At 45.8% G+C, this 142,319-nt stretch overlaps 5 protein-coding genes, 1 long non-coding RNA gene and 1 pseudogene across 20 annotated transcripts in view; 4 read left to right on the top strand and 3 right to left on the bottom strand.

Moving 5' to 3' along the window:
• Positions 1 to 12,648: 12,648 nt before the first annotated feature.
• Positions 12,649 to 41,519, bottom strand: TMEM74B (transmembrane protein 74B). Of its 5 annotated transcripts, none has more exons than XM_060032827.1 (4): positions 41,364 to 41,483; positions 37,181 to 37,222; positions 22,335 to 22,437; positions 12,649 to 13,629 (listed from the first exon to the last, which is right to left on the bottom strand). In XM_060032827.1, exon 4 carries the CDS (start codon positions 13,586 to 13,588, stop codon positions 12,890 to 12,892), a length of 699 nt encoding a protein of 232 aa, XP_059888810.1. In that variant the 5' UTR covers positions 13,589 to 13,629; positions 22,335 to 22,437; positions 37,181 to 37,222; positions 41,364 to 41,483; the 3' UTR covers positions 12,649 to 12,889. The 5 variants fall into 5 exon arrangements, with proteins under 5 accessions (XP_059888810.1, XP_059888811.1, XP_059888809.1 ...); XM_060032828.1 differs by lacking the exon at positions 41,364 to 41,483 and adding an exon at positions 28,257 to 28,310 and having other exon boundaries at positions 37,181 to 37,192; XM_060032826.1 differs by lacking the exons at positions 22,335 to 22,437; positions 37,181 to 37,222 and having other exon boundaries at positions 41,364 to 41,519.
• On the top strand, positions 18,648 to 24,487 carry LOC132438593 (uncharacterized). The gene is made up of 3 exons (XR_009522206.1): positions 18,648 to 18,810; positions 19,570 to 19,725; positions 24,246 to 24,487. It is a non-coding gene; the product is annotated as an uncharacterized lncRNA (long non-coding RNA).
• C15H20orf202 (chromosome 15 C20orf202 homolog) lies at positions 31,735 to 34,062 on the top strand. The gene is made up of 2 exons (XM_060032831.1): positions 31,735 to 31,859; positions 33,754 to 34,062. Exons 1-2 carry the CDS (start codon positions 31,794 to 31,796, stop codon positions 33,985 to 33,987), a joined length of 300 nt encoding a protein of 99 aa, XP_059888814.1. The 5' UTR covers positions 31,735 to 31,793; the 3' UTR covers positions 33,988 to 34,062.
• Positions 41,520 to 53,192: 11,673 nt separating the features above from the next.
• On the top strand, positions 53,193 to 79,227 carry RAD21L1 (RAD21 cohesin complex component like 1). Of its 2 annotated transcripts, none has more exons than XM_060032833.1 (13): positions 53,193 to 53,336; positions 54,527 to 54,656; positions 56,221 to 56,314; positions 57,986 to 58,092; positions 62,278 to 62,448; positions 63,372 to 63,467; positions 64,437 to 64,547; positions 65,874 to 66,100; positions 66,332 to 66,431; positions 67,273 to 67,397; positions 69,686 to 69,781; positions 72,092 to 72,169; positions 79,039 to 79,227. In XM_060032833.1, the coding sequence occupies exons 1-13, from the start codon at positions 53,193 to 53,195 to the stop codon at positions 79,225 to 79,227; spliced, it is 1,668 nt and encodes a 555-aa protein (XP_059888816.1). The 2 variants fall into 2 exon arrangements, with proteins under 2 accessions (XP_059888816.1, XP_059888817.1); XM_060032834.1 differs by having other exon boundaries at positions 69,689 to 69,781.
• On the bottom strand, positions 76,917 to 78,019 carry LOC132438535 (small ribosomal subunit protein eS27-like; annotated as a pseudogene).
• Positions 79,228 to 96,109: 16,882 nt separating the features above from the next.
• On the top strand, positions 96,110 to 137,754 carry SNPH (syntaphilin). 7 transcript variants are annotated; one of them, XM_060032838.1, is made up of 7 exons: positions 96,534 to 96,553; positions 123,603 to 123,630; positions 124,449 to 124,490; positions 125,004 to 125,100; positions 125,688 to 125,894; positions 130,202 to 130,351; positions 133,457 to 137,754. In XM_060032838.1, the coding sequence occupies exons 4-7, from the start codon at positions 125,051 to 125,053 to the stop codon at positions 134,643 to 134,645; spliced, it is 1,596 nt and encodes a 531-aa protein (XP_059888821.1). In that variant the 5' UTR covers positions 96,534 to 96,553; positions 123,603 to 123,630; positions 124,449 to 124,490; positions 125,004 to 125,050; the 3' UTR covers positions 134,646 to 137,754. The 7 variants fall into 7 exon arrangements, with proteins under 7 accessions (XP_059888820.1, XP_059888824.1, XP_059888821.1 ...); XM_060032837.1 differs by lacking the exons at positions 123,603 to 123,630; positions 124,449 to 124,490 and adding an exon at positions 96,110 to 96,202 and having other exon boundaries at positions 96,447 to 96,553; XM_060032841.1 differs by lacking the exons at positions 123,603 to 123,630; positions 124,449 to 124,490 and adding an exon at positions 96,110 to 96,202 and having other exon boundaries at positions 96,447 to 96,553; positions 125,787 to 125,894.
• A 123-nt stretch (positions 137,755 to 137,877) lies between these two features.
• The window catches only part of SDCBP2 (syndecan binding protein 2), a 19,391-nt gene continuing 14,949 nt past the window's right edge, over positions 137,878 to 142,319 (bottom strand). For 3 of the 4 annotated variants that reach the window (XM_060032844.1, XM_060032846.1, XM_060032845.1), the window contains 4 exons: positions 141,535 to 141,710; positions 141,284 to 141,455; positions 139,186 to 139,277; positions 137,878 to 138,927 (listed from right to left, as the gene is read on the bottom strand). In XM_060032844.1, the coding sequence (XP_059888827.1) occupies positions 138,873 to 138,927; positions 139,186 to 139,277; positions 141,284 to 141,455; positions 141,535 to 141,710 (495 nt within the window). In that variant the 3' untranslated portion in view covers positions 137,878 to 138,872. The remainder of the gene's footprint in view (positions 138,928 to 139,185; positions 139,278 to 141,283; positions 141,456 to 141,534; positions 141,711 to 142,319) is intronic. The other variant, XM_060032847.1, reaches the window with a different exon arrangement.

Here is a 142,319-nt window from a genome sequence, read left to right on the forward strand (position 1 = left end):
TTTGAGTGGGTCTCCTTGCATCAGGGACAGTGAGGAACACAGACTATGTCTTAGTTATGTGGGGGAAGGTGAATGGGGCCTTCAGGAACTTCCAAGTCAGGCTGTCGGTATGTGTTGTATGTCTGGGCCACTTCCCTCCTTCCAGCCAAGCAGCCAAAGGGAATGGTTCAGGTATATGTTTTGTGGAACCCAAAAGGTTGGAGCCTTAGCAATAAATATCAGCACTTAATAACCTGTTCCTCTTTTTTAAAAATACAGCTTTATTGAGATATAATTCACATACCCATAAAGTTCACGTTTTTTAAAGTGTGCAATTCGGTGTTTTTAGTATATTCACAGTGTTGTGCATCCATCACCATATCTGATTCCTGAACGTTTTCATCACCCCAAAGAGAAAACCCACCCATTAACAGTCACCCCCCATTCCCTCCTCCCAGCCCCCGGTAACCACTAGTCTACATTCTGTCTCTAAACATGTGCCTATTTTGGACAGTTCTTACACGTGGAAATCACACAATATGTGGTCGTTCATGTCTGGCTTCTTTCACTTAATGTTTTCAGGGTTCATCCATGTTGTAGCATGTATCAGTAATTCATTCCTTTTAATAGCTAAATAATATTCCACATTTTCTTTATCCATTTGTCAGCTGATGGACAGTTAAGGTGGTTCCCGCTTTTTGGCTATTATGAATAAGGCTTCTATGAACATTTATGTACAAGTTTTTGTGTGGTCATATGTTTTTGGTTCTCTTGGGTATATCACCTAGGAGTGGAGTTGCCGGATCATATGATAACTAATTGTTTTGAGGAACTGCCAGACTGTTTCCCAAAGTGACTGCACCATTTTACATTCCCACCAGCAGAGTGTGAGGGTTCTGGTTTCTCCACAGAAACTACTTCAGCTTTTTTAAACAAAGAATTTTGACCTAGATCACGCAAAACAGAGACCAGAGACAGTCACCCCTGGGGAGCAGACTATGGCTTTGGTAATAGCCACCTTGGGATGACCACGGCTGGTGAGCCACAGAGGAGTTTGGGTTTGACTTTTGGGGAAGTTTCAGGGCTGGATGTGATATAGAAAGGGTCCTGTCTGTAGGGAAGTTGCCATGACCTTTCTGGGTCTAGCGTGATTCATGGCATCACTTTTGCTTGGTTTGAAATTTCTTTGTTGATCCAGTGGCTTACAAGTAAAATAAAGGTCTGGTTCTAAATCTTTGTCTTTCAGTGAAGTGCCATAGACCACGTGTACCATCTCTGGCAGCCCCTACCTTCCCACCTTCTCTTCCTTGCCTTGTCTCTTTCCTGATTGTTAGAGCTGCCTGTGTTTTTCATTGCATTGCATTTATCTACTTAGTCATGAGCTTCTGTCAGCCTCCATGGTGAAATCATTGGTCTCAAGACCCTGACTAAGAATGCATTATGTTCAAAACAGATTTTATATTCCTGTGCTGGATGGTCAGTACCTGTTGACATGTAGTTAGAAAGTGGGTAGCAAGCCCCATAACAACCTCATTCTTTGGAATCCAGCTTCCTTCATAGCCTCCCTCTACTCTCATTAGTGACATTCTGTTACTGATCCATGCCTCTTCACAGAAGAAAAATTAGAATCTGTGGAGCAGTGAATATCTGTCACCTTCTAATCTTGTCTACTTTGGGCAGTTCCAATGAGACAGGTCCCACCACCAAGGAGAGGAAAGACCCCTCACATGCATATCCTCAGCTTTGTCTTTTATAAAACTTAACATGCTTATGGACCACTATTGACGTTTTGCACCAAAAGAGAGATTCAAAGGCAGGAATCCAAGCCCCCAGCTCTTGTTTGTCCTTGGGATACCACAAGGCACACACTAAGTCACTCCAGCTGTGCTGGACCCTGAACCTGACCCAGAGGGTGTGTCACAAGTAGAAGTGGCAGGCGGTGAGTGTGGTGGCCAGAGAGGAGTGGCAAGACCCAGGTGACTAAAGATAGAGCCTAGAGTGCAGAGAGCAGCAATGACATGAGGTTGGAACACCTCACTTGTGGCAGGGCCTGTCTGCTTAGGCTGATAGTGCAGTCTAATAGAGGAGATTGGATAGGCCGTGTTCCCTATTAGCCACATAAGGTGAGTGTTGTGAGTATGACGGGTTCTGAGAGAGGAGACAGTGGGAGGGCTGCAGGAGACAAACTACTTCAGCTTTTTAAACAAGAAGATTTGGATGCAGACATCAGCAAGATCACATCATCATTGCCTTGATCTGGGGATCAGGAAACTCCAGAGCCTCACAGCAACTGCCTAGATCTGTGCCCGAAAGTAAATCCCCTCATACTGCCACCTTGACTGCCCTCACTCTCAGCTCAGTTCCAAGTGCAAGGCTCAACTGCATGCATCTGATAGTTGGAACCGAAATCACCTCTCAAACCATAGCTGCAAGGGAGCCTGGGAAAATGTTCTTGTTTCCTTTTCCTCCCTGTCCCTTCAGGAAGGCACATTTGGAACAGAGGTCTGATGAGCCAGTCTCTCATTTCTGTCTACAACATGGGCCTTGATAGAGATGAGCACCACAGCCATGCTTCTCCAGCTTGCCCAGGCCTACCAGTCTCCTAAGATGCTTGCTTGAAGGACACAGTACATCCTGGACCCCAACCCAGACCTGGATCCAAATCACTAGGCAAGGGCCTTTAAGTCCATTTTTTACAAGTTCCTCAGGTGATTCATGTGACGAGACCAGTTTGAGAATTCCTGAGAAGGGAAGGCTACATCCTTGCTACTCAAACCAGCAGCACCAACAGTATCACCTACAAACTTGCTAGAAATGTGGAATCTCAGGCCCCACCCAGGCTTATTAAATGAGAATCTGCATTTTAACAAGTTGCCCAGATGATTCGTGTGCACTTTAAAGTTTGAAACTCTCTAGTGTACAAACCTTATATCTTTTTCCTTTACCTGGATATCAGGTGAAAAGAATCAAGTCAGTCTTCTCGATTCATGGCATACTATGACTGACGCTTGCAAGAACCTCCTCATTTTAAGTCTTTTCCGTTTTACCCCCTGTAACCTCTCTATTGTTTTCTCCCATATCACTCAAATGTGTTTCATATGTTTTAAAATATGCATGTACCCTTGTAAAATAGCATACATTATATCTTCAAATCATAACAACTGTAATGAAATACTATCCCCATTTTCTAGGCCAGAAAAAGAGGGTTTGGAAAGGTCTAGTAATTGGCTCAAAGCCAAGCAGGGCTCTCAGAATCAAGCAGGAGTGGGTGCAACTTCCAGCCCTCCCTTTGCTGGTATGTGGCTTTATCTGCAAAATGAGCGTCACGTCTACCTTCAGGATTGTTGCAGGGTCCAGCCAAATAATGTGTCTTATAAATAGATAGCAGGAGCTCAGTGGCTACCAGCTATCATTACTGAAGCCACATGGGTAGATAAGACTGTCTTAGGCTGCTATCCAACAAAGAAAACAAGCTTGTATCTGGTGCCCCCAGTGTGCTAGGCTTTTCCTTGTCTCATGTAGTACACCTGGCTACTCCCAAAGTAAACACTGTTAGCAGCATTAGTTGAAGTGGTGCTGGGTTTGCTCTTTTAGGGGTGGCAGAACCATGATGGGGACCTGAGTCAGCTGGTTCTAAAACCAGTGCTCTTTTTAGTAAAACTGCTGTACCTAGACCTCACATCTTGTCCAGATGAGGAGTATGGGCAAAACCCACTCCTGAAGCTGGAAAACAAGTCAGGTCTTATATGAAAAAGGAACGATGCTGCATAATTCCCAAGATGGTCTAAGAGTCCTAAGTCAGTCCTGTTTGCAAAGTGTATCTCATGTTTCTGAGCACTTCCACCTACAGCCACAGCATCCAAGCACCCAGGTTAGGGGCATCTGAAAACACCCAGCGCAACCCCTATCCCACAGAGGAAGAAACAGGCCCACAAAGCCTCTCTGGAAGGGTGACCTCCTGAGAGGCTTCACTGGGCCCCAGAAATGGCCTCGGACTCTGTGCTCTGACCGCAAGTGATGCTCGCCCCAGCCTTCTGAGTTTGGTAGGATGGGAGCTACTCTCCCCATTGAACATATTAAAAAGCAGGTCCAGAGCAGTTGAGTGACCTTCCCTATGCCACAAAGACCACAGAAATCCTAGCCCAAGGCTTTCCTACTAAACACTACCCAAAACAGTCATGTTGGTCTCTGAGGGACAAAAATGTGAGAATCCCCTTCCCTCTCTCTCCCTTTTCTCCCCTCAGCGAGGCTGTAAGAGGAAGGGGCCATACAGGTTCAGCACCCTGGTCAGCACCCAACTATGCACAGCTGCAAGAGGTGGCCTTTGGGCCAGGATAAGCTTGTGTCTGCTGCTCCCCAATCCAGGATGGCCCTCCCCTGGGGACAGGCAGGCATCCCTAAGAGAAGGAGACCTGAACCTAGGTATTCTGCCTCCAAGACAGAGCCCCGCCTTCCCTCTCTCCTTCAAATTAGAGCCACAGGAGCACAGTTTCATCCTGTAGGCTTCTTGATTCCTAGGATATAAATTCACATGAGAAGCCTAGGAAGAAGAGAGGCGGCCTGAGCCATGGGGCCCCTGGGCAAGTTCCACCCCCCTTTTTGGTTTTCCCCAGTAGTAAAATGGGGATAAAGGTGGGCTTGACTGCCTCCAAGATCCTGCTCCTGCTTCCATGATTTAAGTAGGCCATGGGCCTGCTCGAGTTCAGTGCTCCCCCAACTGTCCTCTCCTCCCCCCTACAGAGCTTCCCAATTCATGTCTAAACCACGAGACTCAAAGTGGCAGCCCACAGCCCAGATCCACAAACATGCTCTGACTGGCCTGCATGCTATGAAATTTGAGTCTTGCCTCTGCTATTTACCAGCTGTGTGACCTTGGGAAAGTCACGTAGCCTGACTGTGCCTCAGCTTCCTCATCTGTAAAATGGAAGTAATGAGAGCACCCACTCTCCGAGATGGTTGTGAGGTTTAACTGAGCTAGTAGATGTAAAGACTTAGAAGATTGCCTGGCACAGAAAGAGCACTATATTTGGTCTAATGTGTATAATGCATAACGGGTTCATTGAAATGTAGAAACATGAAGTGTTTTCTTTTATCCAACTAACCTCTATCAAATCCCCCTTTCTCATCTCAGCATCTAGGGCCCAACCAATAACTAACTGGTCACTTTGATTTTCAAATTCAGTCCAGTCCAGTTTAAAACTTTCCAACTTATATCCAGTTCCAAGAGGTCTCCTCTGACCCCTTTTGAACCCTTGCTCCTCCACTGTGGTGGGATGGGGAGGAAGAAGGGAGAAAAATGAAGTGTCTCTTCACTAGCTGTGATGATGGGCCGGGGGAGGTGCTCTTACTCTAACTCATGCTGGGGTTTTGTTTGCTTTTGATGCTGGAGTCTTCAGTAGACAACATGCCAAATTGGGGGGGGGGGGGGTGTTGAGAGCTTTATCCTGGACTCTCAGAGAGTAGTGAGGGTCTGTGTCAGTCCATAAGAGGTTCTTAGCCCCTCTGCTTCTTGAAGTAGTATGCTGGGCTGCATAGCCACCTGTGCCACCCCACAGCTCCAGCCTCCCCTCACCTGCCTACATCAACACTCGGAGCCCTGGAACACCGGGGTCCTCCACCTACCTTCAAGGGCCTCAGAACACTGGGAGGGGATGCAGGACTGCCCTTATTCCTCCCTGATTCCCAGCACCGTCATCCCTTCAAGCCAGTGTGGGCTGTTTGCACGGGCCTCCCACGTCAGAAATTCTCCAGGTCAGAAATAGACCTCATCTCCATGTTTACACTAATTCACGAGCTCCAGAAGATACCTGTCAAGGCCTCTCAAGAATACTTTCCTAGTCACTTCCTGCCTAATCCAGGATGTGTGGCCATTGGGAGTGCATACCCGTCGGCAGGATGGTTATAATCCTTTCTGAACTAATAAGGTTAAGAGAAAAAAATAAAAACATTCCCAAGAGGTTTGTCGTCTCTGCCAAGGCTCTGCAACATCAGACTAAGGTCAGTCAGGCAGATGAGTCAGACTGAGTCAACAGGTACTCTCTGCTTTGGAAGTGGATACTTCAGATGATGGAGGCAGCCCTTTCAGCTGACGCTGAAAGGCTGGCACTCATTTTGACATTGAACAGTTCTCTCTAAGTGTTTGGTAATAAGAGGGTGATAGATGCTATGGAACGATGATGTATTATAAGCCATATTATAGATATATTATGTGCACACACATGTATATACATATAATGCTTGGCTGAAACATACACAGCAGTGCTGTCCAACAGGCATACAATGGCAACCACATGTATAATTAAATTTTCCCTAGTAGCCACATTATAACAGTAAAAAAATATATATGAAATGAATTTTGTCACCTGTAAACTGGGTTTGCCTCTTGGTGGGTATCCAGCCAAAAGACACAATCAAGCCAAAGATGGGGAAAAGAAAATAAAGCTGATGGCAAACTTAGCTTCCGATCAAAAAAAAAAAGAAGAAACAAACCAACCAAACAAAAAAGAATACTTCCCTAACCTTTTTCATCTGTTTGGTGCTATACCTCAAAACCTAGCACAGAATGGTGCTTAAGTCTTTGTTGAAAGAATGAAGGATCTTGGATGGGAGACACTCAAGTGACACTTGTAGCTCAGTGAGCCTCCAGCTGGGAGGCAGTCTAGTCCACTTCTTGAGGATGCCCCCATCTCTATGAGTGACTCAGTAAGCCCTGGGCCAGGGAGGGGGTGGCTGTCTGGCCCCAGCAGGTGGCATCTCATTGGACACTCCCTTGTCCTCAGTTCTGGCCTGTCGCAACTCTCAGGCAGTGGGACAATCCCTTTCAGCATCCTTTTACCCACACAAAGGTCCAGATGTCCAGCTGCTCTTGAAAAATCAGGAGCTCTGGCAACCCTGAGCCTGTCCACCAGGGCAACAGCCAGCCAGCTGAAGCAGCACCCCTTTAATCCTGCCACTGCTGTTCACCGCCACCTGCTTCACTCAGGAATGTCACCTGCCAAGCTGTACAGGCATTTGCATTTGGGCCCCTTCTTTCACCTTTGGCGGGGGAGGGTGGAGACTCCCAGGAGGAGAACCAGATGGCTGGCAGGTGAGTCAGCAATAGTAGCAACTCACCTGTGGGTGCCTAACCCCCAGGAGTGGCTTTAGTGAAAGGAGATGCAGACACAGAGAAATAAAACAGAGGTTAGGGAGAGACTGGTTGAAGGGAAGAATTAGGAGAGGGAGAGAGATGGCCTTTTCTGAATGCCCTTTACCCTAAGTCATTGTTGGCTCCGATGCCCTGCCACCCGGGAAAAGGTTGGCATGGCAGCCGCCTTGTTCCGCTGTCCTCCCTGCTCCCCTGGGGCCAGCTTTCCTGCCAGAAGATCCTTCCACTCACTAACCTTCCCCCAGGCCCAGGAGAACAGCAGCCTCCACCTCGACCTTGGCAGCTCAGAGGCTGAGAAGGGACAGGCTGCAGAGATGGAGGCCTGGAGTTCAAGGTTATGTCCTCTGGCTGCAGTTGGACAGTCCCATGGACTGGCCTCCCCAATGCCAGCATCACCCCTACAATGCACCTGCCCTCAGAAGAGCCTTCCTGGGGCTTCCCTGGTGGTGCAGTAGTTAAGAATCCGCCTGCCAATGCAGGGGACACAGATTCGAGCCCTGGTCCAGGAAGATCCCACATGCCGTGGAGTAACTAAGCCCATGCGCTGCAACTACTGAGCCTGCACTCTAGAGCCCGCGAGCCACAACTACTGAGCCCATGTGCCACAACTACTGAAGCCCAGGCGCCTAGAGCCCGTGCTCCGCAACAAGAGAAGCCACCGCAGTGAGAAGCCCTCTCACCGCAACGAAGAGTAGCCCCTGCTCACCGCAACTAGAGGAAGCCCGCACGCAGCAACGAAGACCCAACGCAGCCAAAAATAAATAAAATAAATAAATTTAAAAAAAAAGAAGAGTCTTCCTGCCACACACATCTGTAAGCAATCATATGGCTGACAGTGAGTTCTCCCCATGTACCAGGCCCCTAGGTATGCGCTATACCAGTGTGAACTCCGAGTCCTCATAACAACCCTGTGAGTTAAGGGCTGTGGTTGCCGCCAGTCTGTAGATGATGAAAGGCAAGCCCCCACTATGACGCCCCTGCTCTTTAGCTGGCCTCATCCCAACACTCCAGCCCAGAACCTGCAGACCTCCCGCCCACCCCTGCCCCTCCCCAGTACACACCAGGCTGTTTTATGCCTCTGAGCCTCTGCTCATGCTCTTCCTCTCTGCCCGGAATACCTTTCCTGCTCCCCATTCTCACCCCACATTGGATACTGCCTCATTGTTTAAGAATCCTATTAGACATCACCCCTTCCAGGAAAGCCTTTTCGGACCCCAACTTAATCAGATACCCCTCTGTGCCAACACCCCCCAACCTGGCCACACATACACAGTCCTCTGGGCACTGTCCTGTTTCCCCAGGGGCAGGGCCCATGTGTCCCTGTAGTGCCCCACCCAGGGAAGAATACAGATAGGTGTGAATGAACGAACAAATGAATAGTTAACATTATTGAGTGAATTATGAAGTGCCAGGCACTATGCTAAGTGCTTTACAGGTATTTCATTTACTGCTCACTATGCCTTATGGGGAAGGTGCTATCATTCACCAGATGAAGAAACAGCAGCTCAGAGGAATTGGACATCCACCAAGCATCCAGGCAATCTGACCCCAGAGCCAGTACCCTTATACTATTACGTGTGGGCGCTCCTCACTGGACTCTCTCCGTAAGGGGCTCTGCCCCCAACCCCTCTGAGACTGGAGTAGGGAGAAAGCTCAGAAGCGCTTGGTCCCCTTGGAGGAGGAAGGCAGTAATCCTGCCGCCCTCTGCACCATTCAGATCCCCTGGGCCTGCCCATTTGCTCAAGGACAACCCGACCCAGGAAGAGGCTTGATCTTGGGAAGAGGGTGTTGGGGCCAAAGAAAAGAAGATACCGAGGGCCAGGGTTGCTACTGTCTTTAGCCAGGCTCTGGCCATTGGGGCACAGGCTCTCCTCTAAGGAGGGAGGTTGGGACCCTGGGGAACCTCGTGACTAAATCCTACCCAACTCCACTATGCCTTCTCCCTGAAGACACCCAACATCTGACCAGTAAATGCTAACGTACCTCCACTGACAAGGACCTCCCTATCACCCCAACCCAGGCAAGACCTCAGCAAGCTTCTCCTTCCCTTAGCTGAAACTCACCTCCTTGGGGACATCAAGAGGAGCCCACTCTCTCGGGAGAAACCAACGGACCCAACTGGAGGGCACCTCCCTGACTCTTGTCAGTGCCACTGATCCTCCCCTTTCCTTCCAGACAGAACACTTAGAACTCTGCCTCCTGTGGCTTCTTCATAATGCCTTATTTCCTCCCTCTCCTCTTGCCCTTCCAAAGCTCTCCAGACATGGTACCATGGTCTTAACTTAGGAAAGCCCTCTTCTTGTGTTTCCTGATCCCCTCAGTCCCTAGAGAAGGCAGAGCGGGAAGGTTTCTAGTCTCACTCTGGAAGACCAGAGAGGTAGAATAGTTTGCCCAAAGGCCCACAGCGAAGGGGTGCCTTCCAGGAGCAGCAAGTGCAAAGGCCCTGAGGTGGGAGTGTGCCTGGCATGTTGAGTGTGCCTGCAAGGAGGCAAGCATGGCTGCCATGGAGTGAGCAGAGGCTAGGGTGGGGGATAAGTTCAGAGAGGCACAGGGCCCAGATTGTGTAGGCCTTTTATAGGCCACTGTGAGGGACGGACCTGAAGCTTATGCAATTTAAGGTGCTGTCCTTTTTTAAAATTTCAAAATTACAAATAAAAGTTTGACTCAGGGCCTTGGAAGGAGCCTGGGCAAGTGAGGGGCCTGGATGGTAAATCTACCCTTGACTGGTGAGAAAGGTGGCTTTTGCCTGGAATGAGAGGGAGCCATAGGACAGTTTCGAGCAGAGGAGCTGCCTGACCGAATTAACCTTTGAATAGGATCTGCCTGGCTGCCAAGTGGAACATGAACTGGGGCAGAGTAGAGGAATTAGGACACTAATGAGCAACCTGAACCAGGTGGTTATGGCTGAGGGGCGGGCAGGGGTCAGATTCCAAAGGTGGAACCAACAAGATCTTCTGATGGGTAGAATGGGAGGCTCGAGAGAAGTCAGAAGGGTTGACCCTGAGGTTTTAGGCCTAATCCAGTTATCTCCAACTGGGGCGGGGAAGAAGCGTCATCGTGGTAACTGGACCTCATACACTCAGGCCTCTAACTTCTCTATGATTTTCACCAACCCCCCTCTCCCCGCAAGGAGGCTGAGGCCGAAGTCTCATTCCTCCCACTTCACAAAGAAAACAATAGGATACTCAGAGAGATAGAGCACCTTGCCCAAGGCCACACAGCCAATAAATGGCAGACCCTGGACTCAAACCCAGGTTCTACCAGCTCCAAAATCAGTTATCTGTTCTCATACACCAGGAAAAGCAAGGTTTGGCGACCCTAGTAGACTGTCGGGTGGCAGAGGGAGTTCCTGCAGATGAGGCACAATTCAGCTACCACAGGGCCCCTCGGACCACTTCACACCTACCCCCAAAAAGCCTTCAAAGAAAGCTCTCGGCACCCTACGCCATGCTCCCTCCTGACGCTGTTTCTGATCCACCGGCTGGGAGGTCTCAGCTGCAATCTCGGGGAAATGTTTTCGGCCTCGCTCAAGTTTTCTTAACACATTGACCAAGTAATGACTGCCTCCCTCCATTTTACACATTTCCTAAAGGAGTTTCTGTATTAGGATGCAAAGCTGGCTTCTCTGACTTAGAGAAAACCTGGGATTCCCGGTTTAATCTAGATTTAATCTTCTAACAGATTTAGCCCCTAAAAACAATCCATTGCATTTAAACTGACAATAGCTCACAATAATCCAATGGCTTGGACTGATATTTTTATTATTATCATTATGGATATGAAAGGCCCATCATTTGGGATGTTCAATTCTACTACCTAGAATGGCTCATGCCACTTTCTGCCTCCACTCCTCGCGTGGAGCCTTGACTTGTGAGTCTTTCACCATCTTGAGGCTTTGTCCTTTTCAAACCACACCTCTTAAACACCAGGAACAGAACCTGACAGGCCAAGCTGAATAGGCTTTGTCCCCTCCAGCCCTCCCCCAGCCCCCTACTCCTGGCAAAACCTGCCAGCAGGAGCAGATATTTGATCCGTCATAGAAGCTATGATGTTACACTGCCCAGATGTTCAACTCACCGGACTGAAGGCTCAGGTTACAGGTAATCAGGGCTGCTCTAGCCTACAGACCCCATGCCCACCCTATCCTCCCACCCTGAAGAGTCAGTTAGGATCAATGTCCCACATGGCCAACTGAGATGGAGTATGTAGGACCTGCGTGGGTCGGAGGCTCACAGAATTGACCCCTTTAGAGTCTTCACACCAGTGGCCTAGAAGGCACGTACTCTCAAAGCCCTCTAGGGCCTTTCAGAATGGACGATGCCCTCCCCCAGTCCTCAAACACCTTTATCTCCTTGCCCGCTAGGGCCCACTTCCTTTCTTTGTCAGTAGTTGTTTTTTTTTTTACGGTACACGGGCCTCTCACTGTTGTGGCCTCTCCCGTTGCGGAGCACAGGCTCCGGACGCACAGGCTCAGCGGCCATGGCTCACGGGCCCAGCCGCTCCGCGGCATGTGGGATCTTCCCGGACCAGGGCACGAACCCATGTCCCCTGCATCGGCAGGCGGACTCTCAACCACTGCGCCACCAGGGAAGCCCTCTTTGTCAGTAGTTTAAAGAGAATCTGGACAGAGCCTGGAAACACTCGACAAGAGAAACAGAACAAATGTGATCAATGTGGCTAGAATTTTCAGGCCACCAGAATGTGCCTGATTTCTCCCCCAATAAATTGGGGCTGCACTTTACAGCTACGGGAGTTGGGGAAGGAAGTTACAAATTCAGCATTAAAAAAAAATTTTTTTTCTGTTACCAGAATAAGGTCAGGCCTAAGAGACATATTATTGAGGAAGGGGAGGTAATGAAGGCCCACACTGTGTCCACAGAAATACAACAAAGCCCCTACCCTTTCCTGTTTAAAAGATCCCCCCGCCCTTGTCCAGGGAGTTAGTGAAAACTGTGCACGTGACTTTGTAAAATGTGTGCTAAGATCTAGTCACAGCAGGTAATTCAATCCCAAGACCAAGACCAGGCTGTAGCAAACTCTGGATTTAGCCCAGTCTAACCTGAGGGCTTAGGGGGTCCTTTAACAGGACCGAGTGAGATGCTGGCTGTGTGACAGTGGTGGCCACCAACACTGGGTCAGAAAATGGCACAGAGAATGGTCAGCACCTGCCAGACACTCTCGTCCCCTGAAGGAACGGCCAGATGCAGAAACTGGGCTCCCATTCCATATAGGAATTCCTAGGGCAGAACTGGAGGGGCCATCCCTCTCACCTCACAGTCAGGGGGACTGAGGCCTGGAGTGGGGAGGTCGTCCCAGGGCTGACTTCTCCCCTCATCATGAAGCCACCTCCCACCTTAGACAGTCAGGGCTCAAAGCCAAGTTTGCCCAACACCCATCCATGGCTGATGAGGACAGCAGAGAACCCGGAATTCCCCAAGACATGGGGAACAGGATGGGCAGCCTTTCAGACAGCTCTCGACCCTCGGGCAGGCCAAGAAACTCATCCTCCAAGGGCAGCAGTTTCCAAACTTCTGTATTTTTAGCAGCAGAAGCCATCCTTCAAACAAAACCTTATGCAAAACCTCAAGCTACAAAACAGATCGGGGGCAGCTCTCCCAAGCGAAGCCTGGGCCAGGCCCCAAGCTCCCCCTCCAGCACCCGGGACTCCTTCCACGGGGCCCTATGTGGAGCTCAGTCCAAAACCCCAGACTCGGAGGCCTTGTAGCCCTGAAGCTGAAGCAGCCAGATAGGGTGGGCTCTTACTTAAGACCCCTGGAGGGTGCGGCTGGTCTCCGAGACCTGGACGACTTCGTTCTCCACCAGGGCCTGGCTCCCATCCCCACTGAGCTGTCTCATGCGCAGGTTAATGGAGCCGTAGGTCTTCCTGGAGCCCCTGCCAGGGACGAAGTTCGGCCGGCGGTACAGCTCTCCCTTGCACAGGGAGACCATCAGCAGCACGGACAAGAGCATGCCGCCCACTGTGAGCAGCCCCAGGCCTGCAATGATGCACTTGTCCAGGTGTGAGCCCAGGCGCGCATAGTACATTTCTAGTCGTTCCATCTCCCGTGCTGACACTGTGTCCGGGTTGACACGGGCCTCTCGGGGGATGGTGTATGCAGTCACCACCAGGAGGATCCCGCTCACCAGGAAAACCAGAGCGGAAACGAAGCCGTAATCCACCGGGCGGCTCACAGGCTCCAGGCCTGGCCCCTCTTCTGAACGCAGGGACAGGTCGTCCCTCTGGGATCGAGGCCATGAGGGGACGCCCTCAGGGGGGCTGGGGGAGCTGCCCAGTCTGGCATCCCTAGGGTTCTGGAAATGAGTCTCGTGCTCCTCCGCAAAGAAGCAGGCATTCTCCACACCCTCCCTGCGTGGGGCTGCTGGACCCAGAGGAGCTGGTCTCCTTGGGGCCTGGGGACCATTGCTCAGTGTCTTCAGTTCCAGACCAGGGGGAGATGCCATTGGGAAGGCGGGCCCCAGCTCATCCCTTGGCCGCTGGGCAGCTAGAAGAGAAAACAGAAAGTCAGTGGAATTTAGCGAACCTCTACTGAGAGCCTGCTGGTGCCAGACATCACAGAAGGCCCCGAGAGATGTGAAGGTGAGTCAGGCCGAGTTTCCACCGGGGAGGAGGGGGAGCCCGCCAGCCAGAGGGGGAGGCAGGGGATAAGATAATGACAGAGCAGTGAGACCCAATCCGCGCTAGGATCCTGCTTCACCACTGGCGGGCATGTGGCTTTGGGCAATTCCCGTATCGTCTCTGGGCCTGTTTCCCTCTATATTAAATGACAGTAATACTACCACTCCGTATTTAACAGGGCTGATATAGGGATTGAGTTAATCCATATAAAGTGCTCAGAATAGTAAGGACTCAGTAAGTATCAGCAATGAGCTATTATGGTGGAGGGAATTTAAATACAGTAGATAGGTTCTAATCCCAGCGTCACCACTTGAGCTTTGGCAAGTGAGGTGACCTTTCCAGACTCAATTTTCTCATCTGTTAAATGTGAATAAGCCAAATGTCTCCCTCATAGGGATGATGTGAGGATTTCATAAAATAAGGCATTTAAGCCCCCTGCCAGTTCAATTAATGGACACTGTTGTGATGAAGTGAGAATGACTGGGGGCAGGGGAAGGGGTAGAGATGAAGGTGGTCCTAAGAACAAAAGGAGAAAGTTAGGGAAGCTTCTAGGAGTTGGTGGCATTTGAGCCAAACCTCGGAGGATGAGTGGGAAATCCCCCAGCACTGAGAGGGGACAAGGGCATTCTGGAGAGGGAGAAGGGGTGCCTTGAGGTCAGCTGGGACCAGCTCGCTAGGGACTCTGAAAACCAGGCCAAGGAGCCAGGGAGGCGAGGCATTGGGGATGGGAGGGCTAACATCGCCTAGGTTTTGGAAAGCTCTCTCTGGCTGCTGCATGGAGGACAGACAGGATGGGGAAGGAGGAGAGTGGAGGCCAGGGGTCCAGGAAGGAACCCATTGTGGTCAGGGGAGACATGGAAGCTGAGAGGGCAAAGAGAAAGGAGCATATCTGAGAGCCATGACTGAGGTCAAGGCCAAATGCCTTTATGTAAATAGAAGATGGGAGGACCACAGAAGGGGAGCTGGGAGAGGAGCAGGTAAGGGGGTAAAGAGGAGACACCCTACCCAAGTACCTGAATACACACCCACACAGACAGACAGCACATGTGCCAAAGGATACCAGCTTACAGCCCATGGGCCATATTTGGCTCATAGAAGTTTTGCTTTTTTTTGTTTCTGGTCTGTTCATCTGGTTTTTGGTGAAGCAGTTGCCAATATATAAAAAGCAAAAGATTTTACACTTTATTTTTTAATTTATTTTTTTAAATAGATCTTTATTGGAGTATAATTGCTTTACTATACTGTGTTAGTTTCTGTTGCACCACAAAGCGAATCAGCCATATGCCTACCCATGCCCCATATCCCCTCCGTCTTGAGCCTCCCTCCCATCCTCCCTATGCTACCTCTGTAGGTCATTGCAAAGCACCGACCTGATCTCCCTGTGCTATGCTGCTGCTTCCCACCAGCCAACTATTTTACATTTAGTGTATGTATGTCGATGCTACTCTCACTTCGCCCCAGCTTCGCCCTCCCACCCCATGTCCTCAAGTCCATTCTCTATGTCTACCTCTTTATTCCTGCCCCGCAACTAGGTTCATCAGTACCCCCCCTTTTTTTTTTTATAAATTTATTTATTTTTGGCTGCGTTGAGACTTCACTGCTGTGTGTGGGCTTTCTCTAGTTGCAGTGAGCAGGGGCTACTCTTTGTTGTGGTGCGCAGGCTGCTCATTGCAGTGGCGTCTCGTTGCAGAGCACGGGCTCTAGAGTACAGGCTCAGTAGTTGTGGCGCATGGGCTTAGTTGCTCCGCGGCATGTGGGATCTTCCTGGACCAGGGCTCGAACCCATGTCCCCTGCATTGGCAGGCGGATTCTTAACCACTGCACCACCAGGAAAGCCCACCACCCTTTTTCTTTTTTTAGATTCCATATATATGCGTTAGCATACAGTATTTCTGATTTACTTCACTCTGTATGACAGACTCTAGGTCCATGCACCTCACTACAAGTAACTCAATTTCATTTCTTTTTATGGCTGAGTAATATTCCATTGTATATATGAGCCACATCTTTATCCATTCATCTGTCAATGGACATTTAGGTTGGTCCCATATCCTGGCTATTGTAAATAGTGCTGCAGTGAACATTTTACACTTCAAACCTTGGATGCCTGGCTTCTCTTGCAAAAGGAAAGAATCTCACCACCCTAGCCCCCATTCCCTCACAGCCACACTCAGCTGGAGCTGATGATGGAGTCCTCCCTCAGGCAGATCTGGTGCTCCCCCGACACGCCCCAACTGGCACGTAGAACTCCTGATCCCACAGCAGAACTACCCCATTCCCCCTGCACACTGATGTACTGTGGGTACATACACCACAGACCCAAGTCCCCACACTGCACAGAGACCCCCAGGTGCAGAGTGGCTCATATGCCCTAGTGTGTCTACACACATGTACACAGGATTCTAGACCTTTCTCTGCATTCGTGTGCCTGAATTTATTCTCCAGTTCTCTGTGCTTCAGTGTGTGTGTGTGTGTGTGTGTGTGTGTGTGTGTGTGTGAGAGAGAGAGAGAGAGAGAGAGAGAGAGAGAGAGAGAGGGAGAGAGAGAGAGAGAGGATATAAGCAAATGAATGAAGTGAAAATGAATGGAATGAATGAAATTTAAAGAGCCTCAGGGCAGGAAGGCTCGATCTTTCTGATCTTCCTTCCAACATGGGCCTGCATCAGACACCTCCTCTTAGCACACACAGGGCCTTTCATGTGAGTACAAAGCCTGTTTCCACTTACAACCCATCTCTATGACCATGTCCCTTTTTCCTGAGTTCCAATTTAATAAATGTTTACTGAGCACCTACACTCCCTGCTGGGCCCTACTGCGGGCACTTCGCTCAGGAGTATTGTGTAGAACCCCCACGAGCCCCACGAGCAGTTATTACTATCTCCATTTTACAAAATGTGGCCAAGATCCCATGGCACGCATGTGGGGGCCAGGAGTTGAAAGCAGGTTCCCCAAGAATTGTTATCACTTAAAAGCCTGCAAACCCACACACTCTTGTACCAGTGGCATCATTCCGCCCTCCTTCCCTGGTCTTCCAGGCCTCATTTGTAGATTCTCTACTTTATCCCACTGTTTAACATCAACCACGAGCAGCTTGAGGGCAGGGATATGTCTGGGTCCGCAGCCCCCTGCACAGGGCTTGGAACACAGCCAGCCCTCAGGAATGGTTTGGCAACCTGCCCAGGCAGACAATCCTTCCCACACACAGGGTGGGGAGTGCCTACTCAGGGCCAGGCTCTGCCCAGACTGCTCCCACTTTCCAGTAAACCAAGAGGAGAGGTGTGTTCATTGGCTTTTTTTACTTTTGGCACCAAAAGCATTTTCCTGAGTGCCCAGCCAGTAACAGGGACTGGCAGTGACCACTCCTGCCCAGTTGGTGTCCAGATGTGGTCCCCCACCCATGTCTTAAGCATCCTCCACAGAACTCAGCCCCTGGAGTGGCCCAGGAACCCCCTTCCCAGACCAACACATTGATGCTTCCATATCCCAGAAAAAACCCAGGACACCCAAATTCTTGGAGCAGGGCTCTTTCACTTGGCAGGAACCCAAAACTTTTTCCTTAGGATGCCAGCAGAGTTAGGAAGAGGGTGGAGGAAAAGGAGGTTCCCTCTTACCTAGAGCTGCTATGTATCTGACACACAGGTTCAGAGATGCCCACCACTTACAAGGACATGCCCAGTAAATTATCCAAAACATAAGCAGAAACAGACAAGCTGACAATGATGCTGGTGTCCACTGCTCACACCCCACAACTGTACCAGTAACACTCCAGTTTCACATGCAGTCCAACAGGACCTGAAAAGCACACCCCAGTTCCACACTCATACCCCCAGGGGCCTTTTCCACATGCAACAGACATGGGAAGCCACGCAGTGTGAGCCACAGATCCATAGACCACATTGGTACCCACACCCCAGCAAGGGACAGAGCTGGTTACACACACACACACACACACACACACACACACACACACAGAGTTTACTACCCTCAGGACTGCTAAGACCCACCAAGATCCCCCCAGGCCCAGCACCCCACCCACTGGTGTGCACTAACACGCGGGGAGACAGACGCACAGCGGGAGTGGGTAAGCTTCACAAAACCCAATCGATAGACACACGCACGAGTTGTACACAAAGCCTCGGGCTCTCAGATATGTCCACGCTGTTATACCCAAAGTTCCGCGCAGAAAGCCCCAGCACCCCGACTGCCCGCCGCACCCGCGCGCCCGCCAGCCCGCAGCTCACACCCCCTGCTCCTGCCCTTGACCACAAACGCCACTGGGCCGGGCCAGGCCGGACCGGGAAGAGCGGCGCCGGTTGCCAGGCGGCCAGGCGACCCACGAAGGCCAGGATCTGCGAGGACAGGCGTGCGCCCGGGTCCCCTCGCCTCGTGTCCTTCGGCCGGGCCGCGAGGTCAGGCTAGCTCTCCTTGGCCGCCCCTCCCCGCCTCGGGCCCTCGGTCTCCCGCCGCCCCTCGCAGTCCCCTTTTCGCGTGCGTACCTGTGCCGGGCCTCCCTCACTGCCTCCCCACGCGGGAGGCGAGGGCGCCGGGCAACGGCGAGGGCGCGTCCTCCCAGTGCGCCTCCCCGCAGCCGGTGCCCGCCCGCCGGTGTCTGTGCTGCGGCGCAGCCCGGGAGAAAGCGGGCCTGGCCGCCGCCTCCTCCTCGCCCTCCCCGGCTCCCGCCCCCTTCCCGGCCGGGCCCGGCCCGGAGACGCTGCCGCGGCGCACTTACCTGCTCGCTCCGCGCGGGGCTGTACCGAGGCGGCCACGGCCTCTGAGGGCTCCGGGGAGGGAGGACGGGGAAGGGGCGGGAGCCGGGGATCGCCGAGCGCAGCGGATCGGGCTCCGCCCGCGGCCGGCGAGGGCGCCGGGAGAGTTAGCGCGGGGAGGCACTGGGAGGAGGGTAACGGACTAGGGTGAGAGTGGGGGGACACGGATCCATCCTCCTGCCCTCCCCACCCCTTGGGGCAGATCTGTTTCGCCAGCACCTGGGCTTAGGGAACTGGAGCCTTCATCTCGTGGTGCCTGGACGCAGCGGCGAGGCGCGGGGGTGAGTGCTGAAAGAGACCCCTCCCTCGGCCGCCGGCCTCGCCCCTCGGCTGGGGAGCCCCTACTGCGCCAAGCCCCCACTCTTCCTCCTCTCCTGACCCCCTCACACACACACAGCCCTCAGGTAGGACCCAGGGTCCTCTCCGAGGTCCTTAGGTCGGGATAGTCTTCTCTGGCGTTTGTGACTCCGTGGCTCAAGGGCGCCACCTGAAGGCTGAAAAGAAGCCTCTGAAGACCACCCCTCACCCCCAAACACACACACACACACACACACACACACACACACACACACACACACACACACACACACACACACACACACACACACACACACACACACACACACACACACACACACACACACACGAGCGCGCGCGCGCGCACTCCTCCTTTTCCCCTGCTCTTCTTTTTTTGTGGGACACTGAGGTACACAGCCCAAGACGGGTGTTATCTTGGAGGATTACCAATGGCCACACACACCTTCTTCCTCCAAGGCCCAGCTGTAGTGCCCCCTCCCCTGGGAAGCCTAGCTCGCTGCCCCACACACTCCCTCGCCCCAGGGGCCCCTACAGCTGTGCTCTTTGCCTGCGTTATTGTCCTTATTTCTGAGAGTTGTGACTTTCAGTGAGTGCCAGCATCCCTCATCAGACTGGCACCTCCTGGAGAACAGGGCCCCTGTCTGATCCCCCCAGAGCCCATTGGTGGGTTTGGGTGAGCAGGTGGTGAGTAGGGCAGATTCCACTATTTCTCTCCATTAAAGGGCTCAGATTAGGGTGAATCAGTGAGATGCCTAGAGCACAAAAGTTAAGGAGACTCTCCCTCTTTGGGGGCCCAAGTGAAGCCCAGAGAGGAGGTCCGTGTGAAGATCATGGGGTTTCCAGAAGTCTCCGTGGCCAGCTCACTCTCGTGGCCTCTGGTAAGTCCTCCCGCCTCTCTGAGCCTCAGTATTCGCCTCTGCCAATGGAATCATGAAAATGCAGACTCCAGGAGCTTTGGAAGTGTCAGCAGAGGTCAGCCATCTGGAAGGACAGATGTGAAAACCTGACATGTGAAAACCTGACATGTCCTGCTCCAAAGGCCTGTGCTGTCCTTGACAAGCAGGACAGTGGAGGCCACCCTGGAGGCCAGGCCTTTGAGGCAAGTGTGACAGAGACCTGGGCAGGACCTCCGGGGATGGGAGGGCTTCAGTCTCCTCCTGCCTTCCAGAAGCCTATTGTCAGGGACCTCAAAAGGAGCTGGCTGTGGCACCAGACTCCCGAGAGAATCCCAGCTCCACCATTCATGGGTGTGTGGCCTCGTCCCCTCTCAGAGCTCAGTTTCCTCATCTGTTTAATGGACTTAGCAAGGGTTATAGGGATTAGATGAGATACTCCCTGTAAAGCGTGCACAGTTCCCTCCCTCAGCCCTGCCTCAGAGCCTTTGCCTTTGCTGTTCCTTCTGCCTGGGACACTCTTCTTCCTGAGACCCCCAGAGCTCGCCCTCACTTCCTTCACGTCTTTGCTCAAATGTCACCTTCTCAGAGACACCTTCCTACATCATCCTTTTAAAACTAGCAGTGCCCCAGCACCCTTTACTCCTTAACTCTGAATTTTTCTCCATAGCATTTATCAACTCCTGACAGTTGCTTATTTCTTTCTTTATTGTCACGACCACTAAAATATGTGTCAAGAGGCAGAAGCTTTGCCTGTTTCCCTCCCTCCTGTATCCCCAGACACTAGAAAAGGAGCCAACACATAGGAGGCCCTTGATAAATATTTATTGAATAAAGAATGGAGAAAATGAGCAAATATTTATTGAGCTCCTATTATATACTGATTAATTAGGTAGACTTCATCCCTACCCTTTAGAAGTTTGTATTCCAGTGGGAGAAAAGGATAAGTAAATGTAACACTGCCACAGAGCAAAGGTACATAGTGCTGTTCAAGCTTTCAGCAAGGTGCTGACCTAGTCTGGGAGATGGGGATGGCTCCTGGCTCCACTGCAGAAGTGAGGACTGAGCCGAGATTGAAAGGATGAATAGGAGGCAACTAGGTAAAGACAGCAGGAAGAGAGGCCCAGCAGAGGGACTGGCATGGGCAAGGGCCCTGGGGTAGAAGAGAGTATGGTGAGTGTGAGGCTTGACGGACACCAGGGTGGTTGCCCTGAAGGGCTCAATAAGGAACGTTGGAGATGAGGCTGGACTGTCAGTGAGCCAGGTCACTGAGAATCCTTGTAAGCCAAGCAGTTGGTTCTTTATCCCCAGAGCAGTGGGGAGTCATTGACCAGTGAGTAAAGAGTTAACAAACTTTTCCTCTTCTGCATGAGAATTTGACCTTTGGTTAACTGTCTAGCTCTGTTTCCTTGGAAACAGATAAACATATATCACTCTGTTACTAGGCAACATTGCTATGATAAAAATGACCCCAAGGAGGAGCCTAGAATGATCCATGTGGTAATGGATTAGAATTGGAGATATCAGTATGAACTCATGTTTAACATAATATTGATGTAGATGAGTACGTATTTATGATACATGTGATAGATAACTATAAATGTATATATACACAAGTCAGTATACACTATATTTCCTTTCTCTGTCAGCTGAGAGAACCTAGCTGCATGACACTGCATAGCAACAAGCGCACCTGGTTCTCATATCTTGGTTTCTAATACCACTCTCCAATAAAAGGAACCAGGGAGAAACGGCTGATTCTAGGACTGGAGCAGGAAATGTACAAGACAAGCCTGGAGCATCTGATAGTGCCAGAAAGTAAGGAAGGAACAAACCACACGCACACACACACACACGCACACGCACACACACACAATGATGGGGGTATGTCAAAGGACATAGGGGCTGACTAAAAGAGCTCCTAATAGCCAAAGTTAGAAAAATTTGATCAAAAAAAAAATATTGGATTGTAACCTAAAATATGATAAATGAAAAAATGGGGGGAAAAGAGAAATCTCTGATGCTGAATTCCAAATATTCCATCCTCAAGGAAGCAACGTAACACCCCAATTCTTTTTTTTTTTTAGACTCCTGTGTAGAGATTTTTTATACAATTTTTAAATGTTACATTCCATTTACAGTTATTACAAAATATTGGCTATATTCCCCCGGGTTGTACAATACATTCTTGTAGCCTATCTTACACACAATAGTTTGTACCTCCCACCCCTCCACCTCTGTATCGTCCCTCCCCTCTCCCCACTGGTAACCACTAGTTTATTCTCTATTATTTGTGCATAACTCCCCAATTCTTAAGTGTGGGCGGAGCATAGTGCCTTTCAGAGAGTACAGTATGGAAGTGGGGGTGGAGATAATTTTATAGTGGAGAAACTGACAAACCTGATTACCTCAGCCAGGGGATCAAAGTCAACATCAACAGTCCAATTATGTTAATAGTATGTATCCTTGATATGGTGTGATGGGACTGGCACTTTACCTCTGGGATCTCTTTCACAAAACCCATAACCCCAGTCTAACCAGGAGATAAACATCACACAAATCCCAGCTGAGGAACATTTTACAAAATACCTGACCTCAGAACTGTTGAAACAAGGAAAGTCTGAGAAACTGTCACAGCCAAGAGGAGCCTTAAAGATGCATGACGGCTAAATGTACTGTGGTGTCCTGGATGAGATCCTGGAATAGGAAAAAAGGACATTAGGTAAATACTAAGGAAATCTGAACAAAGTGTGGACTTTAGCTAATAATAATGGATCAATATTGGTTCATTAATTATAACAAATTTATCATACTAATATAAGGTGTTAATAATAGAAGAAATTGGGTATGGGAACTCTTTGTGCTATCTTCCCAATTTTTCTGTAAATCTAAAACTGTTCTAAAAACTAAAGGGTTTTTTTTTTTTCTTAAAGACCCCTGATTGGTAAATTGCATCTGGGATGAGAGGAACTATAAATACCTGGTGGGAAATCATATTTTGGGCTTCATGAGCATGGTGACTCCTGTAACTGGGCAGGTACAAAGGTATCGGCTCCCAGGGGACATGAAGCTTTTAAGCCACGATGACTCCTGCACCCACTAGATGGGGATTCATTTCCTCGAACCTGTGCTGTACTGCTCTGGTACACATGCAGCAAGGACTCCCCCGCTGAGAGGGAGAGTTGAGTGCTGGTGCTGACATTGAGTGCCATTCTAGCAAGCTGAGGTTCCTGTCTTCCATCCATCAGAGTATGTCAATGCCAAGTATGGCTTGTGGTCATCTGTTGAGTCTGAGTGTGTAGTTGAACCTAAGAAGACTCCTTGTGGACATTGCAGTGGGTGGTAAGCAGGAGAATGACGTGATCAGATTTGCATTTTGCAAACCTTCTCCCTCTGGCTGCTCCCAGGTGCAAGGGGACAAGAGAGAAAGCAGAGACCATCAGGAGGTTATTGTGGTCATGTTGGCATGTGATAAGTCCTCAATCAATTCACTGCAGTTATGTGTCTATGAGACGTGTGGGTCTGTGAGAGAATGTTCTTGTAGAATATTAGAATATCACTTAATCCAGAATTTTCCAAAGGGTATGGTACATGACATGATTTCTTGGTGTTATATAGATAAATGTGTTTGGTTATCTATGGCTGCACCCCAAAATTTATCAGCTTAAAAGAAAATTATTTATTTGCTCAGTTTTGCAGTTTGGGCTGGATTTGGTGGGGACAGCTCAATTCTTCTCTACATGGTGTCAGCTAGGGTGATACAAACAGCTGGGAACTGGCTGTGGGTTCTCCTATTATCTACCACACTCTCCAGGTGGCTAGCGTGGGCTTCCTTATACAGTGGTGGTCTCAAGGTAGTCAGAGTTTTTATGGCACTCAACTTTCCCAGAGTACAAAAGCAGAAGCTGTTGGAGCTTCCTAAAGCTGAGGGAACAGTCACAATGTCACTTCTGCTGCATTCTATCGCTTTAGTGAATGTCACAGGCCAGCCCAGAGTCAAGGGGAGGGGTCTACATAAGTGTATGAATACTGAGAGGCATGGATCACTGGAGGCAGTAACAGTCTCCCACCATCTATCCTGTATCTGTATACACACACCCCCATATGTATATGTATTCATTTTAATGGCTAGGTATTTATTTTATTCTAATGTGTTTTAGAAAAATAGATAACTAGCTCAGGAAACTAAAGATATCATGGATAATATTGCTTAGAATGAGGACAGAAAAATATATGCGTCTATATGAAGTTGGAGCAACATATTCTGCTGGTTTCCCCCACTATACACTCTCCTTTTCTTCCACTGGGATAGACTTGTTGACCGATAGCTAGCACAGTGCAATCAGAATAAGGATTCCATTTCCCAGCCTCCCTTGCAGTTATGTATGAACAGGTAGGCAATGAGCCATTATTCATCATCAGAGGAGAAGGTGTGGGCAAAATGTATTAAGTGTTCTTAAAGGAAGGGGATATGACCTCCTTCTCCCCTTTTGTCATTCCTGCAGCCAGGATGCAGACCTGATGGCTGGAGCTGGAGCAGTAGTCTTGGACCATGAGCTGGAAGCACGTTAGGATGGGGGAGCAAAAAAATTGAAGGAATCTAGATCCCAGATGACCATGGAAACACCAGCCTGGGATAGTTTCCCACACTTTTTTTTTTTTTTTTTTGCGGTACGCGGGCCTCTCACTGCTGCGGCCTCTCCCGTTGCGGAGCACAGGCTCTGGACGCACAGGCTCAGCGGCCATGGCTCACGGGCCCAGCCCCTCCGCGGCATGTGGGATCCCCCCGGACCGGGGCACGAACCCATGTCCCCTGCATCGGCAGGTGGACCCCCAACCACCGCGCCACCAGGGAAGCCCTTCCCACACTTTTATTTGTTAGAGAAATAAACTCTTGTATAAGCTATTATTACCTGGAATTTTCTGTCACTCAGAAGAGTTTTCCTATCTAATATGATCGGTTTAAAGACAAATACAAGTAAGTCAAAGTAGAGGTGGTAGGCAAAACCGAGAAGGAGGTATGTGAGTAGCTGAAGTTTGAAAAATACAGATCCAATCTGACCTCCTGTGTTCCAGGTGAGAAAACTCTGAATACAGCCTTCAGTGTGTCCAAAAGGGTCATATGAAAGAATAACCCAGGCAAACTTAAAGTTTCACTAGGGGAAGAAAGGGGGAGAAAGGAAAAGTATTACTGGAGGAGGGAATAACTCTTAACAGGCTCAAGGATGAGGTAATAGTAATGAATTACTTGTGTGTTTATTTTAATTGACAAACACTTATGTAGCCCTCTCCAAATGCCAGGCAATATTCTAAGTGCTGTACAAACATTAACTCACTTAATTATCGTAACCACCTGTCATGCAGGTGCTATGATTATCTCCATTTTAAGATGAGGAAGTGGAGGCAAGAGTGGTTAATAACTTGCCCAAGGTCACACAGCCGGTTTACGACATTTCTGGGATTCAAATCCAGACCCCAACTAAGTGCTGATAGCCACTATGCTGAGTTCCATCATAATTTTCAAAGCATGTGCAAACTTCCTGAGCTGTTAATGTTATTCTCCCCACTCCCCCCCACTTTTTTTTTTTTTGGCCGAGCCACAAGGCTTGCAGGATCTTAGTTCCCCAACCAGGGATTGAACCCAGGCCACCGCAGTGAAAGCGCCGAGTCTTAACCACTGGACCGCCAGGGAATTCCTAATCCCCTTTCCTACATTTAGGAAAATTGAATGCCAAAGAGAGGAAATCGCTCTGTAGCCACACTGAGGGGTAGTAGAAGTACAACCAGAACCAAGGGCCTGGACTTCCAGATGGATTGGGGAACCTCAGATAGACCAGGGCTGATTGGCCGCATGCCTACTCTCCCTACCCCATTCAGTTTTATCTCCCACTCATTCACCTGGCGAGGGAATTGGGACTCACATCAACTGGGCAGCTTGCCTCAGAGTCACACCCAAGGCTAGTTGCGGCCAAGAAACACTTTTCCCACAGTTCCACTCTGCTTCCAGAGTCTCCACCACCTCGTCAGGGTCAGAGGCTGTGCTTCCCTGACATAAGGACATAGGGTTGTGTACTGGGTACCTGGGCATGGGACAGGTGTGTATAGGATTCACGTACACAGGGTGCCTGTGTACAGAGCAGAAGGGCTAGAATACCCGTATACAGGACACTCATGCACAGAAGAGGTGCACGGGACTCATGTGTACAGGGCACACAGGGATAGGATGTGTCATAGGTTGAGTTCCCCCAGAAGCAAACCCGAGACAAGAATTTGAGGGCAAGTGGTTTATCTGGGAGGTGGTTCCAGGAAGCACTGCAGAGGAGTGGGGAAGTTCGACACGGAACGGAAGGGAAGGCTTCCGATGTACCAGTGGGCAAGCCCATGGCTGCTGCAGGCAACTGGGACTCAGTCCTGCTGGACTGAGTATTGTCCCACCAGAGAGCTGAGGGAAGGGAGGTATTTATCTACCAACTCCTTTTTGCCAGCACGTCCAGCCTGTCCTCTGCACAGGTCAAGCACGTTCCTTAAGCAGAGAGTCAGATGTACTTTGCAGTAGGAAGCCCTGGGTACATATGGAGAAGGGGAATGTCAGGGAGATGTGGGTGGAGCTCTGGAAGCATTTGCTACAGGACACAGAGGTGCAGGGCATGTTCAGGACCCATGAGTACACAGATAAAGAGCACAGGCAGAAGACAAATGATCAGATTACCAGCCTTGCTGTCTGGGGTGAAGCGAGGGCCTGCTGGGAGGGGGGAAATAGCACAGAAGAAGAGGCAGTGTTGGGACCCCCAAGTCAACTGGTCCTCCATCCGTGTGCTCCAGCTGGCTGCTGTGATGGCACGAGCTTGCGTGGTAAGAAAGGTGGGCTTAAGGGCTCTCACAATGTGGAAGCTTCTCTCTGCTAAACTTCCACCTTATTTGTATTTTACAAAGTGGGGATGAGGGCGAAGATGCCCAGGATAAAAGAGGGACCGCCCTCAAGGCTGGGTAGGGCCCTAGATTAGGAGTCAGACACGGAGGCAGAGCTCAGTGAGATCACTGAGCCCACCTGCTACATCCAAGAGATGGAAGTAACTCTGCCCATGTGTCTCAGGGCAGGTCACCTACTACTCTTACACCTTGGGTTCCCTGTCTGTCCAGTGAGCATCACGGAAGTCCTCTCCCTGCTATGGACTTCACAGCGCTGTTGTGAGGAGCAGATCAGGTCTCAAACAAGAAGACACTTGGAAGAGAATAAAATATATAGGTGGGGGGATTATGGAAGGGCCTGAGTGGGGGCAGTCAAGGAACCTGGCTTCTCCCTCTAGCTCTGCTGCTATAGTTTTAGGATATTGGTTTGACTCCTGTAATAAAGAGGCCCAAAATGATAGTGCCTTTAATAAAACAGAATTCATTTCTCTTTCGTGTAAAAGCACACACAGCAGTTAAGGCTGATACGGTGGCTTCACAAGTCGCAGGGGACCTCAGTTCTTTCTATCTTGTTGCTCTGCCATCCTCCACCTGGTGGCCCAAGATGGCTGCTCCACCTCCAGCCCTTATGAGTATATTCCAGTCAGCAGAAGGAGAAGCAGGGGGAGGGGCAGGAATCCTCCTCCCCCCTTTTAAAGGCACAGCCCAGAAATTGCACACATCACATCCATTCATATCCCACTGACCAGGATTTAATCATCTGACCACACTTCCCTGCCGGGGAGTCTAGGGATAGTCTTTTGCCATGTGTGAATGGGAGAAGGGATATTGAGGAACAACCTGCAATTTTTGCCACAGCTGCTGACTTGTTTGGGCAACTCACATCACCATCTGAGCCATGGTTTCTTCATTTGCACATTTATTCATTCATCCATTCATTCATATATTCATGCATTCATATATATATTCCGGGTTTGTGATATAAAGTATGATTTTTGAACCACTTGATGGCTAATGAATTCTCCTACTAGCTGGACCATAAGCCCTGTGAGGTCAGGTGTGAGGTCTTTTTACTCAGCGCCATACCTCTGGCATCCAGGGCAGAGTCTCGTCTGGCACATGGAGGCCAGCTGCCCATGGATGAGGCATGGATGGCCATTCTGGCTTTGATAATTGGTGAGGACATTTTTCCTCGCTGAGGAGTTTAAGTTCTTTCCTTTCCTAGGCCTCCTGGTTCCACCTCCCCTTCTCCCCATGTGCCAAGGCTTTCCAAGCCTATGAAATAAAACGTTCTCTGAGCCAGGATCGTGAGAGTAGGATTAAAAATAAATGAAAGTGTGTCAAAACAAGTTAACCACAAGAAATGTCTTCCCAGGATAATTCAATGTTGGCACTGGAGGCCAAGGACAGAGCATCAGACTCTAATAGCCAAGCACTCCTATCAACACCACTCCTCTGTTGGGCAGAGAACCTGCTGGGCTGCCCAGGATGGCAGCAGATGGCCTAGCCTGAGCCCCCGCTTGACCCTCCACCCCTGCAAGACAACAGGCAAGACCCTCCCACACAGGTCAGGGAGAACAGGTTCTAATTCCAACCCTGTTGCTTACCTGCTGGGGTGATCCTAGGAAAATCTATGCCTCTTTGAGCCTCAGTTTCCTCACCTGTAAAAAAGGGTTAATAATAGGCTCTTCATCAGCTATAACATGCAGATAACAATGGTGCCTACCTCGTAGGCAGACGTTCCCAAATGTTCTCAGTTCATGGCATCCTTATCATCTCTGTAATTTTTTCACAGTGCACCAGGCCCGAAGGAATGTCTAACAGTTGTTTGTTAAATTAGGTTCAAACAACTTAATGTAGTTTGTACAGTATTCAACAGATATTATTGTATTTCCCTCAAATTTTGAAAATATTTTGCAGTGCCCCTGTGAGTTTTCTGAAGTGCCTCTGGGTGCCTTGGCGCTCAGTTTGGGAACTGCAGTCACAAGGTTTTGAGGATGAGATGAGGTTGTGTTGTCAAGGGCTTATCACGATGCCTGGTCTGGAGTCAGAGAGCAGTAAATGTTAATTGTCCTAAATCATCCTCCAGTCTCTCTAGTCCTTTCTGTGTCTCCTGCCGCTGCCACCCAGCAACTCTTCCTGACTCCAGCTCCTGCCATCTCATGGTTTCTGCTTGCCGCCTTCCGTCTGGACCCCTCGGGGTCTGTGGCCCTGCTTCTGAACTAACTTCCTTCTAGTATAGAATCGCCAGCCCCCCTTCTTCATTCCTCCCTAACTCCACACGTGGCACAATCTCTTCATAGGTGGAGTATACATTCTGGCCTCTTAATTTGGGGCTTGGCTGTGTGACTCACTTTGCTTACATGGCAAAAGTGACAGCTTGGGGCTTCCCTGGTGGCGCAGTGGTTGAGAGTCCGCCTGCTGATGCAGGGGACACGGGTTCGTGCCCCGGTCCTGGAAGATCCCACATGCCGCCGAGGGGCTGGGCCGGTGAGCCATGGCCCCTGAGCCTGCGCATCCGGAGCCTGTGCTCCGCAATGGGAGAGGCCACAGCAGTGAGAGGCCCGCGTACCGCAAAAAAAAGAGGCCTCACATGGTTCCACTTGCTCTCTATCCTCTGCCATTGCCAAGAGAAGAACTTGCCCCAGTAGCCCAGTGATTCTAGGAGGAGGACAAGAGACCCATGGCGAAGGCACAAATCTGCAGACCTGAAGACCGATGCAGACCACCTTAGCCAAACCACAAACTCAAGAGCAAAAATAAACAGTTGTTGTTTGAAGGTATGGAGTTTTGGAGAGTTTCATTACACAGTAGTCTTGGGACAATCCAACCCCTCTGACTGTGGCAAATTCAAATTCTCTGAGAGAAGGTCTGATTGGATCATTTGCTCACCACCCAGAACATAGCTGCTTTCACACCATCACCCACGAGCCGAGGGTCTCCCTCCTGTCCAGTCTGCAGGTGGCTGCCTTGGGCTGGGACACCCATTTCTGATCCAAGCAGTTGTCCCATAATTACATGGTCAAGTGACACAAAGCCTGGTGACCTGCCTGGAAGCAATCATTTCTGCCCCTGTGTTCAGAAGGGGTGTGAGTGTGGTAAGCAGGAGATTCTTGGATCCTCTTTGGTTCTAAAGAGTAACAGCTAACTAGGAGAAATTGCACATAAAATTTTCTCTGCATGTGGCAGTCAGGATGCAACTTAAGCTGTAAAATCCAGGATATAAGAAATGTGATTTTTCTTACAACTCATTTCTGTAACTATTTTGAGCCTCATTATGCTTAAGATGGAAAGGATGAGGCTCAAGCTCACTTAGAAAATTTGGTACAACCGGCTTAGAACCCAGTTGTCCTGGCTTCCTATACAGTGTCCTGGCCCCCTTCCCTGTGCAGTCAGTCTCACACTTGCAAGGATGCTGCAGGTGCCATCTCTGAGCCAGTGGAGCCCCTTCTCCAGCCTCCCTGATCGTCTGGGCCGTGCTTCCCCACTCCACTGGCTGAGTGCCCACTGCCTGGAAGAATTCTAAGCAACACTTTCCTCCTACTGAGTCGTAATCTGCCTCCCTATGTCCTGTATCACCTGCCCTAACTCTGTCTTCTGGCACTACACTTAAATGTACACTCTTTTTTCTTTGATTTATAAACATTTACTATAAATTTTACTTCTATAAGTTCTATTTAGTTATTTTTCATATCTGCCTTTTTAAATAGTGTCTTTTTTCTTATGTTTTTGAATTCTTTTGTATGACTTTAATTCTTTTCAAAGTACTTTTTTTTTTTTAATCTCATCTGAAGTTCTTAGGGGAAGTGGGTCTAATCCTGCTATTGCTGGTGTCTGCTGACTCTCACTTATAGTGGATGGTTTCCTTGTATAGTTTGTAATTTGGGGCTAAGCGTTCACCTTCAGTGGACCTTTATCTGTGGACAGCTTGTGTAGCCCAGTTGAGGGCAAGTACCTCCAAAACAGGTTACGTTTGCTTTGCTGGTCACCTCAGCTCCTTACCTGGGATCACTATGTTAATTCTTAGTTTGGGGTTCCTAGTTCAAGTGGATAGAATACATTTTTTTAAAGCCCGCATGAGACTAGATCCTATCTTTTGGCGTCATAATATTAACTTGATTATAGTTTGTTTCCACCCACTAGGATGTCAGCTCCAGCCTTTGTCTCTCTGATTTTGGGCTCTACTCCTCTATCTGCCTACAGCAGAATTTTAAACACCGTAGGCACTCAAAAGTATTTGTTGAAAGAGAGAATTAAAGGATGCCCACTTCACAGTGTGTTGTGAAGAATAAATGGGGTGTCAGTTAGAACTGTGTTTGCCCAATTAAAAATTGGGTTTCTTGTCTCATATAACAGGCAGATGATGTTGGGGGTTCTGTGACTGAGTGATTTCAATGACTCTGCAATTTTCTTGGCCTTTGTCTTAGGGTTGCAAGATGGTTACTGTAGCTCCAGGCATCACATCCACATTCAAGGCAGAAGGAAGTAGAAGAAAGTAAGAGTAAAGGGGAAGCACCCCCGACATTTTTCCTTATCGTGTAGGTAACATTTTCCTAGAAGTCTAACAGCAAATTTCTGCTTTGGTCTCATTTGCTAGAAATGGGGCGCATGGGCATCCAGAAGAAAGGGGACTTGGAAAGTGAGCATTTCCCTTATCTATAGACTCCATAGGTAGGTGAGGGAGGGAGGGAGAGGACTGGGGACAAAGCTGTGCCATCTGCCCCCGATGAGCTTTTATCTCTGTGTGTGTGTGTGTATAACAAAGCATTGAGAGCAGAACAAGCCCTCAGAAAGCGGACACCTATTTCCATAATAATTATTAATTTTATCATTTAAAGCTTTATAGTCTCTGTGATCCTGTTGGCATCAGATTGGGATTCTGGAGCCCACAGGCTCTGAGGCACCCATACCCCAGTGATCTCCCTCCCCCCGCCCCTTGTTCTATTCAGAGTACTGAAGCCCTTTAAAAAAAAAACACACACTACATTTTCCAATGTCAGCTACTTCCTGCTCTCATTAACTCCATCCTCAGTGACTTAGCCAGACTCTGCTCCTGGCCTGAAGCAGAGAGCAGACTGTCCAAATCAAAGGTCCCTCAGGCCCGTCACCAGGTCAGCATCAAGGTCTCTCCCAAGGACGCTGAGATGAAAACAGCAGAAGAGCCAACCTCAAGTCTTGGGCAGACCCTGGAGTGGCTGAGAAAGGAGCTGGTAAGTCTTTACATTTCTTTTTACCTGGTGCTTTCACACCATATATTCCAAGGCTCCCTGGTTCCCCACTCCCAGGTGCCCCCTAGGCTGGGGAAGAGCTTCAGGCTGGGGTATAGGCCCTGCAGGCACCCCTCTGGGACCAGCCACACAGTGCACAATCACCACCTCAGGTGCTGGGATAAGTAGGTCGTGGCCTACATAGGAGGCTCTGGGTACAGTACTTGCCTGACTGGTTTTAGAATTACACTGAGTCCTGGTATGTGCCCAGCTCTGCAGCTGTGTGACCTCTAGCAAGTGGCTTTACCTCTTTGAACTTCAGTCTCCTTATTGTAAAATGGGGATAACCATAGTACCAGCACCACAAGGGTTATTGTAAGAATTTGGTGAGGAGATGGTGTAATTCACTTAGCGCCTGCGTTGGCTGTTACAATCCTGACCCAGCTGCATATGGAGTACATCAGCTGTCTTAGCCTGGGTCTTCTAGAAAGCAGAGGCTTGCAAGGGTTGGGGTATTAACCGTTTATTTGGAGGTACAAGCCCAGAGTGGTGAGAGTGAGGGAAATAGGGAGTGGAGGCAAAGGCCGATGCTATTTGAGGAGATGCCTTGCGTTACCAAGCTGGCTGCCACTTAGAAAGGAGCCCTAAGGAGGCCCAGAGGCCCTCTCAGCAGCCGGTTTACCTGGCTGCAGGATTCTCTGCAGGGGTTGAAGGAGGATCTGCACCCTGGGGGAGAGAAGAAGAGGAAGTTTATCTGCCCAGCTCACTCCTGTCTCCCATTTCCTGTCTGTAAGGCTCCACCCCATGGGGCACTAACTCACCTGAACTTATGAGCTGTGTCACTTGGCCCCTCAGTGGCCGCTCAGGAAGCCAGGCCTTATGTCTCTCCTTGTGATGTTTTCTCCAAGTCCAAAAACAGAAGGGAGCCCCAAAGTATGTGGGGACACCAGCCCAGAGAGAGAAGGAGGTGGTCTGGGGAACCACAGAAGGCACCCAAAGTTTGTATTCCAATAACGCCAGCTTCTTCTGGGGAGGGACAGAGAGGATTGTCCAAAAATGACCTGTCTGGGTTGCCAGGCAACGGAAGAGCTGGGAACCAACCCTGTCCTCACCTCGGTGGGAGGGGCTGACCCAGTAGGGCTTCTCATGGGCCCGGGGGACTCCAGCAGCAGGAACTGCAGCCACTTACAGTCCTCAGGGATCTAGAGGCTGGGTGGCAGTCCCACCCCGTGCTCCCCCTAAACACTAGGCACTATGCTGGGACTGCTTAGTACCTGAACCCAAAGTGCCAGCTTCCACTTGATAAAGTACCTCTCTTCTCTCCTACCCATGAGGAGGGAGAACAGGTAGGGGTGGGGGGAAGCCTACCCAGGGCACAGCCTCCCGGGGCCAAATGTCCTCTGCCTCCACATATGACAAGAGATGAGCCCTGAGTCTCCACTTGCTGGTCCCTGACTTGCAAATTTCTCAGTCAAGTGTGTTTTTAACCTCCATCACAGGGAATTTACATGACATCACAAGGGCTCCCCTGTGGAGCCCAGCCAAGAAGCCCCCCTTGACCATCAGTGAAGTATGTCAGTCACTTTATGCAGCAGAAGGAACAAGTCAGTAACCCCAGCAGCTACCACTGATGAGCACTGATGAAAGTCTGGTGCTCTCCCTCCTTTCCTGGGATTATATAAGCCCCCAAAGTCCTGGTGGGATCTAAAACAGGGAGAGAGCCTTGAAAGGCAAGTAATTTGCTTTCTAGTTTGCAAATGAAGAAACTGAGGCTTCGGTGGACATGGCTTCTATGAGGCTGTGGGCTTGTCTCCAATGAGACAATGATAGGAGCAGGCTTTCTGGGGGAACATCCAGCACTCTGGCCGCCCCCTCACAGACTCCTTCTTTCTCCTAGGCTGAGATGCAGGTCCAAGACCAGAGACTTCTGCTCACGCTGAAGCATCTTCACAGTGTCCTGCAGGAGCTGCGTGCGGAGAGTGCCCACTGGGAGGATGCCAGATCCAGTGGCGGAGCCTCCCCCATCAGACCTCGGGCGGGCTCTGAAGGCAGGGGCCACCAGCCCTTTTCCTCCAGGGGCCTGGCCCAGCTCCTCCAAGGGGCAGACAGCAGACGAAGCTCCCTCCCTTAACAGGCCAGAGATGACCCTGACTTTAAACCCTCCCCCCACTAGTCTAAACTTTGATTGTGATGAGAGAGAGCACTGGAATGGGAGTCAGGAAGGCCGGTCTCTGGGTTCACCCCTGCCCTCATTCACTGTGTGTCCCTGGACCTGTCACCCAGCTTCTCTGTGTCACTCTTTCCTCTCCTGTCACTTCTCAGGGTTTTTGCACAAATGAAGTATCAGATGTGAACACATTTGGAAAACGCAAACATGTGACATGGCTTCTGGCAAGCACCACGGTGGTAATCCTATTCTTAGGAATTTCCCACAAGGTGATTGTTAAAACAAAGAAAGAGCTCAGTGTGCCCGGATGTTTATCTAGTGTTGCCATGGCAAAAATACAGAACCCTGTGCAGTGACTTGATGGTTGTTTTCTGTCTTCCCGGCAGGCCTTCTTATTCCCCTTTATCTGAAAGAAACAGGCACTACAACCAGCCTGGCCATAAGGATGGGCATGTAACCAGGCCTGGCCAATTACAATTCATGGTCATCCTAACAACATGATTGGCCCAATGAGTGGGCATGTGGCTCAAACAGAGCCAATCACAGCCCTTCTCTGGGATTGCCCTCTTGATTCTTGTTCTACTGCGGTCGCAAACCTGGGGCTGCCAGTGGCCATGATTCCTGTCAGGTGAGGGAGACCTGCTGGCAGTAGGAAAGAAAGAGGCTAATCTTCAAAGAGAAGCAGAGAGAGGACCACACAAGAGATGGGCAGAGAGGAAGGGTGCTGGCTCTTTTTAGTCCCTGGTTTCAGACCCTAATTCTGTGAGTTACTCCTGCTGTCTTTCCAGAGCAGAAGCCAGTAGATTCTACCACCACCACCCACAAAGGCACACACCAGTTTGTTTTTGCTTAAGCTGATTTGAATAAAGTTTCCCTTATTTGCAAGCAAAATAGTCCGGATGGTCAAAGAAGCAAAGAAGAGAAATCATGAAAAAAAATGGCATTTCTGACAACCGAGTTTGGCAGGCAGGCAACAAGGTGTATGTTGTGGCAGAACCCTCAATTCTTTGGGGTGCAGGAGTCATAACTTTGAAAAATTATATCTTCCTATAAGAAAGATATAAATGGAACAGGTAAAAATAAAGTCCTGGTGTTAACATGGTCCGATTATCGTCAGGCCTTTTTATTTTTGAAAATCTTCTTGCATGTTGCTAGGATATTGCTTTTAATGGCCTTGAAAAAGTAAATCCATTGCATACAGAGGCAAGGGGTGGGAGGGCTGCACTATATGTACTATGGTTATGGTCAGACTAATCTGGGGTTTCTATATAATATTTGATAATACAAAAAAATAGTTCTCCATCAATGGCTGAATGGAGAAACAAAATGTGATATATACATGAAATGGAATATCATTCAGCCTTGAAAAGGAAGTTAATCCCGGCACATGCCACAAGATGGGTGGACTTTGAACACATTGTGCTAAGTGGAGTAAGCCAGTCACAAAAGGACAAATATGATTCCACTCATACGAGATACTTAGAGGAGCCAAATTCATGGAGACAGAAAGTAGTTCTGGTTGTCAGGAGTTTGGGGGCAGGGGGTTGGGGGGTCATTTAAGGGGTGCAGAGTTTCAGTGTTGCAAGATGGCAAAAGTTCTGTGGATGGATGGTGGTGATGGTAGTATAGCAACGTGAATGTACTTGATGCACTATATACTTTAAAATGGTTAAAATGGTAATATTTATCATATGTTATATTTTACCACAATTAAAAATAAATACTTTAAAATTTTAAATTACCTGCTCTGTGATGCTAGGGCTGGAGTCCCACAAACCCTATTTCTGCATTACTAGCTGCTCCAGGTTAGACTTTGCCAATAAGCAGGGTGGGGCTAGAGGGACACCACAGGGCTGGAGGAGCGAGAAAAGACTTGCTTCTTCATCTTTGTTCTTTGTAGCTTCCTGTGGCCTTCCTACTCTCATGAACATGACCCAGCAATGCTCCTTCACCTCAAAGCAGCAATTCCTCCCTGTGGCACCAGCCAGAACTCCCTTCTCAAGGCTGTAGGCGCCAGCCCTGGGGGGCCCTTCCCCCAACCTCAGAGACACCAGCTCCAGATGGCCAGCATCCCCTCCCCTGAAGTCTCAGTTCCTGTCCTCCCTGGCTCCTCTCTGCTCTCTGAGACTTGAGCCCAGCTGAGCAGAGCTCCCTTCTCAGATGCCTGAAGTGGAGCTCTGCAAGGCTGAAAGCTTTAATAACTTCAGTCTCCTCTCTTTGCTCCCTCAGCCCTGGGAGTGGTAGATGCTTCCTGCAAGTGCTACCTTCATTCTAAGAGTTCTTTTTATAACCTTTCGGTCATCCAGTTAACAACTTTATACCTAGTTAGCAATTCTTTATATTAAATTCTCTCTGTTAAAATAATCAGTTTTTGGCTATAATTACCAATGCTGCTGTGATCACTTTTGTTCATGTGCCCCGGTGCACAAGCCCAGTGCCCCTAGGATATACAGGTTTTCTCCCACTAACTGAAAGTAAAGCATTCCTATGGAACCTTTCACAAGCCCAAATTGGGTATAGTGAAGAAGCAATTACCTTAGGACACATCTTGCTAAAAGAGGCCCAAAATAAATTGAGATAAAGCACAGATGCTCATAGACACAGGTCAAAGCCAGGTCAAAGCTATGGTGGCTTCGTGCAGAAATGCTGAGTGCCGTTCCTGGGGAAGTAGCTTGGCGGTGCCACTCCCCCCCAGGGTGTTTGCTGCCTCTGTAACGGCTCACCCCAGATCAAACGCTGAACACCATTTTCACTTTTCACCTGTTTTTGTAAAAGTGAAAATCATCTTTGGCTTTCTTTCAGTTCATGAAAACAGGTACTAATGTAGCTCTTTCATGAAAGCAAAGTGGCATAAAGTGAGCTTTCGAAAAACAACGGATACCTGTAGAGCAAAGAGTTGAACTGGAAGTATGTGTGTGAATACTCAAGTTTACAAGAAGCGTGTTTTCCAAAGTGGGGTATTCACTTAAACTCCCACAAGCCGTGTCCAAGAGTTCCTGTTGCTCAACATTCTCGCCAACACTTGGTATTATCAGTCTTCTTAATTTTTGCCAATATAATGAGTGCAAAATGGTATTACACTGTGATCTTAACTTGCATATTCCTACAAATGTGGTGGTTAACCTGAGTTTTAATTCCACCTCCACCATTTACTTACTTTTTGATCTTAGATGAATTACTCAACCTCTCTGAGCCTCATCTGTAAAAGAAGGGATAATAATATCTACCTCATAGGATTATTATTTATATTGTATAGGAGAATGCATATAACTCACTTTACACAGCACTGAGCATTGTAAAGGCTAATAAATGACAGCTTGTTATTATTGCTGTGTAATCACAAATATAATGATTTCTGAAACTATGACTGTTACAAGTAGACAAGCTTGCTAGCAACCATCATTAGGAGAGATATCTGCCTGGCCATGCAAAGTAACAATGACATTGGTTTTCCATGCCCAATGCCAACAACCTGCACCCTCTGCCTCTCCCAGCTTCCCACAGCTGGGCCCCCAGACCAAAAACATCTGCCAGTCCCCCCTCTACCAATCTGCAAAGATAAACCTGACCCTCTGCTTGGGTATGTGTTGTTCTCCAGACCCCACCTCTGGAACCAATGTTCAGTTCCTGATCCCAGGTCAGAACAAGCTCAGTCTGAGCCCAGATGCTGGGGGACAAGGGGGTTGGAGTGGCAATGACATCCTCAGTGTCGGTTCCTCGAGGGCTGGGTTATAGATCATGTTCATCCACGAGAGCAAGTGAGCACTAGAGGGAGCCTGTGGATCATGGTCACAAAGGAAAATCTGGGGTTTTCTCTGCTGAGGCAGCAAAAACAGGACTGTACACCCAAGCCTCCCATCCAAGGGTGAGGAGAGAAGGGGACACAGGTAGGGAAAGGACGGATGGGGGTCAGAAGCTAAAAAATTAGGAGCAGAAGAAGAACAGTTCAAGATGTGATACCTGTTGTCAGGGCCGGCAGTTCAGGACTCACCCTGTGACTAACCAGAAAGGATCAGAGGCTCACTTTTACCTGGGGCCAGCGTCCAGCCCTGGGCCAGGCTTGATGCCTTACAGTGCCCAAGTGTTCTGGCAGGTGTGTAACAAAATGCTCCCAAACTTAAAACAAAAACAGTCACTTCATTATTGCAACAACCATTCATCATTGCAGTAAAATCACACTTCCCACGGTTCTGGGGATTGACTGGGTTCAGCTGGGTGGTTCTTGCTTTTGGTCTCTCAAGTGGCTGCAGTCAGATGGTGTCCAGCTTGATTCATCTCAAAGGCTTATTCACATGTCTGGCAGTGGACGCTGGCTGTTACCTGGGACCTTAGCTGATGCTGTCACCTGAAACACCTACCCATGACTCCTCCCTGTGACCTAGGCTACCTCATAGCATAGTGGCTGGTGCCAAGAACAAGCATCTGAAGAGAGCCAAGAGGAAGCTGTATAGCCTTTATGACTCAGTCTTGGAGGTCACACAGTGTCACATCCATTGCATCTTATGCAGCAGAAGCCAGGCACCAAGGCCAGCTCACATTCAAGGGGAAGAGAATTAGACCACCTCTTGATGGGAGGAGCATCAAAGAACTTGTAGACATGTTTTAAAGCCACCACACCATGTAAGACTGGATGGGTTTCCAGTGTGGCACATCAGCTGCAAGGAATAGGCATCGACACTTTGTAACCTCAGGCAGAGTGATAAGACAGAATCTCATCAAAATCCACGGGCAGGAACTCCAGGAGGTGAAGGGTAGGTCTGGATCTACAAGAGTTCACTCCATCACTCCAGCATCACTGTGTTTCAGTGTGCTACTGAGAGGTGGGCTCAGCTCTGCTGCTGTGACAAACGAACTCAAGGCCTCAACACGACCAAGGTCCATTCCTGGCTCACACTACATGTCCTATGGCTCTATTATGGGGGGGGGGGGCTCCTGCTCAGGGACCCAGCCACCATCTGTGCTGTCACCAGATGCTACAGCAGGGAAGATACATAAGGAGAGTCACACACTGTCTCTTCCACACTTTAGCCAGGCAGTGAAATGTGTCCCTTCTGCCCACAGCCCATTGGCTAGAGTTAGTCACGTGGTCTGTCCCAGCGTGGGGGCTGGGAAATGTGAGGAGTGGATGGAGAGTCTGGTGAACACCCCCATGTCAGACACATCCTCCATTCTCTCTCAACAGACCAGCTTCCTCAGCGTGTCAGAGTGGGTCCTCATCAGTCTCCACCACTGTGCGCACTACGAGTGCGGACCCCCAGGCCCACCCATGCCTGCTGAACCAGAGCCTCTGAATTGGGGTCGGGGGATTGAGTTTCCACAGCCCCCACTCCCCCAAGGGAAGTCTGAGAACCGGGGCTGGGGGCTGTTCTGCCATCTGTCCTAGCTCCTAGCTTCAGTTTCCTTTAACTATGTCTGGGCTTTACTTTGTCTTCTTTCTGCATATTTTCATTGTCCACTCCCACTGCTAAAGATAGCACTCTCCTGTTATTTCTCTCTGTCAAAGTCTAGAGAGAGGTCTAAAAACAACAAATGCTGGAGAGGGTGTGGAAGAAAGGGAACCCTCTTGCACTGTTGGTGGGAATGTAAATTGATACAGCCACTATGGAGAACAGTATGGAGGTTCCTTACAAAACTAAAAATAGAATTACCATATGATCCAGCAATCCCACTACTGGGCATATACCCAGAGAAAACCATAATTCAAAAAGACACATGAACCCCAAATTTCACTGCAGCACTATTTACAATAGCCAGGTTATGGAAGCAACCTAAATGCCCATTGACAGATGAATGGATAAGGAAGATGTGGTACGTAAATACAATGGAATATTACTCAGCCATAAAAAGGAATGAAAATGGGTCATTTGTAGAGATGTGGATGAATCTATAGACTCATACAGAGTGAAGTAAGTTAGAAAGAGAAAAACAAATATCATATATATGTGGAACCTAGATATATGTTCCATATATATATATATATATATATATATATATATATATATATATATAACATATATATATATGGAACACATATATGTGGAACCTAGAAAAATGGTACAGATGAACTGGTTTGCAGGGCAGAAATAGAGACACAGATGTAGAGAACAAATGTATGGACACCAAGAGGGGTAAGCGGCGGGGTGGTGGTTGTGGTGGTGTGATGAATTGGGCAATTGGGATTGACATGTAAACACTGACGTGTATAAAATTGATGACTAATAAGAACCTGCTGTATAAAAAATAAATAAAATAAAATTCAGAAAAAAAGTTTAGAGAGAGGGAATCTGATGGATCAGCTCAGCCTTTGACATCTGAACACATCATAGGTGGTTGGTATAAGGTAGGTTTGTTTTCTCCTCCCCCTCCTCTTCTTCTACCTCTTCTCCTTCATCATCATCGTCAATACACAGGTAATACAATGCAATGATTAAGAGTGAGGGCCTTGACACCAGGCTGTCTGGGTTTGAATCCCAGTTCTGCTACTTATTAGCTCTGTGACGTTAAGCAAATAACATAAATTTTCTTGCCTCTCTTTGCTCCTCCATAAAGCAGGGATACAACAGAAATTACCTCATACAGCCATTGAGCAAATGCAGTGAGTCAACATGGTCCTGGCACATCAATCTTAGCTATTATAATTAATAATAACAGCTACCATTTTAAAGCTCAGGATAGTGTAGTGGCTGTAAGTACAGCCTGTAGCCTCACTGCCAGTCTTTGAATCCTAGCTCTACCATTTACTCATTGTGTGGGCTTGGGCAAGTCATTAAACTCTCTGTGCCTCAGTTTCACCATCTATAGAATGGGAATAATAATGTACCTACCTCCTGAGGATGATGTGAAGAACAATGAGTTAATACATGCAAAACGTGATTGGAACCAAGATGGTGGAGTAGAAGGATGTGTTCTCGCTCCCTCTTGCAAGAGCACCAGGATCACAACTAGATGCTGGACAATCATCAACAGGAAGACACTGGAACTCACCAAAAACGATACCCCACGTCCAAGGACAAAGGAGAAACCACAGTGAGACAGTACGAGGGGCACAACCACAGTAAAATCAAGTCCCATAACTGCTGGGTTGGTGGCTCACAGACTGGAGAACACTTATACCACAGAAGTTCACCCACTGGAGTGAAGGTTCTGAGCCCCACGTCAGGCTTCCCAACCTGGGGGTCCAGCAACAGGAGGATGAATTCCTAGAGAATCAGACTTTGAAGGCTAGTGGGAATTGATTGCAGGACTTCGACAGGACTGGGGGAAACAGAGACTCCACACTTAGAGGGCACACACAAAGTGGTGTGCACATTGGGACCCAGGGGAGAATGAACCACACCTACCTGCTAGTGTTGGAGGGTCTCCTGCAGAGGAGGGGGCTGGCTGTGGTCCACCGTGGGGACAAGGACACTGGCAGCAGAACTTCTGGGAAGTACTCCTTGGCGTGAGCCCTCCAGGAGTCGCCATTAGCTCCACGAAAGAGTCCAGGTAGGCTCCAGTGTCGGGTTGCCTCAGGCCAAACAACCAAACAAACAACCTGGGTGGGGAACCCAGCCCCACCCATCAGCAGTCAAGCGGATTAAAGTTTTACTGAGCTCCGCCCACCAGAGCAACAGTCAGCTCTACCCACCACCAGTCCCTCCCATCAGGAAACTTGCATAAGCCTCTTAGATAGCCTCATCCACCAGAGGGCAGACAGCAGAAGCAAGAAGAACTACAACCCTGCAGCCTGTGGAAAAAAAACCACATTCACAGAAAGATAGACAAGATGAAAAGGCAGAGGGAGGGACAGATGAAGGAACAAGATACCAGATGAAGGACCAAGATAAACCCCCAGAAAAACAACTAAATGAAGTGGAGATAGGCAACCTTCCAGAAAAAGAATTCAGAATAATGATAGTGAAGATGATCCAGGACCTCGGAAAAAGAATGGAGGCAAAGATCGGGAAGATGCAAGAAATGTTTAACAAAGACCTAGAAGAATTAAAGAACAAACAAACAGAGATGAACAATACAATAACTAAATGAAAACTACACTGGAAGGAATCAATAGCAGAATAACAGAGGCAGAAGAACGGATAAGTGACCTGGAAGACAGAATGGTGGAATTCACTGCTGCAGAACAAAATAAAGAAAAAGGAATGTAAAGAAATGAAGACAGCCTAAGAGACCTCTGAGACAACATTAAATGCAACAACATTCGCATTATAGGGGTCCCAGAAGGAGAAGAGAGAGAGAAAGGACCAGAGAAAATGTTTGAAGAGATTATAGTCGAAAACTTCCCTAACATGGGAAAGGAAATAGCCACCCAAGTCTAGGAAGTGCAGAGAGTCCCATACAGGATAAACCCAAGGAGAAACACATTGAGACACATAGTAATCAAACTAGCAAAACTGAAGACAAAGAAAAATTATTAAAAGCAGCAAGGGAAAAATGACAAATAACATACAAGGGAACTCCCATAAGGTTAACAGCTGATTTCTCAGCAGAAACTGTACAAGCCAGAAGGGAGTGGCATGATATACTTAAAGTGATGAAAGGGAAGAACCTACAACCAAAATTACTCTACCTGGCAAGGATCTCATTCAGATTTGATGGAGAAATCAAAAGCTTTACAGACAAGCAAAAGCTAAGAGAATTCAGCACCACCAAACCAGCTCTACAACAAATGCTAAAGGAACTTCTCTAAGTGGGAAACACAAGAGAAGAAAGGACCTACAAAAACAAACCCAAAACAATTAAGAAAATGGTCATAGGAACACACATATCAATAATTACCCTAAAAGCGAATGGATTAAATGCTCCAAACAAAAGACACAGGCTTGCTGAATGGATACAAAAACAAGACCCATATATATGCTGTCTACAAGAGACCCACTTCAGACCTAGGGACACATTCACACTGAAAGTGAGGGGATGGAAAAAGATATTCCATGCAAATGGAAATTAAAAGAAAGCTGGAGTAGCAATACTCATATCAGATAAAATAGACTTTAAAATACAGAATGTTACAAGAGACAAGGAAGGACACTACATAATGAACAGGGGATCAATCCAAGAAGAAGATATAACAATTATAAATATATATGCACCCAACATAAGAGCACCTCAAAACATAAGGCAACTGCTAACAACTATAAAAGAGGAAATTGACAGTAATGCAATAATAGTGCGGGACTTTAACACCTCACTTACACCAATGGACAGATCATCCAAAATGAAAATAAATAAGGAAACAAAAGCTTTAAATGACACAATAGACCAGATAGATTTAATTGATATTTATAGGACATTCCATCCAAAAGCAGCAGATTACACTTCTCAAGTGCGCCCGGAACATTCTTCAGGGTAGATTACACCTTGTGTCACAAATCAAGCTTCAGTAAATTTAAAGAATTGAAATCATATCAAGCATCTTTTCTGACCACAACACTATGAGATTAGAAATGAATTACAGGGGAAAAAATGTAAAAAACACAAACACATGGAGGCTAAACACTACATTACTAGTAACCAAGAGATCACTGAAGAAATCAAAGAGGAAATCAAAAAATATCTAGAGACAAATGACAATGAAAATACGACAATCCAAAACCTATGGGATGCAGCAAAAGCAGTTCTAAGAGGGAAGTTTATAGCTATACAAGCCTACCTCAAGAAACAAGAAAAATCTCAAATAAACAATCTAACCTTACACCTAAAGGAACTAGAGAAAGAAGAATAAACAAAACCCAAAGTTAGCAGAAGGAAAGAAATCATAAAGATCAGAGAAGAAATAAATGAAAGAGAAAAAAAGGAAACAATAGCAAAGATCAATAAAACTAAAAGCTGGTTCTTTGAGAAGATAAACAATATTGATAAACCATTAGCCAGACTCATCAAGAAAAAGAGGGAGAGTACTTAAATCAATAAAATTAGAAATGAAAAAGGAGAAGGTACAACAGACACTGCAGAAATACAAAGCATCCTAAGAGATTACTACAAGCAACTGTATGCCAATAAAATGGACAACCTGGAAGAAATGGACAAATTCTTAGAAAGGTATAACCTCCCAAGACTGAGCCAGGAAGAAATAGATAATATGAACAGACGAATCACAAGTAATGAAATTGAAACTGTGATTAAAAATCTTCCAACAAACAGAAGTCCGGGACCAGATGGCTTCACAGGTGAATTCTATCAAACATTTAGAGAAGAGCTAACAGCCATCCTTCTGAAACTCTTCCAAAAAACTGTGGAGGAAGGAACACTCCCAAACTCATTCTATGAGGCCACCATCACCCTGACACCAAAACCAGACTAAGATACTACAAAAAAAGAAAATTACAGACCAATATCACTGATGAATATAGATGCAAAAATCCTCAACAAAATACTAGCACACAGAATCCAACAACACATTAAAAGGATCATACACCATGATCAAGTGGGATTTATTCCAGGGATGCAAGGATTCTTCAATACATGCAAATCAATCAATGTGATACACCATATTAACAAATTGAAGGAGAAAAACCATATGATCATCTCAACAGATGCAGAAAAATCTTTTGACAAAATTCAACACCCATTTATGATAAAACCTCTCCAGAAAGTGGGCATAGAGGGAACCTACCTCAACATAATGAAGGTCATATACAATAAACCCACAGCAAACATCATCCTCAATGGTGAAAAACTGAAAGCATTTCCTCTAAAATCAGGAACAAGACAAGTATGTCCACTCTCGCCACTATTATTCAATATAGTTTTGGAAGTCCTAGCCACAGCAATCATAGAAGAAAAAGAAATAAAAAGAATACAAATTGGAAAAGAAGAACTAAAACAGTCACTATTTGCAGATACCATGATACTATACGTAGAGAATCCTAAAGATACCACCAGAAAACTACTAGAGCTAATCAATGAATTTGGTAAAGTTGCAGTATACAAAATTAATGCACAGAAATCTCTTGCATTCCTATACACTAATGATGAAAAATCTGAAAGATAAATTAGGGAAACACTCCCATTTACCATTGCAACAAAAAAAATAAAATTCCTAGGAATAAACCTACCTAGGGAGACAAAAGACTTGTATGCAGAAAACTATAAGACACTGATGAAAGGAATTAAAGATGATACCAACAGATGGAGAGATATACCATGTTGTTGGATTGGAAGAATCAGTACTGTGAAAATGACCATACTACCCAAAGCAATCTACAGATTCAATGCAATCCTTACCAAATTACCAATGGCATTTTTTACAGAACTATAACAAAAAATCTTAAAATTTGTATGGAAACACAAAAGACCCCGAGTAGCCAAAGCAGTCTTGAGGGAAAAAAATGGAGCTGGAGGAATCAGACTCCCTGACTTCAGACTATACTAAAAAGCTACAGTAATCGAGACAATATGGTACTGGCACCAAAACAGAAACATAGATCAATGGAACAAGATAGCAAGCCCAGAGATAAACCCATGCATCTATGGTCAACTAATCTATGACAAAGGAGGCAAGGATATACAATGGAGGAAAGACAGTCTCTTCAATAAGTGGTGCTGGGAAAACTGGACAGGTACATGTAAAAGAATGAAATTAGAACACTCCCTAACACCATACACAAGAATATACTCCAAATGGATTAAAGACCTAAATGTAAGACTGGACGCTATAAAACTCTTAGAGGAAAACATAGGAAGAACACTCTTTGACATAAATCACAGCAAGATCTTTTTTGATCCACCTCCTAGAGTAATGGAAATAAAAACAAAAATAAACAAATGGGACCTAATGAAACTTCAAAGCTTTTACACAGCAAAGGAAACCATAAACAACACGAAAAGCCAACCCTCAGAATGGGAGAAAATATTTGCAAACGAATCAATGGACAAAGGATTAATCTCCAAAATATATAAACAGCTCATGCATCTCAATATTAAAAAAACAAACAACCCAATCCAAAAACGGGCAGAAGACCTAAATAGACATTTCTCCAAAGAAGTCATATAGATGGCCAAGAAGCACATGCAAAGCTGCTCAACATCACTAATTATTAGAGAAATGCAAATCAAAACTACAATGAGGTATCAGCTCACACCAGTTAAAATGGGCATCATCAGAAAATCTACAAACAATAAATGCGGGAGAGGGTGTGGAGGAAAGGGAACCCTCTTGCACTGTTGGTGGGAATGTAAATTGATACAGCCCCTATGGAGAACAGTATGGAGGTTCCTTAAAAAGCTAAAAAAAGAACTACCATATGACCCAGCAATGCCCTCTGGGCATATATCCAGAGAAAACCATAATTCAAAAAGGCACATGCACTCCAATGTTCATTGCAGCACTGTTTACAATAGCCAGGTCATGGAAGCAACCTAAATGCCCATTGACAGACCAATGGATAAAGAAGATGTGGTACATATATACAATGGAATATTATTCAGCCATAAAAAGGAACGAAATTGGGTCATTTGTTGAGACGTGGATGGATCTAGAGACTGTCATACAGAGTGAAGTGAGAAAGAGAAAAACAAATATCGTATATTAACACATATATGTGGAACCTAGAAAAATGGTACAGATGAACTGGTTTGTGGAGCAGAAATTGAGACACAGATGTAGAGAACAAACATGGACACCAAGGGGGGAAAGCCGTGGGGGGTTGTTGGTGGTGGTGTGATGAATTGGGAGATTGGGATTGACATGTACATACTGATGTGTATAAAATTGATGACTAATAAGAACCTGCTGTATAAAAAATATATATATGTATATATATTATTCAAGTCATCCAATGATGGAATGACCCAGTTGATTGTATGACTGATTTGACCAATAACAGAGTGATGTGAGTAAAAAATATATATATATATATTTTTAATATATATATGTTTACACCAAAAAAAAAAGCATACACTGTACATCTGCTCTAACCATTAAAGAAAAGTGTGCATTGTCCAGAAGTAAACAACGTCTGTTTTGAAGAGAGAGATAAATACCTCCCTTCCTGGAACATCAATGCTAATACTCCTTTGATGATAAGACTCTCTTCACAGGTGCCAAGGCCAGGCTGATTTGCTGTGTACGTGCTCATCTGTCTTCTTTTAAATTTTGAAGGAATGTATCCTGTAATGTTTGATGTTGTTTGCTCTGACAAGATACAAAACTGTGCTAAAAACCATGCTTCTTTGGAACAATGCCTCAGAGCTATCTGAGAGACTGTCTCCTTGGCTATAGTCCTCAGTTTGGCTCAAATAAAACTCTTTTCTGGTCCCATTTAAAAAAATACATGCAAAATGTTTTCAGCAGAGCCTGCCATCTAATAAGGGCTGTGTGTGTGCCATGAAAACTATTCATTTTTATTATCAATTATCTACCCTAACTACCAGCACCATAAGAAACATTGTAAAGATACTGTTGCTGTGAACCCACTCAACAGCTCTGCAAGGGTGATATTACAGATATCAGATGAAGAAATTGAGCTTTAGTGGAGCTAAGTGGCCCAAAATAACACACTGAGTAAATCTTAGATCTATCTTCTGCCTAAGCAGACCTCTGACCCACAGCATGATGGTGCTCTTCCAATCAGCAGCAGTGGAGGGAGGGGTGCCGTGGGAAAGAGGATGCAGAGATGCTGGGTTCACATGCCCCCCTACCAACCCCTCCACTCTTTCTGGCAGAGTCTGAGGCAAGACAGTCTCTGTATGTGTGAAAGGAACGCAAAGACATCTCTAGACAACACCATCTGGAATCACCATGGTTGGTGAGTAGGCCTAGAGTCGGGGTGTCTCCAGTAGCGTGCCCCCTTCCCTGCCTCCAGCATATCTTGAACCCAGTTCATAGGTGGGGTTTCTGCCCTGCCTCTGCCCCATGGTCGCAGTTCCGCTCCTGTTTCACTGGACCAAAATCGAGGTGTGGGCCAGGCTGCACTCCCTTTGGAAGCTCTAGGGGATAATCTGTTCTTGACCTTGTCTAGCTTCTGGTGGCTGCTGGTACTCTGATTTGAAGCCACACCCATGCCTTCTGCTCTGTGTAAAATCTCCCTTTGTCTTCCTCTTACTGAGGATACATGCGATTGTATTTAGGGTGCACCTGATAATCCAGGATAATCTCCCCATCTCAAGATCCTTAATTTAATCACATCTGCAAAGGAGGACCCCCCCACTTTGCCACATAAAGTAACATTCACAAGCTCCAGGGATTAGGATGTAGGGGTCATTTTTCCACCTACCACAGTAGGTGATCAACAAAAAGGAATTTCCTTCTCATTCCTGCTGGAAATCATTCTCTTATGATTTATGTATTTATATAATTTATATAATTTATAAAATCATGTACTTATAATACCTAATACAGTGTAAATGCTATGTAAATAGTTGCCACTGTGTGGCAAATTTAAGTTTCGCTTTTTGGAAATTTCTGGAATTTTTTTTCAAATATTTTTGCTGGGGTTGATTGAAACCACGGATGCAGAGCCTGTGGATACGGAGGGCCTACTATACTACTTTTATTACCATCTACAGGCCATTTCTTCTGTAAGACGTTGCTAGGGCAGAAATGCTAAGTAAGGCATGACCCAACACAATGAGATCATACAACACTCAAATTCCCTCATGGACATACTCGCTGTTTACAGTTCGCCATATCCCTACAAACATAGGACTTTGATATCTTCTAGTTTGTGCAATTCCTATTAGAAAGGAAGAAAAAACGTGCAGTGCATTTATAATTGTATAGGCTGCACTGCCAAATATACTTCTGCTTTTAACCAGCCTTTGTGGGGAGCCAAATCCTCTGCATATAGTTTAATACATCTGATGATCAGAAGAATTTTCTGTAGATTAGCTCTAGCACTGTATGTTCCAGATCTTGTTCCACCCATTTTGCACTGATGCTGGGCAATGATACAACATGTGGCCCTGCACCTTCCTGTCACAGTGCAGGGTGAGTCAGCACAGTGGACAATAGGGATATTCCTGGAAGCCATTCCTACACTGAGACGGACAGCAATGACACAACTAAAGATGAAAGGGGCTGTGAACTGTATAAATTGATCCTTCTTGTCCTAATCTGTTCAGGCTGCTATAACAAACTACCATAGACTGGGTGGCTAAACAACAAACATTTGTTTCTCACAGTTCTGGAGGCTGGGAAGTCCAAGATCAAGTTGCCAGCAGATTTGGTGTCCGGTGAGAACCTGCTTTCTAGTTCACAGACAGCTGTGTCTTCACAAGGCAGAAAGGTTGAAAGGTCTCCTTTATAAGGGCACTAATCCCATATTATTAACCCATCAGGGTGGAGCCTTCATGACCTAATTACCTCCCAAAGGCCCCATCTCCCAATACCATCGCATTGGGGATTAGGATTTCAACATATGAATTTGGAGGGACACAAACATTCAATCCATAACACCTCTGAACCTAAATTAATGTACACCTAACTCAACTCTGCCTTAGCTGCATCCTTCAGGTACTCCATTGCCACAATACAGTATGATAAAGGGAGAGTTGAAAGACATCGATCTTAAAGGATTACCATTAAATATCTTACTTCTGCAATGTTTACAAAAACACACACCCAGGTGAACACACTGCTATGTTTCTCCCAGGGCCTTGGAGGGGCCCATGCAAGCAAGGGCCCTGAAACTGAAGATTCATTGTGGTCAGGATAAATCCACCCATAGGACATGAAGCTAGAATAATAAGTAAGGGGGAGACTATACAGGACCCTGTAGTTGTTAGGAGGGAGTTTGTTTTTATTCTAAGAGCAACAGGAGGACTTAGAGGGCTTTAAAGGGGGGAGACGCTTCTGGCTTCAGTGTGGACAATGGGCTCAAGGAAGGCAAGTGACATGAGGGAGATTGCTGAGAAAGCTGTTGGAGCTTTTCCAGGAGGGAAGTAGCTTAGACCAGGGTAGAGAGGGTAGAGGCAGTGAGAAGTGGATAAAGTCCTATTTGAAGGTGGAGTGATGGGCTTGCTTATGGAGTGATATTAAGGTAGAGGTGAGGTTGGCATCAAGGGCATCTCCCAGATGTCTGCCTGAGTGGTCATTGTGATACCATTCCCTGAGGTGGGAAAAGGGGAGCTAAACCCGAGCTGAATTCTGTCTCTAACATCCCCAACTATGTGACCCTGGACAGGTGGCTTCTCCCTCCAGGCCATTTCCTCATCTCAAAAGGAGGGAAATTACTAACTACCTTGTGAGGTTGTTTGAAGAGTAAATAAGACAACCCATCAGCAAGGAGCCTGGGACCTTATCAATAACCTATATATTGGATGCCATTGTTATTCCAAGATTTATCAGTATTTACTATGAAGTTCAAGGGAGGAAAACAGCCTTTGATCCATATGCTTTTGTATGATTTTTCTTATGTTGTAGCAGTTGGCTTTAGCTATTGAAAGCTGTGATATTCCAGGCAGGAAAATGTTTGCTGTCCCTAAAGTGCTGGTCAACGTGAATGATCTTTTTAACAACAACAATAATGATAGCTAATATTTATTGAGCAGTTATTATTGCTAGGCTCTTTACATGCTTCATCTCACTCATCTCTTACAATACCCTATGGCACAGGTACTTTTATTATCATCATTTCCATTTTACAGATGAGAAAAACTAAGGTTAAAGAGATTTAATAACTCTCCAGGGACCTCCTCGCTCTAAGTGCAAAAGATGAGACATCGTCCTGGTGATGTTCAGAGGCCAAGCAGAGGGGTCAGACATTACCACCCCTCACAATTGTTTTGCAGTGACTAGTGACCGGGTCGCTGAACAGATAAGCTCCAAGAGCAAGCACCACGCGGGAAACTGCTCTCAGTGTCCCCCATCCCCGCCCCGGTCCGGGTCCCTGTCCCCTGCCCCGCCCTTTGCCCCACCCACTCATGCCGCTGGCCCTTAGCCCCGCCCACCCTGCCGCCCCGCCCTAGGCCTGCCCTGTTCCCCGCCCACTGCCCCGCCTATAGCCCCGTGCCGTCCCCATATGCCCCTCCCCTCGCCCCGCCCCGGTCCACTGCCCCGCCCCGCCCCGCCCTGTAGCCCGGCCGCGCACTCCCAGACGCACAGCAGCTCAGGGCGTGGAGCGCCAGAGATCTAACGCGAGGATCTAGCGACTCCTCCTCCAGCCCCTGTTCGGGCACGCCTCGCTTCAGACCCAGCGCTGGAAGTAGGGCGATGGGCGGGACCCGGGGGCTGGAGGCGGGCTGGATCACGGCGGCCGCGGCCACCCTCATCCCCACACGTGTGCCGCCGGGCTCTTCACCGGCACGAGCCCTGAGGGACCCCGCCTGAGGGGAGGCAATGGGCGCTTGCGGTCACTCCTCAGCCTCGGTGTCCCTCTCTGAGTACCCGGCCTTCAACTCTGAGGAGTCGTGTGTGGAGGGAGCCCTAGGCGTCCGAGCCCTTGGCTCTCGCCGTCTTCTCCTCACACCCCTGCCCCGCTCCCCGACCCCAGCACCTTCCATTCCTCGCCCCTCCCCGCTTCTCTCTTCCTGGAAGGAGCGCCCTCTGTGGCTCTCTCCACCCCCGACGCCACTCGCCCCCAGGGTCCGCTTTCTAACCCTTCCTCCCGCCCTCACTCTCACTGGGACCCTTTTCCACGAATTAAGCCTCCTGCCTGTCTCCTAGTTCCACGTACTATCCTTAGCTTTACTTTGCATGAAGTCAATTCAACCTAGAAATAACTCACAGGACAATGGGGCTTCTGTGGGGGATTTTTTGTGGGGTGAGGTAGGAAAATCAACGTCTCAGGAAAATCAACGTCTCAGGAATAGTAAATCACAGGGTTGTTTTTTTCTTAAAGTTTACTAGTAATCATACACCTGGGAGCAATTGAAAAAGACAAATTGGAATTTATTCTAAAATACCAGACACAGGAGAAAGGAAGAAAGTGGAGCCAAGGCAGGCAGAGGCCACACACATTAAAATCTCTAGCTGTGGGCTTCTCTGGTGGCGCAGTGGTTGAGAGTCCGCCTGCCGATGCAGGGGACACGGGTTCGTGCCCCGGTCCGGGAAGATCCCACATGCCACGGGGCGGCTGGGCCCGTGAGCCATGGCCACTGAACCTGCGTGTACGGAGCCTGTGCTCCGCAACGGGAGAGGCCACAACAGTGAGAGGCCCGCGTACCGCAAAAAAAAAAAAAAAAAAAAAAAAAAAAAAAATCTCTAGCTGTCCCATTGAGGAATGTGGTTCGGTAGATTGCATAACCTTTATTTTGGGCCCAATGATTTGATTCTTGGGGTGGAAATGGGCATTGATCAAAGGTCATCTAAGTTTTTAATTCCGTGGCTGATTTTGTTTTTGTATTCGCTTTTGTTCAGTTTTCTCTTTTATCAGAACTTTAAGTAGGAAAGAAGTTAAAAAATGGTTCTCTAGTGGCAGTTTAAGATTACCTATATGTAAACAATGACTTGATTCTTCTCTAGAAGTCAGCCAAAGCGTTATGACATTCCTTTGCCTAGTACTGGAGCCTTATGATGTTATTGAGAATAGTACAATTTGTGGAAATGTGCATAATTATTTTGTCTTTAAGTGAAGGTTTTCTTTTACCATTCTTATTTCAAAACATTAAATTGGATTCTTTTTTTTCTTTCCTTCCTCTGATTCTTTTCCTATAGTTTCTTTTCTTTTTTTAAAAAAAATTATTTATTTTTTGGTTGTGTTGGGTCTTCATTGCTGTGCGCGGGCTTTCTCTAGTTGCGGCGAGCGGGGGATACTCTTCGTTTCGTTGCAGTGCGTGGGCTTCTCATTGCAGTGGCTTCTCGTGTTGCAGAGCACGGGCTCTAGGCTCATGGACTTCAGTAGTTCTGGCACACGGGCTCAGCAGTTGTGGCTCACAGGCTCTAGAGCTCAGCCTCAGTAGTTGTGGCGCACGGACTTAGTTGCTCCACGGCATGTGGGATCTTCCCGGACCAGGGCTTGAACCCGTGTCCCCTGCATTGGCAGGCGGATTCTTAACCACTGCGCCACCAGGGAAGCCCAATATAGTTTTGTATTTTAAATAAAAGTTTCTTTTTATAAGAAAATAATTTGAATTGAATAATGCATTGAATTAGAAGATAATCTATTTTATATAATTAATGAAAAATGGTTTTGCTTGCTGTAAAATAGCACTGAAAGATTTTTGTATTAAAATTTAAATGTCTTTTAATGTTCTCTGTAGTTCATTAAATACTACTAAGGAATACGGGCACCATGTTCTACACACATGTGCTTATGAGTAAGCGAGGGCCATTGGCCAAAATCTGGCTTGCAGCTCACTGGGAGAAGAAACTCACAAAGGCCCATGTATTTGAATGTAATCTAGAAATAACCATTGAAAAAATTCTTTCACCTAAGGTATGTTATTCATTAAAATTATAGTATGTATTTGCTATGACTTATGGAGAGGAAAGGAATTAAAATACATTATATCATGAAATATATTTCCAAGGAAGCTTTACTTCTTAAATGGTCTTCTCTTTTTTATTTCCTATAGCATTTATTTTCTGGACATAAACATATATTGATTTCTGTTGGTAATTAACTCTTATATGTTTATCATAAATTGATTGGATCCTGAAGGACAGAGGCCATGTTTTATACATATTTTGTGATTGTTTCTTATTCCCTAACAAAACATTGTATACACAGTAGGTACCAAATGAGTATTTCTTAGAAAAATAATGGGTGAATGAATAGGGAGAGTAGAAAGAAAGGAGGATTGAGTATAAATCAAAATATATATGAAGTCACTTCATAAGCAAGGTACTATGTTCATTATAAAATACCATAACAAGCTATTAGAATTTGCATTAAAATATCATTCAAATATTTTTATAAGTTAAGTAGTTTTCTTCTTGAGAGAAGGATGAATTATAATTGAAAATTTACCATGTGTCAGGCATTGGGCTAGACTTTATGTATGTTCATTAGTTTACTTAATCTTCACAATAACCCTATGAGATAGGCTTCTTTTAGCCTCAGTGAAGTGTGGTAATTAAGAGCATGAACTTCTGAGTTGGTCAAATTTAAATTTAATTCCTCCTCTATCACTTAATAGTTTTGTTACTTTGGGCATGCTGCTTATCATGTCCGAGTCTCAGTTTTTGCTTCTGTAAATAGAGGTTGTTGTCCAAATTAAATAAATTAGTGTATGAAAAGCTCTTAGGACAATGCCTGGCACAAAATAAGTATATAATAAATTGTAGCCATTATTAATAAATTGAAGTTCAGGAAAGTTAAATGACTCAGCCTCAGCAACTGAGCCAAGGCTTGACCCCAAGTCTGCCCGACTGCAAAGGTTATATACTTCCCATAAAACCAATAATAGCATACTTCACTTAAATGCCACATTAGATTATCTTCACTGAATTAAAAAAGTTAATCATTTTACAAGGTGAGGTAAAAGTTAAGTGATTCACCTTAAATAAGAATACAAAATGTCTGCTTTTTAAAGAGAAGACATTCTCATTATTTTATAATTTTCAAAGAACAGAGTTTATGAATCTAATTTTTAATATTCTAATACTTTAAAAATTTTTTGAAAGGTGAAAATTGCACTTCGAACTTCAGGACACCTTCTTTTGGGAGTTGTTCGAATCTATAATAGGAAGGCAAAGTATCTTTTGGCAGATTGCAGTGAAGCATTGCTTAAAATGAAGATGACATTTCGCCCAGGTATACATGCAATATTGATTTGTCTCACTCATCTTTGTTCCCTTTTGCATTTTTATTTTGGGTGGGCTCTTGTAATTGGCAGCACTCTGTAGTTCCAGTGTGAGTATGGTGAATGTAAACTTCCTTCTGACTGAATCTAAGTTTCCATGGTTAAGAAAAAATTATATTATTTTCCTTGCTCTTTTCCTGTGTTTGCAGGAAGAGGTTATGCTTTCAAAAACTTGGAATTTTCCTGCATATTTACACAAGAAATATACTTAATGCTACCACACTTGTGTAAGAAACTCTGATATTCAGTTTTAATGGGTCACTTGGTTTGCCATATCTGTTTTTGCCTTTATGAGATAAATTAGAAATAGTGTGATTGACAAAACCTAGATATCAGTAATTGTCATTGTTTTCACAATTCTCAAGACTCTAAGTACAATAGCATGCTATTTATGAAATATTATAAAAAATTTTTAGGCATTCCAAAGTGCTAGAGATTTACATATGTCATAAATAGAACACTTTCAAATTTTTATTTTAGTTTTAAGACTTTAGTCATTTTCCACCTTGTATTATGTTTATCTAGGTACAGACCTTGCCTCTCACACTAGACTGCAAACTCCTTGAAGGCAACATCTTTGTCATACTTATTTTCTGAATCTCTTATAGTGCTTGTCTCAGTGCCTTGCACATACTGTTGCCTCAGTTAATATGGGTGAATCAGGATTGACAAGTTTTTTTTTCTTTATTTAAAATATCTGTAGAATCTCTTAGTAGATTTATAATTATATCAAATATGGTTCAGTGAAATAAATTTGTTCATTATTTCACTTATATATTCCATAAATATTTATTGATCTCATACTTTGTGTGAAACACTATGTTAGGCTCTGGGATACAAGGACAAACAAGACAAATAAGGTCCCTTTGAGCCTGGTGAGAAAATCAGATAATGAAAAAGATTTTCTAAAAAAATTATTATAATAATTATAGATTGTGCTATGAAGGAATATAAAAAGAGTACTACTACAGAAAATAAGAGAGAAGTGTATTTTAGTTAGGCTAATTGGGAAAAGCCTTTCTGAGAGGAAAGAATTTAAGCTCAGACTTGAAGAATGAGAAGTATCCAGCCATGTAAGAAGTCCATGAGGGAATAGCATTCCGGAGAGAGGGAACTGCAAGAGCAAAGGTCTTGAGGTGGTAAAGTGCTTGACTCATTCAGAGAGCAAAAAGACCAGTACGGTTGGAGTAGAGTGAGTACGGGAAGGTGTTGTTAGATGATGCCTATAGGTTTTGTAGGGATACAGGGCCCTGATTAGAAATTTGGATTTTATTTAAGTGCACTAGGGAAGTCCCTGAGTCATTTTACATATGGGGGTGATCTGATATAATTGCATATTTAAAATATCACTCTGGCTGTTTTGTAGAGAATAGACTGAAGAGGAGCAGGAGTGGATACAGGGAAACCAGTCAGGAGACTAAACAGTTAGTCCAGTGAGAGAAAGTAGAGATTTAGTTGGAAGTTGATTTTATATAGCATCATGGCTTATTGAATGTGGTATTTTATCCTTTTCAGGACTGGTTGACCTTCCAAAAGAGGATCTCGAAGCAGCTTACAATGCGATCACATTGCCAGAAGAATTTCATGATTTTGATCCCCAAAATATGAAGTAAATTATTTTATTTTCCTTCAATTTGATTTTCCTGATATTTTGTTGTTTTACATTTTCAGATTTCATGAATGCAGATGGAACATAGTTAACAACTGAAATACACATGCAGTTGACAAAGACTTAAATTTAGTGTGAAAGTTCGAAGTAGAAAACCAAAAATGTATCATTATATTTGCTGAATGTAGTTTGCAATATTGACAGTATATTCTTTCATTCAATATTTGTTGGGTGCCTGCCATATGCCAAACACTGTTCTAGGCACTGAGGAGATAGCTCCTGGCCGCATGAATCTTATATTTTAGTTGGGGGAGACAGGTAATAAACAAACAAGTAAATATATAGTATGCTAGGAGATGATCAGCATTATGAAGAGAAATAGAAAATAAAATAACAGAGAGATTAGAAAAGGCTTTTCTAATAAGGTCCAAACAGAAATCTAAAGGAAATGAAGGAACAAATCATTCAGTAATGTGGGGAAGAATGTTCCATGTAAAGCAAATGGAAAGGCTCTAAGGCAGAGCATGTTGGACCTATTCAAAGAACAGCAAGGAGGCAAGTGAGACTGGAGTGGAGTAAATGAAGGGCCCAGTGGTAGGAGATGAGGTCAGAGAAGTAGCTGGGGTACAGATGATGGAGGGTGTCATAGGCTGTAATGAGGACTTTTCTTTTAGTCAGATAGGGAGCACAGGAGGGTTTTGAATAGGAAAGTGACTGGATCTGACTTGACTTCAACATGCTTCCTCTGGCTACATACTATAAGGGCGAAAGGAAGGAAGCAGAGAGCCTGTGAGAAGATTATTGCAGTAAGAAGTCCAGACAAGAGATGATAGTCTCTGTGATCAGTTCTCAGTCTTCATTCTATCAAGGTGGTAGCAGTCAAGTTATGGATATATTTTGGAGGCAGAGCTGACAGAGAAAGAGAGAAGTGAAGGTTGACTATATGATTTTTGGCATGAGAATGGAGTTACCAGTTTAATGAGATTAGGATAACTAGAGCATGGCAAGTTTAAAGAGGGCAAGGTAAAGGAAGTAAATTAGGTTTTGGATATAGGTTTTGAGATGACTGTTACACATCCAAGGGGAGTAGGTAGGTAGTTGAATATCTGGGTCTGAAATTCAGGAAAGATGTTTGATGGGATATATAAATTTGAGAGTTGTGAGTATGTAGATGGAACTTCAACCATGAGTCATAAGAAATCCCTGAGGGAATGAGTGTAGATTTGAGAGAGAGAGGTCTGAGGACTGAATGTTGGGTCATTCCTAATAGTTAATAATCTGGGAGATGAGGAAGAACTAATAAAGGAGATGGAAGAGGAACAGCCAGTGAGGTAGGAAGAAAATCAAGAGACAGTAGTATTGCAGAGGCCAAGAAGAGAATGTGTTCCATGAGGAAGGGAGTGAACATCAATTTCAAATGCTGTTGGGTATGGTAAGTAAGATAGGGACTGAGAATTGCCCATTGGATTTGACAACCTGGAGATCATAGTTCATTATATCATATGTATAATGAACTAGTGTTTGTAAGGAATACTATTGAGAAAATAAAATTCTCCTTTGTTTTTATAATAAAACATGTTTTTGTTTAAGGGTGTTTGTTTGTTTTTCAGTATACTGCAAAATCATTGTGTTCTGTTCACATGCTTTCCTCAATCTTATGTTTCTCCATAGTGCTATTGATGTTTCAGAATACTTTACTCAGAACCAAAGCAAACCAGAAGAAATCACACTTAGAGAAGATTATGGCAATGATCTACTATTCCACACTGGGAGCTTTGGTGAGAATATTTGAGAAATTCAAATTACAAGTCATAATCAATTATATTTGCATTTTTGTATTAAAACAATGCCAAAGCTATTTCTATGCCAGTAGAAATATCTTTAGAATGAACGAGTTTTTTGATGTATAAATGTAACCCCCCAATAAGCTTATTCTTGCCTTTTTCTACTGTAGGTGTCAATGCCAAGACTCAGGCTTAGCCTATGCTTCCCTTCTCAGTGTACAACCGTTTATTAAATATCTACTATATGTCAGGTGCTATCACAGGCATGGGCAATACAAAGTTTAAAGAAGCATTTCCTGCTCTCAAGGAGCTTCAGGCTGGGAGAGAGACATATAAGTAAACAGTTGCTGTAGTTAACATATACACAAGGTTTTACACATGTGCTGCATACAGAGCCTTCAAAATATATTTCCTCTAAATATATATCAATAACAGATTTTAAAATAGCTTGGGAGTGAGGAGGAAATACACACTAAATACACATTGATTGGGAAACAGAAACTGTTGAATGTATTTTAGAATTAAAGCTATATGGTGTAATTTAACTATATAGTATTTGTTCTTTTTTATGGTGTTTACCACTCTCTGATTTGTATCACGATATTTATTGTATTGGTCTGTTTTGTTCTGAAAACTCCATGAGGGTAAGATCTGTGTCACATTCATCTTTGACTTTCTTATAGTGCCCAAAGCAGTGAGCATAGGAGAAGGCTGGCCTAAATTTGTCTTAGGTGGAGGAGGGTGATCAAGCATCAGTAATGCTCGAGCTACCTTGTAACCTCCACTTCTCATCCTGACTCTCCTTCCATAACTCTTATGATCTATAGCTGTGTTTCTCAAATGATTTGTGGTGAAGGACCAGTTTTATAATTTTTGTCAATTTCCTATCTGTCATGGAATGACACTTTTGTAAAATATAATAAAAATTAATTACTAGAAAAATTTAAAAACTTACTTAAAAATCAACATGTAGCCTCAAGTTTTTGTTATTAGATCCAACATGTATAAAATTACTCTGCGACGTTATATTAAAACTTTGTGAACATTTACCTCTAATTTGTGTATTTACTCTGTTGTGGACCAACACTGTCCACAGACCCTACTTTGAGTAGCACGCATCTCTTACTGGCTGTTACCCCAAACCTTGAAATATAACACATTGGTAAAAAGTTAATCATATTTCCTACTGCCCAAGATATTCTTTACACATTTCCCTGTAAATGCTACTGCTCTTCTTCAGCCCTGCAACTTTAGGATCACTTTTAACTATGCTTTCTATAAGCTTCATACCAGTGCTAATTAAAAAAAAAAATGGAAATGTCTCAGGTATTCTTTCTGTTTCCCTAGCCACCAGTACTAAATATATATATATATTTAGTTCACCAGTACTAAAGTGCTGAAGTGCTGTATACCCTCCTACACAGTTTCTTCCAGGCCCCACATTTTATACAGCTCTGCAAGAGGAATTGTCCTTAAATTCCATTTTTTTCCACATCACATTTCTCTTCTTAAGTGCCTTGGGTCCCTATAACTTACTGATAGATACTCCTGCCTCTCCTCAAGGCCCTCTACCAATTTATCACCATCTTTATTAACTTTGTTTTACCTTAATATAGACTTTTGGCTCTAGTCAAGCAAATGTCTTACCAGTCAACCAATACAATTTAGTTGTTCTCAGTTCTGTCTACTACAATTCAAGAAGGTGGGGAGAACATGTCCTGAGTAGACTGACAGTCCTGGGTTTGAATCTGGACTTCCTCTGTTGATTTGCTGTGTGATATTGGGCAGATCACCTAGCTTCTCTGAGCCTTACTGCCCTATATGTTAAATCGGGATATTACTAGCAACATCACAGTTATTTCCCTTATTCTCTCCTTTAGTACTCTCTACCAATAAGGGATTTTCTCTCCTTCAAAAACTATTTCAAACCTAATGTCCTCTAAGAAATATTTAATGTTAATCCATCCTATTCTGGATTATAGTATAAGAGTGAAAGCAAAGATTATTTCTTTAATTTTTTGGTGTACTCTCAGATTCTCATGATGTTCAGTGCTCAGAATATACTGTCTGTTCATAAATGTTATTATCTTATTGACCAAGAATGATTTTTCTTTTGGGAGCTATCAAGGTGCATCTGGAAGATGTGAACAATATCTTTAGTTCTTTTGAAAAAGTTAATCTTTTCTATTGAGGAAATCTTTAGTCCAATACAATGAAGGTTGCCTTTTTTAGCTCTTTATTTCTAGAAGATGTAGGCCTGTAGAAAAATTTCCAGTGAGTGATACTTCATGAGTTTCTTTACTGACTAGCAGTGACGTGGGTTGCTAGAGGAAGGAAAGAGAGGACCAACCTCTGACCTCTGGGATTTCAGACTTCTAGACTCTGACCCCTGGGGTTTCAGACTTCTGGACCCAAAGATTCAAACCCAAGGAAGGGAAAGAATATGCATGTACTGACAGCCAATCTGGAAGCAGGCAGTTTGAAGCAGGGAGTTCATTTTATCTGCTGCTGTCAGTGTCTTAGGAGTTTTCTCTCATTAGTCTCCATTTTGCTAGAATTCTAACACCGTTACTAAGACGATCTTTGCTGTCTTCAGATCCTGGCTCTATCATTTATTAGGGTGTGACTATGTGCAAGTTATGAAACCTTTCTGTGGATGTTTCCTTGTCTGTACAATGAGGATTATAATAGTATCCTCTACTACATAATACAATGCACATAGTAACCACTCAGTTTATGTTAGCTGACCAGTTTTATCTTTTTTACTGCTGTATCCAACCCCTAGCATATTGCCTAATACCTAGTCATTCAATAAATATCTATTGAACAAATGTTATAAGCCCATTGTTTAATATTTTACCTACCTTTCCATTACTTAGAAGGCAGACATACTCCTTATTTTCCAATCCCTCCTTATGGACAAACAACTCAAGCAACTGTCCATGAAATAATACTCAATCAAGTGGGATATGACCCACCTAAGGTAGAAGAAATCATTCGACTGCCAATAATAACCTTCTGGGAAGTATTAAACTGTACCACCACTAAAAACTCTATCCTGATATTTTGGAAATTTTTGTTATTGTATTGGAAAAAGTGTTAGGCTAGAAATCCAGTCTCCACTGATTAGCAGAATGACTTGAATAATTCAAATATTTTTTTCTTTTTTCTTTTTTAAATTTAAGTATAATTTACCATGTTGTGCTGATCTCTACTGTACAGTAAAGTGACTCAGTTTTACACATATATACATTCTTTTTTTAATATTCTTTTCCATTATGGTTTATCCCAGGAGATTGGATATAGTTTCCTGTGCTATACAGTAGAACCTTGTTGTTTATCTATCAACCCCGAATTTCCAGTCCGTCTGTCTGCCTCCTCCGCTCTCCCTTGGCAACCACAAGTCTCTATGTCTTTGAGTCTGTTTCTGCTTTGTAGATAGGTTCATTTGTGCCATAATTAGGTTCCACATATAAGTGATATCATATGGTATTTGTTTTTTTCTCTCTGACTTACTTCACATAGTATGATAGTCTCTAGGTCCATCCATGTTGCTGCAAATGGCATTATTTTGTTCTTTTTTATGGCTGAGTAGTATTCCATTGTGTATATATATACTACATCTTCTTTATTCATCTGTTGATGGCCATTTAGGTTGTTTCCATGTTTTGGCTATTGTGAATAGTGCTGCTATGAACATAGGGGTGCATGTATCTTTTTGAATTATAGTTTTGTCCAGGTATATGCCCAAGAGTGGGATTGCTGGATCATATGGTTATTCTATTTTTAGTTTTCTGAGGAACCTCCATACTGTTTTCCATAGTGGCTGCACCAGCTTACATTCCCACCAACAGTGCCAGAGGATTCCCTTTTCTCCACACTCTCTCCAGCATTCATTATTCGTAGACTTGTTAATGATGGCCATTCTGACCGATGTGAGGTGGTACCTCATTGTAGTTTTGATTTGCATTTATCTAGTAATTAGTGATGTTAAGCATCTTTTCATATGCCTACTGGCCATCTGTATGTCTTTGAATAATTCAAATAAATGTTTAGCTCTCACTTTTCTCATTGTAAAATGAAAGGAGCTATTCAAAATGATATCTAAATTCTAGCTTCTAACCCTAAAATTCTATGTTTCTATGACTAACTCAATATTAATTATATGTATTTATTTAGAGGAGGAACCTGAAATTCTCAGAAGACATAGCTTCTTTGATGACAACATATTGCTAAATTCCAGTGGTCCTTTAGTTGAACATAGTTCTGGAAGCCTCATTGGAGAAATGTTTCTGTTCTGTGACAGTGGAGATGGATTTGGAGATGAAGGAGCTGCAGGAGAAATATTTGGTATACTATCTGGTCATATAGAAATTGGATATCTGTTTCAGTCAAATTACATAACATACTGGAAGTTTTATTCCATCAAACTAAAATTTCAGATATGCTTCTGTGTCATATAGGTCAACACAGTTTTTTACACGAGTTTTCAAAGTCTATGGTATATTTAAAAATTTAGGCTAGTTCCAAGTAAATAGCTATCTGTTTAAACACATTTATCATATAAGTTCTTGTTTTTATTTTTATAAATTTCTAGTCTTTAGAGGGGAAGAAGTGAGGTAAATATATTCCTCACAAAATATACTAGATTGTATACTAGAAAACAGTGTTTTCTTTAGCAGAAATTGTGGGACAGCTATTCTAAAGGATCTGTCCAGCATTTTATATTATTATTTTATATTTATATTATGATATTATTTTAAAGTCATCATAGAAATAGGATAGAGAAAACTTGGAAATCGAAATGCACTTAATTTTAAAGATACTGACTATTATATATCAAATCTTTTTTTTTTAATTCTCTAGTTTACAGTAAAAGGCTGGTTATGGCAACCTTTTTGAAATTTGAAAACTACGAAAAATAGTGGCTCTACCTTAGATCTCTATCAAAGGAGTTTGAAAACTTTTACTTCTTAATTTGAAATCTAAACATGGCTTTGTAACAAGGCTACTATCTTGGTAGTTTAGTAAATATTTCCTGAAATAAACGTTTATAAATAGACTTTTAATAAAGGAAAGGAAATTAAATATATAAAATTCTACGTCATACTGCATAAAATGTGTTAGTCTATATAACCAGTCAAATCTAATTAAGTAGGGTTCACTCATTTTTGTATCCCATCACAACTCCTTGCATGCAATACTGTCAAGTGTTTAGTGAACAAATGACAGATTCAACTCTGTATAACCAAAGTGTTTATTGTGTTTTCAAGACAATCTATTGCAAGATGATCAGAATATCCTGTTAGAAGACATGCATTTAAATAGAGAAATTTCCATGCTTCCTGAGCCTCCCGATACTATAGTGGGTATGTTGTTTCTTTTGTGTAGAATGTGAACAGATACTAATATTCAAATTAAGCCTCAAAACTTATGGGTTTAAGTAGCAGTATAGTATAGTGAAAGATAATAAAGAGTGTTGTCCCTCAAACTCTTAGTCTGACTTTAGATAATATAGAATAGAAAACTAAGTTCTGGGAAAAGTACAATGATGGGTATTTAATCGGGATTGGGTTTATTTGTTATGAGAGCACATTTAAATACTCTGCCAAAATACCCTGCTTTTGAATCATTAAAATAATATATGTTACATAGTAAAAGCATCATTAATGTTTGACACTAACATGGTTATTAATTATTAATATCACATTAATATTAATATAGCTTGACAATCTATATATAATTTGATAGAAATTATAAATTTGGGGATATTTTCTACTTGAAATTGATGTGAAAGTACCTCAGATGATTTGAAGTCTTGTAGTCTGATTTTTCTTAAGAATTAAAAGAATGATTAACCCCATTTTGATTTTTCACTCTTTTTGATGTTACATTTGCTTTCTAACACAGTAGTAGAAATTTTAAATGTAAAAAGAGGCAATAAAAATTTAGTTATGTGTGGTTCTTTATGGGTCAACTAATCATTAACAGAACACAATTTTTTTAGCAGACATATTGCCAAATTTATGTCAATCATTTATTGTGGTTCCTATCTCTGTTTTCACTTCTGATGTGACTGTAGCCCAGCCTTAGATGTGACAGGTGCAAAAGAGGGTGATACTACTTGACTCACCTGAACACTGCAGGCCCCAGACTGTATAATCTCTGAGTCTCTTCAGCTCTATTAAATACATGATTCTAAGAATTCAGATGTGGCTCCAGTTAGCAATATAAATCTACAGTTAGTTTATCTTTCACTTTAATTCTCATACAGTCCTCTAGTTTGCAACATAACCATTATTTTTTTTAATAAATCCTTTTATGGCAACGTTGATTAGTAGAACCAGATAATCCTGAGTGTGTATGTCCACCTGAAAATGAAAAAATGGATGAAACCACATTATCAAATGAAGAGGAAGGATTTACCCTTGAGCCAATTGATACTTCAGGTCAGAGTCATTCATGTTTTTATGTTTAGTTTTGATGCACTACTATCTTATTTACCCTGAGATATTTTAATAATTATTAAAATATTATAGGAGGTAGTCAATCTAGTAATAACATTCATAATACAATAAGGGAAAGGTGTGAAGAAAATTTGGGATGGTCCTTTCATTATATTCAGTCTTGGTCAAACCATCTATCCAGCTTGGGAAATTGGAAAATGTAAAACAGAGTTCAGTTCCAATAGTTATCAAGCCATTATTCTGGGCACAGAAATGAAGACATAGTTCCTGCTTTTAAGAAGCTTACAGTCTGATCAGGAGATAAATAAGCATGCAATATAAAATAAGACAGAGTAAAAGGGTCGGAACAGAGGCACTGAATATGAATCTAATATATAACTAGATCTTTTAAGAATATCCTAATTTTAAGTAGTATAATTGATATTTCAGTTTATAAACTCAGGCATGCAAAGAATAAAGCATTCAACGTTTTCTTTGCGAAATTCAACTCTGAGCCTCTATCCCACTTGGTTGGCAAGAAATGCAATCTGCAAACCTCCCCTATCTGCCCTGAGCCATGTATAGTATCAAAGTTTGGGGGAGGGGTACAGCAGGTGGAAGGGAACCTCTGGTCATCAGCCACACCACCGTGTGATACCCAGTGTCCCAGCCTACATAACCTCTGGAGTCATCACACAGCCAGCCCCTTTGGAATCTTGTCCTATTCCCAAGATTTTACTGAGGCACATCAGCAAGCAAGTTCCTTTGGCTCCATCTGATCTCAGATCTCCACCCATTCCAGAAAATCTGACTGCCCCCCACTCCCCTTTTGCATTTACTAAGGAAAAGCTTGACTTCTACTTTCTACCCAGCCAAATTAGTTAAAGGAGCAAAATCCCATGGCCCTAACTACCTACTAGGAATTTGTATATGAATTTCAATGGGGGAGGGAAAAATACACTGGACAAATACAAATTAATGTTTTAAAAAGTTATCCTGTTAGGTAGATATCTCAAGGAACTTTAGAACTGAGTGACTTCCCTCTCAATATACTCTCTGCTCCACATTCCTCAGTTGTCCACTTAGTAGATCAACAGGGTGCCTGCCTCCTAAGCACTTTACAAAATGTGTTAACCCTTGGCTGCTGAGACACACTAGCTGTGCAAAAACCGTATAAAACATAATTTTCAGTAGAGAGAAGGGGATTTTCTTCCCAAGTCAACTCTGTAGGTTGTATTGTGGTAGACATTTCTTAGATATGCAATGCCTAGAATATCATTATACAAAGTTGTACAACCTATCACATTTGTATGTATTTATTATATTTAGACATTGCTGAAAAAAGAAAAGGCAAAAAGAGGAAACTGCTCATAGATCCAGTCAAGGAGCTCAGTAGCAAAATCATGCATAGACAGCTTACTTCCTTTACGGACACACTCATGGTTTTGGAACTTGCACCTCCTACCCAAAGGTTGATGATGTGGAAGCAGAGGGGAGGAGCAGACACACTTCTGTCAACTGCTGCCCAGGATCTGACTCATGCTGAACTGAAAATGGTAATAGTTTCTATTCTTTTACATGGGTGCAATGTTTGGTGATAAATAAATACATATATATATTCATATATACAACGGAATTTAAACTTGTGAAAAAATACCCCCTTTTGAATTAATTTGCTGGATGTGTGTGCATGAATAATAGTTTTAACGTTTTAGCATATATGCTTGTATTTTGTTGAATTGCTTTACTTGTACAAAAGCGAGAAACAAAAATGTATATTTTTGCAGTTGTTTACAAAATGCTTTGTGTCCTCTGGCTTTAAACTTGGAAGAAAATTGATGCAGAAGGAGTCAGTAAGGGAAGAAATGGGAAGCAAAAACATAGTAGGTGAGACATCCTAATTCTGTTGGTGTTGAGGGGAATGTTGTAGAAACAAAACTTTGATTTTACATTTCAAAATTAAGATGGGATCCAAGTCCATATTCCCAAGTATAAATGCTCTTAGAAGAGTACTTGAACTTAAAAGAAATTGTAAGATCAGTCTTACATTCTTCTCTATGGATTAATTTTTGTCCAACAAACTACCTTAAAAAGATGAAGTATATATACTATGTGGACTATTCTTAATCTCACTCTTTCCTACCTCCCCCACCCGCAAAGGCAGTACTCACAAGCCTTCAACAAAGAAAATTTTATATCTCGTAGGATAATGTTTCACTTTAAGACAACTAACATGAAAAATCACTTAGTGATAAGAATAGCATTTAAACAATACAGTTAACCTGAGGTATAGATATATCTATCCCCCTAGAGGATACATGAAATTTTAATAATATTAATAATGAATTATTATTGTGACTATTATAAAGGAATAATAAAGCTAACTTATGTGGTGAGTGAACCTCTGCTTACTGAAGGCATTAAAATCTGCTGAACAATATACTAAGATGGGCTTGGTATATCCATGTTGTCTTGTGAGTTAAATGTGTGGGAACGAGAGTGGAGGAGATAGGTGGTGGAACATGGGGAGTCGAGGTGATAAAGAGGCAGATGAAGGAAAATGGAAGATAAATATGTGAGACTTGGGGTGCTATAAGAAAGTTTGTGCACGCTTAAATTCTTGGATTTTAAGTTGTCTGTCAGAAGTTTTCTTTTGTAACAACCATATCCCAATTTTAAGTTTGAAAGATATGTTAGTGAAATCTTTTTTACTTCCTTAATAATTCAGAGACCTCCATGATGGAAGAGCCAAATTCCCTGCAAGAGTTAAGTCAATCCAAAACTTGGAAGGAAGCTACTGATGGATCTAAGTGTAGCTCTTGTGAGGATACCAATAAAAATATTAACTCTGATGTAAGTTAACCAAAGAGAGTAATAAAAATATTATTATCTTCCTGTCACATACAGTGAAGGAACATTGAGACTCTGTTATATCGTCTTATATTTATAGTTTATATTTCATCTTACGTTATTCTATAACTTCTTTAGTATGTAGCAGTACTACAGGGTAAAACATAATTTACATTATGTTTTTTAATGTAAATACTATGTAAATACTATGAAAAAAGAAATACATAGTATTGTTTACATTATGTAAACAATAATTTACATAATTTACATCTGCATTAGGATAGTAAATCACAAGATTAGTAGTTTCATACTGGAAGAGTATTTTTCATGGTACACTGAATAAATTATTATACCTGAATCTGGTTATATGCTGAGGTCTCACATTCAATATGTCATGGAATCCTTTAGAACTCTAGAAAATACACCCATGCTTTGCTTCTGATCATAAGTTCACCCTTCCTAACTCTAAAAATAATATGTGTTAGACCCACCAATTATCTTAGCCTGAAAGACTAAAGATCCATGACCAAAAAAATTTTTTTAAATTTTTACTTGAAGACATAATTTGTATTTGAAAAACAGTTATTAAAAAAATGTAGGGGCTTCCCTGGTGGCGCAGTGGTTGAGAGTCCACCTGCAAATGCAGGAGACACAGGTTCGTGCCCTGGTCTGGGAAGATCCCATATGCCGCGGAGCGGCTGGGCCCGTGAGCCATGGCCGCTGAGCCTGCGCGTCCGGAGCCTGTGCTCCGCAACGGGAGAGGCCACAACACTGAGAGGTCCGCGTACCGCAAAAAAAAAAAAAAAAAAAAAAAAATGTAGTTGGAAAAAGTGTGCTGTAAAATATTTTCCCAATGTCACTTTACTGACTGTACAAGTGTAAATATTATACCACACCAGATAAAAAGAAAACAGTGCTTTTCTGGTTTGTTCCATCATCACTGTATTTTGATAACCACCCCGGGAATTGAGAGTCAATCCACATTGAAACTGAATGCCCTTGGAAGGAAAGACAATTTCGTAATACATTAAAACAGAATGTGTTTTAATTTGATCATATACTGGATATTGAGATACTGGGTTGCCAGTACTACTCTCTTCCTTATTTGGATTCAGACATTTCTTAGAATGCACCTACTGAAATTATGATTAGGTAAATTTGTTTAGTTTATTATTCTTTAACATAGTGACAAAATTTTGGTGCTTGCAGTGAAGGAAAGATTGTTGCACTACTTCTTTTGAACCTTTTACTCCTTTACCCTATACTTATGCTTTAACCTTCAATTTCATTCTTATTCTGCTTCCAAAAATGGTGAACAGATATGAAATATAGTCAGTAATGGAAGCACAGTCAATTTAAATGGACAGAAAAATATTGATTCTGATAATCATTTTCAAATCTTTCAAAAATTCAAACAATTTTTTGTAAAATAACTGCACAATTGAGAGTATCTAAAATGTAGAATATTCATAGAAATTAAAAGGGAAAAAACATGATAGGGCTCCACAAACATGTATATTAAAGAATAAAATGCAACCTCATACTCATGAAAATTTTTAAAAGCTAAAATGAAAAATCAAGTAAGCTATGTTGTGGGAAGCTTCTAACTTAATCACAACCACAGATAACAGCTGGGGAATGAAGCTTGGAGACAGGCTGAAGATGAGAAAGGGGCCAACAGCTTCCATAGCAATGAGAAAAGAGAGTGTTGATTAATGGAGAATTTCTCTTTTTCCGTCTTCCTTTATGTCTTCACTCCCCTTCCAGAGGACACAGTTTTTCTTCCCTCTTGCTAGTGGCAGCTCCAGCAGCAGTGGCAAGAATCCTGTCATGGCCCTAGGTAGGGATATTAATATCCCTTCCGCCATTCTCATTCCCTCTGCTTACAGTTCTTCTTCCTCTGCCACCTGGTTCTGGCATGAGAATAGAGGTAGGGCACTGGGGCAAAGACAAACTGCTTCAAAGAAAGTGGTCTCAGCTGTGCAGCAGCAGAGACTTTTGATATGACATCTGTAGTGTTGAGGGAAATAGGAAGGGAAAAGATTCGTAGCCAGGAGGGCAGAACATGCAAGTTCTTCATTGCGGGAGGCATAAAGAAAACAGGAATATTTAAGTCAGGGATTGCCTATTTGGGATATTTCAGAAATAATATTTTGAGAATGCAGATAGTATTTTAAATTACTTTTAGAAATGAGCATCCATGTGATTAAAGCATTTAATAAAATGAGATTGTTCCTGTGATGACTACTACTACTGTGATAACTTACCTATATTTCCCTAATTTGCTTTAGCAGGATATTGCTGAAATGGTGTCTTCAGCTGCTGAGGAATCATCTTTAATGAATGCCATCTTAGCACAAGGAATTGAAAACTGTCCAATTGAATTGGTAAATAGATGTATAGTCTTAAGAATGTTATTTAAAACTTTGTTCCTAAATAGTTAACACCTTATTTACCTAAAAATTGTTTTTAGCTGTCACGTTACTCTCTAAAATTACAATTTAAATTTGTGTTCTTAACAAAGATGTGTATGAGTAGCTTGATAAAACATATTCAGAATTCCTTTGATCTTTTATTCTTTAATTTATTTTGAAACTTTAAGTAATTTTAAAGAAATGTATGGGATTTTTATGCTTATCACAGGTAGTCATGGGTTTAAAATGTTGAGAATCATTGTTTTAAGTTATTCTTATAACAACTGTAAAGAAGCAGAGCTGTATTATGGCTATGTCCTAGGGCATTTGAAATTTCATTTTATTTAAAGAAAAATGTATGGGCATTATTTCCCAAAACAATGACTCACGGTCTATACCAAGACCGTGGCTGATATAGACCAAGGTCTGACTCAAGACTTCTAGAGATCAGAAAAAGGGAATGGTCTGCACAGAGGACCACAAGTCAGTAGCAAAGCCAGAGCTAACATGTGACTCACCTGACTCCATATAGATTACTGTCTTATTTCTCTAGTCCTTGTCCCATAGTGCTGAAGGCATTTTTAAGATTGTAATGAATTTTAACAAAATTTCTTAAATAATATCAAAACACTTACTAATGCCTAATGTTAGTTTGTTTTTAAATAAATTATCTTTACAATGAGTTCCAAGACTATTCAATTGTTTTTTTCATATGACTGACTTCTCTGGATAATCTAGGACAGAATAAATACATGAAATTTTTACCTGAAACATCGAAACAACTGAGCCAGAAGAGAGTTGAGTCACTTTCGCCTTTCTCTTTGCTTCTAGACACAGGTTATTTTCATACATGGTCAAGAAAACCACAACACAGCACAAGTTCAGCTGTTTTAATAATCCACAGGGCTTTCCACACAATGGACTCAGCTGTAGGGTGTCCAGATAGATCAAGTGGACAGGCTTCAGCAAAATGCACAGACTATTTTTTTCTGAGCCTTTTCCTGATTTGTTTAGTTGTACAATATAGGTGAAGCTGCAGTCTCATGGATCTTTAAAAAAGAGTTGGGCCATTGCTTTTTACATTTGAAAAATACATTTGTGTATTTAACAATAAAATAAACATTAGTAATTGGGTGAACTAGTTTATCCCAGAATAAACCAGAAAGAAATAAACATAAATTTTACCTGGAGGAATTCAGAAAACTCTTCAGAATAAAATTGACCGTGTTTTCAGATCACTATCTTTGGAATGTAAGAAAGGATGCTGTATAGGCAGAACCAGGAAGCCAGTACAGCTGGCAAGAATGGGGACTTGGCAGTCCCCTTAGCCTCAAAAGATTTAAAATATCATACAGGATATTCTGAAGCTCTCTGAAATCATCTCGGAGTTCATGAAATTGAATGCAATTTTAAGAAGTGTCTGGGCTCCAGAGGTATACACGAAAACTTGACAAACAGTGGAGCTGTGATAAGGGTGACACAGAAGCTGTTAGGTTTCATGGTCAGAGATAGCATTGGGAAAATTATAAAGTAGGTCAGCTCTGTGCCACTTGCCTCCCCCAACCCTTTGTAGTCTTGCTTTTTTATGACTCATCAGCACCTTTCCTATGCCCAGTTCTGTTCTCAGCTTATAAGGTGTTAGTTGGTAAGGGCTTAGAATGAGTTCCTGTGAAGGGATTTCAACTCTACAAGTTTTAAATATTAAGGTGTTTCTGAAAGTGGCTAAAAACTGAAAAGATTGAATCTATTCAAATAACATGAAAGGCAGTGGGTTGATCTTTTTCGGACAAGGCACCCTTGAAATTCGTAAGATTCCTAACCCAATTGTACATACTAAACATCAGTTATTGTTACAGCTTTTGTATCACCAGATAAATTCATATAAAGGCCTTTACAAGGTAGTTCTTCTATAGCTTTTTGTTTACTCCTGTCATCTGAGTTCAGATTGACCAGAGCTGGGACAATCCTAGCCAAAAGTGGTCATCTTTACTTTTAAAAGTAAGTGCACAATGCCTGGGATGCATCACCAATAGAGATGGCAGAATCTCCAACTCTGGAACCCCTTGTCAGAAGATAGCCTGGGAGTATAGATATAATCCTGTAAAGACTGAGCTATATTTATATGTTAGTCATATTCTCTCAATTATCAGACTATAAGCTCCTTATTTGGCAGGACCCAGTGTTACAGTTGTGTTTCTTGCGGCAGCTAACACTATGGTTGGCAAATAGTAAACACTCAGTAAAATTTGGTTAAATGAAATATTATATCAATTATTCAAACAGGAGTCATTGGGGAATGAACAAAATATTGAGGCGGAGAGATGGAATCGAAGAATACTTCAGATGTTAAATAGCTTGCGGGTAAGACTTAGTAGGGTTTGTCAACCCTATTTTTATTTTTAAAAATAAGTAAAATGTTGAGTTCAACCTTCTAAATATTAATAAAAATAAAACAATTTTCATTGTGTTTTTGTTGAGGCCAAATTACACTAGAGTGAAATGATTTTTAAGCTGTATACCCGAGCCTAAATGTGAGTTTGCTTTTAGTGCCTACATGTTCTAATCAATTCTTACCCATTTTCATGTCCCTAGACATCTATTTTATGTGTTTAGCAGCCTGTTAACTAATTCTCAATGTGAAACTAAATTTATAACAGTTTAAGAATGAAACAGATAATTTTAAAATTTAACTTATATTTTTATCAAAATAATACATGTATATAATTTTGAAAGTTCAGTAGTACTATGCTTAAGGCTGAAAGGGAAACACAGAAGTCTTTTGTCCCGCCCCTCCTTATGCCTAAGTTCTGCTTACCAGAGGAAACTATATAAACTGTTTCTTTTAGTATTTATATCTATGTTTCTAATTACATGTTCTTACTGCTCTTTCCTAATATTTCAGCTTTATATTTTATCTGTTGACTTCTTTCAGAAGAAAATGAAAATTTAGCTTAGTTATTATATCTCCCCTGCCCCAGTGTATTTTCAGCACAGTATTCAGTGCTTACAATGTTATAATTAGAATAGTCACGATGCAGGTTTGATTGTGACACAGAGCCAAAATGTCAGTGGCTTAAAAAGATAGAAGTTTATTTCTCTGTCAGGTAGAGTACTATCTGGTATGGCAGCTATGTTCACAAAGTTGTCAGAGGCCCAGGTTCCCTTTATCTCATTTTCTTTAGTCTTGGGATCCAAAATGGCTAACTATCCACCATGTCTGCATTCCAATCAGCAGCAAAGTTTCCTTTAAGGGTATATCCCGGAAATTGTATGTATCACTTTTCACATTTAACTGACCAGCACTTAATCACCTTGCCACATCTAGCTGGGAAACGTAGTCCTTATCTGGCAACCATGGGACCAGCTAATACTTCTATTACTATGGAGGAAGAAGAAAATGGATATTAAGGGACAACCATCAGTTGCCACCACTATGTAAAAATTAGTTTAAATTGAGGCTTCATAAGCATAATTACATTTCTTGCCAACTTTATGGGTTTTTTATTTTGGTGTTAATCTTTACCTCATTTTTCACATTTGCTTAGTATCTATATACCCATCCTTAATTCTTTTTCAAAACTCTCTGACAATAAAATAAAACCCCTTTTAGTATGGTCAAATACATCAATTAATTCATCAGTTCCTTTCTTTTTGCTTGAAAATATCCTTCCCAGAGCTCATCCTCCTCTTGTTCTAATCTAGACTAGTTGCTCTCTAGGTCTGCTCCACAGTTTTTGTCTTGGGACATTTCTTTACCATAACTTGGGAATTCCTTTGTCTCTTTCCTATGTTATTCCTTCTATTTTTGATGATTTGATCTTTATCTTGAATTTTTTTGGTGGTTAACATCCTCTCATAATTTTCTGAGACAAAGAGTGCATAGGAGGTCAACTAATCTATGACAAAGGAGGCAAGGATATACAGTGGAGAAAAGACAGTCTCTTCAATAAGTGCTGCTGGGAAAACTGGACAGCTACATGTAAAAGAATGAGATCAGAACACTCCCTAACACCACACACAAGAATATACTCCAAATGGATTAAAGACCTAAATGTAAGACTGGACGCTATAAAACTCTTAGAGGAAAACATAGGAAGAACACTCTTTGACATAAATCACAGCAAGATCTTTTTTGACCCACCTCCTAGAGTAATGAAAATAAAAACAAAAATAAACAAATGGGACCTAATGAAACTTCAAAGCTTTTGCACAGAAAAGGAAACTATAAACAAGAGGAAAAGGCAACCGTCCAAATGGGAGAAAATATTTGCAAATGAACAAATGGACAAAGGATTAATTTCCAAAATATATAAACAGCTCCTGCAGCTCAATATTAAAAAAACAAACAACCCAATCCAAAAATGGGTAGAAAACCTAAGTAGACATTTCTCCAAAGAAGACATACAGATGGCCAAGAAGCACATGCAAAGCTGCTCAACATCACTAATTATTAGAGAAATGCAAATAAAAACTACAATGAGGTATCACCTCACACCGGTTAGAATGGGCATCATCAGGGCTTCCCTGGTGGCGCAGTGGTTGAGAGTCCGCCTGCCAATGCAGGGGACACGGGTTCGTGCCCTGGTCCGGGAAGATTCCACATGCCGTGGAGTGGCTGGGCCCATGAGCCATGGCCGCTGAGCCTGTGCGTCCGGAGCCTGTGCTCCGCAACGGGAGAAGCCACAACAGTGAGAGGCCCGCGTATCACAAAAAAAAAAAAGAATGGGCATCATCAGAAAATCTACAAACAACAAATGCTGGAGAGGGTGTGGAGAAAAGGGAACCCTCATGCACTGTTGGTGGGAATGTAAATTGATACGGCCACTATGGAGAACAGTATGGAAACTAAAAATAGTATTACCATATGACCCAGTAATCCCAGTACTGGGCATATACCCAGAGAAATCCATAATTCAAAAAGACACATGCACCCCAGTGTTCACTGCAGCACTGTTTACAATAGCCAGATCATAGAAGCAACCTAAATGCCCATCGACAGACTAATGGATAAAGAAGACGTGGTACATACATACCATGGAATATTACTCAGCTATAAAACGGAACAAAATTGGGTCATTTGTACAGACGTGGATGGGCCTAGAGACTGTCATACAGAGTGAAGTAACTGAGAAAGAGAAAAACAAATATCGTATATTAATGCATATATGTGGAACCTAGAAAAATGGTACAGATGAACTGGTTTGCAGGGCAGGAATAGAGACACAGATGTAGAGAACAAACATGGACACCAAGGGGGGAAAGTGGCGGGGGGGTGGGGGGCGGGTGGTGGTATGAATTGGGAGATTGGGATTGACATGTATACACTAATATGTATAAAATAGATAACAAGAACCTACTGTATAAAAAATAAACAAATTAAATTAAATTTTTAAAAAAAGAGGGCTTCCCTGGTGGCGCAGTGATTAAGAATCCGCCTGCCAATTCAGGGGACACAGGTTCGAGCCCTGGTCCAGGAAGATCCCACACGCCGCGGAGCCAAGAAGTCCATGCGCCGCAACTACTGAGCCTGCGTGCCACAACTACTGAAGCCCACGCGCCTAGAGCCTGTGCTCTGCAACAAGAGAAGCCACCACAGTGAGAAGCCTGCGCCCCACAACGAAGAGTAGACCCCGCTTACCGCAACTAGAGAAAGCCTGTGCACAGCAGCGAAGACCCAACACAGCTATAAATAAAAAATAAATTAATTAATTAATTTTTTTAAAAAAAGAGTTCATAAGAGATAGAGACCCTACATACAAGTCTGAAAATGTCTTTATTTTACCTTTAACTTTATTGGGTGTATCTGAACATAGTTTGAAAATAATAACTCTCAGATCTTGAAGGCTTTGCAACATTTCTAGGCATCTGTGTTGTTATTGAAAAGTCAGATGCTGCTTGGTTGGTGGTCTTTTGTAGGTGACCTTTATTTTCTCTCTGGAAGCTTTTAGATCTTTTCTTTATTCCCAGTGGCCTGAAATTTCATGATGATGTGCTCTGGTATGGGTCTTTTTCATTTATTGTGCTAAACATGTAATAGATTCTTTATTCTGAGAGTTCATGTTCTTGCATTGGAAATTGTTTTGGATTTCCTCCTTGTTAATCTAGTCTCCTTTTCTGCACTACCTATGCGTCAAATGTTGGATCTCCTGAATTGCACCTTTACTTTTTTTTTTTTTTTTGCGGTACGCGGACCTCTCACTGTTGCGGCTTCTCCCATTGCGGAGCACAGTCTCCGGACGCGCAGGCTCAGCGGCCATGGCTCACGGGCCCAGCCGCTCCGTGGCATGTGGGATCCTCCCAGAACGGGGCACGAACCCGTGTCCCCTGCATCGGCAGGTGGACTCTCAACCACTGCGCCACCAGGGAAGCCCCTTAGTGATTCTCTTGAATGCATTCTTTTCTGCTCTTGAATGTTAGAAATTTTATCCAAATGTCTCTTAGATCTCTCTTTTTTTTAAAGAGTGAGACACCAAAAAGCTGATTGGAGGTTAGATAAGCATGGATGGGGCTTGTAGACTTGTGGTCTTTATAGTGAGATAATTGGGTGGTGCCCCCCCAATACACACACACACACACACACACACACACACGTCATTATCTATAGGATTTTTTTCCTTGGAATGTTCACTTTCCCAGCTTAATCTTCAGATCTACTGCCTAGGAGATATAAGCATGATGCCCGTGGTTCAGGAACAAAAGGGAGTAAGGGAGAGGCTGCAGTCTCACTGTTTAGACATTAGAATTTCCCATATTCCCCCAGTCTGTAACACTTCTCCTCCACCATCCACAGTGCCTATTATTCCAAGTCTAGAACCTCACTGGTTGATATCTCCAGAAAGACAACTTCCTGCTTCCTGCTAGGTATGGGAGTAGTGGTCTTAAGGTTCTGTGAGGTGGTGGAGTAGACCTGAGGATCTAACTGTTCCCAAGTAGCCTTTTAAGGAACTCTCATGTTTTTAGCTTCACCCCTCATTTCCAGCTTATGACATCCTGCTGCCTACAATTCCTGAGCTTTTCCTAGGTTTTGTTTCACTTTGGGGTTTTGTCTTTTGTTTATTCAAGTGTGTTTATAGGGATGGTATCCCTCTCATCTTGATTCAGGATGCTTTTAGAGCTGCTTCTGTCTGAAGGAGCATCCTTCTGTAAGCCTTGCTTTTATTCCTGTAGGCTGGCGAGAACAAGGAGCAACCAACACACAAAACTACTGTTTGTGCATTGCTAGAGGTGGTAGTGATTTTATGGCATCCTGGGTATTTCATAACCATGGAGTAGGAATTGGGGCTCTGGACCAGGTGCTTCTTCTCATGTTTCCTCTTCTCTTTTGGAGAGGGATGAAGGAGATCCTTTGCAAGAGGCACATACTCATGGGGAGGCTGTCACTGCTGGAAATGCTTTTTTTTTTTTTTAATTATTTTACAGTTTTCATGTTTTATTGTACTTAACTTAAATTTCACCATTAAATACTGAGCAGAAGTATATGCTGGCCTTATGTCCAGATTTTTGACATGTAAAGATAAACGGACGGATGGCCTTAAGGATGTGATATATTAGAGGTTGTAGAATATATTAAATAATTAGAGAATCTGGGGGTAGTAACATTCTGTCTATATACATTTACACATTTAGTGGCACAAGTAAACTCTATAGGGACAGGAAGACAGATGTAAAGCTTTGGGTTGCAATTAGAGGAAAAGCCCATTCAGGACTGAACTGAGAGGTCCTTGCTTGCTGACAGAATCTCCCCTTGACTTCAGACTTTAGACAAACTAAGTAGTTTTTTTGTTCAGTGTACAAAAACCACTGAATTGTACAAAATCCCTATTAGTCATGAGAAGCAGTAGCAACAAGATAGATTAAGGAATTGGCTCAAGCCAATTCAGATTGTAGGGTCTGGCCAGTCAGAAGTGAGCAGGGCTGGCTGGAGGCTGAAAATCCAATTGGATGTTGCAGTTCAAGTCTGGGATCTATAGATTAGAACAGCCAGCAAGAAACTCAGTCTAGAGGCAGAATGGTTAGTGCATTCCTCAAAAATCCTTGTTCTCCAAATAAGTTCCTAAAACACTTTCCTCAAACAGGGTCAAATTTCTGTATCTCAAGTTGGCTTGCTTTTTGCTGGCTTTCCTCTCTGCTGGCATGTAGGGTTCGGCTTTCTCTAAGTCTGATAGTCTTCCACTTTGTATTTCTCTCCTTCCTTTATTCCTTTACCTTCATTTTAGAGGAGTTTCTGGAGGAAACAAAATAATCCTCTCAGGGCGTTTTTCAAAAGGATTCTTGGAATTGAGAAGGCTGTCCCTGCTCTCTCCCTGGGGAAAAAGCCACCCGATCTGCATTTTGTCTCCTCAAGAGGGGGGGATAAATGAAGGCTTGGCATGCCATCTCTGAAAGGTTGCTGACACTGGGCTGCTCCTTTGGTTGAGATAAAGTATGATAAATTATTTAACTTATTGATTTGTTAAGTGTTATGGACTGGCAAAAAAACCCAAAACAAAACAGAACAGAAAACCCTTGTATATGTTATTTTAAAAAAAAAATGCTTCACAGCTATCAAATTAGTACAATACTCACAGGGATACTGACCAGTGTTCACCACAGTATTTCTAACTAAAAAACAATACTCCTGTTCTAGAAATCTGATTCCAAGTACGTAGTCTAATTAAATACTTTATTGTACCTCAGTTTTTTCTAGTAGATTCACAGGTGTTCTATAGTGAATCCAACATCTTTTTAATCTGTGCAAAGAAACTGGGAGATGTATTTAGTCATATTCCCCTGCCATTACATTTACCACTAGAGTTGTTTAGTCACCCCCATCCTGCAGTACCTTTAAAGAAAACAAGCCTGATAGGCTGATAATTTTCATTGATTTTGAAGATTCCCAAGGTTCTGTGGACTTTTTTCTGCCTGCAAGTCTAAATTAATTTGCACTTTCTCCAGGAGCCATTTATGTTAACATCAATTTTTTAAGACCTAACGTTTGTACAACACATTAGAAATTTGTGTAATACTTTAGAGTTCTTTTGCACGTATTTTCTCAATGAACCAAGCTGTGCTCAATGACCTATGATGTTTTTTATGTTTCCTAATAAGTCATTTGCATTTCTCCATTTAAGAATTTCACAGTCACTTATCAAAAATATCAATATTTTGTTGTTCATTATGCATCCACAGCCTGCTCTATTTCTAATCATCTTGTTTCCCTTTCCTTTCTTCTTTTATAATTGTTTTCCCAGGAATCCAACAAGATGGGAATGCAGTACTTTAGTCTGATGAAGCTCTGCAGAAATAATGACCGAAAACAAGCTGCAGCCAAATTTTATAGCTTTCTTGTCCTAAAAAAACAGCGGGCTATTGAGCTGAGGCAGAGTGCTCCCTATGCAGATATTATAGCTACAGAGGGACCAATGTTCCATAAAATGTGAAGGAAATCCAGAACATGCAGATTTATGTCACCACTGGAATTTCTTTATAGATTGTTCAGTTTAATGCCAAAGCTGTCTGGAAGCAACTGAAGGTCTGATCCATTTCATAGATAGGTTGATCTCCTATTTCCTCTTTGTAAGCTCAGAATAATCATAGCTAGAATTGGAAACCTATATGCTTACAGCAATACTTAATTATAACTAAGTAATATTTTAACTTAGCTGACTTGAATGCATATCATTTACCATTTCCCTGACTTGAACGTTGCATTTAGAATACATTGTTAAAATACTTTATGCCTTCAAGAAACATTCAAGGATTTTTTAAAAATTGGATTATTTACTTAAATTTTATGGGATTAATTAATAATTAATGCTTTCTTATTTCCCCACAGACAATAATTTATTTGATCCTAATGCATATCATTCTTGATTTGATATGCCCTGGCTTTTAATCTAATATCTTAATTGAAGAGTTATAAAATTCACCTTAGCTTTTAATTATCTGAGTGGCTTTAGTCTAATAATAATAGATCATTCAACCTATTTATATATTATTTAATGATGATTATGACCATTATTTATGTATCAGCAAAACTGCTTCTTAACATTAAAAAAATTAACGCATACTTATTCAGCATGTTGTCTGCAGCTACAATTCAAGTAAAGGTCACTAAAATAAATGTTCTTCATGTGGTGTTTACTGAGCATTTTTTTTTTTTTACATCTTTATTGGAGTATAATTGCTTTACAATGGTGTGTTAGTTTCTGCTTTATAACAAAGTGAATCAGTTATACATATACATATGTTCCCATATCTCTTCCCTCTTGCGACTCCCTCCCTCCCACCCTCCCTATCCCACCCCTCTAGGTGGTCACAAAGCACGGAGCTGATCTCCCTGTGCTATGCAGCTGCTTTCCAGTAGCTATCTATTTTATGTTTGGTAGTGTATATATGTCCATGCCACTCTCTCACTTTGTCACAGCTTACCCTTCCCCCTCCCCATATCCTCAATTCCATTCTCTAGTAGGTCTGTGTCTTTATTCCTGTCTTACCCCTAGGTTCTTCATGACATTTTTTTTCCTTAAATTCCATATATATGTGTTAGCATAGGGTATTTGTCTCTCTCTTTCTGACTTACTTCACTCTGTATGACAGACTCTAGGTCCATCCACCTCATTACAAATAGCTCAATTTCGTTTCTTTTTATGGCTGAGTAATATTCCATTGTATATATGTACCACATCTTCTTTATGCATTCATCTGATGATGGACACTTAGGTTGTTTCCATCTCCGGGCTATTGTAAATAGAGCTGCAATGAACATTTTGGTACATGACTCTTTTTGAATTATGGTTTTCTCAGGGTATGGGCCCAGTAGTGGGATTGCTGGGTCATATGGTAGTTCTATTTGTAGTTTTTTAAAGAACCTCCATACTGTTCTCCATAGTGGCTGTACCTATTCACATTCCCACCAGCAGTGCAAGAGGGTTCCCTCTTCTCCACACCCTCTCCAGCATTTATTGTTTCTAGATTTTTTGATGATGGCCATTCTGACTGGTGTGAGATGATATCTCATTGTAGTTTTGATTTGCATTTCTCTAATGATTAGTGATGTTGAGCATTCTTTCATGTGTTTGTTGGCAGTCTGTATATCTTCTTTGGAGAAATGTCTATTTAGGCCTTCTGCCCATTTTTGGATTGGGTTGTTTGTTTTTTTGTTATTGAGCTGCATGAGCTGGTTGTAAATTTTGGAGATTAATCCTTTGTCAGTTGCTTCATTTGCAAATATTTTCTCCCATTCTGAGGGTTGTCTTTTGGTCTTGTTTATGGTTTCCTTTGCTGTGCAAAAGCTTTGCAGTTTCATTAGGTCCCATTTGTTTATTTTTATTTCCATTTCTCTAGGAGGTGGGTCAAAAAGGATCTTGCTGTGGTTTATGTCATAGAGTGTTCTGCCTATGTTTTCCTCTAAGAGTTTGATAGTTTCTGGCCTTTTTTTGTTGGTAAGAAAACAAACCAACAAAAAAATCTACAAACAATAAATGCTGGAGAGGGTGTGAAGAAAAGGGAACCCTCATGCATTTTTGGTGGAAATGTAAATTGATACAGCCACAATGGAGAACAGTATGGAGGTTCCTTAAAAAACTAAAAATAGAAATATCATATGACCTAGCAATCCCTCTACTGGGCATATACCCAGAGAAAACCATAATTCAAAGACACATGCACCCCAATGTTCATTACAGCACTATTTACAATAGGCAGGACATGGAACACAACCTAAATGTCCATCAACAGAGGAATGGATAAAGAAGATGGAATATTACTCAGCCATAAAAAGGAATGAAATTGGGTCATTTGTAGAGATATGGATGGATCTAGAGACTGTCATACAGAGTGAAGTAAGTCAGAAAGAGAAAAACAAGTATCATATATTAACACATATATGTGGAATCTGAAAAAATTGGTATAGACGACCTTATTTACAAAGCAGAAATACAGACATGGATGTAGAGAACAAACGTATGGATACCAAGGGGAAGGAGGGAGTGGGATGAATTGGGAGATTGGGATTGACATATATACACTACTGATACTATGTATAAAATAGATGGCTAATGAGAACCTACTGTATAGCACAGAGAACTCTACTCAGTGTTCTGTGGTGACCTAAATGAGAAGGAAATCCAAAAAAGAGGGGATATATGTATACATATAGCTAATTCACTTTGCTGTACAGTATAAACTAACACAATATTGTAAAGCAACTATACTCTAATTATAAAAACAAAAAACATGCACTTATCATATGACCCAGGCCTAGACATTTATCTTAGAGAAGAAACTTTTATTCACACAAAAACTATACACAGGGCTTCCCTGGTGGCACAGTGGTTGAGAGTCCGCCTGCTGATGCAGGGGACACGGGTTCATGCCCCAGTCCGGGAAGATCCCACATGCCGCGGAGCGGCTAGGCCCGTGAGCCATGGCCACTGAGCCTGTGCGTCCGGAGCCTGTGCTCTGCAACGGGAGAGGCCACAACAGTGAGAGGCCCACATACCGCAAAAAAAAAACCCAAAAAAACTATACACAGGTATAAGTAGCATCTTTATTTATAATTGTCAAAAGCTGGAAACAACTTAAATGTCCTTCAGAGGGTAAATGGATAAATAAACTGTGGTATATCCAGACAACAGAACACTACTTAGCAATACATAGGATTGAACCACTGACACTTGCTACAATTTGTACTAAGCTCAAAGACACACCCAGTGAAAGAAGCCAGTCTCAAAAAGGTTACATACTATGTAATTCCATTTGTATGACGTTCTTAAAAAGATAAAACTATAGTCATGTAGAAGAGTACTTGCCAGGAGTTAGAATGGGGGAAGGGTGTGCCTACTAAGGGATAGTACAACATAGTTTTTTTGTATCCTAGTTCTGGTGGTGGTTACAGGAATCTATACATGTAAAATTCATAGAACTGTGCACCAAAATTAAAAAGTCAATTTTTTCTGTGTGCTGATTAAGAATTAAAGGAAATTTATAAAAAGGCAATTTTGACATTTAAAACTTATAGTTAATACTTTCAAAGGGGTCATTTAGAATTTAGTCTGTAGCATAATTCCAGATACAATAGTATTTTAGACAGTCCCACAGGCTTCATTTTATAGCACACTATGGAGCTCACAGAACATTACATGAAAATTTCTTAACTTAAACTTCAACTAAGAAAAAAGAAAAAGAATGGATGTAATATCAAAAATGCTCAGTACTCCCTGACTTCAGACAATACTACAAAGCTGCAGTAATCAAGACAGCATGGTACTGGCACAAAAACAGAAAGATAGATCAATGGAACAGGATAGAAAGCCCAGAGATAAACCCACGCACATATGGTCACCTTATCTTTGATAAAGGAGGCAGGAATGTACAGTGGAGAAAGGACAGCCTCTTCAATAAGTGGTGCGGGGAAAATTGGACAGATCCCCTAGGATCTTCATAACCAATTTTTTTTGCCTTAGATTCCATATATATGTGTTAGCATACGGTATTTGTTTTTCTCTTTCTGACTTACTTCACTCTGTATGACAGACTCTAGGTCCATCCACCTCACTAAAAACAACTCAATTTTGTTTCTTTGCATGGCTGAGTAATATTTCATTGTATATATGTGCCACATCTTCTTTATCCATTCATCTTCTTTATCCATTCATCTGTTGATGGACACTTAGGTTGCTTCCATGTCCTGGCTATTGTAAATAGAGCTTCAGTGAACATTGTGGTACATGACTCTTTTTGAATAATGGTTTTCTCAGGGTATATGACCAGTAGTGGGATTGCTGGGTAGTATGGTAGTTTTATTTTTAGTTTTTTAAGGAACCTCCATACTGTTCTCCATAGTGGCTGTATCAGTTTACATTCCCACCAACAGTGCAAGCGGGTTCCCTTTTCTCCACACCCTCTCCAGCATTTATTTGTAGATTTTTTGATACCTCATTGTAGTTTTTTTTTTTTAATTTTTGAATTTTATTACTTTTTTATACAGCAAGTTCTTATTAGTTACCCATTTTACACATATTACTGTATATATGTCAATCCCAATCTCCCAATCCATCACACCACTGCCATCTTCCGCCCCACCACTTTCCCCCTTGGTGTCCATACGTTTTCTCTCTATATCTGTGTCTTTATTTCTGCCCTGAAAACCGATTCATCTGTACCATTTTTCTAGGTTCCACATATATGCGTAAATATATGATATTTGTTTTTTTCTTTCTGCCTTACTTCACTCTGTATGACAGTCTCTAGATCCATCCACGTCTCTACAAATGACCCAATTTCGTTCCTTTTTATGGCTGAGTAATATTCCATTGTATACATGTACCAAATCTTTTTATCCATTTGTCTGTCGATGGGCATTTAGGTTGCTTCCATGACCTGGTTTTGTAAACAGTGCTGCAATAAACATTGGGGTACATGTGTCTTTTCGAATTATGGTTTTCTCTGGATATATGCCAAGTATTGGGATTGCTGGGTCATATGGTAATTCTATTTTTAGTTTTTTAAGGAACCTCCATACTGTTCTCCATAGTGGCTGTGTCAATTTACATTCCCACCAACAGTGCATGAGGGTTCCCGTTTCTCCACACCCTCTCCAGCATTTGTTGTTTGTAGATTTTCTGATGATGCCCATTCTAACTGGTGGGAGGTGATACCTCATTGTAGTTTTGATTTTCAGTTCTCTAATAATTAGTGATGTTGAGCAGCTTTTCATGTGCTTCTTGACCATCTGTATGTCTTCTTTGGAGAAATGTCCATTTAGGTCTTCTGCCCATTTTTGGATTGGGTTATTATTTTTTTAATATTCAGCTGCATGAGCTGTTTATATATTTTGGAGATTACTCCTTTGTCCCTTGATTCGTTTGCAAATATTTTCTCCCATTCTGAGTGTTGTCTTTTCATCTTCTTTGTAGTTTCCTTTGCTTTGAAAAAGCTTTTAAGTTTCATTAGGTCCTATTTGTTTATTTTTGTTTTTATTTCCATTACTCTAGGAGGTAGATCAAAAAAGATCTTGCTGTGATTTATGTCAAAGAGTGTTCTTCCTATGTTTTCCTCTAAGAGTTTTATAGTGTCTGGTCTTATATTTAGGTCTCGAATCCATTTTGAGTTTATTTTTGTGTATGGTGTTAGGGAGTGTTCTAATTTCATTCTTTTACATTTAGCTGTCCAGTTTTCCCAGCAGCACTTATTGAAGAGACTGTCTTTTCTCCATTGTATATCCTTGCCTCCTTTGTCATAGAGTAGTTGACCATAGGTGTGTGGGTTTATCTCTGGGCTTTCTATCCTGTTCCATTGATCTATATTTCTGTTTTGGTGCCAGTACCATATTGTCTTGATTACTGTAGCTTTGTAGTATAGTCTGAAGTCAGGGAGTCTATTCTTCCAGCTCCATTTTTTTCCCTCAAGACTGCTTTGGCTACTCGGGGTCTTTTGTGTCTCCATACAAATTTTAAGATTTTTTGTTCTAGTTCTGTAAAATATGTCATTGCTAATTTTGTAGGGATTGCACTGAATCTGTAGATTGCTTTGGGTAGTATAGTCATTTTCACAATATTGATTCTTCCAATCCAACAACATGGTATATTCCTCCATCTGTTGGCATCATCTTTAATTTCTTTCAGCAGTGTCTCATAGTTTTCTGCATACAGGTCTTTTTGTCTCCCTAAGTAGGTTTATTCCTAGGTATTTTATTCTTTTTGTTGCAATGGTAAATGGGAGTGTTTCTGTAATTTCTCTTTTAGATTTTTCATCATTAGTGTATAGGAATGCAAGAGATTTCTGTGCATTAATTTTGTATACTGCATCTTTACCAAAATCATTCATTAGCTTTAGTAGTTTTCTGGTGGCATCTTTAGGATTCTTTATGTAATGTCATGTCATCTGCAAACAGTGACAGTTTTACTTTTTCTTTTCCAATTTGTATCCCTTTTATTTCTTTTTCTTCTCTGATTGCCGTGGCTAGGACTTCCAAAACTATGTTGAATAATAGAGGCGAGAGAGGACATCCTTGTCTTGTTCCTCATATTAGAGGAAATGCTTTCAGTTTTTCACCATTGAGAATGATATTTGCTGTGGGTTTGTCATATATGGCCTTTATTATGTTGAGGTAGGTTCCCTCTATGCCCACTTTCTGGAGATTTTTTTTTATCATAAATGGGTGTTGAATTTTATCAAAAGCTTTTTCTGCATCTATTGAAATGATCATATGGTTTTTATTCTTCAATTTGTTAATATGGTGTATCACATTGATTGATTTGCATGTATTGAAGAATCCTTGAATCCCTGGGATAAATCCCACTTGGTCATGGTATTTGATCCTTTTAATGTGTTGTTGGATTCTGTGTGCTAGTATTTCGTTAAGGATTTTTGCATCTATATTCGTCAGTGATATTGGTCTATAATTTTCTTTTTTTGTAGTATCTTTGTCTGGTTTTGCCATCAGGTGATGGTGGCCTCATAGAATGAGTTTGGGAGTGTTCCTTCCTCCACAATTTTTTGGAAGAGTTTGAGAATGATGGGTGTTAGCTCTTCTCTAAATGTTTGATAGATTTCACCTGTGAAGCCATTTGGTGCTGGACTTTTGTTTGTTGGAAGATTTTTAATCACAGTTTCAATTTCATTACTTGTGATTGGTCTGTTCACATTTTCTATTTCTTCCTGGTTCAGTCTTGGAAGGTTATACCTTTCTAAGAATTTGTCCATTTCTTCCAAGTTGTCCATTTCATTGGCCTAGAGTTGCTTGCAGTAGTCTCTTAGGATGTTTTGTATTTCTGTGGTGTCTGTTGTAACTTCTCCTTTTTCATTTCTAATTTTATTGATATGAGTCCTCTCCCTCTTTTTCTTGATGAGTCTGGCTAATGGTTGATCAATTTTGTTTATCTTCTCAAAGAGCCAGCTTTTAGTTTTATTGATCTTTGCTACTGTTTTCTTTGTTTCTATTTCATTTATTTCTGCTCTGATCTTTATGATTTATTCCTCCTACTAACTTTGGGTTTTGTTTGTTCTTCATTCTCTTGTTCCTTTAGATGTAAGGTTAGTTTGTTTATTTGAGATGTTTCTTGTTTCTTCAGGTAAGCTTGTATTTCTGTAAACTTCCCTCTTAAAACTGCTTTTACTGCATCCCATAGGTTTTGGATCATTGTGTTTTTCTTGTAATTTGTCTCTAGGTATTTTTTGATTTCCTCTTTGACTTCTTCAGTGATCTCTTGGTTATTTAGTAACGTAGTGTTTAGCCTCCATGTGTTTGTGCGGTTTTTACATTTTTTCCTGTAATTGATTTCTAATCTCATAGTGCTATGGTCAGAAATGATGCTTGATATGATTTCAATTTTTTAAAATTTACTGAGGCTTGACTTGTGACCCAAGATGTGATCTAATCTGGAGAATGTTCCGTGTGCACTTGAGAAGAAAATGTAATCTGCTGGTTTGGGATGGAATGTCCTATAAATATCAATTAAATCTATCTGGTCTATTGTGTCATTTAAAGCTTGTGTTTCCTTATTTATTTTCTGTTTGGATGATCTGTCCATTGATGTAAGTGAGGTGTTAAAGTCCCCCACTATTATTGTGTTACTGTTGATACTCTTTTATAGCTGTTAGCAGTTGCTTTATGTATTGAGGTGTTCTTATGTTGGGTGCATATATATTTATAATTGTTATATCTTCTTCTTGCATTGATCCCTTGATCAATATGTAGTGTCCTTCCTTGTCTCTTGGAACATTCTTTATTTTAAAGTCTATTTTATCTGGTATGAGTATTGCTACTCCAGCTTTCTTTTGATTTCCATTTGCATGGAATATCTTTTTCCATCTCCTCACTTTCAGTGTGTTTGTGTCCCTAGGTCTGAAGTGGGTCTCTTGTAGATAGTATATATATGGGTCTTGTTTTTGTATCCATTCAGGGAGCCTGTGTCTTTTGTTTGGAGCATTTAATCTATTCTCGTTTAAGGTAATTATTGATATGTATGTTCCTATTACAATTTTCTTAATTTTTAGGGGTTTGTTTTTGTAGGTCCTTTTCTTCTCTTGTGTTTCCTACTTAGTGAAGTTCCTTTAGCATTTTTTTGTAGAGCTGGTTTGGTGGTGCTGAATTCTCTTAGCTTTTGCTTGTCTGTAAAGCTTTTGATTTCTCCCTTGAATCTGAATGAGATCCTTGCCGTGTAGAGTAATTTTGGTTGTAGGTTCTTCCCTTTCATCACTTTAAATATATCATGGCAATCCCTTCTGCCTTGTAGAGTTTCTGCTGAGAAATCAGCTGTTAACCTTATGGAGTTTCCTTGTACGTTATTTGTCATTTTTCCCTTGCTGCTTTCAATAAGTTTTCTTTGTCTTTAATTTTTGCTAATTTGATTACTATATGTCTCGGCGTGTTTCTCCTTGAGTTTATCCTGCCTGGGAATCTCTGAGCTTCCTGGACTTGGGTGGCTAGTTCCTTTCCCACATTAGGGAAGTTTTCGACTACAATCTCTTCAAATATTTTCTCAGGTACTTTCTCTCTCTCTCTTCTCCTTCTGGACCCCTATAAAGCAAATGTTTTTGCGTCTAATGTTGTCCCAGAGGTCTCTTAGGCTGTCCTCATTTCTTTTCATTCTTTTTTCTTTATTGTGTTCCACGACAGTGAATTCCACCTTTCTCTCTTCCAGGTCACTTATCCATTCTTCTGCCTCAGTTATTCTGCTGTTGCTTCCTTCTAGTCTGTTTTTCATTTCAGTTATTTTATTGTTCATCTCTGTCTGTTCTTTAATTCTACTAGGTGTTTGTTCTTTAATTCTTCTAGGCCTTTGTTAAACATTTCTTGCATCTTCTCGATCTTTGCCTCCATTCTTTTTCCAAGGTCCTGGATCATCTTCACTATCATTATTCTGAATTATTTTTCTGGAAGGTTGCCCATCTCCACTTCATTTAGTTGTTTTTCTGGGGTTTTATCTTGTTCCTTCATCTGGTACATAGCCCTCTGCCTTTTCATCTTGTGTACCTTTCTGTGAATGTGTTTTTTGTTCCACACGCTGCAGGATTGTAGCCCTTCTTGCTTCTCCTGTCTGCCCTCTGGTGGATGAGGCATTCTAAGAGGCTTGTGCAAGTTTCCTTATAGGATGGACTGGTTGTGGGTCTAGCTGGGTGTTGCTCTGATGGGCAGTGCTCAAAACTTTAATCTGCTTGTCTGCTGGTGGGTGGGGCTGGGTTACCTCCCTGTTGGTTGTTTGGCCTGAGGCGACCCAACACTGAAGCCTACCTGGGCTCTTTGGTGGGGCTAATGGCGGACTCTGGGAGGGCTCACGCCAAGGAGTACTTCCCAGAAGTTCTGCTGCCAGTGTCCTTGTCCTAACGGTGAGCCACAGCCACCCCCTGCCTCTGCAGGAGACCCTCCAACACTAGTAGGTAGGTCTGGTTCGGCCTCCTTTGGGATTACTGCTCCTTCCCCTGGGTCCCAACACGCACACTACTTTGTGTGTGTCCTCCAAGAGTGGAGTCTCTGTTTCCCCCAGTCCTGTTGAAGTCCTGCAAGCAAATCCCACTAGGCTTCAAAGTCTGATCCTCTAGGAATTCCTCCTCCCGTTGCTGGACCCCCAGGTTGGGAAGCCTGACGTGGGGCTCAGAACCTTCACTCCAGTGGGTGGACTTCTGTGGTATACGTGTTCTCCAGTTCGCGAGTCACCCACCCAGCAGTTATGGGAATTGATTTTATTGTGATTGCGCCCCTCCTACCATCTCATTGTGGCTCCTTCTTTGTCTTTGGATATGGGGCATCTTTGTTAGTGAGTTCCAGTGTCTTCCTGTCAATGATTGTTCAGCAGTTAGTTGTGATTCTGGTGCTCTCGCAAGAGGGAGTCCAGTTTTATATATTTTTTTAATGAGTGTATGTTGAAACTTGTTAAATGCTTTTTCTGAATTGATTAGATACTGAGGTTTTTCTCTAGACTATTAAATATTACACCAACCAAGTTTTTTATTTTTTTGGCTGTGTTGGGTCTTCGTTGCTGTGCGTGGGCTTTCTCTAGTTGTGACTAGTGGGAGCTACTCTTCGTTGCAGTGCACAGACTTCTCCTTGTCCTGGCTTCTCGTGTTGCAGAGCACAGGCTCTAGGTGCGGGGGCTTCAGTAGTTGTGGTATGCAGGCTCAGTAGTTGTGGCCCTTGGGCCCTAGAGCGCAGGCTCAGTAGTTGTGGTGCGTGGGCTTTTTTGCTCTGCGGCATGTGGGATCTTCCTGGTCCAGGGCTCAAACCCATGTCCCCTGCATTGGCAGGCAGATTCTTAACCACTGCACCACCAGGGAAGCCCACCAACCAAGTTTTGAATTTTTAACCAGCTTTATATATCCAGGATAAACTCTACTTGGTCATGGTATATTATTTCTTTTATGTATCATTGGATTCAATTTGCTAATATAGTTTAACAGCTTTACTGAGATATAATTCACATATGATAAAAGTTTTAAAGTGTTAAAAAACCCTTTTATAAAGTGTTAAATTCATGGTTTTTCATATATTCACAGTATTATGCAACCAATACCATGATCTCATTTTAGAACATTTTAATCATTCATATAGCAACCCCATACTCATAAGCAATGACTCTTCACTCCCTCCTTCCCCACAGCTCCTGGCAACAAGTAATCCACTTTCTGTCACTCGTATAATATATGGCTTTTTGTTTCTGGCTTTTTTTCACTTGGCATAATGTTCATTTATGTTGTAGAATATATCTGTACCTCATTCCTTTTAATGGTCAAATCAATATTCCATTATATGGATATGCATTTTGTTTATCCATTCATCTGTTGCTAGACATATGAGTCGTTTCCATTTTTTGACTCTAATGAATAATGTTGCTGTGAACAACAGTTTATAATTTTTTGTGTATACATGTTTTCATCTTTCCTGGATGTATATGTAGGGGTGGAATTGCTGGGTCATATGATAATTCTATGTTTAACTTTTTAAGGAATTGTCAAGCTGTTTTCCAAAGTACCTGTGCCATTTTAAATTTCCACCAACAATATATGAGAGTTCCAATTTCTCTATATCTTTGCCAACACTTGCTATTGCCCCTTTTTTGATTATAGTTATCCTAGTGGGTATAAAATAATATCTCATGGTGTTGATTTGCATTTTCCTAATAACTAATGATGTTGATCATCTTTTCACATAGATTTGCTAGTATTTTGTTTAGGATTTTTGCATCTGTGTTCATGAGGGATATTGGTCTGTATTTGTCTTTTCTTGTACTGCCTTTTTCTGATCTTGGTATCAGGGAAGTACTGACCTCATAAAAATAACTTGGAAAGTGTTTCCTCCTATTTTATTTTTCTGTGAAAAGACTGTGTAGAGCTGGTACTATTTCTTCTTTAAGTGTTTGGTAGAATTCACCCATGAAACCATCTGGATCTGGAGATTTATATTTTGGAATGTTTTAAACTATGAATTCAATTTTTAAAATAGTTGTAAGGCTATGCAGTTATCTATTTCATTTTGGGTGAGTTTTAGTAGTTTGTGGTTTTCAAGGAATTGTTCCATCTCATCTAAATTGGTGATTATGTGTGTAGAGTTGTTTAGAGTGTTCCCTAATTATCCTTTTAATGTCTGCAGGGTCCATAGTAATAACCCCTCTTTCATTTCATGTATTGTTAATTTGTATTTTCTCTCTTTTTTTCTTTTAAATCATATTAGAGGCTTATTAATTTTATTGGTCTTTTCAAAGAACCAGTTTTTGGTTTCATTGATTTTCTCCTTTGCTTTTCTTTTTCAGTTTCATTGATTTCTGGTGTGATATTTATTGTTTCCTTCCTGCAGCTTGCTTTGAGTTTATTTTGCTCTTATTTTTTAGTTTTATTAAGGTGGAAGCTTAACTGATTTGAGACCTTCTTTAAACAGTTAATGCTATATATTTCCCTCCAAGCACTGCTTTAGCTGCATTGCACAAATTTTGACATGTTATATTTTCATTTTTGTTCACTTCAAAATATTTTCTAATTTCCCTTGAGACTTCCACTTTGACCTGTGGATTATTTAGAAGTATGTTGTTTAATTTTCAAGGGAGAGTTTCCTGTTACCTTTCTGCAATTATTTCTAGTCTAATTCATTATGGTCAGAGAACATACTCTAAATGATTTTGATTCTTTTAAATTTATTAAGGTTTGTTTTATGACCTAGTGTAGGGTCTGTCTTGATGGATGACACTTGAATATATTCTGCAGTTGTTAGGTGAAATGTCAATTGAACCTAGTTCGTTGTTAGTGCTATTCAGTTCTTCTATATCCTGGCTTATTTGCTGTCTACTAGTTCTACTGATTACAGAGAAAGGAATGTTCATGTCTGCAACTATAATTGTGAATCTATTTATTCTCTCAGTTATGACAAGTTTTGCTTCATGTATTTTGAAGCTCTTCTACAATTATTTACAATTATTATGTCTTCCTTGTGAAATGACCCTTTTATTTTTATATAATGATTCTCTTTATCTCTGGTAATTTTCTTTGCTTTGAAGTCTACTTTTTCTCATATTAAGCCATTCCAGCTCTCCTTTAATTCGTATTATGGTATATCTTTCCCCATCTTTTACTTTTAGCTTACCTATATCATTATATTTAAAGTGAGTTTCTTGTAGAAAGCGTCTAATTAAGTCATTTTTTATCCATCCTGAAAATCTCTGTTTAATTGATGTTTATACATTTAATGTAAATATTGACATGTTTGGATTTAGATCTACCATTTTATTATTTGTTTACTGTTTGTTTCCTCTATTTTTCATTCCTCTGTTTCCTCCTTTCTTGCCCTCTTTTGGAGTATTTGAACTTTTTTTTTAGAATTCCATTTTAATTTATCTGTTGTTTTTTACTATATCTTTTGTTATAGATATTTTTAAATGGTTTCTTTAAGGATTACAAAATAAATACTTAACTTTTCACAGTCTACTTAGAATCAGTATTTTACCACTTCAAGTGGAGTGTAGAAACCTTGTACCATATAATTTCCTTTATACTTCCTGCTTTATATGTAATCAAAATTGTCATGTATTACATCTACCTACATTGAAACCCCATCAGACAGTGTTATGATTTTTGCTTTCAACTGTCAAACATATTTTAAAGAATTCAAGAGGAGGACAGTCTATTAAATTTACCCAAATATTTACCATTTTTATTGTCCTTCTTTCCTCCCTGATGTTCTAAGTTTCCTTCTAATATAATTTCCCTTCTGTCTAAAGAATTTCCTTTAACAGTTCTTTCAGAGCAGGTCTGCTGACAACGAATTTTCTTAACTTACCTTTATCTGAGAAATGTCTTTATTTTACTTTTATTCCTGATGGATATTTTTGCTGGGTATAGAATCCTGGTTGACTGCTCTTTTCTGTCAGCAATTTAAAATTCTTGTTCCATTTTTCTCCTGCCCTTCATGGTTTCAGTTGAGAAATTCACAGTTATTCAAATCTTTATTCCTATGTAATTAACACATCATTTTTCTCTGATTGCTTGCAAGATGTTTTCTTTATTTTTAGTCTTCAATAGTAACTGGGATCATTATTTTTCTATTATTATCATTATTTGGTTTATCCTCTTTGGGGTTCACCAGAAAGCTGTAGCTTGTAGCTTTGTTTACTCTGCTCTGTTTTGCTGCCTTCTCCCCACAATTGCACCTGCATCTGAAGCCAAATGGTGGGAGGACGGAAAGAGACAAAAGAAAATAAATAAATAAAAATAAAAACAAAAAACCAGCAGAGGCTCATACTCTCTTAGGACTACAGATACTTGATTGAAGAAGTTTTTCCTCCCTCAGAGTTTTAGGGATCTGTGGGTCCCTGATGTCACAGCCACCACTGCAGGATTCCCTGGGAGCTTGGGCATGAGATAATGGAGAAAAGATTAAAAAATAAAAGAAAAATTATTTCCCCCTCTCACCCTGAGCATGGGGTCTCCTTTCCTAACCCTAAAGTCAGAACTAGGGAGATTCATGGGCACTCTCTCTGTGTTGATTCCCCAAGTCCAGGTTTTGGGCTTCCTTCAGACCAGGCTGGGGGATACCAGAGGAAGAAAAACTGGTAAATTCACTAGTCAGTGGTATGTCAGAGTCTATCCTTCTTCCCCAATTTCCTGCTAGTATTTTCGGAGTCCTCAAGTAGCTGCTACATACATTTTGTTCAGGTTTATTGTGGCATTCAGTGGGAGGAATGTGCTTACCCAGAATTGGAACCAAAATTGCTTTTGAAACTAAACAAATTTAAGTATTTCCCAATGTGTACAAAACAAAAACTACTAATTTCTTTAGAATAATTTGTTTTATGCTTAAAATCCTCACTTATTATAATTTATGTTGTAACTAAACATTGGTTCTCTTCTTCTCAATCACACGCTTTATGTTACTGAGGAGAGATTCTTAACACCATCCCAGATGGGAGTAATGTGGTTAGAAGTCCTCTCTCTTTTTGTGGGGTGAAGTTCCTTGTGGATATTTCTGGGAAATGTAGTCTTCTAAGTACCAAGGGAAAAAACCTGAGGACAAACAAAACATATTTTTTAAATAAGGATCTCAGGAATTATCTCCTGATAAACAAACAACAATTACATGGCTTCCTTTGGTTTTGCTTTAAGTGTAAATAAGTCACTTATATAATTTAGGTGGGCCTTAGGGCAGATAAAACATTTCATCAATTAACTTGCTAATTTAGCATTAGTGTTTTGTTTGTTTGTTTTTAGACAGAAGGCCTTATTTCACATGGCTTTTTCAACTACAATTTCCTATTTCTGCCACGATTGCTGTCATGTTTTTCCACAAAGCATAATATAATGATGGCCATCTGATAGGAGAATTCAGTTTAATTGAATGAGGGAAAAATATTACCAATGCAAAAAAAACTTATAGGCATTTGTTGCAAAATTATATGTATTGTTATAGAGTGATGGATTTACCACAAATCAGAGCTACACAAAAGATTTAACTTTGAAAAGTAACAGTTAATTTAAAATAATTATTTTTTTCATGTACATTGTAAATATTAACTATTTCTCACCAGGCCAGTATTGCAGAGTCATGATATGAAGTTGGTGAAATCACTTTACAAATACTTCTCTTGGAAAATTCAGTTTAGGGTGGAGGGTACCAGGTACAGCCTTGCCAAAAGTAGACTGAGACTTTAGGACTTAAAAGTCTTAAGAGACAAGGATAGCATCTGGCCTTGTGTTCTTATAGAAGACTAGGGCCTGGCACAATGCATGCTTGCTCTCTCATTCACTTAGGCAATATTTATTGAGCAACTGATATGTGTTAGGCACCATTGTAAGCACTGGGGATATGGCAGGAGACAGAACAAAGTCCCTTCCTTCATGGAGTGTACATTCTAGTGGGGGTAATAATGAAAGACTACAAACAGTAAAAATACAATCTGGTGGCGAAATACAGCAAAACTGGGGCAGAGGAAGTGAGGGAGGAGGGAATCACTATTTTATTTTGGATGGTCAAGGAAGGCCTCCCTGGGACAGTGACATTTGAGCAGAGATCTGGAAGAAGTGACAGATGGTTTGAGCAGAGGAATGACAAATCAGATAGTTAGGGCTGGTTCAGAAGGAGGGAGCCCCTTCCCATTGAGCTCCACTTCCCACACATGGAGCAGATAAGAAACCAGGCCCAGAGAGTGAGTTAACTTATCTAAAGTTGCAAGGCTAGAAGTGGAAACGCTAGGCAGAGAGTCCAGTTTTCTTTACTTTTCCCACTTGTTTTTCCTCTTCTTCCCCTGTGATAGTGGGTGGAAGACAGACACAGAGGGGACAGGTGTATAATAAACACTTACTTTAGGTTGTGACTGCATATGTTTCCAATGATTCACCATCTTGTTTAAGATTCTTGCTATCATTTTTCTAAGTAGTCTGAGTGCTGTTTGCATTAAATACTCAGAGGTACTTGATTTGAGGAGTGAACAATGTTCTCGGAGAAATTCGGATCAAATTACTATTTAAGCCAACCGTGTGACAGGGAGTAAGACTGTTATCATCATCCGATGTTACAGATGGGAAAGCTGAGGCCCATAGAGGTGAGGGGGCTTGCCCAGGGTCACACGACCTGTCAGTGGGCCAACGTGCTCTCCTCCAGGCCCCGCCGCCCAGTTATAAGTACAGGCCGGTGTGGAGGTAGGAGAGGCCCCTAACTCCACGCATGCTGGCGTCTTCCGCGCTCTCTGGAGCAAGACACTAACTATCTCTTTAAGAAGGAAAGTGAAGCGGGCCGCTTACGCAGCTGCCGGCGAGCCGCCGACTGGCTGGTCCCCTCCATCCACCTCACCCTCCCCTCCCCTCCCTCCCTCCCTCCCTCCCTCCCGGCAGCCCCAGCCCCAGCGAGCACGCAGCTAGCCGCCTCCAGTAGGGACTCCAGAGAGCAGTTCGGCGGCCTGGGCAGGGCAGCCGAAGCTATGGAAGCCTCTGCAGGTGATGACAGGAACCTCCGGGCCCACCGCCCAGCTGTGCCGCCGCAGCCCAGAGTGCCAAGTGCGGGGTGGGGGTAGGGGAGGCGCGGGCCCCGCAGGGGAGCGGCCGGAGCGCCCGGCGGGCAGCCGGCCCTCTAGGCTTTCCGGCCGCGGCGGCCCAGCTGTCAGCGGTCGGGGACTCGGCTGCGCGCTGTCCCCGCCCGCGCTCACCCGCCCCTGTCTGTCTGTTTTCCCCACCGCCGCAGGTTGCTGATCTGGGCCAGGCAGCTGCAGCAGCGACTGCAGAGGCGCTGCGCCAAGCCGGGCCGGAGTGGTGAGAGCCGGCGGGACTGCGGAGGGCGAGTGGACTCAGGTGAGGAGGCCTCGGCGGAGCAGGGATGGGGGCCTGCGCTGCACCGCGGCGGCCGGCGGGCGGGGGCTGCTCTCTGCGGTAGAATTCCTCAGAGGGCACCAGCCGAGGAGGGGTTAACTGTGACTCATTCTTACCATCCCTTCATTCCCCTACATCCCTCGAAGCGCCCCACCACCACCACCTAGAAATTCACTAATTAGAGGATGCTGGTGGCAGCAGAGAAGATGCCCAAAGTGGGCTATTTGGAGGATTTTGGGGATCACCCCATTCCTATTTGTTTGACAAACATTTAAGCCTCTTTCTTTCTTGGAGGAGGAGCAAGAGTACCTGGGGGAGGGGGAAGCAGGGAACCCCACACCCAGCCCAAGGTCAAGTGCCAATGACTGCTTCCTTCCCATATTCTCCCCCGAGAAGAAAAAAATGTCCATGACCCCTAGAGTAGGAGATCTAAGCCTCAGTCTCCATGGATTCTCCACAGGCTGTGATGGTTTCTTCTGCTCCTTGGCAGGGAGCTGGGCTGTTGGGAACACCTCCTAGCCTGGGAAGCGCCCATATACCCTTACTCAACCCAGCAGATTGAGGAGAGGCCTGGCGACACACTGCCTGTTTCCTCTGCCTTCTCTGCCCATCTGGAGGTGGGATGGGCTGGAGTTGCTTCCCAGAAAAAGGTGATCTCTGCAGGCATGGTCGGGTAGGGAAAGTGCCAGAGATTGGGGTTCTAGTCCTTTAGCTTGCTCGTAGGCCACAAGTAGCCATCTTAAAATTCTGTAGGCGTGGGTGTCTGTCTGTTAATCTGTTAAATTCAGGAGTTGGATTAGATGGTCTGTACAGTTTTAATATGCCATTCAAGCAGCTCTTACATGTCAGGGGGACATCCCTATTAAAGCAACCCAGAATTTAAACTTGGGTCTATGAAATAATTGGGGTTTCCTCAGTTGATCTTTTTCAACTCGAGACTTCTCAAGTGAAACATTGACTGTGTGGGCCTCGTGGAACCGGAGGTATCAGACAGTCCTATATTGTCATCTCTGCGCCATCACTGGGATGACCTTTGTCAAGTTACCTCCCTTCCCCAAGCTTCAGTTTCCTCATCTGTAAATCTGGGAAGAAGGGTATGTATCTCAGAGGGTTGATATAAGGATTGAATGAGACATATATGAAAGCACTTAAAATAGTGCCTATGCCTGGCACATAGTAGGTTCTCAGGGACACAGGAGTTGGGAGATAGACTGGAGGAGAGAGGAGGGGTGGCTGCTCTTTGTCCGGTTCTCTCCCACCTCCCCTACCCCACCGGTCTCTTTTACATCCCTGCGGATGGTTCCCTGCCAGGGGATAATGAATGCTGGAGTGTGTTGGGCTGCCAGGCTGAGGGGCCTAGGAAGCAATCAGGAGGTACAAACATTTCCACTGCAAGGGCACTGACGTCATTCCAGCAACGATGGTCCCAAGGAGGCATATATAGCCCAGCACTGGGTTTGGAAAATCTTGGCATCCGAGGGCAGAATCCCTAAGGGAACAGAAGCATCAGAATCTTGTGTGCTGTCAGGGAGGCAGGGACTGTGGCTTTCTGATTTCACATGGATCCCACTGCTGCTCCCTTGCCCTTCCAGGAATCTCTCATTAGAATCTCCATGAGACAAGGAGGTCAAGTTTTCGGTGTCTGTATTTTCTATTCTCTACCTTCCCTCCTGCTGTCCTGTTCAGCCTTTCATTCATCTTTTCTTGCTCCAGTTTATTTCAAAGATACATTCTGCCGCTTGACAGCATGATAAAGAAGCCTCCCCATAGGGTGGGGCAGGGCATTTTACTGCTGCACCATTTGGGCCAAAAGAAGTTGTTATGTCCCCACCTGCCCTCAATCCCCATTAGATTGTGAGCTCCTTCCGGCAGAGGCATGGACTTTTTCCTCTCTGTGTCTCCAATCTCTAGCCCATGGCTAGGCATAAAGTGGGTCCTCAGGAAGTGTTGAATCAAATAAGTTGGAGGAAATTATGTTCCTAAGCCAACCAGGTTAGGGAGAAACTGTGAGAATGTGTTGACAGTGTAGGGAAAAGCATTTTAAAGTATAGGGTACTGTGCCAGTTGTTGACTGTTATTTATTGCTCTTACTGTTATTATTGCTATTGCCAGGGGCCAACAGTTGTTTTACCTTCTCCTCAAGTCAGGCTTGAAGGGACTAGATGTGCCTGGGGGGTGTGATTATGTTGACAAACAGATGGTTCTGGCTGGTGAAAGATAAGCATGAAGGGAAGAGGATGGGAAAAGAGTGATTCCAGCCACTTCCTGTGTTTCGGGGAGGGGGCAGATAAGGAGAATCAAACGGGCCAAAATGGACATGTAGCAAAAAATCAGGAGACCCAGGTCCCAGGTCTTGTTCCACCACCACCTCAATGTGTGACCTTGGGCCAATCACGCCTCCACTCAAGACCTCTGGGTCTCCAGCTATAAAACGAGAAGACTGGACCACATGATCCCTAAGGCCCCTTCTGGTTCTGACATTTTGTCAAGTGGATTTTGTTAAATAAAAATGAGACAACTATTATTACTTTCAGTATCATTTATGGAATAGCAGACCATTACATATTTTAGGTAATCCTCATAACAGATTATACCACTTTGTTTTGTTTTGTTTTTGTTTTTGCGGTACGCGGACCTCTCACTGTTGTGGCCTCTCCCGTTGCGGAGCACAGGCTCCGGACGCGCAGGCTCAGCGGCCATGGCTCACGGGCCCAGCCGCTCCGTGGCATGTGGGATCTTCCCGGACCGGGGCACGAACCCGTGTCCCCTGCATCGGCAGGCGGACTCTCAACCACTGCGCCACCAGGGAAGCCCAGATTATACCACTTTGAAAGATGAGGAGACTGAGGCTTAGAGAGAGTGACTTGCCTAAGACTGCACAGCTCTAAGTGGCAGACTTGTTATCTGACACCCGGTCTATCTGACTTGAAAGGGTGAGCTCTTGCAAAGGTTTCACAACCTCTCCTTGTCATCACTGTGAATTGTGTGTACACTTGCACACGTGCATAAGGCTTTGGAGGAGGGAAAGCTGTGAAGGATTCGTGACAAAAGATCAGGCATTTCCCCAAAGGGATTGTTGCAGGGGACTTGCTGGGTTGAAGACTGTGTAAGTCAGTGCTGGAAGGTCTTCCTTGCGCTGTGAGCTCTGCTTTGCTGATGGGTGGTGGGTGCCCCTTTACCAAGGAGAACAGCCAGGAGTGAATGACAGTCATGACAGGCACACTTTTTGAGCTCCTCCTATGTCCTGTGCTCTGTTTTACACAGGTTCGCTTACTCCTCAGACAATCCTATAATGTAGGCACTACAATTTTACCCATTTTACAAGTGAGGAAGCCAGGGCAGTGAGGCAAAGGATCTCGCCCAGAGTTACACAGCTAATGTGTGGTAGAACTCGAGACAGTTTAGCTGGAAATGCACTGTCCTGAGAGTTGGAAAGGCTGCTTTTAGTCCGAGCCCTCTCACTGACGGAGTGATTTTGGATCGGCCAGTTTCCTTCTGCATGTCACAAATGGGCTGGATGCGTCTATGGCTCTAAGGGGCCTAAATGCTGCCTTATCCCAGAACAGGAGTGGAGGGGATTCCTTGTCTAGCTAAACATATATCAGCCTTTGTTTATTATTTATTTATCAGGCCCTAGACCAAGTGCACAGGATAAAGGAAGGAGTAAGAGGCGGTCCCTAGTTTCAAGAAGCTCACGGCTAACAGAGGGAGACAAATATCTAAATGTGGAGGTATGATGAACCATCTAGGAGCTGTGATAATACTGATGTGGGTGTAATGGGACAGGGAGGGGGGATGGCCTTTCCTACTCAGTGGGTCAGGAAGGTGAGGGTGATGCCATTTTCTGTGTTGAATTTGTGTGTAATAATAATAATAATAAATGTTCTACGCAACTTAGTACATTTTCAAACAGTTCTTGGCTCTTGACCCCAGCAACCCAAAATGTGGCCATAGAGTCTGAGGGGCCATCCAGACTCCCTTCTGTGGCACAGTTCCAAAGGAACCATCCATTTGTCTCAGGTGGGCCTGAACCTTCCCTGTCATCAGAGGCCTCTAGAGGCAGGACTCTGAGGCTTCTCTTGGAAAGCCTGTCTAGTGCCTATAACAATGCAATAGGCTTGGGAACTTCTTCCTCATGTCATTCTTTCACCTGTCTGGAGCACCTGACCCCTGGAGAGATGAAGGCATTTACCCAAGATTACTCAGCAAGGCTGGGATCAGAACTCTGGCCTAATGGAATTGCATTTCTGAGCCATATGTGCATCTTTCTACATCTGGGTCACCAGGGACCTAAGGGGCTGTTTCTTCATTTGATGGGCAGCTTGCACTGAGTGGGAGGTTTGATGCAGGTGATGTGAAGCTTGAGCTGAGGGCCCTTATAGAGGATGAGGCCTGTGTTCCCAGGCTGCTTTTTACTGCTTAGTGGAGAGATATTTATGAAGTGTTTGTCACATGCTAGCACCTCTGAATTGAGGTGCTGAGCCAACCAAAAGGGAGCATCTGGGAAGCAGCCTGGTGCAGTGGAAAGAGCCAGCACCGAGGGGCCGGGAGACTCACTTTAGCTCTGCCAGGACTCCCTGGGTGGCCTGGGGCAAGACTCTTTGCTTTTCCACACCTGCAAAATGATAGTCAGAGGTGGTGATCTCTAAGGGCTCTTCATGTGCTGACTGGCTAATAATTCAGTATCTCTTCCCTCTGTTCCAGAACCACTTTAGGGGGTACAAGAGTGGATAGGATACAGATAACTGTAACTTGAGGAAGAATGAGATAAATATAACAAGAGGAATGAACAAATGCTCTGTGAGTTTGCTAGAAGGAGAGGGCTTGGGAAAAGCTCAGTTCAAAAGCCACCTCTTCAAAGATAAGATGAGATGTAGATAGAGGTGGGGTTTTTTTGAACCAGGAGGAGTAGCAGAAACATGCTATCATTCTGTGACAAGAAGGCTGTATAGCAGAGCAATGGTCCTCAGACTTAGACTTCAAAGATCAGTACATTTGGGAATGTATCCTAGGTTGGCCAACTTTTTAATCTGCCAGGCAAAGACACATGACACTTGTTCTGTTTACTATTACTATCATATAGTGAGAGAAAGAACATTTTAATACCTTTAGCCCCAAAATAAGAAGCTATATAAAATCAGAAAAAAGTATTCCTTCAAACTGAATGCATTTTGCTGTATTAAAAATTCACTGCAGGGGCTTCCCTGGTGGCACAGTGGTTGACAGTTCACCTGCCGTTGCAGGGGACACGGGTTCGTGCCCCGGTCCGGGAAGATCCCTCATGCCGCGGAGCGGCTGGGCCCGTGAGCCATGGCCGCTGAGCCTGCGCGTCCGGAGCCTGTGCTCCGCAACGGGAGAGGCCACAACAGTGAGAGGCCCGCGTACCACAAAAAAAAGAAAAAAAAAAAAAAAACTCACTGCATTGTCCATGCTTTTGCTGCAGACCAGTGTCCTTGTGTTTGGCTCTGAAGTCAGGCTGCTTGGGTTCGAATCCTGGCCAAGTTACTTTTTCTCTCAGAGCCTCTGCTTCCTCATCTGTGAAATGGGGACATGACGCTATCTACCTCATAAGGTCATTAGGAGGTCTGCATGCCATGATAAAACATGAAAAGCAAGGGACCTCAAACCCTGTTGTCTATGTTGGGCTCTTTGGGGATGATAGCAAATTAGAGAGTGTTGCTTGAAAGAGGTGGCTGCTAGCCTGCTCTCGCCACCGCTGCCATGCAAGAACTTGGGCCTCGTGTTGTCAGATCTTCTCATTTGTAAGAAATCTGGATGTTTGTGACATCTCTTGATTTTTTTAATGTGGCCAACTAGGAAACACTTTAAAACGCACCCATTAATGTGTGTCTGTGTCAGGCCATCAGTCTGTGTCCCCTGATGTACAGTGTTAGATGCCAGGTGCGTAGTTCTCCTAGTTGTCACCTGAGGATGAGGGCGGAGAAGGGAAACGAGGCTGGAAGTGCAGGCCTGGGCCAGGGATGCCCTATCTGCAAGGCAAGGGAACATATTACTTTGGCCACTTGTGATCTTCTGCTTCTGGGCCCCCAGCTTCAAAGGCCTAATTAGTGCCCCTTCCGTTCTGGCAGCACTGTCAGAATGGAGCCTCTAGAGACTGAGGCCTCCAGGCACCTCTGAGCCCCCTTGAAGCTGTCACACTAGTCGGCCTCCCTACCACAGGGTCTCTGGAAGCCGGGTGGGCAGCCTCAGAAGAGGGAACTTGGCTGATGGCACGTGAAGCTGGCATAGAAGCCACACCCGAGGAGAGGCTCTGGCAGCTCCTCAGCGGGAGAGGTGCTTCCTGTTCTCTGGAAGCCCTGCTGGTTCTGCCACCTCTGCCTGGGTTGTGATGAGGTCTGGACAGCAAGTGGTCTCTCTGTAGAGAGCTCTGCCACACAGCCACCACCGAGGAAAAGCTGGGATCTGAGTGTGGAGGAAGCCTGGAGCCTTCTCAGAGAAGGACCTCAGAGGAGCTCCTAATTAGCAGGAGGGGTCCCGCTGACATGCTTTCAGGACATTCTGGGATTCAGTCTAAAGCCACTGAGGACAGTTTACATTTTTGTGGCTCTAGTTAATCAAATATTCATCAAGCACCTACTGTGGTCAGGCTTTATCCGGGCCGCTGTGGGAGAATGCAAAGAAGTGTTTCCATCCATTCATTCAGCCAGTGTGTACAGAGTGTCTGCTCTGTAAGCAGGCCCCAAGATGTGGTCCCTCCCCTTAGGGAGCTTTTTAGGCTGATAAATATATATGGATGGTACATGGAGCCTGGCTCATAGAAATATTAATAACAGCTGCTGTTCAGTTGTGTGCCTTCTGAGTAAAAGATACTAGCCATATAGTACCTGCTTTAAAGAGTGGGTACTGGGATTGAATGGAATCCTCATCTGAAGCACTCAGCACTGTGCCCGCCACACACTGGTGCTCAATAAAAGGGTAGCTGCATTATAGTTAACTTGGAAAATTGGGCAGATCCAGAAGAAAGGCCAAGACACAGATGGGTCAGAGAAAACAAGAAGCAAAACAATTCAGGCCCACTTAGCATATGTTATCCTCATCTTATAGATGAGGACACTGAGGCTCAGAGAGAGGAAGTAGTTTGTTCAGAGTTACACAGCTGCTGTGTAGCAGAGCCTACACTTAAATGCTGGTCAGTTTGGCATCGAAGCTATGTTCTTTCTTCTAAGCCATATTGCCTCTAAAGAAGTGGTTAATGAACAGAACAATAAAACTACCACATTGGACAGGGGAGGCAGTGCCACCTGGTGAGGTTAGGAGTTTTTATAATTGAGGAAGCTGGGACTAGTGGAAAGAAGGAACTGGCCAGAGTTATATAACCAGGAAGTGGTAGGGTTGGGACCCCAATCTAGGCATACTGGACATGACTTCCCACACTGCTGGGACAGAATAGTAGCCGTTGAGGGTAAAGATAGTTGTCTCCAGATACTCAAAGTTCAGTCACAGGAAAGAGCCCAGGCTTCCATATGCCCTGAGAGGCAGACCCCAGACCAGCACTTACAAGTGCCAGCCAGGGAGGAAAATTTTGGCTCAGTTCTAGGAAGAACATTCTAAATTGAAAAACCATCTAGCAGGGATTCCCTGGTGGCACAGTGGTTGAGAGTCCACCTACCGATGCAGGGGACACGGGTTCGTGCCCTGGTCCAGGAGGATCCCACATGCCGCGGAGTGGCTGGGCCCGTGAGCCATGGCCGCTGAGCCTGCGCGTCTGGAGCCTGTGCTCCGCAACAGGAGAGGCCACAGCAGTGAGAGGCCCGCGTACCGCAAAAAAAAACACAAAAAAACAAAACATCTAGCAATGAAACAATATGTTTTGAGAGCTAGCTCCTCATCTCTGGGCAGCTCACATAGGTCTGGATGTTCTAGAAGGAGTTCTTGCAATGTAATGGGGTTTGGAATGGCTGTGCTTGGCAGTCTTACAATCTAGAGGATCTGGAATTCTAGTATAGGACTGGTCACAGGTGATGCAAGCAGTGGGTACCACTGGTGACCCCAGGAGAAAGGGTAACTGTAGGCTGGAGCTATCTGAGAAAGCTTCCTGGAGGAGGAACTAGAGCAGGATCTAAAGGGCTACGAAAAGGGAGAAGAGTAGGACTGGGTAAGGTGAGCCCGCCAGTCTAGCTGGGCTGTGGGGTTAGTGCTTCTCAGCAAAGGGTCTTCCCCTGTTCTCTGGGGCTTTTTAAATGGTGGAAATGACACAGTGAGTCCTGGGTCTTTCCTCATTAGGAGGCTGGTTTGGCACCACATCCCCCTCTTACCTCCCAGCCATCCCTGCCTCCTCTCTTCATTGTACCACTCACCTCCTCCCACCCTCCCTTTCAGAGGTGGCAGACTTTGGACATTGAGCTACCTGGGAGAAAGGCGTGCCAAACGTGGCCTCTGCCGTGAGGCGAAGCCCGCAGCGTCTGACAAGGGCCACCCTCCTTGCATTCGGGCACAGAGCTGAAGCCGACCTGGGCCTCCTACCAGCTGCTTGCTGCTCAGGGTGAGCACTGGCTTCAGAGTCAGGCCTGGCTCATCTCCAGTTCTGCTCCTTGTTAGCCTGGGACCTCAGACAAATTGTCTTACCCCCAGGGCCATGTTCTCGTCTACCAAAGAGGGATCGATCATTCCTGCCTGAAAGGAGAGCAATGATCTGCTGAAAGGGCCTGGCATACAGCAGATGTCCGCACAAATGCCCCTCTTCTGCACGGCCTCAATCGCTTCTCTGCCCACTGGGTCCCAACCCTTGTCCAGGTGAATGATAAGAGGGACACCACATACCAGGTGCAGGGATGTGTGACTTAGTGCATCCTCCTACCGCTCTGTGAGGAAGGTATTATTATAGAAGAGGAAATTGAGTCACAGAGAATTTAAGCAACTTGTCTGTTATATGCGGCCTAGCTACCAAATATCTGATTCCAGAGCCCACCTTCTCTCCACCCCTTTTCCTCCCTTTGCTTTTTCATCCTATTTCTCTCCCTATTTCTGTTCTCAGGCCTGTGAGTATCCGTTCGTCCCTCCTCAGCCCTTAGCTGGGCTCTTACGAGCAAGATTACCAGCCCTGGGCCTGATTGGAGTGAGTCGGCCTAAGAGCTAGAGAAAGGCATTTTGTTACTTCAGAAATGTCCCTAAGGGACCCTTGGTCCCATTCTATCCCAGGTCAGCAGTATACCTTCCACGGGCCTTTCCTTTCTACCTAAATTACTTTTACTCACCCCAGTTCCCTCTGCTTGAAATTTTCTTCCCACCACTACTGCTATCTCCCCATGTTCCCATTTGTCTCAAGGCGCAGCTCACATGCCATCTTTCAAGGGTCCCTCTTCATCAGCTCCTTCCCAGAGCACAGGCTCCTAGTCACCAGACCAAGGTCTGTGTTCGCAGAGGACGGAGAGCACCTGACCCTCCATGCCCTCCCATTCCCTGCCCTGCAGAGAGCAGCCCATGCTGGGCAGTACCCAGGGCCCAGCCTGGAGCTGTAGGACACCTTGAGCCAACTCTCTGTTTTGTGGCTTCCTTCTGGAAGGAAGGGGGTGGGGCCCGTGCCTGGGAGAAGATGGGCTTCAGAGTTTGTTAGGACTGGCAGGAGATCGCCATTGTAAGGAATCCCAGAGGTTAGCCTTCAGATGAAGGAGACCAGGATCCAAGCCTAGACAGGCTGAGTGGTCGAGAACAGAGAGCATGGGCTTTGCAGTTGGACATGCTTGGTCTCGAACATGGACTTACTTTGTGACCATGGGCAAGTCACTTGATTTCTCTGACCTTTTGTTTCCTCAGTAGTAAAAATGGGCATCATAATCATAATCCCAGCCTCATAGGAGCAAAGCTGGGTAGAGAATTAAACTAGATTAGAAATCCCATATGTGTAAAGCCCCCAGCACAGGGTTTAGCACACAGTAGGTGCTTAATAAATGCCAGTACCCTTCCATGCACAGTTAGAAGGAAAGAACTTTATAACTTCTCTAGTTCTCCAAAGATCCGATACATCTTCAGTTGGTAGTGAGCTCCTCTCTCACCAGAGGTATTCAAACTGGGTCTGGGTGACTGCAGAACAGGAATGTTATTCAGAGAAGTGAAGCTTCAATCAGATGGATGTTGGGCTTTGAAACCTTCAGATTTTTTCCTGCCCTGAATTTCTGCAATTCTGTGAAGACTTTGACTCAGATCTCATTAGTCAGTTATTAGAAATCAGTTGGGGTTCAGCTTGGATGTCTGCTTAGCACAGATACAGGACAGAATCCGGCTGGAGCTACGAGCTTTCTCCCAAGAGGTGGCAAGGCTAGAAACAAAATCGGGTCTAAGAAGAAGAGTTCTCATAGCTCCTATGAAGGGAACCTGCCTGGTATATTTGGGGCATGAAGCTAAATGTTTAGGCTGAATTTTGGGAAGGCTTCCCCATGGCCAATAGCATGAACTGCCCAGGGCAAGGCCTGTGTTTGATTTATCTCTGAATCCCCAGTGCCCAGCGCAAGCCAGGCACACAGGAAGTATTCTGGACGAATAACGAGCAAATGGCAAGTAGCCTTGGTGTTTCTCACAGATGGAATCCTGAGTTGAGAGACTCTTAGGACTCCCCTGGAGGCCAAGTGGCAGGTTCATACTCAGTGCATGTACGTCCGTGTGTCTGTGTCCAGGTCCCAGGCTTCCCAGAAAGACTCCTTCTGCTTCCTGCTGCCCTTCCTTCTTCTCTTTCCCCTGCCCCTTCCCCTCCTTCCAGCTTTATTGATGTACAGACAACATACATCAAGCTGCAAATACTTAAAGTGTACAGTTTGGTAAGTTTTGACATAGTATGTAACCCATGAAACCATCACCACAATTAAGATAGTGAACACATCCATCAACCCCCAAAGTTTCCTCTTGCACCTCTGTAATTCCTTCCTCTCATGCCTCCCTCTCCCCTCCCTTGTCCAGGCAACCACTGACCTGCTTTCTGTCACTATCAATTACTTTGCATTTTCTAGAATTTTGTATAAATGGAATCATACAGAATATACTTTTTGGGAGGCGGTGGGGGTCTGGCTTCTTTCACCCGGCATGATTATTTAGAGATTCAAGTTGTTGTGTACATCAGTTTATTCCTTTTTATTTCTGAGTACACATAGTACACCATTGTATGTAAGGGTAAACCATGATCTGTTTTGCCCTTCATCTGTTGATGGACATTTGGTTTTTTTCTAGTTTTTTGTTATTATAAATGAAGCTGCTGTGAACAATTGTGTATAAGTCTTTGTATGGACATACCTTCCTGTTCTCTAGGGTAAATACCTAGGAGTGAAGTGGAGCGGCTAGATCATTTGGTAAATATATATTTAACTTTTAAAAAAACTGCCCAAGTGTTTCCAGAGTGGTTGTACCATTTTACATTCCCAGCAGCAGCGTATGAGAGTTCTGGTTTCTCTGCATCCGCAAGAGTACTTGGTATGATCAGTCTATTTAATTTTTTGTTTTTTTTTTTTGCGGTACGCAGGCCTCTCAGTGTTGTGGCCTCTCCCGTTGCGGAGCACAGGCTCCAGACGCGCAGGCTCAGCAGCCATGGCTCACGGGCCCAGCCGCTCCGCGGCATGTGGGATCTTCCCGGACCGGGGCACGAACCCATGTGCCCTGCATCGGCAGGCGGACTCTCAACCACTGCGCCACCAGGGAGGCCCCAGTCTATTTAATTTTAATCATTCCAATAGGTGTATAGTGGTATCTCCTTATGGCTTTAATTTGCATTTTCCTAATGACTAACGATGTTGAGCATCTTTTTGTGTGCTTATTTGCCGTCCATATATCTTTGGTGAATTATTTGTTCAAGTATTTTGCCAACTTTTAAATATTTAACTATTTGGCTGTTGGTCTTAATATTATTGAGTTGTAAGGGTTATTTATACATACTCGATACAAGTTCCTTGTCAAATATATATTTTGCAGCTATTTTCTCCCAATCTGTGTCTTGCCCCAGAGAGCCCTGTGGGAGTTTCAGACTCAGCGTGCATGTGTATGTATGTGTGTGTGTTTGTGTGTGTGTGTGTGTGAGAGAGAGAGAGACTCAGAAAGAGACTAGCTTCCTGAGAGATTGCAGCCTCTGAATTCGGTCCTTCTCTACTATCACGTGGAATCACAGGACAGCACCTAGAGGTACTTAAAATTCGCACATCTCCACAGCTTTGTTTTGCAAACAGGGGGCCTGAGTTCCTGAGACCATGGGGTGTAGCGTCAGAGCCCACACAGACCTCTGATCTCTAGAGGAAGAGGGCCCATGCTGGGTGCCTCGATGCCTTTGATTCCGGTGACACTTGGTGAAGCAGGTCACCTTTCTCCCTCACCTTGTATGTACAATGGGCACGGCACTGCCTTTCTGTGGGTGAGAGGCAGGTGCAGAACTCTGTAGCTGACCATCTCAACTCCAAGGACAAGGAGCGTGTCAGCACCATCTATTGTCACAAAAGGCATTTGGGAGACAGAGGAGGAGGAGCCATATATTCATTAAGGAATGTTTGTTGAGCTCCACGCTGGGCCAGGCTCGAGATGCACTGGCTGGAACAGTGCAGGGCAACCTTCTCTGCTCTGCTCTGGGTGTGTGGAGCCTGGTTGAGGGCATCACTACCTCTTCTGCCAGTGCCCTTTCACAGCTCGCCAGCAGTGCACATCGCTGCTTAAGCCAAACGCCTCTGTGTCTGTGTATGTAGACTTAGAAACCCTCAAAAAATGGAAGATAGTGATCCACAGCGGATGTGTGTAAACAGCCTGTGTCCTCCTGGTATAACAAAAGAGCACATGCCATGGGGCCACCGTGGCGAGAGCTGTGAACTCTGTCTCCCGTGGAGCCACACGTGGGCATCCATGCTTGAATTGAGCTTGGAAGAGAAGCAGGTAGAAGAAGCTTGGAAGGGCTTTCTAGGCAGAGGGCACTGCATAGGTGAAAGCATGGTGAACCCATGAGGTGAATCAGTGAGGATATTTGGGAAGATGTGATGGCAGAGGCCAGGTGGTCACACAGCTCCATGAGGTGGGGGCATTGTCTCCATTTATAGACGGGGACACTGAGGTATCAACTCAAAAGAAGGGTGCCCTCAGGCCTGTGAGTCAATGGCAGAGCTGAGCGTACGGGTTCCCAGTTCTGTGCTCTTTCTCCTGTGCTGGGCTGTGTCCCAGGGGAGATGGACGGTGGCCTCGAGGCCATTTTCCTGGTACTAGGTTGACTGTGCATGGGGTTCTCAGGTCCCAGATCACCTGGTTGGCTGCCTGACTTCCTTCAGCTCGTGTTTGCTAGCCCTTGATTCTGAATCTGGCCCTGCTCCTGGCACCTGGGAGACTGAGCCACTGAAGGCGTGATGCCCACTTCTCTTCCGGCCTCGCATGCTAGATGACAACTAGCCAGACTCTCAGGCCCGCTGCTGATGCTCACAGTACACAGGCCAGAACTGCCAGCGCCACTCTGGATACTGGTGTGTTTTAAGCTGGGTATATTGCCAACCCTGAACAAAAATAGGGTTCTGTTATTAAGGGAGAAGGGGAGATGAACATTGGGTGGGCATCACCCCCACGTACCCAGAGGCCTGGGCATCATCACGGTTCTTCCCTCTCCCTGGTTTCCCACGGCCCATCTCTTTTAGTCCCTGTCTACTCCCTAAATTTCTCTCGAAGCCATCTTTACTTCTCTCACTTCCTTTCCTCTTCTCCCGTCTTGGCTTTCCTGGTGCCCTTTCTCATCTCTTCCAGCCCATTCTCAGCAGAGCTGGTACAGGGTTATCGTCCACAATCTAAACCTGACCTCGTCCTTCCTCTGCTCAGAACTTTTTCTGTAGGCTCAAAAGGTGCTCCCCCAGTACCTGGTCTCCCCTCTGCTCCCCTTTGTCCCTACACTGTCTGGTCTCGTGTACCCAGCCCCTTGTATCTCCCCTTCTCCTGCATGTTTCTGTAACGTTGACCCCCCTTCCCTGCACTGAAGCTGGAATGCTCCTCCACAGACATCTGTGCATCCACCTGCAGAAGCCTGCTCCTGAGTTCTGCAGAGAGGCTCCCTCTGTCCTCTGCCCAGCCCCTCCCTGACACACGCTTTGATTACTGGGACTACTGGGGAGAACCCAGCGCACATAGACGCTTGGTAAACATTGACTGAAATGTCCCTGCCAGAGCTGCCACACAGGTAAGAAGTACTCTGATTAGGAGAGAGGAGAAGCTTGAGGGGACCTGCTTTCAATCTTGGAGCTAGGCCACTTTCGAGCTACGTTTCTCCAGGAGGCCTCAGTTTCCCTCTTTGCCATGTGAGGTGAAGACACTTGTCACAAGGCCAGAGAGACACAGAAAGACCATCTTTGGTAATTCCTGTTTTGAGCTCAAACTCCTTGCCTTTCAGGAGGCAAGGCTAAGTGCCTGTGGTTTTGTCAAGGGGAAACACAGCTGTTGTGCTTATGTTATGGGGGGAGAATCAACTAGCAACTCAGCCCTTTAGAAAAGCAGTTCGGCAGCATATTCAAATTTTTTGACCCTATAAACCTACTACTGGGGATCCTTCCTAAGGAAATAATTCTAACTACAGAAAAATAATAATGCATGAAGATGTCTGTTGTAGCATTCTTTTTGATAGTAAAAAAGTCTATATGTTCAACAGAGGGGGATGTTAAGGTAACAGTGATGGACCCATGAAATGGACTATTATACAGCCCATAAAATACTTCCTATAAAGAATATGCCATATCATGGGCAATTCATAAACCATGTTAAATTTTTTAAAAAGGTATAAAGGTGCCTCTCTACCATGTTTATAACTATGTAAAAATAACAAAACCCGCCTCCAAAATAGTTTTTCTTCTATGCTTAGAAAAAAGCTAGGAGGAGCAGCCGACAAATTAACCAGTGGTTTATCTCTGAGTAGCAAAAATGGAGGCTTTTAAAAAAAAAAAAAGATATGTGCTACTTTATAGCTATAATAACAACATTCATAAATAGAACTATATTTAACATTTAAAAATTACCCAGTTGGAGCTAATTCCGTGACCTTCTTGGGGTGAATTATTCACTTGTCTCTGGGCCTTGGTTTATAAAATAAGGGAAAGAAATGACTGCTCATTGGGCAGCGTGTGCCAGGGCTCTTCACAGCATTATCTGATTAAATCTTCGCAGTTGAAACCCTATGTTGCAGATGAGGAAGCTATAGCCCATGGTCAGTCCTCTGCTGAGACCTAGGTTTTCCAGCTAGATTCTGCTCTAGGAAAAGCCCCTGCTCTGCACACCTTCCCGGGGGCCCCTGCGATTACGAAGATCTTTGCCTGCTCAGGGGAAATGTCCGGGCAGAGGGACACCTGAGAGCCCTGTGTCAACAGAGCCGGGGAGGAGTTTATCTTACAGGGTGGGGGAGGCTGGTATTTGCCCGCAGGTGGGAAGGAGAGCTTTCTGCTGACTGCAGCCAGAGCTGCTGGTCTCTGCTTTACCTTTTGGCACCAGCAGCCTTTTCCTGAACAGGATTTGCCCCTCAGCCCAAGTCCCCCGTTCTGTGTTCCCAGCCTCCCTGCGTGTCCAGCACCCTGAGCTCAGAGCTGCAAGGGTTCAAATCTCAGCTCCACCAGTATGCCTGGGGCCTTGGGCAAGCGCCACGCCTTCCCCCTGACCTCAGATCCTCTATCTATAAAATGGGATTGGACTAGACTGGAGATTCCAAACCCTGATGCCAGGCAGCTAACAAACGAAACAGCCCAGGTAAAGAGCACAAGTGCAGGTAAGAACTGGCAAAAAGGGGCCGCTCCTCAGCCTCAGCCCATCACTGCCATGCAGGAATGCAGGCGCGGAGCTGCAGGATCTTTGGGGTTAAGACAAGCTAGAAATCTGGGTTTCTTTAAGTGTGCAGTCTCTCAAGTTATAAATGTTGACTGAAATGAAAATACACGTACATGCAGGCCAAAGGAGAGTGGTCTTTAGGCACGATACAGCCTGTGGGCTGCCAGTTTGGGACCCCTGGAGTTGCCTGTCTCTGAGTACCTTCTGGCTTTGACCTTCTGGTCCCTGGCCTCCTGGCCTCCAGGTGCTCCTCGAGGAAACGTTGGGCGGAGTGAGGCCCAGGCCTGCGAGAGCAGGGAGGCCAGTCGGCTAAGGAGGGGGAGGCCCTCAGCTTGGCTCTCCTGGACCCCATCCATGCCCTGTACAGATACAAGGGCTGAAAAGGCTCTGTCCTGCTGCCTGCCCCAAGCCCCACCCCTACCCCTGCGCTTGACCTGCACAGCCCCACTTTACCATCGTGACAACGATTAACCTCACGTACACGTAAGGAAACTGGCCCTGATTATGACAGGCCTGCAGGCACACAGCTCCCCACTGAGCTGGGATTTGAATCCAGGAGTGTTTGGCTGTACCCACCGAGCTCCTGCATTTAGTCCTCACGGCCCCCCGAGGGCTCGGCGGGTGCTGGTGCGGACGGCAGTGTTGAGTACACGGAGCTGAGCACACAGGCGAGCGTGGTTGTACGTGTACTTGTGCGTGGACACAACCGGACCTGTTGTGTGCAGATCTGGGTGCTGGGCACCTGTGCTTAATACAGTCAGTCCTTGTTATTTGCAATAGTGATGTTCTATAAACCAGCTGTGAACCCTGAATTAGTACAAAACCATTGCTCCTGAGGGAGAATACAGAATTAGGCTCCTGGGAGCCTCTGGTCACAACATTTTCATCAACTGATCAATACATAACATTGTTTTATTTATTTGTGTTTCTGTTTAAAGACACCTTTAATATACATTGTTGGTACATTCACATTGAATTCGTGCCAACAGCACTATAACTCACACCTGGACGAACCTTATCTGACATTTATTTTCTCCATAAGGCACGTCACAGCCTTCCTTAGCTTAGGAACACTGGACAGCGCTTCAGCACTATGCTTGTGGGCCATTTTAAATAGCAAAATTACCCCCCCCACACACCAGCAAAGCACAAAATATGTTAAAAACATAGCTCTAAAGAGACCACAAAAAGGACACTTGTTTATAGTATAAGAAAGGAACCAAGCTAAGTGAAGTGTGTGCATTTTTGATAACTGTGTACTCCTGGAAACTGTGCAGTTTAAAATACTATTTTTTAAAATCAATTTTATTTAAAAGAAAAAGAAAGAAGAAAAGAAATGAAACGGGAGGTTGCCTTGTTCCACTCAGCTGGGAACATGGGCATCAGGCAACTGAAATTTTTCACCGCTCTGTGCATTCCACCCAGGACTGTGAAGGAACTGGGTATTGATTTGGGGCTTATGAATAAATGTTAGCAAGTAGATGATTCACAACTACAGAATCTGCAAACCATGAGGGTCCACTGTAATGTTGTATCTTTCACTTTTCTCTGAGGGCTGCTGTCAGGATTTGGGGTTGTTGACACAACGAATTGGATTTTCTGAGTGCGGAGATGTAATTTAGAGGGGCAGCTGGAATCGTTTGAGTTCCACTCTCAGTATTACCACCTACTTGCTACGTGCCCTCCTGCAAGTTCGCTGGTCTCTGGTGGTAAAATGGAGGGCACACCCCCTAACGTGAGGGTGAACTGAGAGGATAAATGTGGAACACCCAGGACAGTGCCTGGCAAGAGGCTGATTAAATGACAGCTTTCAAACGGTGCTTTCACGCTTTCCCTTAAGATGCAGTTTTTAAGGGTTTTGTACTCAAGACCCTGCTAGATACTAAGGATTCGGAGATGGATAAATCCCTGGCTTACAAATCTAGCAGGAGAGACCAGCCCACCTAAATAGGACGCCATGTGTGAGAAGGACTATAATAATATAAACTAAGTACTGCAAAGCTTTTCTTGCCCCTTTTTTTACTTGCTAAGAAGCCCGCACTTACTTGGGTAGTGATATCAACCCAAGTGAGTGCAGAACCACTTATTCATCCAGCAAATATTTGTTGAGGGCCTGTGGGGTGCCAGGCACTGGTCTAAGCGCTGGGAACTAAATTAAGAAATAAATGGGCAAATATTCTTACCTTCCTAGAGCTTATATTCTAGAGACAATAAACAAAGTACATTAGCTGTTGCTAAGGACTGTGGAGAAAATAAAGCATGGGGAGAAAGAAAGAGACCCCTGAAATACAAACTATTATCATATTTCAGATGAAGATTTTGGAGTGGAATAAAGATGTAACATATATGAACAACATTAAGAACAAGACTATTTAGGTGAATAAATAAATACTGTTTATGGAGTGCTTTCCCTATGCCAGATCCTTGCTAGGCATTTAGCACGTATAACTGCTAATCGTGACTGTACTTGTGCACAATATCTGTACTTAGCTCCATTCTACAGATGAGGAGACTGAGGCTTAGAGAAGTAAAGTGGTATTCCCACTGTCATAAAGATAGTGGGTAGTGCAGTTTGGAATTCAAATCCTGGCATATTTGAGCCCAAAGCCATGGTTTCTTTTTGTTAAATTAGCCTCCCAGCAAAGGGGAAAAACTCATTCTGAGACAAAGGGATTTTAATATAGACATAGATTTTTACAGAGTCTCCCTTTGAAAACATTTTAAAATGCTCATTTTAGCTAAATTAAGGGGTGGAGCAGCTTCTCCAGAGTAGGAGGTCTTTTGGGGAGAGAGGTTTATAATTACCCACCCTCTTTCAGCAAGTGTGAGCCGTGTTGGGCTCTGTCAAAGGCCCCAGATCTTAGGGAAGGCAAAATAATTCAGCTTGATGGGGGAAGTGCCACTGGAAGTCAGTTGGACAGGAATCAGCTGCTGAGGACGGCAGGGAAGCTGGCAGCTGGAGAAAGAAAGGGGGTCTGGGAGGAGAGGTGAAGGATGCTGATTTGGGATCAGCATGGCTCCTGGGCTAAACAGGAACAGTTGGGTGAGCTGGGCCTGTGTCTCCATACAAAGCCCCCAGGAGCCTCAAGCAGACAGGTGAGACTTGGCTTCCAACAGGAGCAGCATGCCCACAGTGGCTGGTGGATTGGAATCAGCTGGCCCACCTTCAGTCTCATGTCCCCTGTTCCTACAGCTCACATTGTGGCCTTCGGCAAGTCATCAGTTTCTGCTTAGAAAATGTGGCAGTTGGACTAGATTGTCATGAAATGCCAGGAGAGAGAGCGAGAGCGAGAGAGAATGCAAGAGACAGCATGAGTTTATGTGGTTCCCTGCTTTGTATTCCCAGGAAGATAGAGCTCTCTGATCTCAGATTGGGTGGGGGCTATCTCCGTGGAAAGGAGCTGTGGTCCCAGGCAGATCAGATGACATCTGAACATCCCTTTAGCCCTTTGGTCCTTGTGTTCCATGGGTCCTTCAATCTCATGTCAGCAGAGCACAGCACATACAGGGTAACTTGGCTGAGCTCTGAGGCCACCATCTTTCCTTTATCTTGGGATCCTCCTTGCAGATTCACAATAGGCAGTCCTCTATCCCTACAGCAAATCACATGCAATAATGTTTCTTTTAGCGTTCATTTTAGGGAGAGCTTTATGTCTCCTAAAGAACTAGTCTGCTTCCTGCTCTCCCCTAACTATAAGAACAAGAAGACTGGGCATAATTTCTCTTTTTGCTTTGATGGCCAGGAAGCTCAGAGTGGAAACTGAGCCTCGTTATTGCCGCCACGTTTGCATGTGTGGTCAGCCTGTGGTATTCCCTTCTTCCCCAGGCCTCGGTTTCAATGTATATTTTACTGTGTCATTTGTGAGCTGCCTTAAAATTGGTGAGACTTCTGTTTTACCCTTGGCTTTCCTTCCATGACTTCATTACTCAAAAAGCCGCCTTCTGTTCTTATTTTATCAGAGACTCCTGCCTGGATTCGAACAGGGGTGTGGGGTGGGGCTGCAGTGCAGAAGCTTTGTCACTAGAGTCAGGAGGTGAGCTCCCAGCCCAGGCTTTGTGCTGCACTTGCTGAGCAACTTTAGACATATGGCGTGCTCCCTCTGGCTTTCAGTTTCTGTCTGTAAAACGGTGGGCTGTGACAAAGTCTACCCAACATTCTTTCCATTCTAGAGCTCTGTGAGTGTGTTATAGCTCCTGTAGGTACTTGGGGTAAATGCAGGGGAGGGGTGGACACTGACTCAAGGATCCTAAGAACTGCAGCAGAGATCTGAAGAAAAGAGAGTCCATAGGGTCATGCTTTAAAGCTGGAACCTCAGGAGGAGGCGGTAGCAGGAGAGGAGCCAGGCTGCGGCTTGACAGCTGTATCAGCCGGGAAGCCCAGGGAAGCACATGCTGTGGCCAAGGTCGTTGAAGGACCTCCACCTGCCAGGAGCCACTTGCCAAGCAGCTCCCAAGCTGGGGCTAGCACCAGGGCCCCTCTGTCCCCCACACCTCCCCATGGTTGTCTGCAGAGGGGCAGCCCTGGCACAGCTGTGGAGGGATGGAAACCAGTGTCGCCCCTGCTGCCCCTCCCCATGTAGGAGGCTTGCCAGGCATTGGCCTGGAGAGCCACCCCAGGGCAGTCGGCTCGGCAGAGGGTGCCGGTAATTTCAGAGTCACCACCTGGGCTTGCTCTGACTTGCACTAAAGCAAGGAATAATACTTCTGAAAAAGGAGAAAATATCCCCTATAAGAGGTAGTGGTAGCAGTAGTAATGGCAAGAAATGTTCTGTCCTCTGTTTGTCTGGAATTCCCCCGTTGCTCCATTCATTGCCTTGGTTGGGTAAGGCAGGGTCAGGAGGGTGGTTCCCACTGAATGCATGAGGCAGCTGAGACTCAGGTCAAGGGTGCAAGGTCACCGACAGGGACCATGTGATGTGGCTTGAGGAGCTGAGGGTCTCTCAGTGCTGGGCTCGCACAGCACCTGGGCTAGTGAGCAGGATGCAGCAGCTGTTGGAAGAGTTGAACACAGTGGTCCTCATGGTGAGGGCTTCTCCTTTGCCCACATGGCTGATTCTTTGAGGGACATGGAGAGACTTACACTGTTTAGGGAGAAGACACATGAAGAATTTCTTTTTGAACAATCTTCCTTGCTCTGCTAACCACCTGTTTCTGTGAGGTCCACTTGCTTTTTTTCAGGAATATTTTATTTTATTTATTGTCTTTTTATTGAAGTATAGTTGATTTACAATATTGTGTTAGTTTCAGGTGTACAGCTTAGTGATTCAGTATTTTTTTCAGATTATATTCCTTTAGGTTATTACAAGATAATGGGTATAATTCCCTGTGCTTTATAGTATATCCTTGTTGCTTATCAATTTTATATATAGTAGTTCGTAGCTGTTAATCCCATACCTCTAATTTGTCCCTCCCCCTTCCCTCTCCCCTTTGGTAACCACATGTTTGTTTTCTATATCTGTGAGTCTATTTCTGTTTTGTATATAGATTCATTTATATTAGTTTTTAGATTACACATATCAGTGATATCATATATTTGTCCTTCTCTGTCTGACTTATTTCACTAAGCATAATATTCTCTAGGTCCATCCACATTGTTGCAAATGGCAATATTTCATTCTTTTTTATGGCTGAATAATATTCATTGTGTGTGTGTGTGTGTGTGTGTGTGTGTGTGTATATGTATATATACCATTCCTTCTTAATCCAATCGTCTGTTTATGGGACTTGGGTTGTTTCCATGTCTTGGCTATTGTAAATAGTGCTTCTGTTGAATGTAGGGGTGCATGTACTTTTTCAAGTTAGTGTTTTTTCTGGATATATACCTAGGAGTGAAATTGCTAGATCATATGGTAGTTCTACTTTCGGTATATTAAGGAACCTCCACACTGTCTTCCTCAGAGGCTGCACCATTTTACATTCCCGTCAACAGTATACAAGGGTTCCCTTTTCTCCACATGCGATGTTCTGCTTTTATGGAAGCGTGAGGAGCCCAGGATGCGGGGATGTAACCCCTGCATCTGCATCCTGGTATTTTAGAATCTCCCGGGAGAGTAGATTTTTGCTTTTTCATGCAGCATAGCGGTGTGTGTCCCAGTTCTCTTGTACTATGAGACAGTCATGATGCAGTAGAAATGCAGGCACTCATGACCTAGACGTCCAGGTGTGACCTTGAGTGATCTCGAAAGCTCCGCAGCTTCAGGTTTCCCATGTGTCCTACGCATCAGTCTCCACCTGGCCTCCCTCCACAGGGAATTTGTGAGGATCAGATGAGGTTGGGGCTATGCCAGACCTTCAAAGGGTCAGTCTTAGTCGCCTGTCTCCTCCAGGCTGACCCAGAGTCAGGAGGACCAGGGCAGTACCTGCCCTGGGCCCAGCTGCCTGAAGTCAGGTAGAGGCAGGAGGGCTGCTTCTAGTTCCTGTCCTGTCACTACTTGCTGAGCCATCCTGGGCCATTCCCTTCCCCTTCCTGGACCATGCCTGTCCTTTTACAATGGTTCATTTTAAATATATATTATATAGATTATTTTTGTTTTTTATTGATATATAGCCACATACTATAAAATCCACCCTTTTAAAATGTACAATACAAAGGGTTTTAGTATATTCACAGAGTTGTGTATCTGTCACCACTATCTAACTCTAAAACACTTTCATCAATCCCATTAACAGTCATCCCCTATTCCTCCTTGGCCCAGCCCTTGGCAACCGCTAATCTGCTTTCTGTCTATGGATTTGTCTGTTCTGGCCACTTCGTATAAATGGAATCACGACATGTGGCCTTTTGCGTCTGGCTTCTTTCATTTAGCATAATATTGTCAAGGTTCATCCATGTTGTAGCGTGTATTGGTACTTTATTCCTTTTTACGTCTGAATGATATTCCATCGTATGTATAGGCCACATTTTGTTTGTCCATTCATCCGTTGATGGACATTTGGGTCATTTCCTCCTTTGGGCTGTTGTGAATAGTGCTGCTATGGACATCCCTGTACAAGTTTTTGTTTGAACACCTATTTTCTATTCTTTGGGGGTGTATACCCACTAGTGGAATTGCTAGATCATTTGGTAATTCAATGTTTTACTTTTTGAGGAACTGCCAGACTGTTTTCCACAGTGGCTGTACCATTTTACATTCCCATCAGCAATACACAAGGGTTTCAATTTCTCTGCATCCTCGCCTGTACTTGTTGTTGTCTGTCTTTTTGATTATAGCCATCCTAGTGGATGTGAAATAGTATCTCGTTGTGGAAAATATATATTACATAGATTTTTAACCTGCAAAACCCTTTTAAAAATGTAGTCTTACTTCAGACCTTCCATATGTAGAACAGGTACAAGAGGAGTCTCTCGAGGTGAAATGGGGAAGGAGGCCTGAGCCCACCCCCTCATAGTCCCAGAGGCAAGTTCTCCAGGTGGTTTGAAGACCACTGGCTCTTGGTGCCCTCCAGGCTCTGGAATCTGAGTCGAACCACCAGAGACTACCTGCATAGCAGACGCCTCAGCCCTCACGCCCATCCTGGTTGCCTTGGGAGCCCTCGCAACATTTGGCCAAGCTGTGGGTCTGCCCTGCACTGTACTGGGCTTGCCACAGTGAGAAGGAGTCCAGTGGCCCCATCTATGGTTCCAGCTCTGAGGACAGCTTGTGTAGGAAACAGGAAGCAAACAGGAGAAATGCCACCACTGCCCCCCTTCCCAAGTCTAGGAAGAAAGGTCCTGGTTTTGCTGATAGTGCAGAGAAGCATAGTGGCTGATGAGGTCGTGAAGCCAATGGAAGGTTTACCAAACTCCTCAGCCATGAGTAGCCCTCATAGCACTAATCCTCTGAGGTCCAGAGAGGTCGGCTGGAACACTCCCAGGCCCATCTTCCATCTCCCGCTTCCCTCTGCATTAGCATTCTAGGAGCACCAGGCGTTCTGCTGTTTGAGGGTGGAATGTTCTGCATTCTAGCGTTGCCTTGGCAGAGACAAGATTCCTCCCAAGTTCTGTTCTATTGGTTGCATTGCTCTGCTTTCCACAATTGTGAGAGGCTTGAGTCATCAGACACAGATTGTTCTGTTCCTTTGGATTTTAGGATAGCTTTCTTCTCTTATTGATGGCTAATTCTTTGGGGAAAAAAAGATAATTTATAGTGCATACAGGGACTTTCACTTAGCTAGAATATTAGATTAACCTAGTGCCTGGTTTCTCCCCCACGACTTGCTGATTGAGCAAAATGCCATAGTGTCTCTTTGAAGAATGCAGCTTCCTAGTTTTACAGATGTAGAAACTGAAATCCAGGAGTCCTAGTAACTGAAAGGGAAGAAAGCATCAATTAGAACTCTATTTCATTTACAGCCCTAGAATCAGAGAATGGTGGATCCAGAGGTGTCTTTGAGACCATCTAATCCAACCCCTTGGTCTATCAAATGTGCCTGTTTAACTCATTGCGTTTCTAACGGTTGTGTGTTGATTGTGTTTATTTTTATGAAATTCCCCAGAGGGGGGTGTTCCCTGAGTTTCAACCTAAGGCATGACACGCTAAGTGGTCAAGAGAGTAAGTGACGGGTGAAGTCCCAAGAGGAAAGTCCTGTAGGGCAGAGCCTTACAGAAAGTGTGACGTGTGCATGAGGGCAGGGCAGGGCAGGGCAGGGCAGGTGCTGTTGGCTGGGCAAACAGCCTTTGCAAAGATGTGGGAGCAACGAGCAGGGCTTTCCTCTGGGGTCAGCAAGCAGCTGAGAGCAGGTTGGAAAGGGTATAGACAAGAGGGCCTTGAATGCCAGGATCAAGAGTTTTGCCCTAATTTTTACTTAATCGGGGGCCTCTGATGAATTTTGAGAAGGCTCCAGGCCCCTTTCTCCATTGCTCCTGCTGCCGCCCTGACCCAGGCCCTTCTAATTTCTTGATAACCTCCTAACTGGTCTCCCTGCCTCTATTCTTGTCCCTTTCCAGCTATAGTCCACAAAGGCCCCCTACGCAGGGGCTTTCTAAAACGCAAGTCTGATTGTGTCCGTCCCCTTTTTAAGGCCCTTCCATGGCTCCCTGTTGCTCACAGGACAAGATCCTGGCTTTTGTGGCTCGGTGTGGCCTGGCCCCACCTTCCTCTACAGCCTCAGGCCCACTGTGCCTCTGCCTCCACCAGGCCCCCTAGTTCCTGAGCAGCCATGCTATTGCATTACTCACGGCTTTTGCCCACGCTTCTCCATCCCTCCCGTTCACTTTCTCTGCCTGGTGACCTCTTATTCACCCTTTAAGACTTAGTGTAAATTTCCTTTTGGAGACGCTTTCCCTGACCCTCCTGAAGCCACTATTATGCCTTGAGTCTTTCTGTTTTGAAGCTCACATGGCATTGCAATTATCTAGTGCCAAAATCCTGGGAGTTCCCATTTTCGAGTGTTTATTGTGTGGTGGGCACTGGGCTAAGCCCTGTGCATGCATGATCCTGTGTTATTCTCACGGTAACCACATGAGGTGCATTCTGTTACAGCCCCACTTACAGATGAGGAAGCTAAGGCTCAGAGAAGTGGTGTGACTCGCCCACTGCCTGCAGCTGGAGGGTGACAGAGCTGGGATTTGAGCCCAGATATCTTTGACTATTTCTGACTCCTTCCATCTCCTGTTCCCTGGATCCTGCTATATCTCCTGAACCCCCACTGTTCGGTGTGTGAGGCACTAATCAAAGGGGTAGATGCGGCAGGGTTGCCATGGTGTGGGCAGGATGAGGAAATGGGGCTGGGCTTAACCTGGGGTGGAGGTGATAAGCAACTGTCAGCCCAGCTCCCCACGGCTAGGGGTTTCCTTTCCACCTTCCATTCCAAGCGGCGACCTGGGGACAGGCCTGCGGGACTCCAGGCCGAACAGGTGGCATGGAGACAAACGCCATGGCAATCTGCCTCCTCTCTGGGGCCCAGAGGGGCGGGAGGACCTGAGAGAGTCCAGGGTGCTCACTGACACTTCTGGGCTAGATCCTGGGGAGACAACTCCCTTTGGGCCTGGGTGTCTTCTGCCCTCCCAGAGGGACCCCAGCCTGCAAGGTCCCGTCCCAGCAGGGGAAATGCCACTTCCACCTCTGTCCCAGATGAATGGCTGGCTTTGGCCTCCCAGGAGACTGTCTGCTCCAACCAGGTACAAATGCCATCCCCTTCCCACCCCCACCCCCCTGGCCAGAGAGGAAGGAAGAGGGAGCGAGAGAGGAGGGAGGCGTGGGGTTGCCAAGCAAGGTAGGAGCAGGGACAGCAACAACAAAGTCCTCATTGTACCAAGGCCACACGCAGCTCCAAGGCAAAGCAGGCATCGTTCCCGCCTCCCAGGACCTGAGCCCAGAGCTCCACCCGGACTTTCTGAGCTCCTTAGCAATGCTCACCAGAGCTGGCTTGGAAGAGCAAGGCCCTGCCTCAGCTCTGAGTCCTGCCTCTGCTGAGAAGTCCTCCTGAAATCACAGCATCCTTCCAAAAGCCAGAAGTGGTGATGGGAGGATGGCCAGTGAAGCCAGCCTGGCTGGGGCTAGAAGCCAGGGCCTGTTGGACGTGCAGCTGTGTGACCTTGGACCCAAATGTGGTAAAAAATCCTGCCTTGAAGGATTTTTATTTGAAGTAATGGACCAAGGCACATAAAAGCACTCAGCACGGTCACCTGGCCGCAGAAGTGTTCAATCAGTGACAGATGATCCTTGACGCCCTCGTCCACCCACGAGCAAGGACTATCAGCCCCTCCCAAGCTGCTCCTAGTTGAGGCCCTCCTGTGCCCAGGAGGTGGTGAGCCATTGGTGGCCTTCCTGGCAAGTGTGGAGTAGCACTGTTGTCCCCTCAGCCCGTCTCACTGTTCCTCCTCCGGAAGCCGGCCCTGCAGTTCCAGGAGGCCCCGCCTGGGCAGTTGGGGCATGGTGGGTGGGATGCATCCCCAAGCTGGGGCGAGCAGCTCAGGTGACAGGTGGGGTGTCGGCGGCTCCTGTGCCTGGCACCTGACACCTCTAGGCAGACAATGCTGGCAATGTCCGAGCCCTCCAGGGAACACGCCACGTCTGTGTCACAGCCAGGAAACAGGCCACCTGAGTAGCGCCGTTGTCCACTCAGGACGCAGCCCCGCCGCTGGCCGGGATGACCGGGATCCCCAGAGGCCCTGACGTGGGAAGGGGTGGTGCCCTGGGCAGGGGCTCTGGGGTTTGAGACCCAGCCCCTCAGCATCTGGTGTTGGCCTGGTTCAGTGTTGGCCCTGCCACACTGGGGCTGGGACTTGGGCAGTCCGTTACCTCTCGGGTTCCTCATCTGTAAAGGGACTAATCACAGCACTTCCTCATAGGGTTGTTGGGAGGAGTCGATGGCATAATGTACGTAATGTGGTTGGCACGGGGTCTGGTGTGGAGCAGGGCTTGGTCACTGCTTCTCTCCCCGCATGGGGGAAGGTCCAGCACACTGTGTCCTTGGCTGAATCTCCTGTAACCCAGGCTACTGTCCTTAGTTCTTGCTCTGAGCGTGGAAGGAGGGGACTAGGGTCTCTGGAGCTGGCACAGCACTAGCACATTGGCTGCGAAGAGCCCAGGCCTCTCCACCTCGGACTCCAGGAGCTCTGGGCTAATGCCCTGTGCAGGCCTCCTTCCACAGCAGCCAACACCAGCCCAGGATGGGGCCTCTCCCCTCCTTAAACTTCTGTAGGGCTGGCTGCCCTTGGAGCCCAAACCTGTACCCAGGAAAGGGGCCTTGGGATTCCTGGGCAGGAGGCCAGGTCTGAGTCTCTCTACTGATTTGTCAAGAGGGCCAAGGATGGATCTCTGCAGGCATGGTCACTTCCTACTGGGTCCAGCCTACAGAGACACCCCCTGGGAGCAGGGAGGAGTCCTCATCTCCCATCTGTCTCCTTCCTCATTTGCGTTGAGCCTGTGCCCTGAGTTCCTGGTGCACCCCACAATGAGCATGAGCATTTGCACGGATGGGTGCGGGCATGCCTGTGTGCAGCATGTGGGCGGGGGGGGCGGGGCAGGCGAGGGCTGCATGTCCTGCGTTGTGGGCAGGCCCCCTGAGCATGTTCACTGAGCCACGTGTGGCATGCCTTGGAATGGAGGGGGCGTGGTACCTTTTCATATTCGCGTGTATCCATATGTCTTTCTACACGTGTGTGGTGTGTTGGTCTGTCTTGTCTCCCCTGTAGACGGGAAGCCCCGAGCCACGCACCAGCAGGCACTGTGAGAAGGTGACATCGAGACTAGCGCAGCCTAATCTGGGGTTCCTGGTCCTGCTCCAGGAGGCCTCCAGTCTGCAGCCCCCGCCGAGGGAGGATTGACCAGCGTGGGGGTGGGGGTCCGAGAGTCAGGGGTCTGGGGGCCTGGCTTGTAGCGTAGAGGACTCAGTGCTGGGCCGAGCCAATTAGGAGGCCCTGCCCCAGTGTCAGTGACCTTGGGCGAGGCCTTTGTTCTCTCTGGGGCACATTCACTCATGTGGAGGACACGGGGCTGGACTGATGATTTCTGCCCGCCCTGAGGCTCTGATGATCGTGATTCTAAGTTGGGTGGTGGGGTGAGAGCCTGCTAAATTTGTTGGTGGAGGCAGCTGTGGCCTGAGCCTGGCCTGCCAGCCCCCAGCTCGTCCTGGGTGTCCTGCTGAAGGGTGAGAGGAGAAGCCATGCCGGGCAGCGGCCCCAGCGAGAGGATGACGTGGCCGGGCCCGGCCACCCCCGCGGCCCCCCCAACCCACCCTCTCTCCTCAGCCCCGGGGACACCGCCCATCCCGCCCCTCACCCGGACCCACAGCCTCATGGCCATGTCCCTGCCAGGCAGTAGACGGGCCTCTGCTGGAACCCGCAGGTGAGTTTCCCCAATGCCCGGAGCCTTGGCCTCTGAAGGTGGGGGCAGGGAGGGTCTCTGTCTCCAGTCCAACACCGGCTTGTTTTTGAGCAAGTTGTTGCCCCAGTTTTCCCATCTTTAAAATGGGCTTGCTCACACTGGCCTCAGGAACTATTTATGGGCTCAAATGACACAGTGGGTATAAAAGTTCTCTGAAGACTTAAACCATTGGATCCCTGCCGTCACCAGTACTGTTGTTCGATCTTCACAGTTACTGCAGGGACGGCATGCAGCCTTCCACCCAGGCTCCCCTGGCCTCCCCGTGTGCCCCTCCTCCTGTCCCTCCTCCTGCCTGCCCCATTCCTCTCCACCTCTGTTTCAGTCCGTGCAGGGACCTTTCCCTCTGGGCTTGGGGGACCCTGGAAGTTGAGGACCCTTGGTAGGGGTAGCTGGGACCCCACCCTTGGCCCGCAGCCCTGCTCAGCCTTCTGGGGAGTCCCGAGGACCGGCCTCCTTCTGGTTTTCCACCTTGATTTGCACTGTCTGTTCTGTCACCCCTGTCTGTGCATCCCCCCGCCACGCTTCTCTCCCCGGCGGTGACCCTGAAGTGGGGGCCCTTTGGGCCGCAGCGGCCTGGCGGTGTTCGTCCAGTGTCCGCAGCTGCCCACCAGCCAGAACGAGCACCTGCCTCTTCTTCCTGCCTCCAGGCGCACCTCTCCCCCCGTGAGCGTGCGGGATGCCCACGGCACCTCTTCCCTCAGCAGCAGCAGTAACTCGGGCTCCTGCAAGGGAAGTGACAGCAGCCCCACGCCCAGGTAACCAGCCACTCCCTCGCACCCGGCCTGGCCAAGCTGGCTGGAACCCTGAGTGCCCTGGGGGTCGGGGGAGGTGGACGTTCTAACCATCCCCAACTCTAGCACACTTCCCCGCTGTGTGACCTTGAGCAGGTCACTTCTCTCTGAGCCTCAGTTCCCATCTGTAAGATGGGTATGATCATACCCAGCTACACGTAACCAAAGTCAGTAGCTGAGACAAACTGGGGGTGATGCTTTCAAAACAAGGGGCCAGAGGCGGGCAGCTCCCCGAAGTGTCAGGGACCCCATCTCCACCATCCTTGGTGTACAGCTGGCTCCTACACCTCCAGGCATCAGGGCAGCATCCAGGAAGGAAGAAGGTAGAAAGGCCAAAGCCCCTGAACCCCCAGAGACTCGTGTTTTTGAGACAGGACACATTGCCCAGGAAATTCTGTCTATACTGTGCTGGCTGGTGCCAGGTATGACTGGCTACAGGGAGAGTTAGTGGTTCCCAGTGTAGGGCCACCCAAGCAAACTGGGAGTTCTGTTGGAGAAAAGGCAAGAATGGATGTTGGGAGGCAGCTCATGGCGTCCGCCAGCCTGCTCTTCTGGGTGGTACACTGTGAGGGTGGCAGAGTGGAGTTGTTCTAGAAAGTGAAGTGTGTTACAAGTGCAGCGTGTGCTTTGGGCTCTCAGCAAAGAGGAAAGGCAGGATCGGGCTGGGGAGACGGGTAAGGAGAGCAGTGGGTCCTCAGAGACCAGGACGTGCAGGCTGTGATGGCGGCGCCCGTCCTGCTTCCCAGGAGCGTGATGGGGGAGCACGGGCTTAGGATGTGAATCGGTCTGAGTCTCCACTCCCTCATCTGTAAAGTGGAGCTTACGACCCGGAGGCTTCAGGGAGCTGATATCTGCACCCACCACACTCTGCTGCTGGCCCGTAACGCGTAACCGCTCTCATTAGGACTTTGGTTCAACTTGAGAATCGTAGGCAAGAGAAGGCCAGGAGACTCTGGCCTGCAGCTCCCATGGCCAGAGCTCCTCCTGGGAAGGCTTGTCTTGAGTGAGTGTCATTTGTGTGACCAGATCACACTGAGGCGGCAGTTCTGAGTTTTCCACCACGACACGCATGATGGGTGACACACATATGCTGAACCCATGCCCCAGCATCCTGTCTGTAGCTGCCCCCAGAACGGGGGTGGGGGGTGGTGGTAGTGTGTGAGTGAGATTGATGATGCATTAATTTACCTTTTGAAAAGTGTATAATTGGCAACTTTAATACTTTTTTATTGGTAGCAGATTTTTGCCACACATGTCATAACTGAAACCCATGGGGGCAGTCCCAGCCTTGAGGCTGAGAGCTGCTTCCATGCAAGGGTCTCCTTGCCACCACCAGAGTTGCTGGTGAGCAGTGCCTCGGCTCTAGCCTCACTATACGTAGCCAGGTGTTCCAAGGTGTGACTAGCTGAGGGACATGAATTGTAGTATACTTCTCTTCTCAGGTACGTATAGTATATATGTAAATATATACTATATTAAAAAATATTTTTTCCCACAAAGAGCTAGTGACTAAAAATATATCAGTGTTAAATGTTATATTGAGAAGGAAAACTAGTGAAAGCATATGGAAAAAAGTTAAAATAGTTACTTCCTTTATAATCCTCAGCTCTTACTAGTTTAAGTAATCCTGGTTCCTCTACCCCGGCACAGGGAAAAGGCCTCTTTTTCTCACCACAGCTCTGGGTCCCTCTCGCCATAGCCTTTGCAGGGCACCAGGATGTCTACTGGCCTAACACATGGGGCTCAGGGCCCCTGCTGGCTTCCTCTCTTTTGGAAGGAGATTTCTTAGAGCCCATCAGAGGGGACCCCAAGGTCCCACCCGACACCGCGCCTCTTCCCCTTGCCACACAGAAAACAAGCCAATGTGTGACCTGACTTGAGTTAAACTTAGAGGCCAGGAGCTGAGTGAGTAGAAGAGAATAGTTTCTCTTTCCCTCCACTTCTGTCCACACTTTCTCTTCAACAGTTTACAATTTACAAATACTTTTTCCTCGGTAAATGTTAGACAGCTTCCCCAAAACTTTTAAAACTGTCTCCAACTTGGCTCCTTCAGCAAATGGGCCCCACCAGGGCCTGTCTTTTCTACATCCATAAAATGTGATTGCCTCTTGCTAGACCTGGGACTCCCCGTCCCCTAAAGGAACAGAGCTGGATGGCGGCAAGGCCTTTGCCAAATTGTGTGAGAACACGCCCAGGTGTTTAAGCCAAAATCCAAGGAGGTTTCTTCCCAAACAGAACAGCCGACAGGAAGCTGTGAGTTGAGGTGGCCTGGCCGTGGTCTGCTGGTGGCATGGGGTGCTCCCCTTCCCTGGGTGAAAGCCTCGGCCCTCCCTCATCCACTGGGTGGTAATTCCTTCTCCTCGGCCCTGATGGGACCGGGGCGTGCTCACCACACACACACACACACACACACACATGCGCGCGTCTGCGCCACCCTGTGCTAGGGTGTTTGTGGCTGCAGGGTACAGCTGTGAACAGGGCAATGCCCAGAGACAGCCAGTGTTCCCGTGTGTGCTCACGTGTGCCCCCAGAGCGTGCACATGCAGATGGAAAGGGTCTGCCTGCGTTTGTGTGAATGTGTTCATGGGCTGGTGTCCTAGAGCAGTTGACCCTGGACCAACAAGGGGGTTGGGGTACTGATCCCTCGTGCAGTTGAAAATCCGCGTGTAACTTTTTACTCCCGCAAAACGTAACTGCTAATATCCTACTGTTGGCCAGAAGCCTTCCTGATTACGTAATGAGTTGATTGACATGTATTTGGTGTGTTATATGTATTATAAACTATACAGTAAGCCCCCTACATACAAACGAGTTCTGCTCCAAGAGCGCATTCATTAAGTCCAATTTGTTCATAAGTCCCACAAAATTAGCCTAGGTACCCAACTAACACAATTGGCTATATAGTACTGTACTGTAATAGGTTTATAACACTTTTCACACAAATAATACATGAAAAACAAACAAACACAAAAAATAAAGAAAACATTTTTAATCTTACAGTACAGTACCTGGAAAAGTACACCAGCCATGTGAACTAACTTATGTGATTGGACATGGGAACACACGTTCATCTTTGAAAGTTTGCAACTTGAAGGTTCATATATAGGGGACTTACTGTATTCTTACAATAAAGTAAACTAGAGAAAAGAAAACGTTAAGAAAATTATAAGGAAGAGAAAATACATTTACAGCAATATACTGTATTTATTGATACTGTAAGTTTACATTGTTTTTAAAATGAATCATCTGTCAGTACATCAATATTGTCTTACATGATACAAAACACTGTAGCTGTTACATGTATTACTAAGACTAGACATCAAAAATGAAAAGCTCATGTGAAAAAGAAATTCGTATTTATTTACAGGTATAGTGTGCATGCGTTGATAACAGAGAAGCTAGCAATGATTGCCTAGCTTATCTAATGAATGAATCATTATAAAGTTTTTACGGCATACAGTATTACAGTCATATTCAAAATATGGTGTTAGAAACATTGTTACATTTTTCTAAAAACCTCTTACCTGTGATGATAGGCTGATAGGCATTTTCTCCAATTGGGAGAGAAAGGCATACTGTAGGGTAATGTGATTCTTTGAAAGCAAAGTTGTAGAACACTAAGAAAACGAACGCATTATTAATATTATATCAACTATCACCCACCTTATGCCAGTGTAAGGACAGGCTGCCACCTTAGTACCAGTCTTGCACACAGTGTTCTACACGCTGGATGCTGAGGCGGTAGTGATGATGACAACACAGAGACGGCTCAAACGGTGGCTGCCATAGTTACTAGATTTTCACACGAAATCACTCATACACATACACAGCAGATAGATCCTGGCCCACCATGCAGGCCCCAGGATAATTACACGGAGGGGGAGACCTCTCCCACCCTCAGCCTTGGTCTCTGGGTTGGGAGAGTGGACACCTGAGCTCTGGGCTGCGGCGCCGGGACTGGGCTGGCGGAGGGGGCGCCACCCCGGGCGGCGCCAGGCTGGTGCACGCGCTCTGTGACGTGTCTCCCCAGCCCAAGCTAGAGGAGCCCTGAGCTCCCCACCCTGATGCTGTGCTCGAAAGAGCCTTAATGAAACCCACCTCCCAAAGGGGCTGCATGTTCTCGTGCCCACAGGGGCCCCGTGGGGGAGGCCTGGCCTGCAGCGCTTCAGTGGCCAGGGGACCAGAATGGGTAGGCGGGGCCCCTAGCTCCTGGAGGCACAGCGCCTCGCCAGGCCCCTTCCTCCCTCCCTGCTGACAAGCGTCCCCGGCAGGCGCGCCATGAAGTACACGCTGTGCAGTGACAACCATGGCATCAAGCCTCCCACCCCGGAGCAGTACCTGACCCCCCTGCAGCAGAAGGAGGTGTGCATCCGGCATCTGAAGGCCCGGCTGAAGGACACACAGGACCGGCTCCAGGACCGGTAAGCGGGTGGCCAGGGCCCTGCAGTATCTCTGGGAGGAAGGTGTGGCTGGGGGCTCCTCAGCTGCTCCTTGAAGCATCAGGTAGCTTCTTGGGGCCAGGCCTGGAGCAGTTTCCCCTGCGAGGGTCTATCGGGCCTCCCACCCACGGCAGTGCTCTCCCAGTTGTAGCCTGGCAGCCCCATTTGGCCACTTCTCGTGCCCTGGCTCCTTTCTACCTGGGGAGGAGTGGCACAGGGCACTCTTCCTGGCTGACCTGTCTCTGTGGGGGAGAAACAACCCCTTAGCCCTCCTTTGCTTCCTCCCAGGGGGTCACCAGGGGCTCGTGACCCACCAGTTCAGGCCCCAGAAGCCTTCCTCCTCATCCACGTGTAGATGATGTAAGATCGTGAGAAACCTTCCTCGGAGCTCCCACCCAGCCCAGGGGTCTCCCAGGAGCCCCCGTGGGCCCGTCTGAGCTCATTCTCCAGACCTGATCCTCCCGGCCTCCCCATTTCCAGGCTGGCGGCTTCATCTTTATAATCGAAGCTTCAGGGCTGCCCTCTGATCTCTTCATCACCTACCCGTCTTCTCCAGACTGTGTCAATTCGGATACGCAGCCGACCGTGAGCTGGACAGGGTGCCGTGCAGGGCGCTGGAGGGCAGGTGGGGAGGCCACCACTACCACGCCTTCCTTCATCTTTTCTTTCTTTCTTTCTTTGTAATATAACTGCTTTATTGAGATGTAATTCACATACCATCCAGTTCACCTATCTAAAATAAACAATTCAGTGATTTTCAGTATATTCACAGAACGGTGCAACCATCAACAGTATCTAATTCTAGAACAGTTCCATCACTCCAGAAAGAAACCCTGTTCCCAGTAACAATCACGCTCCATCTCTCCCCAGCCACGCCGTCCCTGGCAGCCACTAATCTTTCTGCCTCTGTGGATTTGTCTATTATATTCCATGTAAACTGGAGCACACAGTGAGCGTGACCGTGTCTCTCTTGACCAGAGCTCTGCCAGGTAGCTGATCCAGTTTGTATCTGTTGTGCTTTTGAACTTGGGGAGGGTAGAGGTGGCATTCTGTGGACCTCCTTGTCTGTAGAGCTAGGATTTCTATTTCTATTTCCCACTGTCTTCTCACTGATGCCCTGCGTCTGCTTGGCCATTTACACTGATGTCCTCGGGAAGCAGACAGCCCATCTCCCTGCTTCCTTTCCAGGGCTGCCCTGTGGCTCAGAGCAGACAGTCTGCCCTGTGTGGTTTGGGCAGGACGCCCTGTAGTGGACACGCCTGCACCTCAGCTCCCCGGCCTCTGCACCTGATACTCTTGTAGTACCTGTGGCCATTCTGTACTTGCTGTATCGTCAGCCTCCTCACAGGCTCTGAGCATTCAGTCTGATCCTCTCATTCCCGCTGTAGCCTACTTCCTCCTCAGAGAAGGAGCTCTGCTTCTACACGCTGTGCTTTCATATATTGTGTCCCCACTTCTAAGATACCCTTTCTCTCATCTTGCTCCCTTGGAAAACTCATCCTATAAGACCCAGTTCAAATGTAACATCCTGCAGCCCCCTGAGACCTAGACAGGGCTGGGAAGCCATAGCTCTGGGGTCCTGCTGGCTCCCAGGAGGAGTGGGGCCCAGCTGAGCTGAGCATGCCCAGTCCCTCCTTTCAAACTCACTCTTTCTGCCAGGGCTCACAGTCAGTGAGGAGGGTTATCCTAGAGTGAGCTCCCCACCCTGAGGCAGGAGGAATGAACGTTATCCCCACACCTGTGGGGATGTCTGTTATCGTAGCTCTTGAGCAGCTCCAGGTCCCTGCTGCCATCCCACGTCCATCGCCAAGCTGTATCCTGTTGGGCAGCCCTTCCCCTCCTTCCCCTTCCAGTTGATGCCATTGCTGACCTTGTGGCCGCTGCAGCCCCGCAGGCCCAGTCCCTTCAGTGTTTTGTGGAGTGAGATTCCTGGGCCCATTTCCTGAATTTCTAATTTGACTTTGAAAAGTGCATGGTGCTTGAGCTGGGTTGGTCACTCTGCTGGACTCATAAAATCCAAAGTGATGTCGTGCCTTTTGGATTTTATTTGTGTGAATGTAGGGTTTGGGCTGAGTGGCTGCGTGTGGGCCGGATCACTAAGACGTTTGCTGAAGGAGGAGCACCCAGGGTGGGAGTTCAGTCCCATGAAGGAGTCTCCTCCTTTCTCACTGCTTTTGGTCCATCCTGTTCAGTCTCACCCTGGCTTTACCTCTGGACTTGATGGCATCATTTTCTACTTCACCTCCTTCCCCTGCACCCCCTGGATTCATCTATGCCTCAGGGATTTTAAAAGCCTGCGAGTTTCTGGACAAGAGTCCTCTGACCGTCTCGTTTGCCTGCTCTTGCCTCTTCTTTCGGGAATAGCTCTGTGCCTTTTCCGGCAATCTTTTGGGTCTTCCCTCTCTAGAGTAGATACAGAGAGAAAACATCTAGCATGGATAAAAGACAGCCACTCTGTTCTCATCATTCTCCTCTGATTCAGCCACCACTTCTCATCCCTCCACTTGAGGGAAGATGTAAAATTATCAGCTACATTCAAGGCAGTAATTTCTCTCATAAAAACAAAGTGGATCATCACTCTCTCCCCGGGGTCTCTGGCCAAATCGCCTCCATTGAAAATTTCCACCACCGGCTTTTGTAGGAGGCCACATCCATTTCTGCAGAGTAGAGATTTTAGGTTTAGTTTTTGTTGTTTTATGTTAAGATTTTTAAATGGATGTATTAAGTTTTTATAGCGGTAGCTCTTTAAACTGAGAATCTTTATCGTCTACTGTCTTCTCTGGGTAGTGGATATAAATGTGGACAGTTGTCTGCATTTTGGCTCTAGGGGGTGGCAAGGAGATGGTGGCTCATTCTCGTCCCTGAAGAGGAGGTCTCTCGTGTCCTGAGCCCTGGCCCCTCTCCCGTCCCCACTGCTTCCCCGATGGAATAAAGAGGGTGAGGAAGGAACTCTGAGTCGTTCCTTTGTTTTCAGCTCTGAGGGGCAGCAGCACAGGCCCTGTGTCCTTGGGGACAGCCCCCTCCTTGTCTGTCCTTGGTGATGGTGACAGGCCAGGCGGTGAGCATGTGTGTCTCATCTGCTCACAGGGACACGGAGATCGATGACCTGAAGATGCAGCTGTCGCGCATGCAGGAGGACTGGATCGAGGAGGAGTGCCACCGCGTGGAGGCCCAGCTGGCCCTGAAGGAGGCCCGCAAGGAGATCAAGCAGCTCAAGCAGGTCATCGACACCGTCAAGAACAACCTGATTGACAAGGACAAGGGGCTGCAGAAGTACTTCGTGGACATCAACATCCAGAACAAGAAGCTGGAGACGCTGCTGCACAGCATGGAGGTGGCCCAGAACGGCTTCGCCAAGGAGGACGGCGCCGCCGAGTCGGCCGGCGGGTCCCCCGCCCGCTCCCTTACCCGTAGCTCCACCTACACAAAGCTGAGCGACCCCGCTGTCTGCGGCGACCGCCTGCCGGGTGACCACCCAGGCGCCTCTGTGGAGGACGGGGCTGACAGTGGCTTCGCGGCGACCGACGACACTCTGAGCCGGACGGATGCACTGGAGGCCAGCAGCCTGCTATCTTCGGGGGTGGACTGCGGCCCCGAGGAGGGCTCCTCGCTGCACGGCTCCTTCAGCCTGGGCCCCCGCTTCCCCGCCAGCAACACCTACGAGAAGCTGCTGTGCGGCACGGAGGCCGGCGTGCAGGCCAGCTGCATGCAGGAGCGCGCCATCCAGACGGACTTCGTGCAGTACCAGCCGGACCTGGACACCATCCTGGAGAAAGTGACCAAGGCCCAGGTCTCCGGGACAGTCCCCAAGTCAGGGGACAGGTGCCCGGAGTTGGATCCCCACCCCCTGGGGCCCAGAGACCCCAACTCTGCAGTGGTGGTGACGGTGGGTGACGAGCTCGAGGCCCCGGAGCCCATCACGCGGGGGCCCACCCCACACCACCCTGGTGCCAACCCCAACCCCAGCCCGTCGGTGGGCGTGGCGTGCCCCGTGGAAGAGGAGGAGGAGGCGGCCGCAGCCGAGAAGGAGCCCAGGAGCTACTGGAGCCGCCACTACATCGTGGATCTGCTGGCGGTGGTGGTGCCAGCCGTGCCCACGGTGGCCTGGCTCTGCCGCTCCCAGCGGCGCCAGGGCCAGCCCATTTACAACATCAGCTCCCTGCTGCGGGGCTGCTGCACCGTGGCCTTGCACTCCATCCGCAGGATCAGCTGTCGCTCGCTGAGCCAGCAGGGCCCAAGCGCCAGCACTGCTGCAGGCGGCAGCTCGCAGCTCTGAGGCCCCATCCCGGCCCGGGCTCCGGAGGCCTGACTACCGATTGTAGGGGTGCCGTCCTCCCTCTTGCACCTTCCCGTGGGGCATCATCTTATTTATTTAGTTTTGGGTTTGGAGGTGGTGTTTTCAGAATGGTAACAGTGTCAGGGGCTGGGAGCGGGGGGGTGGGGGAAGGTGTCCCAAAACTGCAACAGGAGAGAAGGGAAGAGAGACCAAGGGCAGGGAGGCACAGGGATGGGACACACTGCAGAGAAAGAAGGTGGTGAGGCCCCCAACCTGGCCCCCCGGCCCCCCTGGCCTCTCACACAGGGCAGCCCCTGCTCAGGAAGTCTCTGGTGTGCTGATCTGGGGAGGCCGGGCTTAACTTGTGTGCCAAGCCTCCCCGTCCCCCACCCCCATGTCCTGTCCAGTTCCCTGCCCACCCCAAGCCTTCTCTCCCAAGCCACCCCTTGCCCTCAGCCCAGGCTTCTGGGCCGGTATTACCTCCTCAGACGGAGGCAGCTGCGACCCAAAGTACAGGCAACTGGCCGGGACTCCGAGCGGGTCTGGAACCACTTGGCCTGGGCTGAGCTCCATCCCCTTCCGGCTGCTCCCCGCTTTGGGAGCATGGTCAAGGCCAAGGGCTGGAGGAAAGATGGTGATGGGCAGAGGGCGGTGTGGGTTCTGTGTCTGTCTGTTCGTCCCAGAGCTTCCCCACATCTGTTTTCCTCCTGGCGCTTCTGAGTGTGTCAGATAATTTTGTGAGAGCCAGACAGGCGAGTGCCGGGGTGTGAACGCTAGCCTGAGCCCAGCTCCTGTCTGGAGACGCTGCCAGCAGGAAAGGAGGAGGCGGGGGCTGGCAGCTTAAGGGGGCACCTCCAGCCTTCTGAGACAGGGCCCTGCAGCCTGGGAGGCAGGGCTGGACTCGGCAACCGCCAGCTGACTGCTCCAGGTCTGACTGCCCTGGAGCGCGCCCTAGTTTATCCGGGGACCTTGGGACCAACTTCTGCTTTGCACTGTGTTCACTTTGGGGCTTGCTTCTCACGCATCCCAGGGTCTCCTGTGAGGTGGCTGCTTGCTTTCTAGGATGAGGATTCCTAAATCTTACACCTTTCTGCCTCTGAGGGGAATTCCAGCGGGATGAATGGCAAGATGAGGTTTTGAAGCCATGATGTCCGTCCAGGCCTAAGCAGGGTGTCCTGGGATGTTTCCCAGGTAGGGGGTGGAGTGGGGCTCCCAGCCCAAGCCCAGTCAGCCTGGGAAGGCCCCCCTCCTTCCCCGGGACCACATCTAGGTCCCTCTGCAAAGCTGCTGACATGTTATTTGCATTATTATTTTACAGAGTAAACCCATTCCTCTTCCTCTGCAGGGCTTATACCTATCTCGTCATCTCACCCACTCTTCAGAGTTAGGCCCTACATTGCGGCGGGGGGAGGGTGTTGGTGGGACCCTGTATCTCACTCACCCCTCCGGCCTAGGGGCCACTCTGGTTCTGCCAAGGTTGCTTGCCCACCCCCGCTGCTCCGACAGCTGTTGCCTGACGCATGGGCTCTGCCCTTCCTCTCTGTGCCGCCTACTTGAGGGGGGATGCCTGCATGCACTGGGGGTGGGCAGCCGGCCCAGCCATCGTGGGGAGAGCCCCTCTGCCACGCGCTTTGTGCCTCCAAAGCTCCCCTTCCTCGCTCTGGGCCTCAGACCTGCCATCCTTTGTGGAGCACCCCTCCACCCCAGTCGAACCAAACCCAAACTCTGGGGGCCGGGCTGGGCTGCCCCACGGGACCTGGGGGTCGTGACGTGGAGCGGCAGTGGACAAACCCAAAGCCAAGCCAGGACTGGCTGCGGACCCCACCTCCCGTGCCACGTCCTCACGGAGCTGCGTGGTGTCTCCTTAGAAATAGTGAACAGCTTTGCCGAGAAAATAAATGTATGACTATTATATTTGACAACATAAAATCTATATATTTTTCACCACTGGAATCTAGTCGAGCTGTGTAGCCGCTCTGCTCCGGCCTGCGTCTTGCTGTCTGTGGCCTTCCTACTGTGTCTTGTGTTTTGATGGACGTGGTCAGGGCCGGGGCTGTGGTCCGCTCTGTCCCTGATGCTGGAGGAGCCGCTCGTGAAGAGCGTGGACCGAGGACTGTGGACAAGGTGAGCGGAGCTGGCACCGCCCTCTGCTCCTCCTGTGGCTCAAGACCTGCCTGTCTGGTCAGAGGGCCTCCAGCCCACAGTGTTGGGGGTGCCTCTCTTTTGGGGGGTCTGGTGGGACCTTGACGGGCTTTGCCTCTTGTCGGTGGAGGAGGCAGCTCTCTGGCCCAGGCCTGGGACAGACGCTGGGACCGTGTCGGCCAGGCCCCGGCTTGTGCGTGTGTGCGTGTGTGTGCTCGGTATCCTGCATCTATGCAAAAGGGGCAGCGCTGCCTGGGCAGCTCCCAGGGGCGGAGGCAGAGGCGCAGCGGCCCACGGGCTCAGGCTCCAAGCCCTGACTGCAGGACACAGGATGTGGGACCAGGAAGCGAGGCCAGGGCCCGGGGGCCTCCCGCTAAGTGCTCATCCTCCAAGGCTCCCCTTTTCCTTCCTGCTTAATACCACCTCCTGCTGGGCTGTGACCTTTCCCTCCCGCCCTCCGCTTCTGCAGCAGAGATCTTTGGGGTCTCCCCTGTCCCCAGCCTCTGGCCAGAGCTGATTAGATCCTAAGGGACCATGTTCTCAGGAACCACCTTCTGGAACTGCTGGTCCCTTGGGGTCCCACCTCCAGAAGGGGCTTCTCCTAAGCTATAGGGTCCAGGCCAGAGCTGCTTTGCTGCTCCTCTCGTCCAGGCTCAAAGCAGGAATCAGTCTGGGGCCGGGACTCTGCTCAGAGAGCTGGCCTCAAATGGAGTTTATCCCAAATATCTCCCAAGGGGATAACTTAGCTTTTCACTGAACACCCTTCCCAGTCGCCACTAGCACAGGGGTATCTGGCAGCACCTTGGGGGGTGGGGTGGGGGCAGATGACAAGGTTCTGGGGTAAAGGCCTACAGAGGGGCCTCTGCCCAGGGAAATCATTACCCCCCTGACCTAGGAATCAGTGCACACAAGTCACAGTGCACTGCTGCATTCAGCCATGCCCTTGACAGAGAGTTCAGGGGATACAGGAGGGGGAGGTGGGGAGGGGGCTTCACTTTTGTCTTCTTTGTCCTTTTGATCAGACAGAGTTGTACCTACAGCAGACAGCTCTGAATTAAAGCATGAAAACACAACAAGATCCTTGGCCTGTTTTCTTTATATTGTGTCTTTTGGGGGTGGGGGCGAGGGGGATGAAGGGGGCTCACACTTGTCCCCACCTGCGTGGGAGTCATAACACGCATCCTGGGAAAAGCTGAGCAGACAGATCTTTCCTGAGGTTGAGGGAACCAGAGAGCTGCGTGCTTCTGACTCCCCTCCAGGGGGTCACTTGGCGCACCCCACGCCCCCCGTCAGACCCGTGGGGCCCTGTAAGTGCACGTGTTCCATCCTCTCCAGCACCTTTGAAGTGGTCCTCATGCCCGTTCTGCAGATGCGGAAGCCAGCTACAGTCGCTGAGCAGGGGGTGCGCAAAAGCCAGGGCCCCCTTCCAGGGCCCCACACTGTCCCCCTCTAGTCATCCATGCCCCGGACCGGCGGCATGTGACGGTGGCAAAGCCCAGTCACTGCTCTCAGAGGCAATATGTAGCAAAGGCCTTGGTCTCACCACTGCTTAAAAGAAAACCAGCTCTGGCATGTCATGAGACAGAAGATTCTGGAATTTCAGTTACTTTTGAGGAAGGGATTTTATGTAAAATCAAATCTTTATTCAAAGACAGTGACGGGTTATAACTAAATACAGTTTGTGACAAAGAACAACTAAAGGAAAAAGAAACAATTCTCCCAAAAAAATGTATTTGTTCTCTCAAACCGTAGAAACGTTTTACTGGTAGAGGCAAAAGTTTGAACGGGACCCAGCTGCAACTTTAGGAAGTGTTTAGTCGGCCTGCCTACGTGCCCAGCATTTAAATCGGCTCAGAGAATCACTGCCTGTGGGCCCTGCCCCTGCCTTAGCCCAGTTAAGAGGCTGAGGCTCCAAGAAGGCCAGTGTGTATAAAGGACAGGCCCATGTGATCCAATGTTGCCCCACCCAGAACATGCCCGCCTCGAGACAGCCCCGCCCCCAGGCAGAGGCCTCCACAGTCTGTCCCCTGAGGACTCTCCCTTTCCTGCCGGAGGGTCAGAGGGCTGAGCTGCTCTCCCGTGGCTTCAGATGTCAGGGATGGAGTGGTCCATGGTGTGGTGGAGCAGGGCTGGGGACAACCTAGATACAGCAACAAGGACAGTCGCCAACACTGGCAGCACCTTCCCCCATCCCCGCAAAGCCTGTGCGTGCCTTGTGGACCCTCACTACCGAGTCTAAGACCTTCAAATCACCAGAAGCCACTGGCTAGTGTGAAGGGAGGCAAGGGCAGGAGAGCAGAGGGCGGGCTGGTCTGGGCTCTGCAGGAGCCTTGAGGAAGCCTGGGTGGATGGGAGGTGGGGAGCTGAGGGGGGAGGGGCAGGAGGGGACCAGCCTTACTTTCTGACCATGTGCGCATAGATCACAGTGGGCATGATGGCCAGGTTGATGACGTTCCCGGCTGTGGCCAGAATCTCCGTGACTTCTTTGTCCTGGAGAAGGGGTGAGTGAGCGGTCACCCCGGGGGCCAGGGGAAATTCTGAAGGCACCTCTGTGGAGAGGTCAGCACGGCCCCCGCTGAAGGATGCCACTGACATTCTGACATCAGGGACAGGGCTGCCCCTCAGGTGAACCAGAACGTGGGCCTCCCACCTGAGGCCCTGTCAGTAAAACGAGCGTGCCCCTCCCACCCTCAGCTCGAGGGCCTGTGTGGGCCTGACACCTAACAGGGCCTCACAAACGTGACTTTCCCCAAAGAGCCCTGGGACTCTCACCAAGCACACATGTATGCCGTTGCCCAGGACCCCGTCACACTCGGGTTCTGGACCCAAAGCACAAAGAGAATAACCGTGCAGTGGGGGCACAGCAGGGGCTCCCCCACCCTCTTCCCTGGGCTCCTGTCAGCCTGAGCTGAGCCCGTGTGGTACTTCTTCCTCTTACATCTTGTCGACTAGTGAAAAGAGAGGCCCGCAGAAGCCATTCAGATCATGGGGAGAACAAGAAACAAAAGGCACCTACACAAAGTGTGCCAAACGGTCCAAAGACAAACGCTATGGCCATTGGAAGAGCCTCTGGCCCTTACTCAGACACCATGACCTTTACTTTACACAGGTGTCTAACCCAGGTATGTGTTTTCTTAGCTGTTCCAGGATAAATGGGAGAAGATGTGCTAGGTGGGACTAGTGATGGCCACAGAGTAGAAATAGACAGACCTTTGAGAAGATAAATGATCTCAAGACGCATAGCTATCTGGGGCCATTCAGCAAAGGGACAGGCCCAGTCCTTAGAGCCTCACGCCCTTGTTTGGTAGGATAACTGATAAGTTCATAGGGAAGCCTTGAACCATCAGTGAGGACGAGAGAATCTGCAGCACATCTTAGAAGGACTGCTCTCCAGAACAGTTAAGAACAAAGAACTGTCATGCTTTGAAAGGAGTGGGTCCACTCACACCCAGCAGAGCCAGCCCCTCAGAGCTGGTATTACTGTACTCAGCTTTTTAGCTACAATGGATTCCCTTTGGATCGTCATGCCTGATCCCCAAGGAAGGGGAGAGAGGCAGCAGGAGGGATGTCAGGCAGACATTAGGAAGGACTTGCTGAGCACTGTGCTCATGAGCCAGCAGGATAAGCCTCCAGGGAAGGTGGGGAGACTGTCAAGCACAGGGAGGAAGATGTGCCACAGGAATGGTGATGGTGATGGCCCTTGCGAAGGGGAGGAGAACTGGCTTAAAAGACTCTGCCACCTGTGGAGTGAGATGCCACCGCCCACGCCACCTCTACCCGGGGAGCCCTACCTGTGAGCCCCAAAGCCCTGGCTGCAGCAGGGCAGGGACCCTCCCTCTAAATCACAGCTGGGATTAAGAAGCACTCTCAGTCCTGGTGGTATCAAGTCGGGATAGACCACTCTCACTTATCCAGGGACCAGAAGCGGCGTGACTCATCCTCCTCCAGGGTCCATTCCCCAAAGGCACCCACCCCCGAGTCCAGGGCACAGCACTGGGCCTAGACCACTTGCTCCTTCTGTATTTAAAGATAAAACTCGCCATGCAAACCCCCTTGGGAGGGCAAAAAAAAGAGGTCAGAAATGGACTTCTGAAGAGCAATTTTCTAAAATATTCCTATTACTGAACAAGATCCAGGATACAAACAGAAGTGCCGCACAGAGTAGGGAGGTGTCCATGCAGCCAGGAGCCACCTGGGCACCTACGTCCTTACACAGGTCATCAACCACCCCACCCCCACCCCCCGGCTCCCTGTCACAGCTCTGGCCTCCACGTGTAAGTAACAATAGCTTATATTTACTGAGCGATTACTTTGTGCATGCACTGTGCTCGAAGCTCTGTGTACCTTGTCACATTGAATCCCTGTAGCAGCCTTAGGATGAGGAACTGAGGCTGGGGTGGGGGCAGCAGCCCACCCGCAGACACGAACCTGCCCACCACCTGGCGTGTCCCAGCCCCTGGCATCCCGGGACAGAGCCGCTGCTCTGCCTAGCTTACCTTCAGCCCAATGACGTTCTGCCCGTTCACCTCGCACACGTAGTGGTTGATGAGGAGCCCGTTGCGGGCCGCAGAACTCCCTTTGACCAAAGAGATGATCTTCCCCTTCTTGATGACGAAGCCGATGTGGCCTGTGCTGTCCTTGTGCATGGTGACGGTCCGCTGGAATGGCCTGGCAGGGACGGACAGTGAGCTGGGCCTGGGGCGTGGCTGGGGGTGGACAGAGAGGCTCCTGGGACCCAGCTACTCACCTGTCCCGGACAACCATGACAATCTTCTCAGCCGACGCCTTCTTCACCACCCGGTGGGCTTTGTCTGTGCTCCACCCGACACAGTTGCGCCCATCAATCTGCAGGATCTGGTCCCCAAAGTGCAGCCCCACCAGGGACGCGGGGGTGTTGGCCTGGACCAGCTGCACAAAGAGCCCCTGGGGGAGGCGGTCCCCACAGTCAGCTCTCCCGGCCCACCATGAGCCCAGCTCCCTCCTCCAAGCTGCTGTTTGCCTCCCGATCCTCCCAGAGCCTGTAGGGCACTGGGACTGCAGCTCTGCGCAGCAGACAAGGGCAACCCCATTTTCCTGGCGAGGAAACACTCCAGGCCACACAGCTAGGAAGCAACAGAGTCAGGAATTCAACCCCAACTGGAGGCTGCACCCCCAACCACTGGACTACAAGGCCTCTCACACTGGCATCCAGGGCCCCCGGCTTCCACTGTCTGCAGACAGCCGCCCAGAAGCCAGATCCCTTTGACTGGGGGGCAAGGAGGCAAGGAGCCCACGGAGGGGCAGGTAGAGGATCCCTGGCGCAACCCGGAGCCAGCCCTCGGGCCTTGTAGGAGGGGCTTGAGAGAAAGAGCCTGGCCTAGGGGTCAGGTGGGCCTCGGCTCCCAGCCCGCGCAGCCCCTTCCTTACTGTGGATGGGGCTCCCCGCTCTGCCTCCTCTCTCGCTGGTGGACGAGGCGGCCAGAACCCCGGAGGCGCGCGGAGGGCGGGCAACTCGGGCGGGGGCAGGCGCTGTCCAGCACGCGGGCTCGCCCT

The sequence above is a fragment of the Delphinus delphis genome, chromosome 15 (assembly GCF_949987515.2).
Source record: "Delphinus delphis chromosome 15, mDelDel1.2, whole genome shotgun sequence".
NCBI classification, from domain to species: Eukaryota; Metazoa; Chordata; class Mammalia; order Artiodactyla; family Delphinidae; genus Delphinus; species Delphinus delphis.

Bases quoted from the DNA above. Each gene is read 5' to 3' on its own strand.
- C15H20orf202 (XM_060032831.1), top strand. From the start codon at position 31,794: ATGAAAACAGCAGAAGAGCCAACCTCAAGTCTTGGGCAGACCCTGGAG. The intron at 31,860-33,753 runs GTAAGTCTTTAC...TCTTTCTCCTAG, and splicing joins AGTGGCTGAGAAAGGAGCTG to GCTGAGATGCAGGTCCAAGA.
- SNPH (XM_060032835.1), top strand. From the start codon at position 97,194: ATGGGCTGGAGTTGCTTCCCAGAAAAAG. The intron at 125,895-130,201 runs GTAACCAGCCAC...CGTCCCCGGCAG, and splicing joins GACAGCAGCCCCACGCCCAG to GCGCGCCATGAAGTACACGC. The intron at 130,352-133,456 runs GTAAGCGGGTGG...ATCTGCTCACAG, and splicing joins CAGGACCGGCTCCAGGACCG to GGACACGGAGATCGATGACC.
- RAD21L1 (XM_060032833.1), top strand. From the start codon at position 53,193: ATGTTCTACACACATGTGCTTATGAGTAAGCGAGGGCCATTGGCCAAA. The intron at 53,337-54,526 runs GTATGTTATTCA...ATTTTTTGAAAG, and splicing joins AAAAAATTCTTTCACCTAAG to GTGAAAATTGCACTTCGAAC. The intron at 64,548-65,873 runs GTCAGAGTCATT...TATTATATTTAG, and splicing joins TGAGCCAATTGATACTTCAG to ACATTGCTGAAAAAAGAAAA.
- TMEM74B (XM_060032826.1), bottom strand. From the start codon at position 41,487: ATGGCGACTCCTGGAGGGCTCACGCCAAGGAGTACTTCCCAGAAGTTC. The intron at 13,630-41,363 runs GTAGGTGTGGTT...TTTCTCTTCTAG, and splicing joins AGACCCTCCAACACTAGCAG to CTGCCCAGCGGCCAAGGGAT.